Source organism: Perissodus microlepis, chromosome 1 (assembly GCF_051167445.1).
Source record: "Perissodus microlepis isolate ML-2025 ecotype Zambia chromosome 1, ASM5116744v1, whole genome shotgun sequence".
Taxonomy (NCBI): Eukaryota; Metazoa; Chordata; class Actinopteri; order Cichliformes; family Cichlidae; genus Perissodus; species Perissodus microlepis.
Window position 1 is genome coordinate 23,259,164 of NC_140461.1, and position 128,808 is coordinate 23,387,971.

A 128,808-nucleotide genomic window follows, 5' to 3' on the forward strand; every position below is an offset into this window, starting at 1 on the left:
TGTAATGGTAGTTTTTTCTTTCTTTAAACAGCTGATGGAGAACATTGTGATATCAATAATTGACTCGGGGCAAACATTTTACTGGTTTCTGTCATTTACACTTACTATTCGGTGTTAATTTAACCTATAATTCCTCATTTTTAGCAACAAATGCATAATGAGTGTATATTTTAAAAATATAAGTATTACTGATTTTACCGAAGTTTTAAAGTGAAAATATAAGTTATACTATTTGATTGATCAGGTTTTTTATTATTATTATTATTATTATTATTATTATTATTATTGTAAATACATTTGTGTCCAACAATAGTGGTATTTAGCAGGTCTCCAGTAGATGATGCTATTGCTCAGAAATCCGTCTTCACCACGAAGGTTATTACGGTTAACCAAAATGTAAAAATAAAACTAGATGTGGAAAACGGGCATTCCAGTTAACTAAAATAAAATAAACGCTAGAATTTCAGAAAAATTAATAGATAAAATGAACTGAAACGGTTTTGCGATGTGATAAATTAACAAAATGAAATAACAATATATAGTAATAGGATTTGTTAATTTAGTAAAATTTGTTATAAAAAAAGGCTTTGATTGACATGTTTACTGAGTTTTTAAAGGTCTCCAAGGCTGTGAGTTAACTGCTTTCAAAAATATTTTTGATTCTAACACCGATACCGATTTTCCAGTGTCAGTATAGGTATTACAATAACACTGAAACTAATAAAAACTAAACTAAAACTAAACATTTTCAAACAGTTAAGCTACACTGAAACATGGAAACTCACTATGGGAACTAACTTAAACTAAAATGAATTGAAACAACAAACAAAAACTAAATGAAATAAGATCTCTGTCTCCACTAACGCTTTGTTTGATTTATATGGTTACAATTGGGTCTAAAGGCCACAGCCACAGCACAAGGAGTGATCCAACAAAGGCTTAGATTGGGAAGGTTTTGTTGATCATTATTTATCCATCTGACACCCCAAAACTTAAATCAGTGGGTAGGAGAAAATGCTGTGTACTGTGTAATGTGTACTCTCTTCCAAACTCCTGCAACTCTGAGGCACATCTTTACAAAAACCAGCCTGTTCCGAGGCTGCTACACCTGTACGCACAATCAGGTCTTGCAACAACTGGTGATCATCCTAGAAGGAAAGTGAACAACCACAAGTGTCTTCGCTCCCCCATTCCCTGGACCATCAAGCATCTGGTCATGGTCGTCTTCTCAGAAGATATTATAGTTCCTGTAAGATATAGTTGGAGAGGCAGATAAACTTAAACTATGCTTAAACAATTAGCTTACCAAGGCATCCTTGTGGAGGTTGGGTGACATCACCCTTCAAGAGGTGTTGTTGGAAATAAATCAACAAAACACTCAGGATTGGAGGGTACCTACCTGACAACCCCAATGAAGTTGTTACCACTCTTCCACTAAAAATACCAGGCAATAAACAGAGCTGATGTTGTGGTCTGTAAAGACTATTAATGACCGTGGTATTAAAAATCTTGAAATGTTGAAAGGCCCAAAGGGCTGCTCGGGCTTCCCTTTCAGTTGTATTATACTCCCACCAAGCAGGAGGAAACTGGGTGACCAGTGCCGAAGGAATCTTCCTGTAACAAAACAGCAGTAACTCCAACTCCACTAGAGTCAACAGACAGCTTGAATGGTGTGCAAAAGTCTGGAGCTGACAGAACGGGGGTGCTACAGAGGAGAGCTTTATGGTTTGACAGGCCTCAAGCCACACTACAAGATACTGGTTTGGGTAGGCAAAGGCAAAGGCTGAACACAAAGAAGGACATGACACAGGTTTAGATTCCGATTAATACCATTTATTAATAAAATGTTGAACAACAAGGCTTTCTTTGTGAAAGACTAGAGAAAGGGAGTTTAGGAAGAAGCCACATAAATCAGCTCAGCCCGCATACTTCACAGGTCACTTGTTATCAAGGGAGATAACTGGATCTATGCCTTTAAGATCTATTATCTTTAAGGCATAGAGCTCACATGCACATATGATTTAGAAAATAAAAATGCCAGAGTAACACATAACAGTATTTATCTAGAGTTCTTACATATGAGCAATTCAGGATTGCCAAATAAGAATGTTTCAGTATCAGAATAGATGATTGTTCATAAAGTGCAGTAGTAGCCTGTTTGAATTTGTCATATGAGGAATAAAGCACCCCTTTGTATTAATCTGAATGGCTGAGACATAACACTAAAACTCACTTACTCATAACTGACCCCATTTGTTGTCACGGTCCTGGGTCTGTGACCCAGCGTTTTCAGTTTACGTTTTGAGTTCTTAAGTTATTCCTTTATTATGTTGAGTAATTGGATTATCTTTTGGTTGCCTTTAGTTTATTTATATTTCACTTAGGTCTTCTGTGTTAGTCTGTCATGTTTCATTTTGTGAAGTTGTATTGTCATGTCTGCTTTCCATTCTGTTTCCTGTTTTATTTTGACGGTCTCTGTCCTATGTCAGTGTAGTCGGCTTTGCTTCCTTTGTCTCGTTATGTTTCATGTCCAGGTTTTTCATGTTGTTTGTTTACATCACCCACTTTAGGTTAATGTTAGTTTTGCTTCAGTTTGCCTTGCCCTTTGTTTGTACCCTTTTTACGAGCCTCATTAAATGGCTCGCTTTTTGTTAATACCCAAGTTTTGGTTCCACGTTCCTTTTGTGTCTGCATTTTGGGTCCTCTTTACAAATTCCTATAGTGTGCCGCCGCATACTGTGACATTTGTGTTACTGTATCACTCAAACTATACCCTTTACTTACAGGAAGAAAATTACCTGGGACAATGTTTAACCAGTAACAACAACACTGATGACATTTTCACTTGGCAGAGCACAACAACACACCTTTGAAAAAAAAAGCACAGTGTGAACATGTGCAGCACAGGTGTCACCTCACTTTGGTAAAAGAATCTAGTTCCTTATTTGTGAGACACTATAGGGTGTCATTATGTCTGTGTGCCACACCCTCTGCTCGATAGCTCTCATTACAAGGTGAACTTTCTCTCAGGTATGTTTGGAGAGTTTCAGGTTTTGAGAGTTGAAGTGCTCAACATACAAGGACACCTGACTTTTCTGAAATGAACAAATATGTTTTTTGTTTGTTTTATATGTCAGAGTATTGACTGTTAATTTATGCATAGGCATGAAAATCTAATATAATGAAAACCTGTCCAGAGTTTTCCCTCTCTTACTGAACTGTGGCTTTTTGCACATTCCTTAGCACTCTTGAGTGGAGAGCTATTGACCCGTATCATGTTGTAGCTTCCAAACACCTGTTTCTTTATTTCTCTGTGTTTCTTTCATTTTTTCAGTCTAGCTCAGCTGAAGCAGGAGTTGCAGACAGATGAGCTCTGGACATTAACACAGAAAGTCTGGGGGATTTTCCCATATGTCTTTGAGTCCTGGCTATGTGGAGTAGAGTGGTTGGCTGGGATGGTGGTTATTCTCCAGGGAGTGCATTCCAGAGCTTTTGCATCATGTGAAAGTCAGCCTTTGCTGCCCCTTTGTCACTGTTTAGCTTTGCTGCCAGGAGGAAAAACAAACAAGATTGATTTTATTTTTGTAAAGCTTGAAAGCACAACTTCGTCCTATTTGGAACAAGTAGATGGGACAGAAGCTATTTTCAACTGCTCCTGTATTCATAAGGGGTCACCACAGATAGCTCTGCGTGTTTTATTTGCCAGATTTTCTTTTTCTTTTTACAGCTGATGCCCTTCCTGACCAAACCCCAAAGAGATTTGTGTCTCCTCCCAGGATCAGTGGCAGGATATATTTTACAAATTGTTCTGTCATCTCTTTGAACAACTTGTAAAATACTCAAATGTCTGAGAAGATTGAGTACAGAACATAGATTTGCTAGGTATATTTCTGACAGTCGCATATGTTTAATTTAATTTTATAAATCTGTTGAAAGTCTATTGAATTTGTTATAAATTCTATTAAAATCTCATAAATGAGCAAATAGCTTTATAAATATCTGCATTAAATATTATTTTCATGCGCAACAATGTGTCTCTGGCTGCAGAGATGCTGCCTTGTGCTATCAGCTTTTATGCCAGGAGAGGGCGCTGTCTCCTCAATAATGTGGTCTGTCCTTTGAAAATCTACGTAAATCTATTTATTTAGAAAGCCGTTTCTGTATTGAATTAAAGGATTAAAATAAGAGTAAAAGGGCAGAAAAACATATCTGGGATACATCACATGCATCACTGAATAAATGCTGACGGATTTTCGGATGTTGTGGCAGTAGAAAAAGCCCAGTGATACATGGGTTGATGCCACGTGCATGAATTAGTTTAAATGAAGGGAAATTCAGCCTCGGTATAGCCTAAACAGGACCTACTAACCCACCTGGCTGCTTTTCAGATGATTTGTGATTAAGTAGCAGGTTGGGGACTTTTGGATGATGCAATCAACATGGCAGCCGCATTTCGCATATGAGTGGTAATCCCTTTCTTTCAGTTTCAGGGAAAGAAAAAGTAAAGAGAAACGTGTTTGTCATTAAAAAAACAAATCAAGTTTTTCTACATGTAATTCCTACTGCACCAAAAGATGAGAATGTCTGGCAATGCATGCTTAAGCAGTTTAATTTGATACAGTACTTTTTAAAACTGCTAATAGTGATTCAGTCCCCAGCTTTTGATTGATGTTGTTTTAGAAAAATTAAACTTCATTCTTAAGCCCCAATTTCACCTGACACCTGCGTCAGCATACCAGCGTGTCAGTGGCTGACAACAGGTTTATCTGAACGGCTCATTTGATGAATTTGTTAAAGTCAGTCACACCAGGCTTGTCCCATTAACACTTAGAAGAAAGATAGCTAACAGACTCAGTGCTTCAGTGTATATTACAAAGTGTGGAATGGACTTCTCGTACTCTCTATGTCCCCACATTATGGATGGATGGATTGGTGGGTGGATTTAGCCCACAGTGATATACGTGAATAATCATGTATCAACATTGCAGCACAACTCAAAAACACTGAGTTTTATAGATTCCATACTCTTGACCGTGTAGCCCTAAAAGTTGTGCTTATTTCTGTGATGTACAGTATAATTTGCTGACAAACTGGCAAAAGAAGGGCAGGGAGGATTCTTGCTGACAAAAAGACGGGGAAAAACATGAAAGAGTCCTTTTCCATGGAGTGTGTGTGTGTTGCGCTTAAGTGGTTTTACTGACACAAAGCTTTCTCATGCATAATTTATATTACACCCATACTTCTGTGAGGGGAGGTGGGCACTAACTTGATTTTTTAGAATTACTTTTTTGGCTGAGGAAAAGCAGAGGACACACGCACACTCACACACAAATGCAGTTTCTTAAAGTGTAATAAGCGATGGTCCGTTAATAATCATTCTTAACTTCCCAGATGGCTTTCTACAACAAATTCGCCAGAGTGGGTGTGCGAGGGAGGAGGGGTTAAAGACTGGGAGGGTGTAGATTGCAGACAGAGCGGTAGTGGGGTTGGCTGGATTGTGATATCGACAGATGTCTAGAAAATTGTGTGAGGGGCACTCGTCGGATAGTCTACAACACACGGACCCCAGGCTGCACCTCGGAGAGCAGGGGCGGAATCTGCAGCTGTCACTCCAAAAAGCCTTACCTCCATTACCACATCCAGCCACAGATTGCAAAAGAAGCCGAGCTGGTTACGCACTAGAAATACAGGTAAGTGTCGTCACAGTGATTTTTTAAAAAATGATTTCATTTTTTAAAATGTTTTATATTGAATTTCGAGCAGTGCGATGTTGTAAAAAAAGAAAGAAAGAAAGGTCTTCCTACCTGTGATGAATCTAGTTTATCTGCTTTTATCATTCCTGCTGTGCTGCTTTTTTCTTTATTTTTATAGACTACAGCTGAAAATGTTTTTAATAAAGGGAAGACTTTTTTGTTCTCAGTTGTTGAATCAGCGTCTTCCAGGCAAGTAGCGCTTTTTAAAAAGTAGGCCAGGCGGTTGAAATCCTTCTGCCATTATAACGAAACCGCAGAACAAAGTTGTTAGTGTGGACGCAGTCAACACATTGTTGTAGAGAATTTCGTATTTTTTTTGCACGCTTATGCGCGCGAGAGGCATTTTCAAAGCAGCTGGACACAAAAAAAGGAAGAAGGGCAGAGCAGCTGAGGAAAGCGGTGGGTGGGTGGGTGGCTTTGAAAAGGGGGGATGGATACCCCTCTATAGCCTTTATCCTTCAAATCTTCCAGCATAACGTTAAATCCACCTGGTTATAGCGACTAATTGAAGTCCGCACTAAAGTAGGTCCCGAGCCTGGGGTCGTCTTTTTTTTCCCTGTCAACTTTGTCCAAACCGTTACTTTTATCGGGATGTAACGCCTAGCGAGGAATCACAGTCCTTTGTTACCGGCCGGCACATGCTGCCGGTTACATGCACGCCTCCTTTATCTTCCCGGTGTTTTAGCGTGAAGAATTTTATCTACTTTTTGACCAACTGGAAAATTGGCTTTACACAGTAATAAACTGTTACATTGGATTATTTCAGTGGTCTGAAATATGAAGTCTTCCCACATTATAAAATTTTGCTTTGTCTGACTGGGAGGCCCCGTGACACTGGGAACATGAATGGGCGAATTAAAAAAATTAATAAATAAATATCCTCACGAACACGATCAGGCACATAATACAAGTAAGATAGAAGCGAGTGGAATAGATTTAAAAAAAAAATAAATACACTTTTTATTTTTTATTTTTTGTTGTTTTAATTGGAAGGTTTATAGAATCCAAATTGCTATATTGGGTTGGCTCTCCGGTATGTGTGGCATCCTGTTGTTAATGCCCTCCTGCAGCACTATGGACAGTTCCCGGGTTGTTCGTACCTGTGCCAACATGCTTCACTGCAGGTGAAAACTCCAGCATGTGGCAGTTTTGCAGAAAAAAAATCAATCAACCAAACAAACAAACAAGAACGCTGAACAGTATTTCTGCCGTATTAAATGAAAATGTTCCATGTAAAAAAAAATCTGTCTGTATCTTTAGTGGGAATCAGGGTGTTTAAGTACTCCACTCTTATGAATAATTTAGGCCTGTATTCAGAAAGTCTGCAAGGTTCGCTGAAAACCAATTGCAGGGATGAAGCTGAACTCCCAGTTTTGCTTTAAGGAAGTTATGTGGCAATCATTACACTTCACTTCCTCCACAGTCAAAGCATGATCACACGGAAGTACGTGTCTGTAACATATTTTCTGTACTGGCAGAATGACAGTTGTGGTTTGTGCTGAAAATCCACATTCTCAGCTAGTTTAGATGAATGGATATAACTACAAACTCTGGGAGATCGCTGCCTGCATGCTGGGAAACCTATGACACTACTGAGGGAGAAATAGTTGCGCATCTACATCATAGATGTTCAACTCAGACTTGTGGGTTCACTTGGCGCTGATCCTCACCACGCATTCCTTAAAGGGTAGTGGGTCTGCTTGGTTGCCTGATCTCACTGAGGTTCCCATGCGCTGACATTGGTTTTCCAGACAAATTGCAAATGGCAGACATCATTTCCTAACTAAACTTCTGGTTTACTTTAACATAAGACACTTCTTTACTGAAATGAAAGCGCTTCTTCATTTACTTCTCCTTATATTCCCTCTAGTCATTTAGAACATTATAGAACATTATATGCTTCTATTAGATCTAAGAAAAGCTTCAAAACTATGGCATTTCTGCTTTCCGTGTATTTAGTCTAGACATAGTAGATTATTTTCATCCATTTAGTGGAACGTTTTAGTTTGTATGGTTTCCTTGTGTATGCAAGGACTTTTGATCCACAACCCAGGGATGGGGTCACATCAGGGGTACTGGGAACATGAACATATATTAGACTCCCCCTGAACATGAACTTAACATTTGCGACTAAATAAAAAGGCCAAAAACCAATCAATTTCTTATTTTTTCCTCTAGGAAACATCATGGGAGGCAAGCTGAGCAAAAAAAGAAAAGGATATGATGTGAGCGATCCAAAAGACAAGAAGGATGAATCCCCTGCAACAGTTGCAAGTGCAGACAACTCTGCTAAAGGGGAAGGTGGAGCCCCGCCTACAGGAGAAGAGACAACAGCAGAGGCAGGCAACGTAGAAGACGAAAAGGCTGTGACAGCAGAGGCAGCGGTACCTCAAGAGTCAGAAGCACCTGAAAAATCTGAGAAGGAACCAGCAGCACAATCGGATTCCCCAGCTGTGGAAGAACCAGTAGCATCCACTGTTAAGGAACCAGTTGCAGCAGCAGCGCCAGAGGATGTAGCTCCAGTTGTAGAGGAACCAGTCGTGGCAGCAGATGAAGCCGCTACAGTAGCAAAAGAACCAGCTGCGGCAACGGATAAAGCAGCTCCAGTTGTAGAAGAACCAGTTGTGGCAGTGGAGGAAGTAGCTCCAGTGAAAGAAGAACCAAGTGCAGAATCAAAGGAGCCAGCTCCAGAAAAAGAAGAAGCAACTGTAGTATTGGAACAAAGTGCAGCAGTACAAGAGCAAGCTCCAGAAGACCTTGCAGTGGCTGCTGTAGCAGAGAAACCTTCTGCCCCAACATCAGAAGAATCTGTGCCAGTCGAAGCTGAACCCAAGTCTGAAGAGGTCCATGAAGAAGAACCTGTTGCAGTCGCTGAATCTGTGTCAGAGGCCACCAAAGAGCCAGAGCCCATCCCAGAGACAGAGCCTGAAGCTACTGTGGAGGAGACCGTGGTCTCTGCAGCTGTCCCTGAGCCTGAACTGGTGGCTGAGCCAGCAGCTGAACCAGTGCTGGAGTCAGCCACAGAACCAGAGGAAGAGCCCAAGCAAGAGCCAGAGCAAGCAGCAGAGCCAGAGGCGGAGCCAGAGAAAGAAGAAGAGCCTGAGCAAGTACTGGAGCCAGAACTAAAACAGGAACCAGAGCCAGAGATTGTGGAGACAACAGAACCTGAGCCTGAAACAGAACAAGCCCCAGAGGCAGAGCTGGAACAAACATCACAGCCAGGACCTGAGCAAGAGGCTGAGGCTTTGAAAGCTGCAACAGAGGATCAAGTGGAAGAAACTGAAGCTGAGCCGGCTGTAGCCACTTCTGACGCGAGTGAAGTGGTGACTGTGGGAGGAGACTCTTCTGATGTCACGGAGGCTACCGCAGAGGATACCCTCACTGATCAAGCTGCAAAAGAGGAATCTTTTACACCAGAAGCTCCCAGCACTGAGGTGTCAGATGAGCTCAAGGAAGCAGAACTTGTATCTGAGGTTGTCATCGCCTCTGCGTGCGAAGCTGCTGTCGAATCTGAAAAGGCAGCTGAGCCCTCCGTGGAAGCAGCGCCTCAAGCAGAGCCGGAGGTGGAAAAGAAGTTGGAAAATGGAGATTTAAAGAGCCCCTCTGTTACCGAGGATGCAATTCCATCTGTGAATGGGGAGTGTAGAGATCCTGACACTGCCATGGCCACACAGGCAGAGGAATGTGTTAATGGGGGTGAAATGCCAGAGGAGATCCCTATCAAGGAGCCGAGTGACCTTGAACTGAAAAAGGACTTGAACCTGAGTGGGGATGGTCCAGAATTTCCTGATGCAGTCTCAGACATGGTGGATGGCCTGAGCACTGAGGTCACTCAAGAAGCTTAAAAGCAGGAAGCATCATTCAAATCAAGTATAATCCCCCCCGTGGTGCAAGAAAGCCGTCGAGGTATCACAAACACAGCTACGCTTTCTGAAATGCTGTAACCACTGCAATCTCTTTAGTGGCAACTCAGGCAAAAAGGATGCTTTCTCTTGAGTAACCAAAAACGAAGCCCAACCACTTGAGGATAGAGGGACACAGGGAGATATTTATAGTGAGATGGAAGTGCCGTGAAGAGACTGAAGTTTGGAATTCGAGTACTGAAAGGCAGTGAAGCTGGACAGCTTGGCAAAAAAAAAAAAATACTGGACAGCAAAAACGACATTGTTCAGTAAAATAAAGGAATGTGTCTGTGTGTGTGAGGCCGATGAATATTACAAAGTGGCTTAATGGAAAATCTGTCATTATTAGTATATTATTTGATTTTAGAAACTCAAATATCCTTTCTATTACTATATGCAAAGACGTGATGTGTTTTGGCCTTTTATAGTAATGGTACCTGTAAGGATTGTTTAATTAAAACCAATTGTTCAGAATAGAGAATAAAAAGAGACTGTTTTAGTCTACAGTGATCTTCTTTTTCTTTCGAACGTTCTCTCAGCATCAAACGCATCTGAGGCCTTGGGTTACTAATATTAATAGTACTTTAAGCTGTGACTCAGATCATCCGTCATTCTTCTTTCTTTTACTTAAAAAAAAAAAAGTTTGATAACAAAGATTACGCTTGTGGATACGAGCCCATTTGGTTTGTGTGTCACAAAATCTACTTCGAATTCAAATCAAAGACTTTTTATGAATCATTTGCCTCAAATGGAAATGTTCTAGACATCCATTACACAATTTTATGCATTTTTTTTAAAAACATTCACTCTGGCCTGGTGGAAATGTTGTAATTTGCAGTTGATTTCTAAATTTCTTTTAGGCTTGAGCAAGGCACTGACCAAACCAGCTCTATAAAAATCTATATTTGAAATGCAGTTTTGCTGCGTTTGCAAGAGTAGCAGAGCATCAATATTTACACAACATCAAAAGGGTCCGTTCATTTAGGCTCCGCCTCTACAGGTCAGTGGGTTAGAGCTCAGTCGATTATTTATGTCCACACAGGGCAATGTCCTTTAGGTCACTAGCTGGTGGAATATTTTCAGTTATTGTATGCAACCTGCACGTCACAACTGAGCAAACAAAATGATATCACCGCACACGGTCTATCTTCTGAGTTAACTGTTGCCTCTATCTCTCTGATGTCACCATGGATTTTGCTGAGGCCATACCAGCACACCCGGCTAACATTTCACAGATCCATACCGGCAAAAGGGGAACTAAAGAAGGGGGGATGGGCAGGGATACTTGCAGGAGGCAGAGAAAGGGAAGAGGGGGAAGGGGAGGAGTGTTGTGGGATGAAAGCCATTGCTATCATGAAGGGAAAAAAATGTCATTCTCTGCTTTTTCAGTTTGTAGTTCACATATTAAAATGACCAAAACAATAAATTCAGGGCAGGGATAAATGTGCTTTGACACTTATCGGAGGCCTTCTTGTAGAAAGCTCCCCTCTCCTGCTGCTCACACTGTCACACCAGACAGTTGTTGCCGTGCAGGTGTTAACGCACATACATTAACATGAGGCAGCAAAATGAAATTAGCGCTTCTGTGCATCTGTCAGTACATGCATGGAAAGTGAGGAGGAGGGCGAGTATGTGTCCTGTGCGTGCGGAGGGGAGCATTAGTGGAGTATAGTGATCCAACCTTGAAATAACTAATGGACCGTGGGTCAGAGCATAAGAAGAGATCTGATAACAGAAGCTTCCCATAAAAGCAGCTCCTTCAAGTGTCCATCCCAGATGTCTCTAGACTGTTAGAAAACAAATCCAGTATACTCCAAGGCAGCAAATTTATGATAGGAATGCTGTGGAGTGGGTTTGGGGGTAGAAATTGGAATTTGCTGGTAGGTTTTTTGTCTTCCTTGTGGAAAAATCAGGTCAAAATACCATTTATAATATTTATAACTTTTAAAGTAATTAGTACAACTCATGACGTATTTCCTAAAAAGACAGTTTGGCAGGACCATGACTGACCCCTGCTAACCTCCATGGATAAAGGTTTGGGGGAGGCTGACAAACAAACAGAATGGTAACAGCAAAATTTAGACTTCTATTACTGCATATTAATTAGTATGACTAAGGATTTACCAGATTTCATGTTTGAAACATTATCCCAAAGCCTCATCACTTCCACATTTCCCTGCAGTTCACTTTCCTTTTCTCGTGTGTGTGTTTGTGTTGAAGAACAGGGTACTTGTCCTTTGCATGTTGATTTAAACACTGCCTTAAAGTTGCATAGCCGTGAAAGGCCAGCTGCACTGCCTAGTTACCCAAACACTATGGTCTCTATACGCAAGGTCCTGCACAAAGCTCGGACTGTGTCTCAGCTTCTTTTTTCCTGGTGTGAAGACTAGCCTCCAGGCTTTATCTATCCCCAGCTGAGATGCAAAAGGAAGAAGGAAACAAACTAACTAAAAAGGCCTAGTCCAAAGGCTATATTATAAGGATTTCCATGAAGCACCAAACTACCAGGTTTAAGTGTTGTTGCATGCACCCATATACTTTATTTTAATGGATGTTTTGTTGTTAGATATAAATCAAATTGATGGAGGAAGGCCAGCATTAATTATACAACATTTAGCATAACTTCCTCATGACTTTATTGTGGCTGTGACCCTTCAGATAAAGCGGTGTCCAGATTCTTGTTTAAAACTTGGCTACTTAGTGTTATCAGCAGGAGTTCATTAGAAGAAGACTGAAATAAATGAAGATGGCATTATTATTATATCATAAAAAACTCAAAGATGTAAAACACCTTCAAAACTAAACTCTTTCCCCAGTTCAGGGCTCATGATCCAAAAATGGCAAAAAGAATAAATACATAAAAAGACGTGTTGATTTTGACTGTTTAACCCTCATTAATATCCATACTATACGCTAAGCTTCAGAGACAAGAAGCAAGAACCAAGTCACCACTTTATCTGAAAGGCCGCAAACATGAAACCACAAGGAAGTTATGTTTAGTTCATTGTGGTAGCAACATTTGGTATTATAGGCCATTACTGCTGAGTTTTTTTTAAAGCTGGTTCCATGAACTAATGATGAATGATGAGCTCATTCCAACCTGGATGTCCTTAATGTAAAGTATTAATACATTTGTGACAGAGTCAAGTACAAATGAGTGCCATCTTGATCATTTTGGCTTAACTTGATTGAAGTCCTTTACATTATGACTGGATAAGTATGCAGTTATACTGCATTAAATTTTAGATATTTAGATAATTAATTTAATGTTAAATTAATTTTCATCATATCTTTTTTGGAAGCCTCTTAAAACGTTTTCAGATCTGTAGGATTTTCCAACTCTGGTGTCAATAATTGGACAGTCAAGAAGTATTGGCTTGCTTTACTTCAGTAAAAGTAGCAATATCAAAGTGCCAAAAATACTTATAATCACAAAAGTATTTAACTGAAGGCTAAGCACTTAAACACTGGTTTAAACAGTACAATGTGTGATCTTCTCATTTGTTTGTGTGTAACCAAAGCTACAGTGTGGTACAGTATCTCTTAAATGTAGTAAAACAGAATGAATCCTGTGAAATAATACAAAACTATACATAAGTATAGTTGAGGAAATATAATGCCGGATTCTAAGTATCTATCTAAATGTATGTTAACCTATAAATCTATGTAGCTTATATCACCTCAAACCGTGGTAATATATGGCTGTGATTAATATATTTCAGAGCCTTTACTTTGCATACAAACATGTCTGACTCTTCACAGACTGTCACTCACGACAAATTTGCCTGAGGCAATATTTAACAGTTTCCACCCCTGTTCCTATCTAGAGGGCAGTTATATTTAATGACTCCACTGTCCTGTGTGCTTCTGAGACACAATCTGTCTTTTAATTACCAAAAGGAGGACGTGAGAGTGTGACGGAAGACAACTCAGACTTCTGAAATACTTTGAGAGAGATATTCTTTTCCTCATTCCATTCACTCAGCTGGCTCAGAGATTACACAAGTCAGGTGGCCAAATTACAGCGACAGCTGATCACTATTTATTATTCAAACAACAGGGCATCAGAGCAGAAGTACAGACAGGAAAACATACACGAGACAAACAGTTCACTCTTCCCTTTTCACAATCTCTCATCCCACACACGCACACACACACACACACACACGCACGCACGCACGCACACACACACACACACAAATGCACACAAATACTGTTGTCTACTGCTTTTACAATTATGGCTGTACAGAGACTTCCTCACTTTCCCTTTATGTTCTCTAAAAACAGTCAGTCAGGAAAACATGCACTAACTGAAAATGCAGCTTGCTTCAGACTCTGCTGACATAAGCAAGCTGTGATACAGTATGTCCATTTTTCTGCTGCTCTCTTGTTCTCTCTTTTACTCTCACTGTATGTCTTGTGCAAATAATCGGCATTACTGTCTCCTCTCCTTTCTCCTCTGGACCTGCAAATCCTTTTAGCCTTCTCATCACACACTCTCTCTCTCTTGTTCTGTCTCTGGTTCATCCTCCTACCCCCAAATCCATCCATCTGGACATGTGCGCTAATGCTGTCATTGTATCAGGGCGGCCAGAAGCCTATTAGACAGAGCTTGGTGGTAGTAAGGATCAATATTGATCCATGAGGTTAGTCTAATGGACACTGAGAGCACCAGTGATTCCCCTCTGTCTGCTCAGAGCTCCCATCACCCCTAACTCCTCACACATGCACACTTTCTCTTCCTCTCTCTCAACCATGCACACAGACAAAAAACGCTGCTTTCTATTCTACTCTGCTGATGCAGCTGCTGCGCTGAATGAGCACTTTACAGCTGCCCATTTCTGCCTGTGAGTGTGTGTGCATGTTTGAGGAGTAAAACTGACCATAAAGATTTATGTAAACCCTAGCTACATATACATATAAGGGCATGTGGTTTTTCAGCTGTATCTAAATTTATTTCCTTTTAACAAACATTCCAGACCTTTGAGACAATAACAACCGGAAGATTTAGAGCCCCACGTGGAAAAGCTGCTCTAGTACCACGCATAGTTTGACATGAACTAAAACCAGCACAAAAACAGAAACCTATTTAGGCTATGACATCACAAAATAAAGCAGGCATCAGCATCAATGCCATCTCAATTTTCATTTTGGCTCAACCTCTGCTGAAGTTTTTACTGCTCAGGCTGTTGAATCAGCAACTACTCAGGGCTGCAGTGCTTGCTGGACAGCACCAAAATTAAAATTTGGGTGGTATCACTCGTTCCGGTGGTAAAGTGGGTTGTCCACCAGTTGAAGGTTGGTGGACCGATCCTCGGATAATCCAGTCCGCATGTTGAGGTATTCTTTGGCAAAATACTGAACCACGAGTTGCACCTGATGCAACCATTGGAGTGTGAATGTTAGATAAAAGCCCTTAAGCATCGATAGAAGATAAAAGTGCTTCATGAATGTGTGTGTGAGTGAATGAGACTTGTAGAAGGAAGTTCTGAGTGCCCAAGTAGAAAGGTACTGTATAAGCACATATCCATTTAGCATTTAAACACCACAGCCCACCCAAGTGTTTTTGCAGACCATGTAAGAATCTTTAATACGACAGTGCCTTGCAACAGAAGATACCAGATATCAGAAGATGGTGAAGAAGATCTGAGCTTTGTGACACCTTGCCACAAAGCTCAGATCATGTCACCAAGTAATCTGAGCTGACTGTTACTTTGATTTAGAGCTATATAAATAAAATTGAATTGAACTGAATCTCAGACTGGTTTCTTCAACATGACAATGAGCTCACTGTACTCAAATGGCCTCCACAGTCACCAGATCTCCGTTCAACAGATCAGCTTTGAGATGTGCTGGAAAGGGAGATTTGCATCATGACTGTGCAGCCAGCATCGATAGCATCGTGTGTTGCTATCATGGCAGTATGGATCTCTATATTCAGGTGATAACACAAATTTTAAGATCTGCATTTATAACTCAGTTTGAATTCAGCTGCTGTAGAAGAAGCACTTCAGCATGAGGTGATCTTAATTATGTTTTAAATTTTGTGCTGTAAAACAAATCTCAATATCAACTTGCTTTTAAATAACAAAGTCATAACTTTGACGTAAGTCATGAAAATACAAATAAAAAGATAAATATGTGTTCTTATGAAAAAACAACAACAACAACAACTGTAAGCTTATTTATTTTCCATCCATTTTCTTCTGCTTTTTTAATTCAGGGTCATTGGTGGGTCGCCAAACTGTTGTAGCGGCAACACACAGAGGCAGAAGCATTCACACCACAGGTTACCGAGATGCATGTGTTTGGACTGTGGAAGAAAGCTGAGTTAAAGGAGAAAACGTGCAAACCTCAGAAACACCCCAGAATAGATTTGAACCCAGAACCTGAAACAACAGTTCTAACTATCACACGATCACATCCCTGTGCCACCCATTTAGTTTCCAGTAAGATGAAAATTAACCACCACCCAATGTAATATATATATATATATATATATATATATATATATATATATATATATATAACATTTCTGATCTTTGATACCAGTTGTTGGTAAAAAAAACAAAAAACAAAAAAGTGTTTTATGTGGTCTGTTATATTTCCCTAATTACCTTTTAACCCTTTAAAGCCGGTTGGAGCAGCACGCTCTGTTTTGCGTAACTATTTTTAAATCCCAGTAGAACCGGAACCACGTAAGCTAGGGCAATCATTTTTTTTTTCATATGAAACCAGAGGAGTTGTACTTACATCTTATGCCATCAGCTTTATCCTAGGTCACGGTTTCCTTCCACATATAGCTTTGCAAAAATTGCATAAAAAGCCCTTGCAGGAACAGAAACATAATATTCCAGAAACAGGCTTTGCTGATTCCGATCAGCTGTTCATAACACTTCCTACATTGAAATAGATGTCAGCGCGAACTATCGCATGTCTGCCATTACCTGTCCGAAACAGGAAGTGACGTCATTTTCGCGGAAAATGTAGTTTTTTACTTATAGGCCTTATAAGCCTATACTGGTGTTTTTAAAAGTCATGTTTGACTTTATGCTTTTCTGAATAGTTGCTGGAATGCTGAGAACTCAAATTGCACTGCTTTAAATAGTTTATTTTGATGCACATGCTGTTTTCTTTGTAAATTTGCATCATAGGATTGTTTTTCGTTTTTTTCTGCAGTATATAAAAATTGGTGTATCTGAAAAATAAAACTATGAAGACAAAACTATGTATTTAAAGTTTTCAGGGATAAGCCTCTTAAATTTCTCTAAGTAGAAATATATGTTAAAAAAACAAAAACAATTTTCAATTTTTTGGTAGTTTATTGCACTTTTTTGCAATTTATGTAGTTACTATGGACTTAATGCATACATATTATTAAAATTTGGGCTATAACAGTTGTATTGATGTATAGCAACTTGAAATGCTCCCAAAAATGGCACTACAGCATGTAAAAATATAAAGTAAGCTCTGGCGGATTTGGTTCTATGGTAGGTCTTAAAGGGTTAAAAGGACATAGGCCCAGCTTCAGACTTCTCTAAAGAGGGTAAATAGAGATGGCCAGTCAAACAAAGCTGGTTTAATTGGGACTCCATCTGCTGTGGGACATAGTATATGATAAATAACATCATACTGCACATACATAATTATAACCAACTTAAATACATACATGCTTTACATAAGAGTCACATGTGTTAGCCTGCCAGTCTTCTCCTGAAATCATCGTCAAAACACAGGAACAGAGCTTTAAACTGGCCACTCTTCCACCACTTATCTCTCTTAGTCATCGAAAGAGAGTTTGCATACAAGGAGTGTATAAGCACAGTGTGTGTTTTAGATTAGAGATGGAAACTTCTTCTGTGTGCATTCACCTTGATGCCTCTAGGCCCTGCAAGTTCCAAGGAAACACAAAGTGAAGAGTTCATTCCTTGTTTTTGCTTCTCTAACCTTCCCCTGGTGTAAGGTACACTTTACCCTGTTGGAAATTCTCCTCTTTACTTAAATGCTCGCATTAGTGTTCATCGTTAAATTTTGACAAGCGTATAAAAATATCGAGGTGGCAGGAAGCTTTTGCAGTTCTATTTTTATAGAAAAGTCAAGTACTAACACAGTGTTTGTGCCCTTGTAATAACATTTCAATCATAAATTGTTTCAGAACCAGCCGCCATGGCTGCAGAGGAGTGTTCGCTGGGAAGACATGACCTTCACTGTTCTTTTGGTGAAAACCATAGCAAAATCAAAGCAGCTGTTTAACACAATGAATGTGCACTGGCTCTATGGCCAGTGTACGATTGTTTATACGAATACAGCAAGGATAAATCAGAGGAGAAACGTGCAGGGGTAGGCAGAGAGAGTGAAGTGCAGGGACAAAGAAGGTTTTGCTGTATGTTCATATATATGTATATATATATATAGAAATATATATTTCTATATATGCTAAAAAAAAAAAAAGGAGAAAGAAAATAAAGAAATAAAGTGAATGCTCAGCCCTTAGGAGAAGCAAGTAAGAGTTAATGGTTAATGGAGTTATTTTCAAACCTGCTGGAGCAGCAGCTTGCTTGTGCAGGCTGTGTATGTTTGTAGGCTTGTGGATATACAACTTTGATATAAAACTTTTGCACCTGTTTTTAGAATGGCAGCATTATCCCCAGTTTTGTTTTGTTCTTTACATGAATATTTGAAGGTTAAAAGTTAGTTTTGTTTTAGATAAGTTGTAACAGTAAGAGATGAGTCCAGCAAATGTGACGGCTGAGAGTACAGAGAACTATAGTCTGTATGCCGTATATGTAAGTATACAAGTGTGTGTCTGACTGGTAAAATCTAACATACTTACACGTAGTATAGTCAACTTTAATAACATCCATCTGAATGCTTGTCAAGCAGACATGACACACACCAGCACACTCTCCTGCAGATTCCATTAGTAAAAATTAAATTATTTAGAAGTGATTAAGACTAAATGCAAGAAATGAGTCAACAGCAGTGCTGAAAGTTCAGGCTTCTCAGTAAAATTGAGCTGACAGCTCAGATCCATGGGTACGATTGCCTTTGGCTCCAGATGCCTGTGTTTTTCTCTCATACTATTAATCAGTATTGACACTTATCTGAACATGATATTCCCCTCACAATAACCTTGTGGTTTCAGACTTTGGACACGTGGTATTCATAACCATTTTAAAAATAACTGGGTGATGCAGATCACGAACACCCTAAATGTTGTTTAATAAATCTTATACACCTCCTCTTTGTCCTCTCATTTGCTTTTATATTGTTGTAGGGCTGGAAAAGCAAAGAGATCCACCCGGAACTGAATATGTTTGCTCTTTTTTTAACCCGAATATCTCAGTTTCACATGTACCTGCGGTACATTTCATAATGAATTAGGACAAATTTCCATCTTTGCAAAAATACAGATTACTTTAATTTACCAACGCTGTCAAAAGAAGTTATATTGATATTGTTCATTTAGGTATTTAAACATTTAATCAAAGGTCATTAGTTTGAATCACGGCACCATTTTCTCATGGCATTAATTTGATATTTGTGTTTTTATGGCTCCATTACTTTTTAAATAAAGCCTGAGGTCATTTTATAGAATCCTGATGGCGTACACTTATCTAAATCTGACACGTTACCTCTGTTTTGTAAGTAATCTTGTTGTTTTGCCATTTTAGTCATCGTTTCACATGTAAGTGGTTTTCCAGGTCAGATAAAGGTGAAGAACACAAAAGGCACAGAACGTAACAGGAAGGAAACATGACAAGGGGATGTAGGGCAACATTTTTACAGGGTGACTATAAGGAGACTGATTGGCATGTAGGGCAACATGACAGGCAGCATTCTTCTCCAAAACATACTTATAACTCACACATGCACACACAAATTTAAAAGGTCTCAAAAATAAGGTAACATTAATTCATTTCATTTTTTAGAAACAACCCATTTCTACATATTTCAAAATTTTTTGTGATCTTTAGTGGTTGTTGATCTATTTTGTCATTCATTTTCAGGCCAGTCCTTGTTCCTGTCCTTGTGTTAACTATTATCCAAAAACTTGGCAGATCTTAGCATGATGTGCAGTGTGACCTTCACAAGTAATCTGGACATGTGGAGGACAAAATAAGAAATGTCAGGTATACAATCTCTACACCAAACAAAAGTCACGTCTTAAAGAAATAGGAATAAAATCCAGTACCTGAGAGATTCATCTTGTACAATTACACAAGAAGTGGACTAGAAATCAGATCTTGTGGAGGGATGAATGCAAGAAATATCTATCTGTACCAAACTGATGCTCTGTGATGCTTTGGGGCTTCATTTCAGCCAATGGTGGCATCTTTTCAAAACTGGTAGAAGTATGTTACACGTACCAATAGTGATCCAGCATGCAGTATCATATGGAAAGTGCTTGACTGGCATTGGCTTTAATTTTCTGCATGACGATGATCCCAAAACACAATTATCAAAGAAGAGCTCTGAATGTCCTTCAAGAAGCCTGGAGAAATATTCCTGAAGACTATTTGAAGACATTACAAGAAAGCTTACCTGCGAGCGTTCATGCTGTGTTGAAGAATAAAGGAGGTCATACCAAATATTGACTTAGTGGCTTGTTAGAATTGCACAAACTCTGCTTTTGCTTTTAATAATGTAGTTCACTGTTCGCATGTTTCAGTAAATCACTGCACCTATTTTCCTTTCAAAATATAGACAAACTAAGGATGGCTCAAGACTTTTACACAGTACTGTATATCAACTTTACTTTATTTTTCAGCGTGAAAAAGTATAAAAGAAAACATTTCCAGTGTGTTTTTGGATATATACCAGCCTCAGTGTACTGCACCCTATGTTTTTCTCCAGTAGGTTAGTATATCGGGTACTGGGGATTGTTTGTGGCAGGTAGCTGTTAAAGCAGTCAGCTGGAAATACCAGCTTAAAACATCTATCACCTACAGCCAGTTTTCACAGTCCTAAAGCAACATGACAAAAGGTGCTAATTAAAATGTTTTGTTTTTCTTTTATTTGCAAGCTTTTTTTTTCTTTTTTACAGTTCTGGCACAATTTACAGAGGCACATTAAAACTGACTCCACTCAGTTGCACAATGGTGTTTAACCACAGTGGTTGAGAAGAGTTTGCACTATAGAGAAAGGCTCCAGAATGGCTCCATAAATGCATTCCTGAAAAGTTACAATTGAATTAGCGAAAGGCTTGCATGACTCAGTATCTTGTACACCAAATACTTGCACATCCTAAATAAGCTGAATATTGTTTTACATCAGCCATAAAGTGTTCTTTGTATTCCCTTTTGTTTTGGCCTGTCATCATGGGTTTAAGTGTGGAGAAGTCTAAAATGACATGGCAGATTATCAGCCCAGCTTTTCTCATCCAGCTCTGTCAACAAAGAGGCAAAGGAAGAATGAGACAGAGAGAAGAAAGATTCATTTCTATTCAAATAACTGAAAAGTGAGAATTTCAAACCCAGTTCCATCGGTGTTTGAGCATGAAGGCTAACAGAAACAGGAATACTACAGAGAAATGTATTTCCTGAAAAATCAAAAATAATTTCCAAAACCAATTATTACTCCAGCTCAGTAATACTCCATGGTATAATATAAAAATTATACTACATTACAGCAATTTCCTAGTATTCGTTTAGTTTTTCATTTGCTGAGAATGGGTTTTCAGTCTATTCTCATTGTGTATACACAACTAAATTCCAGCTCATCTATTTTTTCAGAGTGAGACGGATAGACTCAATAAAAAGGAATCCATCCAGCCTGGATACATGTATAAACACTCACTCCAATGTAGACAGTAAATCTGAGGTCAGAGTCTTTCAGTTCAGCCTCCCAGTGCTCACCGTTGTTATTACTCAACATTTTAAATTGTCAATTGCATGTGTACTTGCTAAAATAGGTATTTTTTCTGCCTGCAATGGAGGAAAAAAGGATCTAAGATGCAAAGAGTAGATAGGGTGGGGTTTTATTGTATTAGAGAAACAACAGCTTCGCACTGGTGCCTCCTTAACAGAGGCTCACTGGGCAAGTGTTGGGACCTCCTTTTATCACTGACCCTGTGCATGCCTCATTAAACCTCTAAACTCTGTCATAGATCCATCCCAACACACACTCACTCACTCACACACACACACACACACACACACACACACACACACACACACACACACACACACACACACACGCTACAAAAATGCCCCGTGCCTCCACCCCCCTCATGATGCCCCAGGCCCATGTAGTTGCCATATGTCCATCGACCAGGCACTGGCAGCTTTGCACTACTTTGTACTCAGCACACACATTTAAATCTAAGACCCTGCACAATGACTGCAAGGCATCCACAACACCTCAGGCTTTTGATCCCACTGTTGAGACAGTTGGTTTGGTTTGGTTTTGACATAACCTAGAGCCATCTGATGTAACAGTGTTGCCCACTAAGAATCGAAAGTGTCATGGTGGGTTTGAGAACATGAGTTTATGGATCAACTATTTCATTCTGGGGTTTCTACACATGTTTTCCAAGCAGTGTCTGTTTCCTTTAAACATTTTAGACAACACAAACAAATTGCATTGAAAACCAAGAGTCACCCTAACATTTTATTTGACAGTGCAAAGTATTCATGCCCATGTGTAAAGGAAATGACAAAACTGGATTTGTATGAGGACTGCAAATTTGATCCTAACCTTTTACCCCTCCCTGATCCAGTTAAATCTTACATGTCACAGTTGGATTCACATTGCATCCTGTGAGGCTGATATATTTGCTTGCTGTGTTATCAAACTGCACAAGTAATTAGCTGAATAAACCACATTTCTTTTTTTTTTTACCAAATAAGTGAAAAATAAACTCCCCAAAGGCCTTCCATGGTTTCCAGATGCAGTGGAAAGACAGGTAATCATTTGACGGAGCTGATTTTCTATCATGCAGGTCATAGTCAACCATTGACAGGCATTCAGTGACGTATGTTGTCATCAGCAACCCTGTCTCAGGGTCAGCTGAGGATTGATTGTTAATAGTTAGATAGTTGCACACCATGACAGCTTCGTAACTGACTGTAACACCTTTACTTGCAGAACAATTTGTGTTGCATGGCTTTTAAGAGTGACATTTATTGTTGATTAGTAAAATTTGTCAAACTAAGTGTGGAAAAGAAATATTTCATGTTGTACATTGGAGCTTTGATTTTTTTCAGATTTGGTAAAATGGTCACATTTTAACTAGATATTGATAGACAAAAAAAAAAGTTCTGAACGCCTTGAATCAGACTGACTACATTAACTTACATTAATTATTTAAAGTACTGACATATTGCAGCAGAGAACAGGTTATGAAACAGTTGGACAACTCTCAGCTTTGGTTTCTCGTTAAGAAGATTTGAACTGAGAAGCTGTGAGTATTTTGACAGATGAGCTGAAATGTTCAAGTCAAATAAAGAGACAGGCTTCAGGCATTAATCTGGTTCGATATTTGACCACTCTTCTTGGCAGAATTGGCAGAGTTAATTTAAATTGGTGTGTTGGTAGGTTTGGTTGCTACCCAGCTTTTAAGCATATCACAGAAATTTTCAACAGCCCTCGAGGTTGGGACTTTGGGAAGGTTATTCCAGAAGCTTAACGTTTGCCTTTTTTATCCACTGCAAACCCAGCTGATATATATATTTGGGATAACTGGCCTGTTGGAAAACCCAGCTGTGTCCTAGTTTCAACCACATAGTTATGCATTTAAGGTGAAGTTGAAGACTTTGGAAATATTTCTTCTTCTTCGTTATTCCAGCCAATTTGTGCAATGTATCAGTACCACTGGCAGAAAAACAACCATAGAGCATGATGCTACCACCACCATGGCTCACAGTGTTGGTACAGTGTTCTTAGGTTTGAAAGCCTCACCTTTACTCCTCCAAAACACCTCGTTTTGCTTTTTAACACAGGCAGCTGCAAATTTCAGTCGAGTTTAAAGGTGTCACTTTTGAAACAGGGGCTTCCAGTTTCCAGTTCATGGCAGGCTGGAGCCTTGGTGGTTCCTGGGTTGTACATGAACATTCAAAATAATTTCCTCTCATTCGAGGTTGACAGCTTGGACCTTGGCAGACTTTGGTAAAGTGGTGACAAATTTTGTTATTCTGCTGTTTGAACTGATGACCCTGGAATCTGCATTTGTTTAGGAACGGATAGAAGAGACTTGCCCAACTTGTGAATCTACAGTCCTCCTCCTTAGAGCTTCATTGGTTCCTGTTGATTTTTCCCATTGTTCTGAGTATTGGTTAATCCAGTGTTGTCAAATCCTTTTTATACTGCCAAAGAAAATGGACTAGTTGTTGTCAGTCATGAGAACTAATGAGAAGTTAATAGGTCTTGGTCTTGTCAAGATAAAGGACAAGGTAAAGTAGAAATTATTAAAAGATAATAATTTTAATAATAATTTTAAATGTAAATTAGAGAAAATCCAAGATAAATTAAGGCGTGTGCACCCAATGCTTGTTTTTTAATGTCATTAAAGATGTATGCTGTGTAATCATTCAACGTTGAAAAAAACCCTCAAAATTACCATAACATAACATAACATAACATAACATAACATAACATAACATAACATAACATAACATAACCATGGTTAGTGCATGTAAACTTCTGACCACAACTGTAGGTGGAAAGTCCGGATTAAATAAACAATGAAGATGGATTTATCTCCCCTTCACAGGGGCGCTCTGTCTTCTGACAAAGCCTGACCAGTCGTTGTTAGCACAGTGACTCAGCATTGGGCAATGGGACGTGACCCAGATCCAAAACTGCTGTGTATCTCTGATCGAGAAGTGTCAGGCAGTGCAGGTCAGGATCTGCCATCACTCCAAAGTATTACTGCCACTCAGAGTAAAGGAAGGAACAGCTCCCCTGGCATTATTTAACAAGAAAGCAAACTCAGCTAATGCTCAAAGGAAAGCAGAGAGGGAGTGGGGTCGAAGGAAAGCTGCGCTGCATGTGTTCAGTTCATGTAACGCTGAAGAGGTAACCTCCCACAAAAAACCCAATAACCTTCTTTCCAAAAAATAACAATGGTTTAACCTTCATATAGCAGCCGTATGGCTCCAAATGCAAGCAAATGACTTTTGTTTGACCCCGTTGCTGTGCTTATTGAGCATGCAGGCTTAGAGAGAACGATAACATTAGACAGATGCATCTGCAATAATAGATCAAATTACGAGATTATAGCTAATTTACTTTGTTAACTGTTCATAACATCTTAATGTAGACAACTAAAAAAAAACTGTTCAAAGCAGCTTCTCCAGAAAATGGAATGTAAAACTCTCCTTTGAGATGAGACTCTGTTTTTCTTCAAAGCGTTCCTAGCGGTGGATGGGAGGGGGAGGCTTGTAGTGTGACGTTAAGGGGAGACAGAGACTACAGAGTGAGCAGAGGTGGACAGAGCACCCTGGAACTGATACTTGGTGATTTGCTGTGCTGGAAACTCACAAAACAACAGAAGTCTCCCCTTTGGAGACTTTAAACTAAATTCAATCTCTTCAAATAAATAGTTCTAGTTTCAGAAATGTTCTTTTTCACGTTCTTGCCACAACTTATTTCAAAATTTCACCCCTTCAAAATGAAAATCTAAAAACCAACTGCTCGGAAAAAAAAAAAATCCCACACAGCAGAGGAAGTAGAACAAGTACAGCAAGCAAGAGCTGAGGCAGCAAAATGTCTGTAAACGATTGTGTATGTTTGCAGTGTGAAACAAGTGTTGTTTTTCAACCTCGAGATGGAAGGAGAAAGTCATATACACGGGGGGAGAAGCTTTTAAAAAAATACCAGTAGATCAGCATCCACAGCTCTCTGCCTGAGTAGTTCTGTTTTTAACTTTGAATTTTAATCAGAATTCGGTGATTAAACGTGAATTTGCGTGCACGAGTATGTCTGCTCCTGTGATTAGATAATATTCTTACAGCTGCAGACATCTTCCCCAGTGTTCTGCCAGGCCACAGACTCCCGACAAGGCTCTCCCCACTCCCTGCTTGAATCTGATTGCACCACGCACCCCCTGCTGTCTAATGAGAGGATTAGACTCTACATATTTGCTGCAATCCCCTGTTGAGGTTACCCCTTCCTCTCCCTCTTTCTGTCTCCTCCTCCTCCACCCCGCCAGGGCACACTGCTGCGTTTATGGGTCTCTGTAGTTTCTCTGCAGCTGGAGTGTATCCTGGACTGCTGACACATGCAAGGCGCAAGCATTCACGTACATAAAACGCCCCCCAAACCCCCCTACAGTCTCTAAACACCAACAAACACCCGTACACGTGGGCACAGAAGTTAATGTGTACACATACACAAGGCTGAGAGGTTTTTTTAAATTTTACAAGCTGATTATTCTCTATTGTATCTTTTGATTCTGTATATGATTGCATGTGTGTGTGTATGCGATGGAGTTTTTTTTAGGAGGATTTGAGGATGATCTAAACCATACCCCCATTTTATATAAAGCTGAATCAGGCCTGCCAGTATAATTACAGACAGGAATCTGAGTAATGCTGTGATCTGAACTGTGGATGACACCATGTACAGGCTCCCATGCAGCGTACTTACTCACTTAAAGAGCATGTCTATGTGTGTGTGTGCATCTTGGGGTATTGTACTGGGGGGATTTTTACTTTGGTGCTACTGGTACCACCTTTTGCATTCTCCTAAGCATCCTCCAACAGCAGAAGGCTACTTATTATAAAGCTGATCTTGCAATAAAGGACTTGTATGTAATCCATGCATATGGTTAGCGGTGTATACTAACCATATGCACCGCTACATGTATGCAAGAGGCTATGTCACGTATCTGAGGAATTCATCCTGAACGTGTCCTCTTCATAAACACTACCCTGTGGCAGACGCTCCTCCTTCTCGGTCTCTTGCTTTCACACACACACATCACTCTGAATTCACATGGTGTGCTACCAGTTTACTTTAGAAGTAAATGAAACCAAAATCTATGCAAGAGGCTGTGGAACAGAAACAATACCCATCATCCAAGTCATGCATGCCACCTGAGACTTCCTCACTGTAAAAACTCCTCTTCTAGCCAAGATGATCATATATCTAGCCGCGGAGCCTTGTTGATCTTGCTTTGAGTTTAATATTCTACACAACGGTGCACCGTGTAAGAAAAGTGTGTTTAATTTCTCTTGCTTACTTGATAAAGTTAAACGTTTAAACACGTCAACATGAATAACTGTGAGAGAAAGATTTTAAGCCCCTGTGGGTTACTCCCTTAAAACTGCTCTGGTTATTATTAATATTCTTTCATCTTTTTCCTGGAAATCACATTGAAAATGCGTGAAATCATTTTTATTAAAATATAACACATAAAAATTCAGGGACAAATCCAAATAAAAGCTTTGTGTAGCTGTGTCCTAAATGAACAAAACGTGATGTGTAGTTTTATTTTTTTTCTCTACTTGCAGTATTTTAGAAGTAGATGCTGGAATAGATCTTTGTTTTTCTGTTGTTAGTGTTACCGGACCTACTTTATTTATTGAAACCTACTTAAAAAGCATGAGTCACAACAAAGAATGACTTAATGTCTTTCTTTACATACCAACTCATGAGAAAGGAATAATATCTGTCGAAATTCCTTACAAAGCAGCGCTAATCTCTTTGCCCACCAAGCCACATCTCATCTCACCCCTTTTTTGGTATTCCCAGAAACCGATAAGGGTCTGTTGAGGTAAGACATTTTTTGTCTTTACCTCACTATGACAGATCCCCTTCTGATAAAACATAAAACACACATAGATATGACTGCACAGAGTAACACTGTTTTTATACCAGCGTGGAATTCGGGCTGCCTCGTTTCCGTCTGATCTCAGTGATGAGGAGAATGTCAGAGTACGACGACAGAGATAAGAATGGCTCTTGGAGAATGCACTCTGGAGCACGTTTCATGTACCTCTGAAGTAAATTGTCTGCAAACGCTGTCGTACGTTCAAGAATCTAAGATATTTACACGCAAGCCTGTCAGTAACTGTTAGGAGGACAAATGCAAAGACATCTGTGTACTTGATCAATTTAAAACAGGATGATTAACCATCCATCGTGTATAACAGTTATCAAGCTGGCTGTGTGTGTATGTGTGTGTGCCTCCCCATTTGTTTATGCATTTTAGAAGTGTAAGGTGACACCCAGGTCTTACATAGTAGGGGGGGTTGAATCTCTGACTCCATCTGGATATGCCTATTTCCAGACTCCCTGAAGTCCTACCCTCTAATGGAACATAAATCCAGATGAATAGATGGTAGATGTGGACAGACAATAAACAAACATACCCACCCTCCTATTAATCTTTACCAAAGGTAGTTGTGAGAATTGTTAGCCATGCAGTGGGCTGTCAAACTCTCCAGGCTGTATCCCGGCTCTCGCCAAGTGACAGCTGGGAAAGGCTCCAGCTGCCCAATGACCCTGAATTGGACTACCAGAAGAAAGTGGATGTATGGATGGATGGTAACTGTGACAAGTGTTTATATGTCCATCTGTTTCTCTGTGGTTATACTCACAACCTATGTCAACAAATGTGCACAGTATTCAAAAGTCTTTACAGATGTATAGTTGTTGCTTTTTCCCACTGGTCAGTGCCTTTTGCATTTGTAACTCCTTGTATGAATTATCATTATCACAGTTTTTAGGATGAGTGTGGTCTCAGAACTCATCTGCTGATGTGGTCACAAGATAGTTTCTATTATTACCATCTCCACCAAGAAGTTTATGTAATGGGTTTAGTTCTTCTGTTTCATAATTTGCCTGTTTGCTAGAAGGATAACCCAAATTTTACTAGAAGGTGCTCAGAAGAGAAGTGATTAACTTTCAAAGTAGTGGATCCACATCCTGGATTTTATCAGTTAGTTAGTTAAATATCAAAGACTATTCTATTATCCAGATATCCTTCTGAATTCAGGGGCTCAATTTAGGTATTGCGTGGAGGTCATTTTCAGTCTTGCTAGACCTGTGATTTTCTTACTATGACAAGTCAAGTTGAGTTAAAATCGCTGGTAATCTGACAGTGTTACAAATCTCAGCTCGCTAGTGAAAACTGGGGCTTCTGACCTGTACCAAGTTTATCAAGATTGTACAGCCACAACAGTCAGCTGCATATCAGATGTGTTGTAAGGTTCAGTTTGGCATATTGTAATGTTGCCCTTCTTTAACACACAGATGAACATCTTAGAAACATCAATGACCGCATGTTTAAGTTATGTGGAAGTCTCGTCAGGATGTTTGTTATGATTTCATTCCAGTGTACTAAATCATTACAGACACATCCGATGATACCGTTGATCTGTATTATACTTGAGGATGCACACTGGGAGTTTTCTCAGCTTAGCTCCTCTTAATTGATAATGTCCACCAGTCTTTAAATAATAAAAATCAAATCTAAATCAGGACATGCTGATTTCAATATTTAGATCATAATAAATATAAAAACCTCCCTTAATTAGAGTTTACCGTTTTAGATTGCAAAGCTGGGAAAGTAATACAAACATGCTGCTTGGTCTTTTTAATGTAAATAGTCAGCCAATTACATGACAGCAACTCACAGGCATGCAGACATGGCCGAGATGACCCATAAAGTTCAAATCGAATATGAGAATGAGGAATAAAGGTGATTCAAGTGTATTTGAATGTAGCATGGTTGTTGGGGCCAAACAGACACGTCTGAGTGCTTCAGACCAGAAACTGCTGATCTACTGGGATTTTCCCTCACACACATCTCTAGGGTTTACAGAGAATGGTTTGAAAAAGAAATTATCCAGTGAGCTCTACTCTTATCGCACATTTTTTCAGACTAATGCGTTTGTAACTCCCAATGTCAAATATCCTTATCTTGACATATAATATTTAATACTGGTGTTTGCTTGCACCTGTGAATTTGTGTAGCCTGTGTTTGTGTATCTTCATGGTAAAATATCGTTCTGCAAACTCCTGCAACACAAAGACAAACACACATGATTGAGTGTTTATACGTCTGCCTGTCTGTGGACTCATTTTGTGATCACAACAGTGTCACTACCGTATGAAATAAAGACAGAAAGCGTTCCTCCTGCGGTTGAGAGCAAACTAAAGGCAAAGTTTGGAAAATCTGTGTAACTCACTGGCATACCAGCTGGTGTGATCACTCACCACATGCTCTCTTAGGTTTGCATTTTAAGTTCAAAAAGTGGTCAGCAAAATCAAATTGCAGAGCTTTGGATTTCCTAGTAGGTTTTGTAGATGGCAAATGTATTCTCTAAAGATGTATTTGTGAATCTTGAAACTGTTTTGAACCCCATTCATCCACTTTCTTAACCACTTATCCAACTCAATGTTCTGGGTAGGATGAGGCCTATTAGAAGTGTCATAGGTAAGAAATGGGTACTTTGGACAGATGGTCCATCCATTACAGAGTGAACACAGGACAACCATACACACCCATACATGCTTGTCACCTCTTATTCTGATCCTGATATAATCACCAGTTGACATAACAAACATGTTTTTGGACTGTGGGAGGAACCAGAGTGCTCAAAGAGAACCTAAAGAAGACAACTTCAAAAAGAAAGGTCATGGCTGACCATGATGTTTGAACCAGGAACATTTCTGCCATTGGGAAACTGTGCTAAACGTCCTGATCACACGTCATGCAAGGAGACTTGTGAGGCAGCTTATTTCGTGCAACATCACAATAAAATAGTCTACCTTGTGAGGGACCAATCTGTGTCCTCTCAGGAACTACTGACCAATAAGGTCACAGCTACAGTGACAATAAAGTAGACATGTTGCCTGTACTGATGCCAACTTTCTATCTTTCAAACCTCCTTTTTCTCTTTCCCATTTTTCACTTTCTGTGGTTCCTTAAGTTAGCTGGTACACACAGATAGACTAACGGTTGCCCTTTTCCTAAAACCTTTGAAGGAACACACTGCAGGTGGTTCTGTGTAACAAACCAGCTGGCTGTTTCCAGGAACACAATTGCAAGCTTGCTTTACTCAAATGAACAGGCTTTACAGCTCCTTCGTCAAAAAGGAGCTGTTTACACCAGTCAAATCAACACAATACTGAAATATAAGTTAGGTACATTCTTAAGAAAGCAAAGGTGTTAAATCCAAGCATGCAGCTCCTTCTGTTTAGAGGAAGAATGGAGAGAACCCTCGGCAGACCTCTAGGAGGTTTAAAGCATGCCGGCCTCCTGCAGTCCTCCTGCAAACACATTCAACACTCCGCTCTGCACTGTTTTTAATTCAGCCCAGGTCTCACGAGGAGGTGAACAAGTTGGATATCTGCCAGGTAAATCATTCAAAGTAACAGCCCTGAACCATCAGAGAACATTATCCTCGAGTGCTGCAGGTTTTTTCTTTCACCGCCTTCACTCTTCACTCTGACTTTGTTAGTGACGTGTGTGCTAAAACCTTTTATCCAGTGACATATTATGTGACAAAGGGGACAGTGGTCCCTCGTCCATGTGGAGGATGTGCCCATAAATCTGCCACCTTTACTGTGCAGTTTTCTTCATTTCCTTACGCTGACTCGTGCAGTTCCCTCCGCCGACTCGTGCAGTTCCCTCCGCCCTTGCTCTCCATTTGTTGCTAGAAGCTTTCAGCCAGAATCCTCATTGGCAGTGCGGCCATTCTGCAGACTTTGCCACTCATTTACAGATTGATTTTAGCGTTAACGACCACCTCCTTTGACCCACGGCCCCTAACACACTCACGTCTCCAGTGTGGGGCCTCTGCTGTAGCTTCAAGATAAAGCACTTGCAAGCTGAGGTCCAGATAATCAGTGTGTGCAACAGATGTGATTAACTTCTGATCTTGTGATCACATATTTGTTTGCTACAGTGTGAGGGGTCGCTCTACCCCTGGGTTTATGTTGTGCTTAATATGTGTTTCAAGACTAATGTGCGTTTGCACTTGTTTCACTCAACCATATTTAAATAATGCAGTTTCAGTTCTTTTCAAAGCCGTCAATTTACCAAACAAATCACTGGCAACTGAAAAGCAAACATGTTAGTTTGCCTACAACCACTGCAGAAGGAGGACTGCTTGCTGTGTGTGTGTCAGTGGTAAACAATGACGCAATTACAATCTGCACCACTGTTAACAAAACTGTATAATCAACATTTTTTAGGGATCTCGAGATGAAGCAAAGGTGATATTTCTTACAGGACAAAGTACTTCGTTGACTGAAGTTGACTAATTGTGTCATTTTGTTTCTGATATTTATTTAGGTAGAAGTATTTAGTTGGATTTTAAAGCGGCTTTACATGATACCCTTCCCTTTATCAGAGCATCATGTCCTGCAATTTTTACTTGAATACTTGAATTTTTATACTCTGAATCCTTCAATAGAGAAAAAATAAGGTTTAAAAAAGACAAACGGCTGGTCTGTTGCGTCAGATAAAAAGCTCTTCTTTGCTTATTCGTTTCTGTAATCTCTTATCAGTCGACAGTCTTACATGAGTGGGGGCCTTGGGTTACAAGAAGACATGAGTTACTGTTGTCACTCTGACAGTATAAAGCAGAAACGAAGACATCCTAGTATAACCAGCGCTGAACATGAATAAACTGAATTTATTTGTATATATTTTGCATATCTTATATTTCTATTGTCTTTTATTGTACTTAGTGTAGTTTATAGCTGTTTCTATTGTTTTGAAATTATCATTTACTCTACTTATGTATTCTGCGTGGCATCTGTGGACAGCAAAGAAAGAATTTCACTGTACAGGGGACTGTTACAGCGTGGTACTCTTAGAGGCAGCGGCTGGATGGAGCTGTGATAAGCTCTAAGAGGCAACGGACAAATTCTTGATTTAGAAAATGGCCAGAGTAGTTCTTGGCAACCTGCTCTATCCTTCTCAGACAGACGGTGACGGGGGGGTATGAGTGATAGTCTCTGACAGATATCTACATGGGGAGATTTGGAGAGGAGAAGAGGTCTGCTAAGGTTAAATTTCAATCCAGCTCAAGTCTGGAAAAAGAAAAAAGCAAACCTTACCCTGTGCACCAGTTATATCACATAACCACCTCGCAAGGCTGTGCTACATATTAGATCGCTCTCAAAAGAAAGACCAGTGTGCTCCACACTGCACAGGATCTAAAAAGAGCTGCTGAGAAACAACACACTGGTTAATCGTTAACACTAAAGGTTTTTTGTTAACATCCTACCTCTGATTAAGTCAAACTCAGTCTGTATCCAAAGGTCAGCATCCAGGTACTGGTCACTGTGTAGGAATGTTAAATAAACTTGCAACTACATGATGACCAACAAATGGTAAAAAAAAAAGAAAAAAGAGGAGCGCCATCTAGTGTTGAGTAAGGATAATGTTAACAAACCCTCATAAAAATACCACGGCGGCTTCATGTGGATCTTTCCAGGGGTCACATTGCAGGCCTCTCAAGAAGCTCACGTTAGTCATCAAACATTTATTCAGGATGAAGAACTGAAATCATTGCAAAACAAATCAAAAAGTCACTTTAAGTGTTTTCCAGAGGTGAACCCATATGTGCCTTAGGTTGGTGAGTGAGCTGAAGACACAGATTTACTGATAATAAAAAACACACAAAAAAAACCCAAAACACAAATAAAATGTTTAATGTTTTATCGCAATACAAGACAGTTCAACGCTACAAGTTTTACATTGCTTGTTCCAAATACAATAAGACAGCTGTGACTAATGTATACAAAGTGCCACTACACTGTAATACATCATCCATAAATGCTGAATTTCAGATGAAAATACTACATTGAGGTTTGGAATCTGACAGTTTCATTTCTGGCTTAAAGGTCCGCTTAACAGAAAGTGTGTGATGAGTGATATCTTGATTTCCCGAACTTTGAGAAGAAGCTGAAACACTATGAACTGACAGATCAGTCTAAATGCTTCTTCTCAGTGAGAAGCCCTTCTAGGTTTAAGCATATGCATGTTTGTAAAAATCAAATCCCAATGTCCAGTTTTACAGTTTGATCTCTTACACTCCTGCTTATCCTTGTGCCATTTTTCTCTCATATTTTCCGTAAGCAGCTTCAGTAATCGTACTCACAAACGCAACGTGGCTGACGTCTGTGACATTGCATTGTAAATGAAAGTGTTGTTAAATGGCACAAACTGGTGGCTGATAATCTTTATGGCCTCCTGAGCAGCTGATCCTAAAATAAAACGTAATGAAAGATTTGAACAGATATATCTTACTTATCAGCACTGTTTCACAAAGAAATGCTGTAGGAATCAATCGAAACTTTACCTCCCAAAAATGCAGAAACTGTGTGTGGCTCTGCCGCTCCATATCGACAGCTGCAGATGTATAAACAGAAAGTAAATATTTGCTTATGTGTTTTTGAAACAATTACTCAAAACAGCACATCCAGCTTTGGCCTCGACTTACAACTCATGGATATAGTCGTCTTTGATGTTGACATTGAGGCTGTACTCCTGCAGTAGGCTGTTCACACAGGCCTTCAGTTTGCTAATGTCTTCCTCCACCTGGTAGTTATAAACGCCTAAAGAGAGTAAACACAAGGGGATAAAAAGACGTGAGAATAAAGAAATCAGTTCTGTTTCTGTATTCTGGCATCAGCAGGAAGTAAAATCAGACTGTAGCATACACTTACTGCCCACTTTGTTAGGTACAGCTGTTCAACTGCTCATTAATACAAATATCTAACCAACCAGTCACATGGCAGCAATTCAGTGCATTCAAGCATGTAGATATGGTCAAAGTGAATTGCTGAAGTCCAAACTGAGCATCAGAATGGGGAAAAACAAAGGGGCTTTAAAAGGGTGTGTCAGCTGCTGATCTACTTGGATTTTCCTGCACAATCATCATAGAGGGTTACAAACAATGGTTTTAAAAAAAGAAATATCAAGTGGGCAGTAGGCTGCTGATGTCAGCAGTCTGAGGAGAATGGCCAGACGGCTTCAAGCTGATAGAAAGGCAATGGTAACTCAAATAACCATTAGTTGCAACCGAGGTATGCAGAGAAGCATTTCTGAACACACAAAACTTCAATGCTTGCAGCAGATTGGCTACAGCAGCAGAAACCACAGCGGGTGCCACTCCTGTCAGCTTCACACGGGATCTCCAACCGGGGACAACTGAAGAGGTTCTAACATGTTTCCTGGTCTGATGAATCTTGACTTCTGTTGCACCAAATTTTGAATCTAGCAAACAACATGTAAGCATGGATCCATTCTGCCCTGTTTCAACAGTTCAGACTAGCGGTGGTAGTGTAAGCATGTGGGGGATATTTTCTTTGGCACACTTTGGGCCATCATGTCAATATGATCAAAGATATCTGAGGAAAGTTTCCAGCACCATTTTGAATCTGTGCCATGAAGAATGAAGACATTTCTGAAGGCAAAAGAATTGTCCAACCTGGTGAAAGCATGGTTTAATAAAAGACAAGAAGTATTCTCGATAAACCCTGCAAGCCTTCCCCCCCCCCTCTTTTTAAGACTGTAGCTTAGATGCTGACTGTATACAAACTGGATGAGATTCTTAATGTTGCAGCAGCTATTCTTTTCTTAATGGTCAGTGGCCACATTAGTATGTATTTACATATCCAAAGCTTCATCAATATTCCTTTCCTCTTTGAGAAAAGCTTAAAGCACTTCATACCTGGGTAGCGAGAGTGCTGCTGATAGAAACGATCAACAGCTCGAAGCATGAGGTAGAAGACCATCTCGCTATCTGGACTGTCCATGCAGGAGGCTGTGGGGAGACAGCTGATGTTAATACAAAAGTAGGCTTTGTTGCAACAAGAAGAACATGAAGTGACTCCAACATAAAAGAGTTTACTCTAAGAGAAAATGAATCCCCAACTTACTGATTTCATCTTTGTTTACTGTATCCACACTATATTCTTCAGCCAGAGACCTGCAGCACACCACCCGCAGAAAGGATGCATTCTTACCTAAACACAAATATCTACAGTTAGGAAATGACTAGCCTCACATGAAGCAGGTGTCACAAAGAGATCATACCACGGTTCACTTCCAATGAGTCCTTAGAGAGGAAAAAGTAACAGAATAACACATGCTGAAAATGGCCAGGCTCAGAGGAAATAGAAACTTAAAAAAATATCAGTAAAGCAACACATGACAGACTTTAATTTTTACAAATGAATGTATGGCACTGTGCAGCTTTGTTTCACATATGACAATGTTAATGTCATATGGATGTTAATAAAGCTCACTGGAGGGCATTAGTAAAATCAATAATAATTAAATTACCATGAATAGTCATATCTGAAAGCCATGTTATTTGAAGTTGATCAATTATAACTAACTTCCAGGTTTTACACAACACAATTAAACGGGGCCCAGCTGAACAGCAATAAAAACTGGGCCCCCTCAAAAACACACATGGTATTTATCTCTCTTTTGACACGCACGCACGCACGCACACACACACACACACACACAGAGTGAATGGTCGTTGATAAAAGAACATAGTGCTTACAGAACAGTTTGATGTCCTTCTCAGGAATGCTTTCTGCTGGCTAGTGGAAAAAACGTAAGCAGAATTAAGTACTGTAGGAATCCAGTTTTTAGTCAAATTAAATGGTGAAACTGTCATACTGAGCATGTGAGGGCAAACTCTATAGCTCAATCATATCATGACTCCCTGCCAGACTAAAGAGAAAAGACACATGATGGAGATATTAGGTTCTAGTAGAAAAAGCATTAACCAAAAACTTCATCACTCTTGGCTTTGCTGATGAATTAAACTTATTTGGATGGAGATGAAGGATCTACAAATGTACCTGTGATAAAAACATGCTGTGATATGACTTTTTTAAAAAACTGTACCATATACTTCTCCAGACTAGCATATTAGTCTGATTGCTGCACTGTTTTAAGCACACTAGATGTTAATTTCATTATGAAATTAAAATTAAAATTAATTTTTTATTTATATAGCACCTTTCAAGACAGAATCACAAAGTGCTGCACGTAAGATTACAAGTCATAAAAAGATTTTAAAAAGAGAAAATAAAACAGGCAAAAAATTAACCAAAAGCAGTTTTAAAAAGGTGAGTTTTGAGTTGTTTTTTTAAAACAGCTACTGAGTCCGCAGTTCTTAATTATGCATTAAATTTAGAAATATAAGCTTTATACTGACTCCACAGCTTTGCGCCATACCTTTCCAACAGACTGTAACAGAGATTCTACATGTTTAGAAACAGCTGCTGCATCCTGCATGGCCTTTTCCCTGTAACTGTAATAAAACACAAATAAGAAGTCAAACCACCCACAAATGGCAAGTATGTATCAATAAACGCAGAACTGTTGAGTTGATTTCTGTTGCTCTTGTTTAACTAAACAGTGAGCACCCACATATTTCCCCACTTACACATTTTGAAGGTTGATAAACTTCTGAGAATCTGCAATCATGTCAGGTATGGTTCCTCGTACGGGTAGGCTTCCATTTCCCTCGTTGTGAACAAATTCTTTGACAGCTCGCAGCATCACCCAGAAGGATGGACTCTAAACAAACACATACAAGAAATACTTCACAGATTAAAAGCAAACACCTTAAAATATGTATTTTTTTTTTATAGGAAAGATTGGGCAAAAATTACAACCTGTGCTGTGATGTTTTTACACTGCTCACTACTGAAGATGTCTTCAACAGCGCTAGGAATCTGCAGATGCAAGAGATTTCACAAGTCTTAATAGACTAAACTATGGAGGGTTGGGGGTTAAAAGTGAGATATGCTGTGTGGGACACAAGATAGCTCTTAAGGAAGCCAAGAGCTTTTAAATTTTCTCACCTTGGTAGGATTTAAAGCAGTATTGACATTCTTAATAGCTTCCTCAAAGTTTTCCTCATCCTCTGGAACACCATTCTCATTCTTCCTGATCCCTGAAAAAAACAAACAAGAAATAGTATACATAAAATGAAGAGAAAAAGTCCACAATTATCTTCACAGGTCCACAAGTACCTTCCCGAATGAGCTGTCTGAAGGCCGCCTTCTCCTTGTAGTTTTTTGGTGGCTGACCATTATGCTACAATGACAAACAGCAAAAGCAGAATTAGATTCTTCTGCACAGCAACAGAAATGCTAAAGAAGCTGTCAGACATTTTGGCACTAGAGAAGCAAAAGAAAAATGTAATACTGCACCTCACTGAGCCATTTCTCCAGGTATTTAGCAACAATGATTATCCACGGTGTGTGACTGTGATCCTACGGATTAAATAAAGAACAGAAAGGAAGATGATTAGATGTGTAACCCTGGCATCATTTGAATGATGTGCATGCACAAATGAAACACATACCTTCTTCTCCATGCTGTCAAGATCATATGACTTAATGTGGTTCTGAAATTCAGCATAGGGTTGGTCCAACCTTAGATCCTCCAAGGCATTGTCTGGGTGAGATTCAATCACTGAAGAGAGATGCAGAAAAATTCAATATTAGTGTCATGTCAGTACTCTTAAATATACTGTGTAACTTGTGAAATATTAATACATAAATAGGCTATGTTCCTACCAAGTTCACTGTTCACTGAAAAGTGAACTTATCGGGTTAGACATACCAACTGTAGAATGCCAAGACTATAAAAAGGATTTAAAGAAGAAAACTGCTGCTAAGAACAACTTACCTGTATGCTCCTGCACCACCAGTCTCATGTAGCCAATGAGGCCGTAGGTCTTACAGACTAGGAAAGGTACAGAGGCACTCCAAAGAACTGAGCCGAGCCTCAAACACGTGCTGTTGGATTGAAAAGATGTGTAAATATTTGGACAGAAAATAAAACCAGCAAGAAAATTAAGTCAGTCCTGAAACTTTCTGCAAAAAGAGTTAACATTTTACATAAAAGGAAAAAGCATATATTAAAAGCAGCCTGACAATGATGTTTAATTTGATTGGAAAATCTTGCAATAGATATGTATGAACGTTCTCTAAGAATAAATGACTTATGGACTGCCGTAGTTTTCTTCATCAGCTCTTTGTTACAGTATTACAGTACAGTGGAAAAGGCTTGAATCATTCTGCTTCCAAGGAATCAGACTTTCTTGTATCTTTCTTAAACAATTTCCAAATCATTGTAGTTGGACCTATGAAATGCCAAAGAGAACACAGTTTGACCAACATAAAAAAATGTTTTTGAACCACCAAAGTGACTTCAAAAGAGCCTAAGAGTCCTTGAAAAGTGCCGAATATGTCCAGGTGGAAGAGGGCAAGAAGTGACTGTGACAGCAGATAAACAGTATCTGAAAGTCATATCCTTAAGAAATAGGGAAAATTGGCATCAGCTTCCGTTCCTCATATTTCAGTGTGACAATGATCCCAAACACACTGAACTGTAGTAAAAGCAAAACACACAATGAAATACTATCAGTTGGGGACTGGCTTACCCCGAGCCCCGACCTCATTATTGAAGCAGTGTGGGATCATCTTCATCATTCAAAGCTCTTCATCACCATGAACAATTTTTTAATGTGCTTCTAGAAGCCTGGAGAACTATTCCTCAACTACTTAAAGAAATGACGAGAAAGCTTACTTAAGAAAGTTCAGGCTGTGGTGAAGAATAAAGGTGGTCATACCAAATGTTGACTTTCAAGCTTGTTAGAATTGCACAAACTGTTTTTTCCTTATACATTGCATTTCTGTGTATGTTTGTACATTGTTTCAAAACACTGCACTAATTTTCTATTTTCCCAGCACAGTATAAAGAAATGACAGGTGGGTCAAGATTTTAGCACAGCACTGTAAATGAATGCAAGGATTAAGATGATCTCATACCTTTCTGGTAGCTGGACACCAATGACTATGGTAAACCTGTGGAAAAATTCTGAATCGTTGTCCAAAAGCTTATCTGGACCCTGCAGGTGTGACAGAAATTACAAGAGGCTTCAGAGTGGCAAAAGTCATAAATTCACAAACCATATGTTTCATTCATCTGAATCAGAGTTAGGTTTATTGTCAAGTTTGTGGAATTTGTCTTGGTGTAATGGTGGAGAAAGATCTTCATTTCAACATCACAAACACTGCGGATGTTTTAAATTTCTACTGAAACATTATTAAGGTTTTGAAAACAGCTGGAAAAGTTAATGTGGTTAATACCGGCATGTTGTCAAATAATTTCACCATACACTTAACTATTGCTCAGACATTGACCAAGTTGGTAAATCTTGTTATGATCTCATGATCTTTAGCTGAAAACAAAATAGCTGTGCAACACATTTAAATAAAAATAGCTGGATACAGCCATAGTGATAAGTTACATGAAATTCATTTTGGTAGTTTTTTTTGTGTGTGTAATCATGCTGCCATGTGATTACAGACAGTACACGTGATTACAAACAGTCAAGACTGCCTTGGAAGGGAAGCAACACCAACCTCCTCGACAAAGTTTCCAGAGACATCACTGTTCAGCTCTTGCAGCAGTTCGGTGGCAGCCTGTGCTCTGTTCTGCAGCACAAAAAGTACGATAAGAACTCGAACAAATATGGAAATACACTGCGTACTTCAACAAAAGAACAACAGAGCTGTTGGGAGAAAATGGAAACTGCCAACAACGCATACCTTTCCAATGCTGTCTTTGCTGAGGAAAAAGCTGCAAAAGGAGATTAAGAGGTCAGCTGCAAGCAGGCAAGTAAAACTGATAGAATAAAAATACTTTTAAGCTAAACATGACCACTTACTTGTTTCCAACATCTTCACCTGTGACTGTGTGCCCATCTACTATAGTGAATGCTCCAATACCTGACACACAGAACAATTCATTCAGTCAGATGTTTTCACCATCACCTGCAGCAAGGTCACTAACACTGAGGAAAATCTGTTCACCTGGAAGTACGAGGTTCTTCAGTATCTCCGTTCCCGTCGCCGTGGCGTTGATGAGACACACGTGTGCATTTTCCAGTGTTTCCTGGCCGTGGTCACCCCACAGCCTGAAAGCACACAGCACAACACGGACATTTGTTGCCATTTATCATCACTTGCTATACAAACACAGTGAGCTACTTTTCCCAGAATGACTCGGCTGCTGGTAAGAAAGATTCACCCTCATCGACAGCCCTGTATTATTACACCTGTTAAACCATCAAGAGCTGTTCATAAATACGTTCAAACAGGGTGACACCTGAGCCCTCACAGAAACAAAGAGCATAACATCACATCAGTCACATCACTCTTACGGCTTACTAATGTATTAGCTCGCCGTAAGAGCATAACATCACATCAGTCACATCACTCTTACGGCTTACTAATGTATTAGCTCGCCGGTGCTTATTTCAACTGCAACTCTCATAGCAAGCTAACGCTAGCTAGCTTCAGCACTTTTGCCCCAACAGCGTTGCTGCTGTGACCTCTCATGTTTTCACACGCTTAGCGAGAGGGATGTTATTTCTTTGTGAAAACTACGCTGCTGTTTAAACTAACCTGAGCTGCCGGTCGTATTTTTGCTCTTTCGATGCTTTGGTGGATGCCATGATAGCTATGTGTTGAGTGACGTTAACGAACGTAAATTGACTTCCTCAGCGCCAGATTCGACACAAAAGTGCCCGCTCGAAAATCCGCTCTTGCACTTTCGACACAGATCAACAGCGTTATAATTAATATTGTGTTAGAAATAACATATTTAATGATTCTAAATCTGAATTTTATTCACTTTTATATTTGTATATTTATGTTGTGCATATTCAGCAGACCGCCTTATATCTTTTTATCTTTCTTCTCACTATTTTCTGTTTTGTTTTTTCCCCTTTGATTTCGGGTAGCTATCAGGGATTTTAATGAATTTGTCTGTTTAGATGTAGTAGTTACAGATGACACATTACACCTCGGAAGCCCTTTTTGTTTGCTATGGTGATGAGCAGGTTGACAGATGAGGTCAGGCAGGAGTCTCTGTGGACTATGCTGTTTTCAGATGACATTGTGATCTGTGGTGAGAGCAGGGAGATGGTGGATGAGAGCCTGGAGAGGTAGAGGTGTGGAGAGAAGAGGAATTAAACTCAGTAGAAGCAAGACCGAATACATGTGTGTGTGTGAATGAGAGGGAGACTTTGCACATGCAAAGAGTAGTGAAGTTACATGAGTTTAAATACCCAGAGTTTAAATACCCGGGGTCAACCAAGGTACCAAACAAGTGCGCAAGAGAGGTGAAGAAGAGAGCGCAGGCTGGGTGGAGTGGCTGGAGACGAGTGTTGGGGTGATTTATGACAGAAGGATAGCAGAAAGAGTGAAAATGAAGGTTTACAAGATGGCAGTGAGACTTGCTGTGATGTATGGTTTAGAGATGATGTTACTCACAAAAAACAGTTACAGTTTTATTACCTGAAAAGTAATGCTACAGAGGAGTTTAAACAGAATTATTTGCACAGTTAAATAGTCTTTTAGTCTTTTAACTTAAGTAAACTTATTATTAGTGCAACCTGTGTAAAAATCTAAATGTATTTTCAATACCTAATACCTCACTCATATAAAATGGCTTCTGTAAGAATCATACAGATTATATCACTGGACCATGCAGGTGTTTATGATTGTAATTACTTGGGACTTCCTGGGATCTATAACAATTATTTAAAAAAAAAAAAAAAAGTAACTAAAGCTTTAAAATAAGTGGTATAGAGTATAAAGTATTCTTCTATATAATAGATTATTACAAAATATAGTATATAGCTTAGAGTATAAAGCTGAAGCAGAAAGAAATACCTAAAGAAAAAAAGGGGGATTACAGTACATCTGTATGTTAGTAAAATACTCAAATGTGACATTAAACTTCTACGGGGCCAAGGTTTCGGATGAATAATAATACATCTAATTAAGAATTTGACTTTTTTTTTTATTTAATAAAGATCCCAAACCTACAAGCAGCAGCAATTAACAAAAAAATATTTTCCACAACCTAAATAATACTGATTTGGCATGTCTACATCATGGAAGCAGTGCGAGGAAGATTTCTCAAAGGGCACCTTTTAGTAGATCACATTCTTGATTTCGCTTATTTTTCTTTTTTTTCAACGAGGTGTCTTTTCAGCGTGCAATGATCGTGCGCGCGCCCACACGTGTGGGCGTGGCAAAAACAGGTACCTTCCCCTTTGCCAGTAAACTTGTTGAACAGCTGTACCCGCTGATGTCCCTACCTGTCCTTCACGTGCGCAACGAAGTGCCGCTTGGTCCGACTGGAACCTGCAGACAGGGACAATGACGGGACATCACTGGGGATACGGGAAGGAGGACGGTGAGATGTTCCAACATGCAAGCTCCAGGCACTGTTTTCCTGCGTGGCAATTAGCAATTTAACTGGAATAAACGGCCTGTTTGCGGTGCTTCGTGTTTTACTCAGACGTCAAAGACAGCCTTTAAATCCCGATTAGCCCTACGCTTAAAGGGATAAACGGTTTCACCTCAACCTGACAGTCCAGTCGAATTTGCCCTGAGTTACAGAGAGTGTAATATTTTTAATTTTGCTCTGTCTAATGTTCTTAAGCAGACTTATTCTGTGCTGTGCTACATTGCCTTAATGTTATTGAGAAAGTCTATCTGAATTCCCCGATACCTGTTTAGGACCAAAGTTTTAGGTTATGCCACCAGCCTTTAGTTGTGGCCTGGAGGGAGAAAGCTTCATTAGTTTAGTTGCAGGTTTATTGTTAGGTGACACACTAACAGATCTGGTGCAGATTATTGTAGTTGCAGAATTGTGTGTGTTGTAAATGTGTTTGTTTTTGATTATATTTGTTTCTCCCATAGGTCCCTCTTCATGGTATAAAAACTACCCCGTTGCGGAGGGGAACCGGCAATCACCAATTGATATCGTCCCCAATGAGGCGTCACATGACCGCGATCTAGGCCCTATAATCACAAACTATGACCACTGCACCTCCATTAACATCTCCAACAATGGACACTCCGTAGTTGTGGAGTTCAATGACTCAGATGATCGTTCAGGTGAGAAAATTGTGCTTTTGTTTTGTTTGTTTGTTTTAAATTCACTTCAACGATATTCTCATTCCACTTTACCTGTTGTAGTGGCAGGGATTATATGTGTTACAAACATGCCCATATCTGTTTTAGAAGTTTATATAACTGCCGTGTAACTATAATAGCAGCCGAAGACAAACTTGATCTTCAGTCTGACATCTGCTGCCAGTTACATGAGGGGGAAATCTGTGCTAAAAGTTTACTTCCAGTAATCCTTCCCTTGATTTCTCGAAAGCAAAAACCACGTGTAAAGCTGATTATTATCACAGTTTGCAAATAAGCCTCTTATTATGCTGCAGGAAAGTGCAAGCAGCACTTAACTGCATGACTGTCTGTCTGCTGGACAAGAAATATAATGATGTTGGATGATCTCAGTGGTTATGATGACAATATTTGTCTTTATCACTGGGTGGATCTGTGTTAACCAGCCTGACATTAGCATGAACGATAAGCTCGGAAAAGTAGGCTGTTTTGCTCTGACGGTTATCACAAAACAGCCAAATGGCTGTTTGCTGAAATATTGATAATAACGATGAAATAAAACACCCTCAAAAAAACTGCCATCAACTACAACCTTAGCACGATTTCTCTGTATTTCAAATGTTCTGCACAAATCCTCTAAACCCGTTGTTTGTTTGCCATTACACATCTTCCTCAGAACTCACTTGGATGAGTGACAAAACTTTTGTCTCACTGAAAACGCCACATCCAGGTGAACAGAATCAACATTTTGGGAATGCCAAAAACAGTTATACTGAGACAGGTGCACACTGTTAAAGTTGTTATAATAAAACAGAATTATAATAGCTAACATGATTCATAAGTGCAGGTGGTTTATGCTCTTCTTTCCTCAGACAGATATTAACAGTAGCGTTGCGAAGGTCAGGATTTACAACAACATTGCTACCTGACTCTGCACATTATTCATTTATACATATTTATCACTACAATGTAGATGGTGTCAAATGATATCTACATATTATTAACATTAATATCATATTGTTGATCATTGTTTCACATTTTGTGCCACTCCTACACAGCTAATGTGACCTTGAATCATCTGATCCTTTTTGTCACAACGATGTCAGCAGCATCACAATGAATAACAATCATCATAACAGTGAAAAAGTCCACATCCAGCAATGCATACCACAGGCACAAAGCAGTCTGCAGGGTCTCCTGTTCTCATCGTGGCATAGATTAAAGTTACTATTTACCCTTGTTAAAACTGAAAAACAAGTTCAAAATATCCTAATCTTGATTTTGCATGAGACTGGCAATTTGCATCTGAAGCTTAAGCTGGTGCCACAGAGGTCTGTGATAGGTGACATTGGAGACTTTGCTTCTATATCAGCGTTGACTGCAAAATACGATGATTTGAAACCTCCTGGGTAGGGATGGGTACCGGTATCCGGTGCCATGATGGTACCGGTTCTGACATAAACGGTAGTAACCAGACCGAAGAGCAGCACACATTTCGCTGCTTTATTTCGGTGCCTTTTTTTCCTGAGATGTCATACACTTTGGATTCCAGCCAATCATTTTACCTTTGCAAGCGTAGTAGGTGGGCCCAGGTACATACGTTCTTTTAGAGCAGAGCTACAGATTAAAAATGCCCAAGGCGAAGCGGTCAAAAGTCTGGCTGTACTTCACAGCAAAAGATGCAAACTCAGCAGCCTGCAACAAGTGCTTTAAGGTGATGCTGTGCAAAGGAGGTAACACCTCAAATCTGATGAAACACCTGGCGACGCATAGCGTTTTTTTAAAAGCAGAGAAATGCACCGTATTTCATAGCTTGCTGCGAGACCTCACATTGAGCACATCTACTGCGGGTGTGGTGCCTGTTATCGGTCCCGGAGTTAGCAACATCCCCCAAGAACCCGAAGAGGAGAGTCCTGGCCCCTAGCCCTGCCAGTGTAGCAGAAATGATGACGGATGATGATGGCAGCAGCAGCCGTTCTTCTCTGGGTCAGTAGCTTAATGTTGTTCGTGTGTAATTTACATTGAGTAGGCTAACCACGTTATTAAATTAATGCACGTAAGGTGAACTAGCAAACACCGTCGTAGTTACATGCGGCTGTCTTCTTGTTTGATGGCAGATACTCCCTTCACCCTGGCCAAAAAGGCTAAATAAACCAAAGAAAAAGTGGGAAACAGCGAAACAAGAGAGGTTTTTGGACAAAGTTGGTGTTTTTTTTTCCCCATTGATTAAGCACTGCTTCCAGTCAAGAGTGATACTATAAATCCCCTATAGCTGCAGAAAAGGCTGACATTGTTGCCTTTTTACAAAAAAAAAGATAAACATAAGAGGTTTTTGGACAAAGTTTGTGTTCTTCATTCTTTAAGCACCGGTTCGAGCACCGTTTAAGCACCGGCACCGTTTCAAAAGTACCGGTTTGGTACTGGTATCGGATGAAACCTAAACGATACCCATCCCTACTCCTGGGTGTTGACTAATGATGTCAGATGTTTGTGTGATACTACACAAAGGATAGTTTGTGATATGTTCTCATGAAATGACATTTTCTAATGCCCTCGCAGATATTCAAATTCACTTTTATTTTTATTTATGCATGCAACAAGTCATTTTAGACATAGTGACATAGAGAAGGTTAGATGGAGCTGAACTAAGTCTACATGGTTCTAGAGAAAGCATAGAACATGTATGAGGACAACAAGGCAGCGGTGAGGCGTCTGCTAGGAGTCACAGATGGATTCAAGGTAGATGTGAGATTACATCATGGATTGTCTCCAAACCCCTTCTTGTTTTCTACACTGATGACAGGTTGACAGATGAGGTCAGACAGGAGTCTCTGTGAACTGTGATATTTGCACAGTTCGCAGATTACATTGTGATCTTTGGTGACAAAAAACAGGACTCAGAGCTGGAGGTGGCAGTACGGAAGATGTTAAGATTTTCACTGAGATTATACCATATGAGAATCAGAAATGAGTACATCAGAAGGAAAGCTCAGGTTGAGCATTTTGGAGACCAAGTTAAAGGAAGACTGAGATGGTTTGGGCATGTTAAGAGGAGGGATAGTGGTTCTATTGGACCAAGGATGTTGAATATGGGACTGCCAGGCAGGAGGAAGAGACCTTAGAGGTGGTTCATGAATGTCGTAAAAGAGGAGACAAGATGTAAGTAGAGCAGAGAGAAGCAGAGCTGTAGCGACTCCTGAAAAGAGCATGCAAAGAAGAACATTTTAGGGCTCTAAATTTTGTGAGGCAGAGACCTGCGGAGAGAAATCAAACAACAAAAGGTATGGGGAAGTGCTTGCATGTAAACACCAACACTTTTTTTTTTTTGTTTACCTCTACAGTACATCTCTCTGTATCTCCCACAGTGATCAAGGGAGGCCCACTCGATAACCCCTACAGACTGAAACAATTTCATTTCCACTGGGGTGGAAAAGGACATGAAGGCTCTGAGCACACTGTTTCAGGAAAAGGCTTTGCATCTGAGGTCTGTTTCTGTTGAGTTTAAATCCTTTATCTCAGCATCTGATGGCCAAATGCAGGTTAAGAAAACTTGTATAATTATAATAGGGTGTGTGCACTGGTAAAAATGTATATGGTAACAGGTGGTGGTGCAGACTTTCTTCTATCTTATTTAAACTACAGTGGCAGGTTTACTATAAAAAGATCTTTATACTCATAAAAGATACTGATATTCTCTTATTTTATAGCGCACAGAAAAGGCTGCAATGTGGTATGCATGACTTAATTTATTTACCTTATTTTTCTTATTCTTTTTGTTTCCTCGCTTGTAGCTTCATTTAGTTCACTGGAATGCTGTCAAGTACAAAACGTATGGAGAGGCATCCACTGCGCCCGATGGTCTTGCGGTTCTTGGTATCTTTTTAGAAGTAAGACATTTCTCTCAATCCCATCTTCTGTCCTCATGCCCGATAATGATAGTATGAAACCATCTTAGTGCGAGTTAATAATATGTGAGAAACGTGGCGCATGTAAAAATATATCTCTGTTATGTAAGACAGGTGATGACCACAGATGGCTCCACATGATAACGGATGTTCTGTACATGGTGAAGTATAAAGTGAGTAGCCTAGCTGTGATTGTTGACTTATTTTATTGCATATATAAAAAAAAAGAATGGTCTGTGAGTTGCATTTTTGCAGTGTTGCAGCTATATTGTCTTTATGTTTCAGGGCAGTATCACAGATTTCAAAGGTTTCAACCCCAAGTGCTTGCTTCCCAGCAGTCTTCACTACTGGACCTACCTCGGCTCTCTAACCACACCTCCGCTACACGAGAGCGTTATCTGGATCATCCTGAAGGAGCCAATCGAAGTGTCTGAAAAGCAGGTGAGTGCTGCAATTGTGACCACTTTACACACCCGGTTTCTAACTTAGGCAGTGCTTTTGTTTTGCATTAGAAATGTTTTCTGTTCTACAAAATGGAGGTGGAGAAGTGTGGCTATATTGTCATGACATGATTGTGTTGGGGATGAATCATTAACAGTAAATGAGTCTATACTCCACCAATAATCTTATCTGTAATAGATAATGATTATTCCACGTTCTGTTATACAGGGAGTGCAGAATTATTAGGCAAATGAGTATTTTGTCCAAATCATCCTCTTCATGCATGTTGTCTTACTCCAAGCTGTATAGGCTCGAAAGCCTACTACCAATTAAGCATATTAGGTGATGTGCATCTCTGTAATGAGAAGGGGTGTGGTCTAATGACATCAACACCCTATATCAGGTGTGCATAATTATTAGGCAACTTCCTTTCCTTTGGCAAAATGGGTCAAAAGAAGGACTTGACAGGCTCAGAAAAGTCAAAAATAGTGAGATATCTTGCAGAGGGATGCAGCAGTCTCAAAATTGCAAAGTTTCTGAAGCGTGATCATCGAACAATCAAGCGTTTCATTCAAAATAGCCAACAGGGTCGCAAGAAGCGTGTGGAAAAACCAAGGCGCAAAATAACTGCCCATGAACTGAGAAAAGTCAAGCGTGCAGCTGCCAAGATGCCACTTGCCACCAGTTTGGCCATATTTCAGAGCTGCAACATCACTGGAGTGCCCAAAAGCACAAGGTGTGCAATACTCAGAGACATGGCCAAGGTAAGAAAGGCTGAAAGACGACCACCACTGAACAAGACACACAAGCTGAAACGTCAAGACTGGGCCAAGAAATATCTCAAGACTGATTTTTCTAAGGTTTTATGGACTGATGAAATGAGAGTGAGTCTTGATGGGCCAGATGGATGGGCCCGTGGCTGGATTGGTAAAGGGCAGAGAGCTCCAGTCCGACTCAGACGCCAGCAAGGTGGAGGTGGAGTACTGGTTTGGGCTGGTATCATCAAAGATGAGCTTGTGGGGCCTTTTCGGGTTGAGGATGGAGTCAAGCTCAACTCCCAGTCCTACTGCCAGTTTCTGGAAGACACCTTCTTCAAGCAGTGGTACAGGAAGAAGTCTGCATCCTTCAAGAAAAACATGATTTTCATGCAGGACAATGCTCCATCACACGCGTCCAAGTACTCCACAGCGTGGCTGGCAAGAAAGGGTATAAAAGAAGAAAAACTAATGACATGGCCTCCTTGTTCACCTGATCTGAACCCCATTGAGAACCTGTGGTCCATCATCAAATGTGAGATTTACAAGGAGGGAAAACAGTACACCTCTCTGAACAGTGTCTGGGAGGCTGTGGTTGCTGCTGCACGCAATGTTGATGGTGAACAGATCAAAACACTGACAGAATCCAGGGATGGCAGGCTTTTGAGTGTCCTTGCAAAGAAAGGTGGCTATATTGGTCGCTGATTTGTTTTTGTTTTGTTTTTGAATGTCAGAAATGTATATTTGTGAATGTGGAGATGTTATATTGGTTTCACTGGTGAAAATAAATAATTGAAATGGGTATATATTTGTTTTTTGTTAAGTTGCCTAATAATTATGCACAGTAATAGTCACCTGCACACACAGATGTCCCCCTAAAATAGCTAAAACTAAAAACAAACTAAAAACTACTTCCAAAAACATTCAGCTTTGATATTAATGAGTTTTGTGGGTTCATTGAGAACATGGTTGTTGTTCAATAATAAAATTATTCCTCAAAAATACAACTTGCCTAATAATTCTGCACTCCCTGTACAGCCACTCAGAGACATCATTAAGTAGTACTCAGCAGTGGGTAATGACTCTGGCAAAAGCTCTGTTTTACTAAAGTAGAAGATCTACAATTGTTGCTTCAGAAGAAGAATATCAGGTGTGATCGTTTTTTCATAGCGTTTAGTTAAAAAATGAACGTATTAAACAGAACCGTGAAACTGTCAGAAATTGTGACCTACATTCATCTGTAAGCCAGTATTGCTTGAGGCATTGAAGCGCCAGTTGATCACTCAGTTGTGACATCCACGAGTCTTCGTCTGTATTATGGTTGGCTATGCTCCACTGGTCTCCAGGGAGTGTATAGAAAGAAAAAAATAGCCTTTAGTGGGAGTGGGGGAGGGGTGGTCTAGCACATAAGCACAGAGCCCACCACCCCTTCCCTTATCAGAGTCTTTGTTTTGCGGTCCTGGCAGTGTAGGGTCCGACCTGGTAACTCCAATGAGGCAGTGGATGTTTGGATGAAGCCAGGACTTACAGTCAGCAGACAACACCTCCGGACAAAGTGGTTGTAGTAAATCTGGCATTGGTAAGGAAGAGGATGGAAGCGGTGATTTGTGTTGTTTTCGCAGCTGGAGTGATAGCAAGCTCTCCATCCCTACTTTTCTCTTGCGTTTCCTCTCCCTGCGCCGTCTGCATTGCTTGCTGTTCCCGACAATAAACCACAGAGGACACAGTGGTCTTGCAATCTCAGGTGGGATACTGTTGGTCCAATCCGAAGTAAAGTCCAGGTTCAAAGCTGAGACAGATGTCTGTTAGTTCCTGAAGAATGAAAGTGATCAGTACATTGCAGGAAGACTCAACGAAAAGGTGTAAAAACATAAAAGGTGCACAATAGTTGGGAGCGCTGTGCCGCTGCATACGTCCATATGTGCTGCCATCTTTGCACCAGTCAATGTTTCCTTTGTTTTCAAACCACAGTTCAGCATCACTGGATCATGGGTCCATTCCTGAGAGCAGATATAACAAATCTCGAGTCATAACTTTAGTCTTAATCTTAGTTTCCTACAAGAGAATGTGTATGTGAGGTTTGGATGGTTGTTGGGGTGAAGGTGGGGCTTTCTTCTCTGCTGTATCATATGCATAATTGCACTGGTTTTATGATGCCGTATTTTAAATTCCAGAGCAAACATGTTCATCGTGTTTATCATTCAAGAGGCATGCCACACATGAAGTTGTTTTTTTTTTTTTTTTATCCACGCCTCTTAGCACGGAATTTAATCAGGAAGTTAAGGTCTGATAACTGCAGGATGTCAAAGTTAACTAACTGGATGCCTGCACACGCCTTCCAGGTCCCCCTGTGAGTCTCTTGTAGCCACTGCTCAGGATTATTCTATTAATTTGTTGATTTTTTTCCCTTTATTTTCTCTAGTTGTCTGTTTTGCAAATCTATAATTGTACATGAGGAACTAGAGGTTTTATTGGTGGAGGCACTGTGGGTGTTGGTCATGAACTATCTATAAACCCATATCTGTAGCATTGCTTGGAGTGAATGTAAGCCAGGCAACTGGCCCCACAGACTATAACTCCATTCCTCAAGCCTTTGATCCCCTCCAGCTGATTATCCTGATGGATGACTGGATGGGTACAGGGATTTAATTGAAAAATGCTTACATGGAGACCCAGCAGGGAAAAGCCCTTATATAATAAGGAATTACTCCTGTAGGAATTACTGTTTTTCATTTCCCTACATAATGGTAGACACAGAGTTAGAGAGGAAGTGCCAAACTCTAACTTGGTTTTGTGGGTACTTTTAAGTTTAGGAAGCTGTTTTATCTGTGCCATGGAGCTGTATTAAAACTCATCAGTGAGCCACAGCTTTGCAGTGAGAAACACTAGAAGGTCATTAGAAAGTTCTAAATTGATCTAAGCTGATCCTACGTGTGTTCTGCTGTCAGTGCAGCATCAAACCGCCTCTAAAAAATTTGCTAACCCTGCTGCTGTTTGAGTAATTATTGCAGACAACTGCCCAAATGCTGTAGGCAATTGTTTACAGAAATCTGTTTTTGAATTATGACTACAGTATAAGTGTGCTTGGAGATGGGAAGCCAGGTTTGCTTTAGAGATGAGCATATGTTGTTGATTATTGGACCTTTCATGGGATTTGTTAAGTTATACTCTGCATATTTGTCTTATTATAGCGTCTAATATGGAGAAAGGGTTGTGCAGGAAATGAATGTTTTTTCCAGAGTTCATGTTTCTGTCCCTCTGAATGCAGCTGGGGATGTTCAGAATGCTTCTGTTCACCGAAGAGGACGACAATCAGAAGATGCGGATGGAAAACAACTTCAGGCCTCCCCAGCATCTCAAAGGGAGGAGAGTGCGTTCCTCCAATTAATATGACCTCTGGATGTCTGAAGTCATAAATAACCAACGCTGTTTTTAGACAACAGTAACTGCAATAACACGAGAATACTTTCACCTCATGATAGCTTATCCTGAAGGGTTTGTGATTGTACGTAAAACAGAAGTAAAACGTTGCAATAATTGTCATCCCTGGTGGTGTACCCCCCACCCATGTGAAACTTTAATGGCAGTAGAGGGGCCCCAAAAAAAAGGATTTTGTTAAGTTTACTAGGAAGTAGAGTAAAACCAGCATTTACAGTCATTATTATCATTATCACAAACTGTAAGTTTAATAGGTTGCACCAATACTTGAACCAACGATTAAGGAAAACAAGAGGGCACAACAACAAGCACAAAGCCTTTTCACTCCTTTTATCATATATACCTGCTAATCCCATATCGTTGTAGTCTGTAGCTGTTTCCAGACTAATGCCATATCCCTTTGCTGTCTGCAGATCTAAACCCCCCTTACTGATTGCCATTGATTCCTTGTTAATCCAGCCTATTGCAGGTGGATTCCCAGTCCTTGTGGCTATAGATTCCTTCCAGTAGGGCCAGTGATGCTTTTATCTCAACTGCTCTGTGGACCATAATTGAGTGCATGAAAGTCAGGCTGTTTACAGTCCACAAATGCAATTAATCCCAAAACATGGTAACTGTTAAGGTCTTATTAAACTTCAGGAGTCCAAACAAGGCCCTATTTAAAATCTTTGATGATCTGTGATGATCAGATCATTATTAATTCTGTCGGCAGCATCACACCATGTTTATTATTGTGCAGGATGTATTATTATTATTACACCTGTGAACCAGCAACAGGGGGAAAAAAGTTATAGAGTTCTCACCTAAAATCTGTGTTCGTGTTCACCATTTGAGTTGCTGTAGCAGTTGCGTAACTGTAACCATTTACCTGTTATCCAGAATTAGGTGGAGTAATTAAAGCAAATGTTTAAACTCTATCATTGATTAGAAGAGGCAAAGGTTCAAGGTAATTAGTAGCTAGGTTGTAGAGCAGTGGGAAATCTGGGCTGTGATTGGTTAAATATTTACCACCTGTGTTGAAGATGTCTAAAAATACACTGCTTTGAACAACTGAAAATACAAAATGTTAAATACTATAATGTTAAAATGTTAAGAATCAATGTATTAGCAAATATTTTGTAAGGAGAAGGACTTAATGTCAGAATATATGTAATATATGTTTCTGTATGTATTACTACCAGACTGAAAATATAGTACAGCAATACATAAACGTGATAACCACCATACTTGGAGAAGTCCAGTAACATTTTAGAATACAGAGCCGAATTGTTTTGCTGTCGTATATTTATCGACGTATATTTATGGTCCCTAGAATTTAGCTACAATATTTGTCCAGCAGATGGCAGGTTTGGCTGTTTTATTAAAATTCTAGACTGAATTCTTATTTTTCTGCTATTCATCAAAAATATTTTCATAAAATGAAATTTATATTTACATGTCTGTTTAAACATTTAAATGGTTATTTAAAATATGTAGCTGTTCAAATACTGCTTTATTTAATTTAATGTATCATTAAATAAATGCTTATTTTTTTTCTCCTGCACCTTGTTTCTACATTCTTAAATTGTTATTTTCTTTCTCAGATTTATTTTATTCTCATTCAGATTTTAGTTACCTATTTATTTGATCTCTAGCATATTCAGCTTGTGTTTATCGTCCTGCAGGTGGCAGTGTCTGCTCTCATTTGTATCAAACCCAGTAGCTACTGATTTGTTTTACACTGAACGTGATAAAAAAATTCACAGAAAATAAATAATTTACAACAGTGCATAGAAACCAATGGTTAAGTAAATTAAGTGATGCATTACTGGCAGGAGAAATACAACATTGTCATCAATGGCATATTTCATCTTACATTGGAGAAAATAACTTCGATAACACTTGACCTTGCCATTGCTGTCCTTTTAGTCACTGTGTAGGTGTTCAAGAGGTTGCATTACCTCACCTGGTTTCATTTCCACCTGATGTCTATGGAAAAATTCTGCCTCCTGGCTAATGAATAAAAAATGAGAGTAGGCGTATGAAGTATATCTGACACATATTCTCAAGTAATCCCTCAAAAATAGCATCAGTGAGCTTTATTGGGACTGAGAATACCTGAGCGGGCACATCATCTTCAGCCACGATCGATGTGCCATGTAATAAAATACTACAGTCAGACCTCAGAAATAGTCGATCACATGTATTTTTAGCACCAGGATATCTACTTGCTTGTCATAGTGATTATTTTGCCAGACACAGCAACATCTGAGCAACACTGTGAAATACAAACCCGCGGGATAAAAAGTTGTTGTTCAGGCAAAAGAAGAAAGTTGTCTGGAGAGTGTCGTGACAGTCCATGTATTTGTGGAGTACAGAGAAATGTGCGGTGCTGGGGCCAATCATCAGTATTGTTTTATCAGTGTCAAAAGTATGTTGACACATACTTCTTTGTTAAAAAGTGGTACTAGTAATAAAATGTACATACAAAAACTAAAGGTATATGTGGTAAAAGTGGCCTTGTCGGTGTGCTTGTACTTAAGTGTATTGAATAAAGTGCTTCATGAACATATGGTTAAATGTTTTGTGCTATATACATGGAAGCACATTATGTATCTGGTTTAGTGTTTTGGCTGCTGTAACACAGGAATTTCCAGAGTTCTCAGGTAAATAAAGTATTTCTCATCTAATCTTACATCATGATTTATTATGCAACTGTTTTCAAACATGCATGAGAAACATTTTATATACACTTAAAATCTTTAACAATACACTATTTTCAAAAGCTCATAAGAGAATCTGTAAAACACTATGTTGCTTGTCCAAAAAGTGTAAAGCATAAAACCAGAGCACACAATGGAGTATTTTCTATTAAGTGAAGCATTAAAATGTAAAGACTCAAGAACAAATGAATGTGTATGTTTCACCAAAACTTAAGGGTCGCACAGCAGTTTGAGAGAAGCAGAAAGAGAGTAAGGGATAAACAGAGGATGTTATCATTTTGGACAATGGTAAGTGAAGCATCCAGCGTTTTTGGAGCCTGGCTGACATTAGAGGGTAAAGGCTTCTGCTGCTCTAGCTTGTTTTTTATACTGACTTTCTTTTAATTTATTAACCTCTTTCTAATTCTAAATTGCTATACAGCCCTTTTTAAAATGAACCAGTCTTGTTGCACTGTTACACAGCTGTGTTATGATATAAATTAATTCAGTCTGTAGCAAACCTAATATGTACCCCATCCAAACCAAACTACTACAGATCTAACCTTCTAAGCATTTTCTCTAACCTTTTTCTTATGATGCACACCGAGTCACTTTTTCTGAGCAGTAAAACTAAACCTGAGACGCTCCACTCCTAAATCACTTTAAGGACAGTGTCTCTATCTGGAAATCAGGGGACACAGTCATGGTGCAGTTTCCATGGATACAAACAGCACATGTAGCACAACACAAACGCTTGGCCAGCTTATATCTCCCCTACTTGTGTATGAGCCAGTGATCCATCGCCATCACCCTGTCAGAAAATAAAACCGTACTACAAAAATATCTAACGCTTCTTTCCCCTTATGACACCCCCCCCCCACCACCACCACCTCACTCCTGGTGACACGTGTGCGTTTCTGTATTTAGCTTTATTTAGCTGCGTGTTATCTGGGATTATTTTGTGTGGACTCTTAGTGGTTCCCCACTTATTCCAGCCATGCACAGCACCTGTCTTTCCCAGATACTAATATCTGGCCTTTACCTATTCTGGTTCACGGTCATGGTCATAGCAACTTGCCAAACAACATACACATTTAATGGGTTGTAGATACACACCAAAAACATTAAGGTTGTCGGGCAGTGGCCTTGGTTTACTGAGCGTGTTATAAATCATAGCAGGAGAAGAGATGAAGTTCCCTCTCCAGGTCAGACTGTTGGTGGTCTGTTATGATATTTAAAGAAAACAGAGTGTTGCTGTCACGGGGAGAGGTCAAGTAATGTAATTCAATACTTGGCTGTCAGCTTCTACACCACTTTCAGAAAACAGCATTATGTCTCTTCATAACTTGGTTAATCAGTATGCCTAAGTTGACTTATAAACAAATTTTTATTATGTGAGCTGGGGTGACTGAGTGGCAGTCATGCTCTGACCCTAGTCTGACATCTGATCTTGACAGTGTGGAGCTACTCAGGAGGGGGTCATGACAAATTCTCAGTGGGTGACAGACACCTAAATGCTCTTCAGGGAAATTACTTTACTCAGTAGCTCTTAGTAAAGCCCCTTTTGTCAATGTAAGACCCAGTGTTTGTCAAGAGTTTCTATAGCAACACAGAGTAACAGCTAATTCAGAGCTCAGTCAACCCTTATTCATTTCCTACACTCCTGTAGGAAATGATCAGTGTCACAGACATTTGGCTGGCCGGGTAGATATGTAAAACCAGTACACTTCAGCATCAGAGCTTTACATCCGGATATATTTTAGTCAAAGAGTTATTATAAGTTGCCACAAAATGTATTAAATATTAATAAAAAATTATCTAGAGAGGCTTTTGGTTTATGAGATGGAAATATTAATGGGCCGAGCCGTTTTCCAGGTTGGATTGTAGAGAGTGGTTAATACAGTCACCTAAGAAGTGAAAACTCCCTGGCTCTGTTTCAGGAGGAGACACAAATCCCTTTGGGGGCAGCTGGAAGGGCATCCAGTGTAAAAATCTGCCAAAACAAACATGCAGAGCTACCAGCTGTGGAAATCCTGTAATGAACAGACAGCAGCTGAAAGCAGTTTTTATTGTAAAGAGTGTTTTATGTATTTCCTTGTGCCTGGTTGCAGGTACTAAAATAACAAATATGGTAAGAGAAGCTTCTCATTTAAAAATGGCCCCAGATTTATTGTCAGACATCATGTTTTCATAATATATGCTGGGTGGTTGTGGGTGATAGAGCTGGTAGAGTGGGTCGTCCACTATTAACAGGACTGGTTGTTGGTTTCATCTGCAAAGTCTCTACAGCTTCAAATATCCGTGGAGGGTGAATTTTAGATTGCTACTCGTGGCAGGTGAGATACAAGGTCAAAATGTTTGGGTTAAGATAACTCTTTCTGACACACTAACATTCAATGTACATTTTCCTGTCACCTGTCAATCCACTGGACACACTGGAAATCTATGTAACGCCATCCTTTCGGCCTGGACGTGCTTTTATCTCAATATAATTGCACATAGATTAAAGAGAAATCTGGTAAGATTGCTTATGAATTGAATTAACTGATATTTGAATACCCCTGCTCTATTATTACCTTTAAAGATCATGGAAATATGAAGATGGTGGGTCCATTATCACTGTAAATCGATGTTACTGCGATTTGGTTTGATCCATCGATTCACAGAACTTCTTTTGCGCATCAGAAGTTTCGTGACTCAGCGCTACTATCTTCACTGATAACTTTGAGTATTACTAAGGTAATCAGTATTTTTTTAATATATCTGTGAGGCTGTACTGAATGTAATGCTTTAATAGCTATGCAAATAGTTTATGATTGATCAAAATATGGAGAAAACTATCACTTTAAACCACAAGAACACAGTTTTACTCAAGTTGTCTAAAATCTGTAGTAAATCTATGGAAACTGCTAAATACAGCAAGGAAGTTATTTGGTGCTGGGAGATAGAAGAATCCAGTGCTGTATTTGCAAAAAGTATTTGCCCCCTTCCCAATTCCTTATTATTTTGCGTTGTGAGGTAGTCTGACTGGAGCGTCGGTGAAGGTGGTAGGTAGGCAGACTCATCAGACATTTGGGTTCCCAGAGATAAGTAATTTATTTAGAGTGACCTCCATCATATGTGAAACTTTAGAAAACTCCCCCAAATTAACTTAATTAACAAAACTCAAAAGCACATGGATTTGGTAACACAACTCTACTCTCTTCCCTCATCTGAATCAGGCAAAGGTTGACTATCAATTTCCCTTCAATCAGTCTAGCGTACCACTAACTTGACATGACAGTCAGACATGACATCATCAGTACTTTAAAATCAGGAAATGCTGGGCGGGCCTTTCTCCACACCTGACCTACATGAAGACTGAAAACAAAAAACAGTGTAAGTATGCACAAATGACTTAATTCTCAACATAGTAAAATATAAAGCTACAAGAACTTGAGTATTTGCTTTGATTTGCTAAATGTTTGTTTTGCCAGCATCAGTATGCTTACACAAACAAACCCGGGATAGTATGTGCAGCAATGTTTGACAATAGCAAATCATAGCAAATAAATATAGAAAGAGAATAATGTGCAAAAAGTCAATAATTCTGGGACAAGTGGAGAGTACTGCTCATCCACTTTGGCACATGCATATTTAGTCACAGTTGTATGCTTCAGATCATCAAACAAATGTTCATAATAAACAAAGATAACCTGAGTAAATGCAAAATGCAGCTTTTAAATAATGACTTCTTTTATTAAGAAAAAATGTATCTAAACCTACAAGGCCCTGTATTTAAAAAAAATCCAATTGAAAAAGTAAAACTCACAAAGCATTTTATAAAATATCATCATACCAACAGGTGGCAGTTTGATGGCCAGCTTTGCTGCTTCAGGACCTGGATGAGTCACCATAACTGATTAAACTAGAATGCCTATAAAAAAAATATTCATAATTCTTCAATGGTTCACCCTTTTATTGCTTTAATAAAGGAAAACATGGTCAATATAATTAGTCTGTTTTTTGACAAAAAATGTGCTAAAAAGGCCTATTGCATGTCAAAGTGAAAACAGAGGTTTTCAAACTAATATCAATTATTTAAAGATATACGTAGTTGAGTGGAAAAATCTTGTTGGACATGCAACTGGCTGAGGCTGTGAAAGCTGTATGGGAGTGCAACAAAGAGAAAGGCACTGCTGAAAAAAGCTTCTATTAAATCTCACCTGGAATTCTCCCAAAGGTATGTGTGAGACTCCAACATTGATTGGAAAAAGGTTCTTTGGTCTGATGAGACAAAAACTAGACAGTATGTTTGGCAGAAACATACATGCATACATTCATTTATATTTATATATTTCCCAGGTCTGACTGGGATAGACCGATGTGATCATCCCTCTGTCATTTTCTCTGGATTGTCTCCAAAAACATCACAGGCCCTGTGCCAGTTTCATCCCTGCCGCATCTGCTATCTGCTGCGACTCCCACAAACAACAACCACTGACACGTTCAAGTCAGAGGGGTCAGTCATGCACCCAGGATCATCACAAGTTTCCAAGATTCCAACCTCCCCATGTCCACTGAGTCAAAAATAGGCTCTGTTAGCCTTTTATAAATCTGAGTGTGTCTATAAAAAGCATTTGGCTGACCAGAAACCTCGGCTGAAGCGACATAACCCTATCTTTAGCTTTATTTATGTCCTGGTGTTGACAGCGCCACTTGCAAAGCTTTCCAGTCACTGTTCAATAGGTCACATGTGTGCCGGGACCCAGGTCTGATGTTGGAAAGCACCGCCGAGGGTAATCAGAAAGCCCACGGCACTGGGCAGCCTGCATCCCTTACAGAAACAAGCTGCCTAACAGCTGCTGAGTTAACGGCTTGATGATTCTTGGCCTCAGATTCTTTCCATCTACTTAGTGTTTATGGAGCTCTCTTCTGATGACAGATAAGCCTGTCCACTATTGTGAATTGAGGATTGGCACGTTTACAACGGTCACATGACAAGAACAATTGTAAAAATAGAAAGCCTCATTAACCGTGGCTTTATTACACTGCAGTAAGTCACTTATCTTTTGCTGAACGCCTTTTGGTTATACCCGGATCTTGGCGTTTTGAAAGTCATCTGATACAGGGCCTCAAAAAGCACCCGGGATCATTACAAACATATTTATAAAAATAATGAAAAGATATAACACAGATCAAAACAGACTGCAAATTGCCAACAGGTTAGATGAGCCATTCAATGTATTTCACCATCTTTCTTCATCATGTATGCATGTTTATTGCTTTGTGTGTGTGTGTGTGTGTGTGTGTGTGTGTGTGTGTGTGTGTGTGTGTGTGTGTGTGTGTGTGTGTGTGTGCCTGCCTGTGCCTGTAGGATGTATCTGTAGGAAATATGATTATGAGTGCTTTTAGAAGTCCTTGGTCAATTCATCAAATAGTAAAAGCTATAAGAATATGGAACTCTGGGTTAAAGAAGTTAATATTTCAACTAACTTCCTGGGATAAAAACATGTCATTAAGACACATCTATATGTATGGAAATGTATAAAGTAACAGGTCAAACATCAGTGCAACACAGTATTTAAACGTAAAGGAATAAAATTGTGATCTAGCAATCTTAGCTGTGACAGGACAGTTTAGACTACATCTGCTAAAAGTCAGACTCTTTCAGGACATCGGTCAGGCCTGTGCACTTCACATTAAAAGAGAGGAACAAAGTGTCTTCAAGATTTCCAGTGGAAAAAACAGAGCATCTTACTACTCCACTCTAGTCTTTTCTCTTCTTTCTCTCCTTCTAACTCATCTCTCGTGTTTTATCAAGAATAGTTCAGAGCAAGTTTGCCCACACAAAGACAGTAGGTCTCATCCCACTCAAGCTTCAGTTCATGACTGATGGCCACATTCGCTGTGAACAAAGATGGTGTAGGTGGACAGTGTGTATGTGTGTCTGCATCCATGTCTGCATCTCCGTGCCACTGTTATGCCAGCGTCTTAGACCTTTCAAATGTTAGGGCAGCAATGTGAGTGTCTTTTGCTCTTCTTGTGTCTCTTATTAAATAATTATTTCAACCGTGGAGCAAATAAGCTGACATTATTTCTATATATAAAATGCCTTATTGCCTTGCATCTATCTATGTTGAGTCTGAGGAGAGCAATCATGTAAATGTCTGTGCCAAGAAGGAGATGTGTCAGTGCTTGTAGATGATATGTGTGGGATGAGTGAGTCTGAGAGGAATGAATGATTGGAACATTTTCATGAAATTATTTTTGCTGTTAATTGGCTGTTTTTGGCTGCTGTCACTTATTGAGAGTAAATCTCAATAAGCGAATAAGTAAATCTGTGGATGCTCAGTTACTGTTCAGATATAAAACACACAAAATGATGTGTAATTCTTTTTATGTCAGGATCACTCCCTCATTAGAGTTAACTGGAAATCTCAGATTTTACCTCAAGTTGAATGATCTGTTTTTTGTTTTTTTTTTGTATGGCAGGAATATCCAGGAGAGTAAATAAATTGTATTGATGATAAAATGTAGCAATATTTTGATGACTATTTCAATCATTTACTTGTTTATATATAAAATGTAATAATACTCTGTTGTATATATTAAATCTATAGTATACATTAAATTTTTTACTAAAGTACATCACATTTAGGAATACAAGTCAAGGGGGCTATTGAAGCAGTAATATAGTATAATTTATATTATATATTGAGTATTGCACTACAATATCTGTGTTATGCAGAATAGTGCCAGTGACTATCTATTATTGACAAAGCAAGTTCTAATATAATTAAATTACATACACTGATGTATAAATGATAAAATGCAAATAAAAGTACACATATATTTTAGATTGAGAACTTTAACTTCGTGAGTGAACATTAGGCATAAAGTTTGCAGACACATATACGTCGGAACATTGGAAAAACCAAACAACAGGCAGGACAGCACAGTGCTGCAGTGGTTAGCACTGTTACCTCACAAAAAGAAGCTCCACTGGCCAGCCGGCACCTTTCTGTGTGCACTTAGTTATTAGTCTGTGAGCATGTTCTCCCTGTGCCTCTGTAGGATCTTTTTGAGTATTCTGGCTTCCTCCCCAAAGATATGTGTGTCAGTTTAATTTGTGATTTTAAATGGTAGGTATGGGTGCGCTGTCTGTGTCCGTGTGTCAGCCTCACAAACTACCAGCAAACCTGTGCAGAGCATACCCCATCTTTCACCCTGTAGCAGGGATATGGCTCCAGCCCCTCCTCCTTGACCCTAAATTGGACAAATCATTACGACTGATGAAAAAACAAAGGCCAGATTTATGGATATTGCTGCATTTGAAAGACTTAAAAAAAGACCATGGAAAGAAAGCTATCGAGGGCTTTGCTTGATTTCTTTTTTTCAGACTCATTAACTGACCTACAATATTAAAACGATTCTTCTCAAGTTTATTCAGTCTTACTTTATTTTTGAAGAAAACTTTCACTCTTTGCTCTTTACTTGCAGAGCACATTTTATACTGTGACTCCACTTAAAAGTCTTACATACAGTAATAGCTTACAAAGAATGAATACATTATCTGTTTATCTGCTGTTATGAAGTCTGATGAGCGGTGTTTGGTTTAATTACTTAAAATAGAATCCTTCTGGTATATAATTATATTTTCTTGGTGAATAGATTATACATGATATACATTTAAAAAAAAAAAAGACTCAGTTGCTGCCCGAGTACGCACCAGTAAGCCAAACAGTTGAACTCAGTGGCATATTACCTCACTACAAAGAACACAGTGATCTCGTCCTGCTGTTGTAAACACTCACTTGTGCTTTAATCTGGGGCTGAAAATAACCCCAGCATGCACATTTTCTAAACATTTGCTAGAAAGTACCAGCTGTTTTAGGAAACTTTAGATACTCCTTAAATATGAAAACAAATATTGGGGCTTCGGGATGAAAAACACAAGAGCGTAGGGAAGTCTAAAAATATGCAGCTCACTGCTTGTGGTCTTTTTGTTTTTTGAGCTTATAGATTTGTAGAATATTAGAAGTTTTAACCTTCAGTCATTTGGATATTTATAATTCTACACACAGAATATATGTATGGAGGACATGATCACATATTTTTGTTAGTGATGTTTGTTTACCTATTTTAACACGAGTTACAATCCTGCTGCTAAATGCATAATATGCTAGTAAGCCAGCAAATGAATATACAAGTAAAAATAACAGTGACGAAATAAAGTGAAACAAATCAGACTGTTTCAACAAGCCAGGCACAACCAGCAAATCTACAGTTTCTTTACTGCAGAGCTCCTCTACAGGTTTTCAAACTCAAGCCCACAGGCAACACTTACACCGTCTGTGGTATTGATTCTGTATTGCTCATGTGTGTGTTCCAGCTGCTTCTTGAAAAAGACTGATGATTTTCAGCTTCCTGCCTTGATAAACTAAAATGTAAGAGTGATTGCAGTCTGAAATGCCATAAATAGCAGGAGTGACGCACACGCTCTGTCAAATGTCTGTTTCATGTGACAAGCAACTTAAATTATTTTCCTGTTCAGAACATCAAATTATCGTATGAATGGATAAAAGAAAACAGAGCCCAGTACTATGACCTTCCTCCTTTAGGGCCTTTTTTTTGGTAAACATTTCAATCCTCATTTAAAAGAAAAAACAAAACACTTTTATACTCTTTATTTTGAGGTTACAACACTGCCAACATTATGCTATTACGCAGTATTAAAAGACCAGGCGACCTTGCTGAAGTAAAAGTGTAAACATTTTAGTAAATGTAAGACAACAATTTAAATCTCCAGTGTCCACTTTACAGTTTACTACTCAAATACAAAGAGAGCACTTGAGCAACTATTTGATTTTTAGTGTGATTTTCAATTTACCTTCAGTAATTTCTACTGTTTCTACTGACCAACAATATATGTATCAGGAAAGGTTTTCACCTTTACTATGGTTATATTACTTATTATACATATAACTGAGTGCTGTAAAATTATAGGAGATGTTAAACAGCAATGTACTGGCTTGGCAGTGTTGTGATGGCCATTTTGGCTGTTTTGTGTCTCAGCTTTGATGATTGTTGTTGTTGCTCTGTGTGGTAAAGAGCAATGTTAAGTTTAGCTAGCAATGAGCCATCATGACCAAAAATGACCAAGAATCAGTTTCAAGCACTTCAGAATGAAAAGTTAATTTGGAGAATACAGCATCATTCCCACAAAGAAGCCCAAACACAAAAAATAGAATTCAGGACACATGCATGCAGACTGAATCAGCATTTCCCATTCATTGTGGAAATGGTGCTTTTAAAGATAGTGAGATACTGATCTACAGTAGTTAGAGTAGAATGATAAAGGGTTTAAACAGAGAAGAAGATTAAAATCAAGTTATTAAAATAACATTAATACAAAAAATGAAAAACTACTAAGAAAAAAAGCTGCTGACAACACCACTTCTTAAAAATCCCTTTTCTATGGTTAAAAAACCCTGTTTATGCGACTTAGTGTAAATAAACCATCTATTAACATCCCGAAGCTGGCAAATGTAGCTGCTGGAATTACTATAATTTAAGAGGGAAAGTGGTTATAGCAAAAATCCCGGGGGTTGAATCCTGTTAGGCAGTATCTGCATAGTGTTAATTGCTATTGACTTCACTGTAAATAAAACACACTGAACTTTTACTTTCCTAGTCCAACATTTGAGTCCAGCCTTGCTATCAGCTGTGACATCTTTGTTGTAAGGTGAATGTAATTTATCCAGTTTTATACCACTAAAGTACCACCAACATCCTATCCTTCATATCAAGTTATGACACTGTCATATACTGGGTTGCCTGTGTTGAGCGGGTGGGCGTTGCGGCTTTACGCCACCATGACATGATTTGCGGCAGGGCTGTCTATGTGCAGTTCTTCTCTTAGCTGCCACACCCGTTGTTGTGCTGTTATAACCCATGCTGGATACACGTTCAATAAAGCAGCATCATAAGAAAGCTACCGAGTGGTCATTCTACAGACACTAGACAGAAATGCATCACAAGCTCGAATGTAAAACAAAAATAGCCATAAATGGCAACAAATGTGCAAAAGGTGGGGTTACATCGCCTTTCAGTTCTGCCTTGAATTTGTAAATGGAAAATGAAGCAAGAAGTGCTCCATGTGCAAATTATAGTCTCATGGAAGACAGTCCCATTGTTTAGATACAAAGTAACCAGTTAAATATGTATCATAGAAAAAAATGCAATGTTTCCATCCAAGCTGTTGTAAAGAAAAAAAGTGACAGAAAATAAACACTGAATTCTTTCATAACTACAGTACTTAAGTAATTGTATTTATTTGCATTCCACCACTGCATGAGCAGAGCTGTAACAAACAGGATTAAGAGTTTCTCACGCTTCCCAGTGACAGTGTTATGTGAAACAACACAGCCTTGCAACCTCTTACAATCACAGGTCGTCTCCACTCACCCCAGTTTTAAAGGCGAAGGCTGGAACATGCAGTCCTGTTCGTTAAAGTGCCACAGTGAGTCCCAAAGCTCTGCCAAAGCAGCTGTTAAAGTGGGGTTACCATAAAAGTGGACAGCTGGAGCACATCGGTCACAGTGATGCGCCGTAACACACCAATGATTGTGTTGCTGTTATGCAGCACAATTCTTGTCAGTGAATCAATTCCCTGTCCAAATGGAAAACCCTAACAGCCTCTAACCTTTCTCAACTGCCCCTTAATTGCAGGCAGTTTATATTGGTCAAACATAATTAGCTGAAAGTGCACGGAGATGCTGACACAACTGGCTGCAAGTTTATTCCCACACTCTGCAGACCATTTATTGTCACATTTATTGAAGTCATTTTGCAGGGAGAAAGTCAGTGTTTTCGACATTTTGGAGTTTCCATTAGAACAGTGCCAACAGGATGCAGATGTTGAACATGCTCCTTTTTCCAGAAGTTTTTTCTATTCCAGAGGTATTTAAAAGAAAGAGTGCAATGCAGTCAGTGGTGTCAATGATTAAAAAATAAAAAAGGCAAAAGTGTTACCCTCCAGGTGAAATGCAATCATACTGCAATCAAAATTCAAATGAGCACATTATAGGAGTAGGATCTCCATACTTAAGCGGTGTGTGATGGTATCATGAATCACTCGGATAAACAATGAACTGGTCTCTTTTTCCACAGCCTCTGAGTATAGCTGCATCACAGCAAATACAAATTGGATTTCATGCCTAAATCTTCTCAAATCCACAGGAGACTGAGATGTTTAAATTGATTAAATGTGCATCAGATACAGGCATTTTAGGCTTATAATGGAAATAGATGAAAAATAGAAGATTTCTTGTTAACTGACCTTTGGCTGATCTCTGCTTAAGGGACATGTCAATAAAACAAAAGATATAAATTTGTAACTATCTAACTTTAACATCTTTCAAATTATTTTAATGGTACACTAACTTGAAATAAGATGAATGGCAGCTTTAAAAAAATGTTTATTATTATCGAAACATTATTATTTTCTTGTTATGACCATGCTATAAATATCCTAAAATTAAGAAGAGTGAAAAGCGCAAAATAAACGAAGTTGTTATTTTATCCAGCTAAAGTAAATGTAACAGTAACTAGCCTGTTGCAGCATGACGCTGTAATATTAAAAGCTGTATTGTGTTGCTTTGAATGGTTAAACCCCTTTTCAGTTATAAAAAGTGTGCACAGAAACTAAGGTGATGCATTATCTTACAGTATACAATTACACCAGGGATTACAACATCTAGTCCTTTTACTGAATATTCTGTGAAAAAAGTATCCTTTAGCATTGGTATAGCAACGCCATGCGTTTATGTTCCCGGATTTGCACGACAACTACACAAGCTCAGACATGTCTGAGAGCAAGAGCAAGATGTCAGACATGGTAATTTAGGCTACGTCCACATGTACCCAGGTATTTTTGAAAATGCAGATTTTTCTATGCGTTTGCACCTTCCGTCCACACGTAAACGGCGTTTTCGGTCACTGAAAATGGAGATTTCTAAAAACGCCTGCCAGGGTGGATATTTTTGAAAACTCTGTTTTTGCATTTACGTGTGGACGAGAAAAACTGAGAAAACGCAGAAAACGCAGCGTCAAAGGTGTGCGCCTTTTTTGACGTCACACTGTGCGCCACGTTATTGTTTCGGTGAAATGAATTTCTACAATACTGTTACTGTTAATTCTACTCTCTGCAGTGTTTAAATGCTTACATATACACACACAGTTACTGTCCCTCCACACATAAGACTCGGTTCTGCTTCTATGCCCCAGCTTTGTTTACTATTTCCCATGAGGCTTCTAGACTTCTGATTGGCCAACATTTCTACACGGTTAGGAATATATCGCCACCTGTTGCTTTGGCATGTTCCTAGCAGCGTTTTCCTTCATTTCTGCGTTTACGTGTGGACGGGATTATTTTTTAAAACGAAAACGGAAAATCTCCGTTTTCAAAAATACCCGTGTACGTGTGGACGTAGCCTTAGTAAAGGTAATAGCTCCTGGTAAATAAAGGAACTATTTCGACAACGTGCGGCCCAACAGTAAACAAAGCTCCACTGGTTAAAAAACTTGACCCAAGATACAACAACCCAGGTAGAAATAAGTTAAGTTACTTTGGTTAAAGTGTTAAGCATTGATGTTATACTATTATTTTAAATTTCTGGGGAAAACACCTAGGCTACTTTCATGCTGTGTCACTGCTATTTCACTGTAATGGTGCTGGCACCTTTTTTCAACAGATTCACACTTTGTATTAGTAAATGCCATCAGTGACAGATGCTGACTGGAAAAGAAGGATGCAAAATACTCGGGTTAGACTTATAAATGCTGCTGCCTGCAATCTGCAAGCATCAATAAAACATTGTTCAGTATTTTTTTATTCTATATTGTTAGCAATATAGTCAACCCTAATGTTTTTGAAATATGGTGATGTCATTTTTGGGGGCTATATTGCCCAAGCCTAAGAGAAATTAAAGCCAGTGCGGAAATGTGTGAAGCCTGCATTCTTTCTTAGTGTCCAGCAGAGGGCGACTGCTCTGTCTGCACATTATAAAGAAAACAACAACAGCAAAACCTTTTTAAATTATCTAGCTGATTAGACAGTTAGTTTCAGTTACTAGTTTCATGCCTTACTACAGTATCATGTTAATTTGTAAATTATTGTATTGTGCAGCATAAAATAAAGACAATAAATCAGGGTGTAATTTGAGGTTTAGCAACCTTGTGTTTGATGAGTTGCCGTTGAGCCTGCAGTGTCCTCTGTTTTTTTTCTTTTCTTTTTTTTGGCTGCAGAGCCATAATACAAAAGAAAAAAAAATGAGATGGTGAAAGCCAAATTGCCAAACTTGAAGCTTCAAAGGAAGAGTCCACAAGAACAGCTGATAGTGGTTATGCCTAGTTGTGTGTATTTGTTGCAGGAATAGTTGTACTTGGACTTGTGTTTGTCTCCTTCTCATAAAAGAAGGATCTCTCATGAGATGTTTGGCTGTGGGAAATAGAGGGCTCTTAAGCACCTAGCTCCCCCATCAGACTGTCAGAGCTAACTAAAAGCGTAAAACTGTGGCAATAACGCTAAAATAATGAGATGACAGATTTCTAATTAATTAACTAACCTTAGCCTAACTGCAGAGGTGTTTGTTTGTAGCCAATATGTGAAGCCTCTTCACAAAGACCTCTTCAGCAAGAGCACAAACATATTGCATCAAATTTATAATAATAGAAGACTGATACACACATAGCATGTCTAACAGCTACAGATGGGGAAACTGTTAAGTTTGGATCCAAAGTGAACTACAGTGATCTTAAAACAAGCTTAAAATAGCCAAAGCTGTGGGGAAACTCAGACCAGAGGGAGGAGGGATTAGGAAAAACACTCGACTGTGTCGGTAACTGAGCAATGGAAAACCGGCCAGCCACTTGGGGAAAACCGTCCAGTGCTCTGCACTCTTTCTGTGCTTTCCTGTCTGTCTGTATGCAGTGAGTTATCTCTCGTTTCCCAAGATTGCTTGAAGTAATTTGAAATCTCACCCCACATCTTTCCGTGGCCTTGTACTCCAAATCATCCAGCTGAGCCATCCCTGTCATCTGAAGATTTACGGGAACACATCAAGGCTAAAGTTGAAGGCTATTACCACCTAACGTTTGACCCCATGTCACAAGCTAATCCCTACCCCACTTCTTTCTCATCTGCCTCAGGGTGGTTGTCAGTTTTTTGTTTTCTTTTTTAACTTTGAGCTTGCTTTGATTGGAACAGTTAGCCAGAGATATAAACAGACTAATATAAACGGGCAGTGTGTGCGTAGGCCATCGTAAGCATCGTCTGTGTATCTGGTGAGTCAGTGCACATTGAAAATGTTTAGTTAGGCGAGCATTCAGTTTTTATACTCGTGTTTTGATGGAGAATATGCAAATTAGGCTATTTTTGGATTTATTATCAAGTTTTTTTTTCTATTGTTGCTGTATTGTCTTTAAATTTCATGATGCCCAGAATACTAAATGTGTGCAATTTACTTCACAATAGTCTACCAGCTAACCTGGGAAACAAATTTAAAACGAAAACAACTGCTACTGTAGAAATGTGTATTCAATTTTTATTTTCTATCTGTGATTTTTAAATTCCAATATGCACATTTCATTTAGTGAGAAAATAACTGTATTTTCAGGTATGTGTACCTAAAACATATATATTTTCCAGCTGAAAGTGACTCACAAGATGAATAAAGCAGTTCTTAATCAGTTTGATGGTATATTTGGTCACGTGTAAATAAGCAGTGCAGCATCTTTTTAAAGATGTAAAGCTTTGTTTTTTGTGAATGAAAGCTGGGTGACTTCACTGGACTCTCCTGCATGAATGTCATGCAGTGGACCTTGCTGAGCTATTCATAGCAGCACTATGGTCTGAATATAGCTTTGCTTGCCGGTTTGTTCGTCTAGGTCAGCATTTGAAAAGCCTCAATTACAGAAACTGGAGCATGCTGCTAATGCAGTTACAGTCACAGGTCAAATTTAGGCTGTCTCATGAGATGAAAAGTGGTTTGGTTTATAACTTGGAAGACAGTATGTTGCCACAGGAACTGGCTGATGATTCATTCAGGTATAAGAGGCTCGTATATGTGAATAATATAATATAATATAATATAATATAATATAATACTAATAGAGCTAAATACATACAATCCTAACTGCAAAAAACTTGGGACACTGTGGAAATTGTAAATAAAAATCTAGGAACTGATGAGGAGAGCAGTTGCTCAACTTTTTAGAGACAAATGTCTGATTTTTGTCTGATATAAGATTCTAACTGCTTAACGGTCCTGGATTTTCTTTGCTGTATTTTTCTTTTCAGTTGGTAAAAGGTCTGGACTGCAGGTGGGCCGGTTCAGCTGCTAGAGTCTTCTATTACAAAGCCCTGTTGTTTTTCGGGTTGTCTAGCGTTGTCTTGCTGTAATATAACAAGTAATGTAACAAGATTGTCTCTGAAAAAAGACGGCTTCTGGATGAGGGCACATGTTCCTCTAAAACCTGGAAATACCTTTCAGCACTGATGGTTCCTCTCCAGATGTGCAAACTTCCAGTTCCATAGTTACACCCACGCAGACTTTTGAACTAAGCACTGTTAACAAGCCAGGTGCTCCCTCTGTTCTTTAGTCTAGAGCAGGCCTCAAGGGCCGATGTCCTGCAGGTTTTAGATGTGTCTTTGATCCAACACAGCTGATTCAAATGGCTAAATTACCTGCTCAACATGTCATGAAGTTTTCTATAGGCCTGGAAATGGATGAATCATTTGATTCAGGTGTGTTGACCCAGGGTGCTACCTAAAACCTGCAGGACACCGGCCCTTGAGGCCTGGAGTCTCCCACCCCTGGTCTAGAGGATGTGGTATCCATGTTCTCAACCCAGCTGGTCGCGACACATGTCCACCCCTCCCTGAGACTGGTTCTGCTGCAGGTTTCTTCCTGTTAAAAGGGAGTTTTTCCTTTGCACTATTGCCAAAGTGCTTGATCATAGGGGTCATTTTGTCTGTATGTATTACTGTAGGGTCTGCTTTAGGTGAATGTTGTTGTGATTTGGTGCTGTATGAATAAAATTGAATTGAACTGAAAAAAGAATTTTAATTTTAGAATTCAATTAATTTAATAAATTCACTGTTCTGTCGTCAGATTCATCCGATAGCTTTCCACTCTGCTTCATCCCATTTTAAATGTGCTTTGGTTCAAAGGTGTTTATGGATCATGATCACATATGGCTTCTGCTTTGCATGATGGAGCTTCAACTGCCTTTGTGGATGGTACACTGAACTGTTGTTCCTGAGCCCATGCAGTTATTGCCATGACAGAATCACGCCTATTTTTAATGCTGTGTTGCCTAAGGGCACAAGGATAACAGGCATCCAATGCTGATTTTCAGCCTTGATGTTTGCACACAGAGAATTTTCCAGAATATTTAAATCTTTTGACAGTAGATATAATGAGATATTCAGTGTCATCACAATTTTACATTGAGGAACATTATTCTGAAATTGTTCCACAATTTGTAGATGCAGTTTTTTGCCTCTTTGAAATGCCCAATCATGTAACTGATCGCTGTGTTTGCTTTTTAGTTACGCATTTACACTCTTTTGCAGACTTTCATTGTCCTGCCCCAACATTTTTGAGACATGTTGCTGCCATCAAATTCAAAATGAGCAAATATTTTTCATGCAATAGTAAAAAGTCTCAGTTTAAAGATTTGTTATGTTTTCTTTGTGGTATTGTGAATAAAATTTGTATTTATAAGATCTGCAAATGATTGCATTCTGGATTGGGGTGTAAATAAATTATGCAGATATACAGCACTTAAAACATTTTTTATTTCTACTCATGTCAGCACTGAGAGGCACACTTTCCCCACACTTTTGTATTTCCAGCAATTTTGTTATAAGATTCAAAGAAATGGCATCATAATTTTATGATCAGATGTGTTTAACATAATGAGTAACGTGTTACAAATTACAAAAGCATAAGATCAATGTTACAAAATAATCCCTTTTAGAAAAATGTTACTCTTTCATGTAACATTATCTTTTACTTCTTATGTTTTAGAGAGATTTTCCAGCACAATTAGTAACTTTTCTTGTTACAGTAACTGGGCACCATTTTAAGAGATATTAACCGCTCTACAGCAATAACAAAAGACAGACAAACTTAGAAGATAAACTCACATCATGTGCAAGCACAGACCTAAGCATGTAACATACATTAGAGCTCTAGACTAAACTAAAACATAGTTTGCATACATATGAACTTAAAACTGCAAGTGAAGTGTACATTCATTTTAAAGACATTCACGGTCACGTAATGAATTTATTGCCCTGAAACAAGATTGTCATGTTTGTCCCATAAGTAGGACAATACAGTGTAGTTAGATTGAAATCTTAAGGGGAACTCGCTCCTGGTTAGTCTTGCTTGGCTCTTTGGGGTTCTGGTAGGACAGTCTCACAAATACAACAATGAGGATCACTCCTGGAAGGACAAAAAAATCAACACTGCATTTACATCACAGTTTTATTGCTAATTTAGATGCAACTCCAAGACCTCTCAAAGATGATTAAATCCTACTTTTCTAGATTTTATAATAAGGCATATATTACATTCCCACTTATTTTTAAATAGACTTTAATAGTAGTCAAACAGCTTTTGTCCTGCTTACCTATGACTGCAAAGGTGCCAAGCAAAATGCCGACTGCAGACTGTATAGTTGGCATGCCCTCCAGCTGCTTGGCAGCCATTTTGCAGTTTCCTCTGACATTGCAGGGGCACACAGTCACTAACAGGAGAGATAGCAAACACACAACTCACAAATCAGGGATTTTTAACACATCAAAACAGGGTTTGATTCAGGATTGATGTGTCGTCTTGTGATTCCTTGAGAAAATATAGGTTATGCATAAAGTTTTTACTATAAATACAAATACTGGATGTTATAACCAGTGGATTTAGATAGTCAAATATCAAGCAACGAATCATATTTGGTAACTACATTCATTAAAAATAGTGCAGGTGTATTAATGTAATATCTTCATAGGGATTTAAAGGCTCATTTTCAGCAACCATTACTCATGTTTCTAATCCCGACCTATCATATTTAAAGGCTGACTGGCCATTTGAAAAAGAAAATAACTATGTTAGCACATATTGAAGATGCAGTAAATTTATCTAGTTGCTTGTGAGGAGCATAAAGTTTTGGAGTCACTTGATAATTTCAAAACAACCCATTATAAACAAAATGTTCTTCTCCAGTTATATTGTGTGTGAAAAAGAAAGATTTCACAGGTCTCCATGTAGTCCTGTGAAAAAAAAAACTGATTCAACAGCTTGTAGAATCACAGCAGCAATAACTTGAAATAACCATTTTCTGTATGACTTTAACAGTCTCTCGCATTGCTACACATATTATGTTCAGCGCTGTTTAAGGTCCTGCCACAGTATTTCAGTTGAGTTACCGTCTGGACTTGGGTCACAAGACAAGTGCTTGGGATCACTGTCTTGTGACCAAGTTTTTGTCACATATGACCCTAGAATGCTTCATCTGTTGTGAATCCCCTGGTCCTCCTGTGCCAACCTGCCATTTCCTCTCTGTTGTGTCCTGTTTTTTCTCCCTCTCTCTCCTTTCTGTGTGTATTGTGTGTATGGCTTAACTCTATCAGTTTGTTTTAGAGGGGAGGCTCTGCCGTGCTTCCCTCCTCTGTATGCAACTGGCTGTTACTTTCCTGATACTCAAGGCTGAAGAAATCCCTCAGTCATTGCCAAATCATTGCGCTTACCATGGTGTTTGACTCTTTTGGTCGTCCCTTGTGCAGATGCTCCCAGTCCTGAGACTCCCTGTGATGAGCCTCGAGTGGTTTTTACCCACGAGGAGAAATCTGTGGCTGTCTTTGTTTGCCCCTCCACCAGCTCAACTCAGACATAACTACCTCGCATAAATCCCTGTTTACTTGGAAACCAGCAATAATCCTGCTGAACTTTTACCTTTCTGTTTGAGTCCAGGTCTGAGTCTGAGCCTTGACATTATCATCCCTCCACCACTTTGCTAGACAGTTGGTATGAGATGTTTGTGCTGATATGCTGTACTTGGTGTTTGCCAAATGTGGCACTGTGCATTATGGCCAAACAGCTTCACTTTGGTCTCATTTCTCCAAAGTACACAGTTCCAAAAGTCTTGGAGTTTACTCAAACGAAGTGCTGCAAACATAAGCTGAGCTATGTTCTTTTTAGAGATAAGAGGCTTTCTCCCAGCAACCTTCCAAACAAGCCATACACGTTCAGTTTATTTCGAATTGTACTGTCATGAACATCAATATTTAGAAGAGTTGTAGCTCTTGAGTTTTTTTGGAGTTTCTCATAACATTGCACAGTCTGACCATGGGGGGGATTTGCTGGTACGTCTGTGTCATTGTATTAACACACATGTAATCTCTCCAGACCAGCAAGCAGGCAAAACCTGTGCTTTTATAATGGTGCGCAGATGTGTTGATGATCAGTTAAGTGCATTTGAGTAGCAGCACTATGGAGATGTACTTAGCTTTCCACAGTACTGCATAGGCTCATGTGAAAAATTTCTTTTTTATGTGACTGTAGTTTATCCTAACCAGTGTGCAAGATGTGTGATGTTGTGTTATGAAATGTCAGAATGGTTATATTAGGCAGAACACAATCTTAAGAGAGCTGTGTAATCACGAGCCTGGAAAAATCATTTGTAAAGCACCATTGCATCATTAATAAACAAGAGCAGCGCTAGGACAAGCTGGCACACTGGGGTTGATCTCTATTGATTGTTCCAGCACTCTTGTCCCAGAACCTCTATGTACTCGCTTTAGCTTATCAGCAGAGGTGTCAGCATTACCTGGCAAGTGTATGAAGGTGCTCCTGGGAGGAGAGCTGCTGTCAGAGATGGTGAAGGGCACGATGTAGACGTCAGGGGGCAGGTATGGGATATTTAAGGACAGGTTGGTGTGAGTATCTGAAGGACAAAACACTTGTTAGTTGGTGCAGAAAAGTGATAGAGACTGTTTTATAGATTACATTTATACATCACATTTATGATGACTTAACAAAATAACAAATGAACCTGGTACTTGTCAGCTGTGAAAATCTGTTTTTAAGTTTTATTTTTCTGTTGCATCCAACAGTAGTCAACAACAACTATTTTTATGAAAAAATGATCACATACAACAAGTATACAAGTACTTTTTAAGTTCTAATAACCGAAGGAAGAAAAACCCTGGCCAAACACATCCATACAACTGTATGAATAAAGAGCAAGCAGAAAGACTCTGATGGGGCTCTGTATGGAGTGGTCTGGAGCCTGTGACTCTTTATCTTATCTCTGTAAATCAGGCTAAAACACAAGCCTGGCTGCATGACGTAAGAACCCTGTCCTGTAAAGAGAAGCATATTATCAAGCTGTTTGAACTCTTATCTGATAGTCTTAAACTGTCCGATTGCACCTTAGCATCATCCCCCTTCATGTTGCATTTGTCAGGGAGGGAAACATGACCTGTGCAGCACCTCTGCAGAGGCTGTTAATGTCGATCTATTTATCCTCTGCCTGCACTGTGTCAAATCTGACGTGACATTTTATAAGTTCGAAGTGTGACCAGCCACCTACCCCGACCAGAGCTATTCTGAAAGCTTGTGATGAAAAAGCATTTCCCCTTACAGCTATGAACAGCCATTAAGAGCGTGCGAAAAAGGAACATGAACATGCCGTTTGATTAACTGAATGTCTTCGGTGAAAAGAACTGTCACTCAGCTTCCCAAAAGACTTGAGATGAATGGCTGTACTACTCATGCACACACAGATCTGCTCTTTCATTCACTGGAGGTTGATGTAATCGTAATTTAAAAGAAAATAAAAAAAAATAGACAAGTTTGCTGCAAAATCAGACAGACAAAAGCGCACATTTATTGCTAAAACCATTACTGACTATGACCAGGTGCAAAGCATTCTGGGAAATTCCTATTTTAGGCTCCATTAGTTGGCAGGAAACCAGCGGTGACGTGAAAGAAATTACAGACAAGATATAATTACAGCTGGGCTCAATCAATACCAACAGGAACAGGGGAGTGAAAAGGCTAAAAAAAAAAAACTGAGAGGGAAGCGGTTGAGCTGTGTGAATGACTTAATGACAGACGTCATTGCAGTAAATAGTTTGTATTCAGTGAGCGCAACACAAGCAGTTACAAAAAAAGGATAATTATAATATATTATACCTAGCATCTCACATAGGACTGGAGATGTTTTGCAGGAAGAAAATAAATCAGGGCATTTTGCACATCTCTACTCTTGATGGCAATTCACTGATTTTGATTCATGTAAGAAAAATAATGCAAAACATCTGGCACACTGTGGAAAATTAGATGTCCACTGGCTGTATTTAAAATTCGATTTATCCCCTTCACAAGATCCATTTGGCTGGAAGGCAACAACTTGTCCTCTCCAACAAATTAACTTCCTTACGCTCGACATTAATCAGAGCAGATTATCAATTTACACAGACAAGAAAGACACACCATTCACGTACACCTTCACAAACTGCCTGATAGGGTCTAATTTTTCCATGTTACAGAACTCAGGTCAGCAGCTTTGGCTCACATCGTCTACTGTTACTAGATAGAGCTTTTTCAAGGCTGGTAATCTGACTTGTTACTTTTGGAAAGGGGGTTTAGTGGTGATTCATTTCACTTAGTGAAGACTCTTTTTAGTTATGATTTGTGGGCCTATTTGAGCTCATTGTTACATCCACTCTGGCTCACTTTCAGACCATGTTGGCAACTAAAATCATCTGACTTCACCTTTCTGAAAAAAAAAAAGATAACAGAACAACTTTCAGTCCAAGTTTGGAAGGTAGAAAAAAACTATTTACATTTTTTTTGAGTATTTTTGGTTACATACAATTTATCAGAAGCCACTTAGGGGAGTTTCTTCTAGCAGTAGTACATTATTTATTCCACCTGTCTTTTCACTGTGAATCACATTGTATGCTATGCGTTGACTGGACCGTTACCCAGTTTGTGTTCACCCTACCATTAATAGGTGTTAGCTTCCAGTTACGTCGAACTGTGACATCGCTGCGGAGGGAGAAATTAAGTCGTCCTCCATGCTGCGGTCCATCACTGTCCCGTGATGCAAGCACCAAAGCTTGGTCCTCTAAACGAGGTGTACACAGGTACTTCCAGGAGTAATCTCCTACCAGCACTGGACTGTTGTCATTCACATCCAGGATATAGACAGTCACCAGGGTGGACGCAGACAGGGAGGAGTTTCCTAAGATGTAAAAAGATGCTAAAAAACCAAACTATTGTACACTAGACTTTTTAACATATGAACATCAGGTTTCCCCAGACATGAAGTAAGCCTTAAAGAAAAAAATAATTGACTATATCTATGCCTTGGAAACTGAGTCTGCCTTTAATCAAACCGTTGTGTTGCATACTCAATGATGGAAATGATCTTACGTCCATCCACTGCAATGACCTCCATGGTGTACGTGCTGTTCTCCTCCCTGTCCAAGGCCTGCACAGTCTTTAGCTCACCAGAATACTTCCCAATTGAAAAGTATTTCTTGGTGTCCCCTTGAAGAGAATATCTGTACCAGGAAAACATCCATAGCTCTGTAAAATTAAAAACATGGAATTTCACACCCCTCCCAGCTTAAATTAGTTACCTTATTGGGTGAGAATCGGGGTCGTAACCTCGGATGGTGGCAATAACCCGTCCTGGTTCTTCCCCTTCTCTCACAGTCACCTCATAATGGCTTTGAGACAAGATCGGACCCTCGTTCACATCGTCAACATAAATGGAGACCGTTGCTGTGGATGCGGGGCCGTACCGGCCACGGACTAAGGCAACTGGATTCTGGGCACTGAGCACGAGGATGTACTCACTCTCGCGCTCAAAGTCCAACACCTGTGAAAAGATGCATGCACACAACAAGTTTCACAAAGTGTTATTTAAGTATTACTTAATTTAACTCACAACAGTGCATTAGACAACTACCTACACAACAGAAGAAGCAGAATTTGCAAAGTACTGCGTAAACAAAACTTCACAGAAAGAGAAAGCAATAAACACAATCACATTCAGAGTGAGCGGAAAGCCAATTTCAGATCATTAAGAAAGAAATCAAGAATATTGATTACTGGATGAAGCATGGCAGCAATACAGGTAAAGGCAAGGAGAAAGAAGAGATGGACATATTTGTGTGGTCTATCCTTTTCTGTATTGATTCACATGAAACAAATCAATGACGAGGACTCTCTGTAAAGGTGTTTGTTCACTGCAGCTGCGTCACTCAAGCCCAAGTTTCTCAGTCACTTTTATAATAACTTTTCTGTTTAATAAGCTACATGCCGTTCATCCATCCATTTTCTTCTGCTTTTCTTCAGCTTATCCAGTTCAGGGTCGCTGGGGGTGCTGGAGTCAGGCCTAAGTGTCGTACGGTGTGACGCAGGCATTGATATATTTTAAAAGTATTAAGTGGGTTTTTTTTTTCAGTTCCAGGTTGGTCCTTGAGTTAAAACAGGCACTGCTGATGCTGTGCCCTACATTACTCTTTCATATGAGCCTAAATGTGATAAAAGTAGATTTATTTTTGAAGGTTCAAGTGTAACCACACTAAACAGAGAGTCAAAAAACAGCATGTCCTTTTTGCCAGCAGGAGAGGGACACAGTACACCCCCCTTGTGTGTCTAGTCTCCTTATCTTAGGCCCAAGGAAACTGGATTTACTGGCAGTGTTACTATATTTCTAGACAGTGTAGATACAGAGGAAAAAAAACAATTGATTCAGTGAGCCACCAGTGAAAGATTTTCCATGATGCTATTTGAGCAACTAGGGCATGACAGTGGAAAAGATAGTACATTATAAACTGAACACACTGCTTTATTGTTGAAGTTAAGACTTTCATTCTCTAAATTTATGAAAGGGGATAAAATTAGTTTAATAATAATTTAAAAAAACCTAGCCATGAATATTAACAACTTTGTTTTATCCTCTGGGGTGACAGCATGTGCTATTTATAGGTCCAAATATTGGAAGTAGCAGTTTCACAGTGATAGGATTACCATAATCTGTGCACTAAAATAGTAACTCGAACCTTCTGACTCTGATTGTAGGATTTAAAAAATAGTTTCACAGTGGGATGATGAAAAGATGGAAAAAGACTGTGATTTTACAGATTTTAGAGGCAAAACAACCCAGCTGAAGGAAAAATGAATCCCATCCCTCAGTCTTTATGACAACTGGGCACAACTGATTTCATTCAGTGTAATCTTTTGAATCCTGCCCTGAAGCTTGTTTTTGTTGTCAGGATTTGCCAGCAAACATGTTTTCTTTTTTCCCCATAAAACAAGACATCGGCAAACTGGCACTGCCTGACATCATCCTGCTGAGTACACGTGTCTTTGTTACCAGGGAGAAAAAAACGCACACCTTGGAGAATAGATGAGTACTGCTGTTAACTGGAAGTGACACACCAAACTGTTCAGTGTGTGTCAGCGCATGAGAGCATGTGTATGGACCCTGGCGTTACTCACCTGATGATGCTACTCTTTTTTTTCACCCTAAAGCATGAATTAAGTGCCTTTACAGTAGCATCATGTTCTTGCTGTAAATAGTTATTAGCTTAAATTACAGTAATACACAATATTTAAACACCACCAAAATAAATATCCTCATATGTTTCACAAAAACATCAATGTCTACCACATTTGTGTATTTGTAATAATTTGATACACATATTGATATACATAAAACTGTAAATGCAACAGTACTGTATCTCTCTTCAAAACGTGAAGGGTATCACCATTTAACTACACATTTACACATCCGTTTATTTCTTCTGTCTTTACAGGCTAAACTCTTGAAGGGATAACAATGTTTACTAGAGAGTTTTGATGCTATGCAGATAGCGAGATAGATTTTTAGTCTCTCTTGGTGTAAGAAAAATAGTGAGGCTGGTCAGAATGAACTGTTTTGCACACATACATACCTATACAATGCCCGGTCACTTTACTAGGTACACCTAATAGAGACGTCTGTTCAACTGCTCATTCACAGAAATAAATCAACCAAAAACTTCGCAGCAACTCAGTGCATTTGAGCATGTAGACATAGTTAAGACGACCTGCTGAAGTTCAAACTGAGCATCGGAATGGGAAAGAAAGGTAGTTTAAGCGACTTTGAATCTGGCATGATTGTTGGTGCAAGATGGGCTGGTCTGAGTAAACCAGTAGCTGCGGATCTACTGGGATTTTCCCACGTGACCAACTGTAATGTTTACAGGGAATGGTCTGGAAAAGATAAAAATCCAGTGAGCTCTCTGAGTGAAAATGACTTGTTGATGCCAGAGGTCAGAAGAAAATGGGCAAACTGTTTTGAGCTGATAGGAAGGCAACAGTAACTCAGATACCCACTCGTTATAACCAAGGTATACAGAAGAGTATTTTGTTAAACCTTGAAGCAGATGGGCTACAGCAGCAGATCACAGTGAATGCCAACTGTGTCAGCTGAGACGAGGAAACTGAGGCTACAATCCCCACAGGCTCAACTGGATATGCTGTAGAAAATGAGAAAACATTGCCTGGTCTGATGAGTTTGGGTTTCTGCTGTACCATTCGATTGAACATGAACATGAAAGCATGGCTCCATCCTATTTTGTATCAACAGTTCAGGCTGCCGGTGGTGATGTAATGGTGTGTGGTGATATTTTCTTGGCACAATTTGGGCCCCTTAGTACTTCAGTGCTACAGCCTACCTGAGTATCGCTGCTGAAAATGTTTGCCCTTTTATGGCCACTGGTTTCTTGAACATAGCGTTGACTTCCCTTTACTCAATTGGCCCCCACAGTCACCAGATCTTACATCATGGATGCAGTACCAACAAATTTGCTGCAACTGTGTGATGCTGTCATGTCAATATGAACCAAAATCATACTTAAGGAATGCTTTCAGTGCCTTGTTGAATCTTTGTCGTGAAGAATTAAGACAATCCTGAAGGTCAAAGAAGGTCCAACCAGGTATTAGCTAATGATGTGGCCAGTGAGTGTATATATTTATGAAACCAATAACTCAAACCTCTGAAAGCCCAGTCTCACGTTAATTTCAACAGAAGTTCCAGTTTCTTTTACAGACTTTTTATGATTCATTTTTTCATTCAATGCGATGTCACCAATTTTTTCCACACTGATTTGATCCCATCACTTTTGCTTAGTTCGTTCACTCTCCAGCCTGTGTGGTAAAATGCCATTAGTATCTGCTCACATAATCTAATTATTCATTTGGCTTTGCAATTTCTAATAATGAAATCTCTCTGCTTTCTAGTGCTGACCTCACCCTGTAATCTGGTGAATTAAAGGATTTGCTTAAGTGCATTTTAATCCACTGGGGCTTTACTTGTGGAAGATTTAAGCTTTAATTTTTACTACGGTAAGCTAACTAATCTACAGTATCCTTTCTGGTGATGCAGCGTTCGCTATAGTGATATCTCACAAGGTCAACGTAAGAGCTACTCATAGAGACAGGAATTTAAACTGCATGACATCACTTTTGAAAACAAGCCATTGTCTGTTAAACTGAAATAATAGATCGAGATCCATTTTTAGCTTTTGGAAATGCTCTGCTTTATCTCAGAGGGGCCTGTGCAGCTCACAGTTCAATCACATTCATCAACTCCCACAAGAGGTTGAAAATAATAGACTGTCGCCTGCCTGGCCACTCACAGAGTGCAGACCATTAGAGTATACACACACAGACACCACATGCCTCCCTAAAATGCCCTGTAGGATTATAGGAGGCAGGCGAAGGGTGATGCACCCTGGGGACAGGAGAGATTACTCCAATGTCGTGCAGGACTCTTTTTATTTTAGGCATGCAGGACTAAAATTTTGACATTTCTGAAAATCCTTTTCCAACTGTCTTTCAATGCATAATATCTACATAGGGTGATATTAAAATCATGCATTTATAAAATGAGGTTAGTTTTCTGTGACTGTGAGTGAATAATCTCTTAGGACATGCACATGCTGCAAGGACAGATACAAGCAGCTATGCCAAAAATTGTCCTTGGCATTAATATCTGTGTCCCTAAGAGGAAATGATCTTTGTATTGTCTCTCCTCTCAAAACAGAAAAATTAAAAAAAAAAAAAGAGTTTCATTCAGACTGATGGACCTTGAATCATGTTTTTAGCTGATCTTGGTAGTCAAATGTATGAGTGTAGAGCTTCAGTGTATTTGGTGTTGTTCACCTTCGAGAGGACAAGTGTGACCTCATTGGTCTGCTTATCTGTCACTAATGAAAAGACGTCCTCTTCATCTCCAGACTCTAAACGGTAGTCCACCTGCCAGCTGTCTCCACCTCGAACATCTGCATCCCTCGCCAGCACAGCTGTCACTGTCGTACCCACCAGGGCATCCTCTGGGATGTGAAAGGGTCCGTACTGATGGGGAGAAAACACAGAGTGAATGATCACTAAGAAGAAAAAGACTATCTTTTAAAAAAGTGAAAAAGTGTATGGAAGCATTTTGCATTTTTTTAAAAAAAAGCAGATCTCAAATTTCTCAGCTCACACTTCACTGACCTGACCCTCTTTAAGGAAAACCTCCCCTGCAGGAGTGCCTCTAGAATAGTTTTATAGGGGCGGCCATATAAAAATATGGTGGCACACCAAAAACAGAACTTTGACAGGGGCGCAACGAAGGGGATGACGACGGGAAATCACGAGGGACATACAAATTGTTGGGGGTTTTTTCTCTAGTATTGAGGCACCAGTTGTTGTGAATTGGTGTTATATAAATGAATCTGGCTTTGCAATAACAGCCCCAGCGAATGCTAAATAATGATAATGATTATTTATTTCTTGTCAAGGCCACTGCAGCTTTTGCCAGCAAGCTGTTGATGTTAAGATTGTGCGGTCACCAATAAATGCCAGTGATGACCGATTGCCCAATTTTCTATTGAGACGATGGGTGACTGCATGTGACAATATACATTTGCCCCCTCTTGCCCCCCTGGTGTGAGCTGACCTTTATTTGTGAACCTCTCTGTGTTTAGACAGCCGTTTAATCTGCCACTCCTGGATGTCCTCTAGAGAAGCAACCATGCCTGTGATCTGGCTGCCCCATCCACAGGGTTGCTGAACCCAGTCTTGTCACCACTCACCTCCCACATCACCTCCTATAGGGCTGCACTGCCATGGAAAAAGCTGCACTACTCAGGCATGACCTGTTCAAGAGCATTTTCCACCTCTGTGTTTGTGTGTCTGTGGTAGCGATTATCTAAGCAAGTGTGCATTTGTTTTTAACAGCATTGTAATGATCATCCAACAATGTTTGAAAGCTGTTTGATTAAAATCCCTAAGTGTCCATTACACTGGGCGTGGATGTAAAGAATAACACGGTGTCAGGTGTTATGTCAAATCTTTGATTGATCTGGACATTGATGTCAAGGCTCTGCAGTCGATTGGTTTCTGTCCTTGACCAAAATTAAACCTTCTTTCATAGAAAACCACTGGCCAATTACACAGTGGGCCTGGAGCTGCATTATTTATGATGCCATCCTCACAGAACTTTCTGTGAGATTGTAATGGCTAAGATAACACTGCTTCTTATACAATTTCTGCCATGTTAACGACACTGGATGGAGCTGTGTAATCGTGATGTAGCCTGCTGTAGATTGACCTATAAATAAATGAGTGGAAATTTGTCTCTAAAGAAAGCTTTATCAGATTAAACTCTAAAAACACTGTCCACTTGGAGTACAGAGAGCCGAATAAAAGTCTTCCAATAACATAATGCCATCTATATAAGCCTGAGATTAGTATCATATCTAGTTCCCCGCCAGGAAAATTAGATCAGTGACCTGCGAAGCGCGTTCACAGTCCAAAATCCACAGATGATGTTTAGCCTGCTATTTTTCCAAAGCTATTGTTTATATTGCCCCAAACAGATCAATGTGTGAAAGGCGTCCTAATCTCTGTGCGCAAGTAACTGTTTGAACACGTGTTCTCGTACCTCGTGTTGGGAGAACACCGGTGGGTTGTTATTCTCATCCTGCACCGTCACAACCACAGTGCAGGAACTGTTCAGACCTGCCAGGGACAGGATCACAGCTTCTGTTAGTGACTCAGGTCAGCCCTTCTCACAAATTAAGAATGCTGAAGGAACAGCAAGTACCTCATGTTAGCCTTCGTCACACCCTGAGTCCATGAGTCATGCAGATCACATCATCTGTCACCCTAGAGGCTAACATATATACATCTCCTGGAAATCTCAAGGGAGGCTACTGACACACTTGCTCACAAAGGTAATTAACTTTTGCCTATTATAGTCATTATGAAAGATGAAATGTTTTATATATAATTATCTCTGATGCACCTGTTTGTTTCACTGCTATACTGCCTCTCTTTAACTCCCTAAAGTACAAGATAAACACCACCTTTTCATGAAAATTGCGCTATAGCTAAGGTTGTATTTTGCATTATACATAGTCACCTTTGGCATCCTCAGCAGTGATGGTTAGAGTGTACTGCGGTGCCGTGCCCTCCATACTATCCGCTTGGACCGAGATGACCCCTGAGTCACGGTCCACTCTGAAGAGGGCACGAGGACTCTCTGGAATTTGTCCGACTAAGCGGTAGAAGATTCGTACATTGTCTGTCTTAGGGTCATCATTATCAGCCGCTTGCACTGTCAGGATTTCTGTCCCTGCAGGAAAAAATATATGAATAAAGAGGAGGAGGAGGCTCTCTGATTTATCATCAGAAGATATTTTCAGTTAGCTCTATAAAAAAGGGTTTTCTACACTGTTTAAAAAATGTAAAAAAAACAAAACAAAACAAAAAAACCCATGTTTTTTTTGTTTTGTTTTTTTAACCACAAATAGAATTTGACCATTTTACCATTTAGAAAATTATCTTTACATTTTATGTTTAAAAAAATATGTATAATGCATATACAATATATACATTATTATGTACATGCTCTTTTTCTTTGGCAAATTTCAAATCTTTTTCAAGTTTGACTTCTCCTTTTCTCTCTTTTAACTCTTTTGTCAAGTAATAACAAGAGAAGCTAAAATGACAAGTCTCACAGCACACTGATTTAAAATAGGGAGAGAGTACAACAATAGCTTTCTCATATAATCCTCACTCAGTGATTCCATTTAGATTAACAGATTGCCCTGTGTAATTCATTTCCCCGAATCAGAATGTTTTAAAGCACCAACAAAAGCTTTTATGCCAAGGACCTGATATGTTACAACCCACCGTGTGCTTTTTAGGAGCACAGGAGGGGTGTTGGTGCTTCCCCTGTGTCCTGGCAAAGATCCCAATCTGCTTTCACAAAATGTATCTGGCGCTCTCCACCCTTTCATCACAACAACATTGCATCCAGGCTGTGTTTTTGCACTAAGCTGTGAAACAGTACTCTTATTATAAAATAATTCTAGAAAATGACTATTCAAATTCACTGTGTTGCTTTATTATCATCATAATTTGTAAGACGAGTTTCTTTTAAAGATGTTTTACATGCAAGATTGTATTTTGGCCAAAGAAATAGTATTGTTCTTCCTTGGATATTGGTGTGTGGTCTCAAAGCACACAGCCTGTGTGATGCAGTATCTAAATATTCCACTGTAATCTGATTAGTAGGACTTGCATGAGTGAAAAAAAACAAACAAACAAAAAAATCACCCAAAACCTATATGTTACCTCGAGCAGCCAGTTCTTTCACCACAGTATGGTACTGTGCCTGTGGAAATGTGGGCCTGTTATCATTAGCGTCACCCACCATCACCCTCAGCTCCACAGGTTTGGCAATCTCCCTACCGTCGGGACGCTCAACCACAATGCTGATATGAAACTAAGTAAGCAGCAAAGGTGAAAAAAGAAGAAAAAGCAGAGAGGGAAATATCTGGTCACATGTGGTACCCTTAACACTGTGGCTTAAGAGTCACGCAACCCACGCTCCCATTAACTTTCTAGCAGCAGACAAAAAAAAAAGGGATTACATGCCCAGTAGACTACTAACGACTGTAAAGTCTTCCTCTGTGCAGAGCATGATAGGATACATTTCTGCAATACGAGTAAACATTTACTTTTTGATCCTGGTTATACTCACGGATTTTGTTGAGATTCTGGTTTCCTAGTTTCTGTCTCATCTCATATCAGCCAATTTTTGCACATTTCCAGCTCAACCATTTCAGATTTGTGTAAAAATGTTATGGTCCAGTGAACATATACAATGAGTGCTATGAATTTTTTTTTCTTGCTTGAAGAAAGCAAAGGGAACTGGAGTCACATTCAATGTCTGTGTGCACAAATAAAAGATGATTCTGATTCTCATTCAAATAGCTTTTTGGGTTTTTTTTGAAAAATTCTTTCACTTTCAGACTGTTTTGGAAACAATGTTTGAACATGAATATCTCAAAAACTTTTAAAGACAAAAACCTGAAATTTTCACTGATCTTTCTTATCATCAAAATGAACCAGAATATGGAATTTGGGACAGATTCATTCAAAAATGTCTTAAGTATTGGCTAGATAAATATTAGATGTTCAGCATTTGTGCAAAGTCCCATATTTTAGCACACACTGATAAAAAAAAACTGCACACTGCAATTCCTGAATGGTATTTAGTATGTATAAAAGTATGTAGAATAGATTTCAACAACTTAGTGACAAAAATGAAGAAAATACTATTTACTATTAAATACTAGCGCAAAGCTGTATTCAGATTAAGAGTCTTCTGGCATTTTGTGGTTCTTAAGCACTTTTCACAACTCTTAAAATCAAATATACAAATGTATCTTTTCTAACTTATTTTACCAGTGGTAGCAGTACACCAAACAACATTTTACGTTTTTTCAAAGCCTTGTTGGTTTTCCGTAAATACTTTAATATATATAACCTTAAAAAACGTGTAAAAAAGTCTTGAATAAATATAAGGGGAAGTCATCATATCAGTTTGAGCTTCCTGTTTATGAGAGACTGTATTAAACCCATGAGACACATGAGACATGCGTTTTAACAATAATCACATCACCCAATTGTAGCTCAGTCTTTCTGTGCTTTTCTTTGGTGCATCTGTGCCAGAATATTCTGCTCACTGAGTCATTCAAAGCTCACAGGAGTTTAGGTTGTCTGCAAAGCTTCAGAGCAAAATGCAAACACATGGACTTTAATTTGTAATCCTGATACAAAGGATGATCTTTCCTTTGATCTAAAGTGAGACAGATTTGCAATGAAGACTTTCAGATTCGCGATCTTTAAAGCCATTATACAACAATCTTCTTGTCACAGGCAGAATATGTTTAATGAATAGAGCACTTTTCAGGTTTTGGTTTGTAATTAGGCTGTGACTCAGTGCTCAGCTTTGCTGAAGTAATGTGTACCAGGGTTCCTACAATAAAAAAGCCATTAAGTTGTAAGTAATAGGAGAGTTAATTAAAAACAGGGACTTTCTTCCAATGAACAACATAAGAACCCTTTTAGGGACAATAAGCCTGGCACTTCTCATTGTTCAGCTTTTGAATTAATAATTTTGTCATCAGATGGTGAAAATACTTGTGAATGAATCACATCACCCTGCTAGTTTAAATATAAATGACATGCACCTGTATGAAGAGTTTTTAAATCAGGGCAGTCTTTATAAACACATCAGCTGACAAACACACATCATCTTTGATATCAAAGTTTTCATGTACTGTGGGTTCAGAAATTGAAATAAAGGGCTCAATCTTTAATAGAGGAATTAATTCAGACATTTTTGACTCTAATCGTGAAATGTCATTTATTATGAGGTGCTGGAGATGTTTGGCTCATAGTACAGACCTGGTCTTGTGTCTCTCTGTCCAGCGGGGCATTGAGATAAATGACTCCTTCTCTGCTGATGGTGAAGAGCATCTCTGGAAACTCCCCCTCCAGACCATACTCTGCCTGACTGCCACTCCATTTGACCTAAATTAGCACAGACAAATGTATACAAACATTTTATGAGTATTCAGTTTTACATATCTGCAAGTGAATTAAACGCGAATATGGTTTCTTATCTGGGCGCAGCAGGAAAATTGAGCGAAAAACTGTAAACATAGAAAGCTTTGCGACCGAGCGTGTAAGATGTATAAATACCGAGTTAAGCTACCATTTGTTTACATGATAAGGAGCCAGTTAAATGCGCTGACACTGATGGGGAACAGAGAGCACAGCCAAAACTAACGATGAAGGATGAAGGGGATTTTCCACTCTGCTTTACAACCCCCTAACAGAGGGCTGTGCAGATGGGCTGAAAGGGCCCTAGTAGCAATCCAACAGCACCCAACAAGGACAAGAGCCCAGTTGTATCACAGCTGATGCAAACCCAGGGCATGTGCATCTCCTCAACTCACTGTCACACACTCGTCCCTTGTTTTGGATATAACTGCCCATATGCAATGCTTCTGTATACACAAAGCCACTTCACACAGCTGGCCGCCTTTCAGTGTTATTGTGTGCTTTGAGACCTTGCAACTTTAAAGACATGTGATTGATGAGCACTGACTCTTTTGTATAGAGTTATATACAAATCATCTATGAAATCATCTGTTTCGCCTCCATCCAAGTTTCAGTTTTCCAAGCACGTGCTGTCTCTGTGATAGCTTGTGTTTGAGCTTGGTCAAGAGTGGCTGTGCGCCTCTTGGCAGCACTTGGGGCATGATGCTAATCAGTACTTGAATAACGTCAAGTAAACCTCCCAAATCAGGCAATGTTATAATAATAAAGCTGAAGCTAGTTTCTCATTATTTAATAAGCTGACAGAAGATAAGTGTTGTGCAAAAGTCTTGAGACACGCCTCATTCCTTGATGTTTTATATACAAAAATGGAAAATAGTTGCAGTGATTTCTTGAAATGTGCAAACATTGAAATTCAGTAAATAATGCAAAACCAAGCTATGAATCAATATTTGGTACGGCCACCTTCCCACATAGCAACCAGGTCTGGCCCGGATCTGGTATCAAGCCGGCACTGCTGGCTGACTTCTGGCATGATAAGACGGATGTCATCCAGATATGGGCCAGGCCTGGCATAGATGGCACTGTTTATGTGATGGCATGCCATATCTGGCTCGATTGTGGTTTGGTTTATGTGGCCCAGGCCCATAGAAAACAGGTCTGGCCCGGATCTGGGCATCAAGCTGGCAGAGTGTCAACCAGATGTGCGCCAGGTCTGGCAATGATGGCACTATTTATGTTCCTATTTTCCTGTTTTAGTTAGAAGACCCAAATGCCATGTTGCAATACTATACTGCTATAGTAGCTAATGTTTCAAATGCAGGTTTGACAGGTTTGTGAGTGTACACTTTATCCAAAACCTAGTGAGGGTTCACTTATGTTTACCACTGGGTGGCTGAAGCTCAGGAGGTAGAGCAGGTCACCTACTGATTGGAAGGTTAGTGGTTCGATCCCTGGCTCCTTCAGTCTGTATGTCAAGAGTGTGAATGTGTATGAATGTAGTTAGGAAGCACTCAGTTAAGAGAAAGTGTGTGACTGGTGACTGTGGCATGTTGTATAGAGCGCTATATAAGAATCAGTCCATTCACTGTCTGAACAGAGTTATGTTACTTTTGCACTGTTTTGCATGTTCTGGCACATGTTGTTATTACATGGCTTGATTAAGGTACACATTAGGCTGACACCTGGGCCAGAGTTGAAACTGTTCTGGGCCCGCACAGGGCCAGCAGTGTGTCTACAACTGGCCCATGGCTGCACACAAATTACACGTGGCCCACATACCGCAAAGAATGACGGCCCTTTGGTGGCCCAGACCTGGTTTGCCAGGGGTGGCCCACACATGGGCCAGCACAAGGCCAGTTGGATAGACACTGGTGGTCCTGTGCTGGCCCGTGTGTGGACAATTTCTGGTAAGGCTTCAGTGAACTATAGATGGAGCAGCTGCAGAGCCAGATACCTCTTTCAGGGCCTGTGTCACATCTCTACTGATTTCTTTTTCCTATTTCTCAAGGACATGACTTCCAGAAACTGTTCATCTACTGTAGATAGTCTTTTCAGGTCTAACACCTGCATGACATTTGTTCTTCATTTGTTCAATTTCTTCACAGTTTTTCAAGATTACACAGCGTGTGGTGATATGTAAAGTTTATTGTTAATAGTTCTTTGGGAATAACTTTGCTGATGGAAAAACACCATTCTATGCCTGTAACACTGTTTTATTTTTGTTATTTTTACAACACTAAAGCCATCACTTTACAATACTGACATGGGCACCCAACCACCTTGCATTTTGCCTACTTTGAGCTAAATTTTATCATGAACACCTGAGGGAGCATGGACACTCCCCACCCTGCTGATAGCCTTCTCTGATATGTGATACTGAGGTGGTAGCAAGGTGTGCTGCAGTTCATTCAATTGTCAATTGGAGAAAAGTTATTTAAAAACTTTTCTCCATAAAATCTATTCTTAACGCAATCAGGTTTCTAATGACTAATGTTTGATGAGGCACCACAAGTACAAGTATCATCTGTAATATTACTCACTGATCATGAGGCCACGACAGAGTTTGAGTGGGGCTCAAACTAATTCCACAATAAATACTGAAATTTCATGCGAGTGTGAACGCTAACAGTTCGAAGTATTTAAGAGCTTTGATTCATTCGCAGCTACTGGGGCCCTCACTCCCACTTGAGTCTCAATAGATTGCAGTCCTGAGTTCAAGTAGTTTCAGTAGTTGCGTTACACAATCTAAGTTTTTAGGCAATGAAAAACATGCAATAGATAACAAATTAAAATGAATCCCCATAGCCCCGGTGATGCAATCGAATTGATATATGTCTGGATTGCATATTTTAATATCCAGTCGAAGCTTGGTTTGATCTGATTGCAGACTCAGAAAATTTAATCACAACACCAGTCAACACTTACTTTTATAACTGACTATTACCCAGGGAAGGACAATGGCAGAGCGCACGCTAAGCAGCAGGTTGATTTCGGCATCTGTCACACCAAGGACGGTGTCAGCATGTAAAACACAAGATTTGTCACAGTTGAGTAGATGCCGACATGACTGCTTCATTTATCTGAGACAGTAGGGGAGGTGGGATGCATAGAGTGGGTTCTTGGACACGATTCTCTATGTATGTGTCATAACAGCAGTTAGTCCCACCACCTACTGAGCACAGCAGTATTAGAACACCGCGTGGGCGAAATAAGGCTTCCCCCAACTAAACACCATGTTAACCTAATCCGGTTTTGTGTGATTTTAGTTAGTGTTCACGTAGATGATTCAGTAAAGGAACAAGAGGTCTCATTTCACACTCTACTAACACATTTTTCATTAGAAATTAAAAGAGAAACACACAGGAAATCTGCTCATTGAGAGATTTCCAGACAGCCTTGTTTACATATAGAGACACAGATGCTATGTGTTGATATTAAATAATAAAAAGGTCACCGAGCCGGAGTATTACATTATAAATAACTACTAAACCTTTAAGATAAAACTGTAGACTTTGCAGCTGATTTGAACTGGCTTTTGAAAATATGACAAAAAAGAAATCAAATCAGCCCACGCTTGTGAATCCACACGTTTTCTGTGGGTGGCAGGGGACGTTGGAACAGGAGAGAAGAGAGACTGAGGGCGAGTGTGAGGGGGAGGTGGGAGAAAACCAGAGGAGGGGGAGGTATTGCGGTGTACCTGCTGGCCAAAGCGATTCTCACAATTTGATTGAGCTTTATATTCAGCTCTGCAGGCCCCATTGTTTCCACAGTTCTCGGAAGTGAATAACTAAGATTAGTTTTTTTTTTAAATGCAGGTGTAGATTTAAAAGATTTCCTGACAAAGGGTAACTACCACCGCAAGCAGATTTTTTTTCCATGTGTTAATAGACATGTAGTAGATATGGCAACATTATAAAAAGAAAAGGGTTAGAAAAGACCAGGCTCAGACACCAACCTATAAATAGAAATTACATAGATACCACGAGATGCTTTTTGGAGTTAATCCAGTGTGAAAAAGGGACTGGCTCTGTGGGCTTGTTGGCTTTTTTTGAAGAAAAGATGGCAATCAAACATTTTCCGTGGTATTTCAAGTTTCAGATGTGAAATCATACTCATATCTTCATGCAATCATCAAAGTTTACTTTTGATTTCAACACTCCTTTGTGAGGCTGCAGCACTTAGATTTCTTTATCAATTCATCTTTCATTGCTTTTTAATTAGTATTTACTTAATTTAATCAGAAATGTCAGGAAATCACAAATGTCTCTTTACAAGCTGATGGCTTTGGATATTTTGTTGTGGACAACTAAAGGTGTTAAAACTCAAAGATATTCAATTTACAATAAGTCTCAGTTGGATAGAAATACTTACACAGTAGTTTTTAAGGTTACATCACAGCAGCAAGAAGAAGAGAAATGTGCCAAAAAATAATAGGAATGTCTTTCTATTGAACTGGACCTTTCTTTAGATTATACAAGATATTCAAATATTTGTAGTAAGCCGTACAATACGATTAAAATTGCACTCCATATGTTCTGTGTATTTGAGTTTAGATTTTGGCTTAAAGCTGTAAGATTTGTGTAATACCCCTCAGAGTGATGGTAGGTTTGTGGGCGGGCAGCAGTGAGTGAGTAAATATGGGAGTTAAAGTGACTCAGTCAGGAGGTGGCCTGAAAGGATCCATGGCATTTGAACAGCCTCAATAATTTAGTATTTGGTCACTTAGAAGGAAACACTAAAAACAGCAACAAGCAATGTGAGGCCACTTCACTCAGACCACACTACTGACAGCGTTTGCTTGATTGCAACATGATAACATCTTTTTACTGCATTAATAATGCCGCACCATTTAATTGTTTTTTTTTTTTTTTTAAATCATGTACAAGGGGCTTTACTTTAGATGGTGCATACAGTGCTAACATGGTGCATTTGTGTTGAACTGTTGCTGAGTCAATACAATTTTTTTGGTGTTTTGCTGTCTCACCTGTGAGATGGGTATGGGGTAAGGGCCCGGAAGATTTTCCTGAAGCCGTACAGGGTCAGGTGATGCCCAGGTGTTTCCTGTCACCTCAACAGTAACAATGCCAGCGGAGAAGAAGGCATCCGCCCTCCCAGCCATATCCTTCACCATCACTGAGAGCTTGTAACGACCACACATCTCTGGGTCCAGAGTAGAGGCTCCTGGTGGTGACAGAGGCATAAATTATACAAGAAAGCCTACAAGACTTTCTACAAGACAGCACTTTATTGGAACATATGTTTTACTTTCCAGAGTGCAAAAAGGCAAAAGTCCTGAAAGCTAAACAAGCAAACACACCATAATAACATAAAGACACTCCAATAATCAAAGCATTAACATGTCCTCACATGTCTGAGTGCTCCTTCTATCCCTTCTTTTGCAATTTCTTTGTTAAATGGAAGCAAAATAACATAAACAGCCGACTTGAAGTGTAATTGTGACCAGGTAGCCTAAAGAGAAGGTGCAAAAATCAAGGAGGCAATTTTCACTGCTGCTCGTCTTGTGGAAATCATCATCAGCGTGGGCCAGAAAGGACCGGCAAGTGTGAAAGTCATCCAGCTCCTGCCAAACCGTAGCAAAGGGCAATTGCAAAGCTACAGAAATAGCACTGGCACACAAGAATTTCTCGCATGTGTGTCCGCTGGACTAGAAGCGATATCACTGAATAATGTTATTGCAATACTTTTGTATCAAATATTTATACATTACTGGCTTTTTTTGTGATGTCAGGCTTTTCCAAGACTTTTCATTATGTTCACATTTTGATCCTGTTTTAACAACTTCAACTTGCGTTTCTCAGAAGTGTTTTAAAGGTTCTGTACATATGTCTGCCTCTATGATTAGAAACTGACCACTAACAGCTTTTTCAGGAAAATATCAATAATAAAAATATTTCCTGATATTCTTTGTTTTGTTTTATGGGGGAAAAGGATTACTTGGTGTGAGTATTGTGCTCTTGCAGACAACATATTTGGACAATAACAGATTTCCTTTACTTAAGCACATTCATGTGGAAATAAATGAGATATTACAGAGAATTTACTCTTTTATTTTAATATGGAATTATTTAAATCACTTATTTAAATAAAAGAATTGTGTTTTAGAAACGTTTACACACACTAGATGTTTAAAGGTTATTGGACACTTGGATGCTAAATCACTGGTGGACTGAAGTGCATCGTTTCAGTGTTGATATCTGCAGAAAAGCGCTCACAGCAGCTCATACATGGGCTACAATTTAGATTCCATTGTGACAGTGAAGAAGATAATAATGAGGCTCACTGTCAAAGAGATATAAAAATAGTTTGCCATCGTCAATATCTGGATTTTTTTTCAAGCAAAAACTATGCATGCACATGAAATCTAGACAATTGCTGGCAACATAGTAGACCAATCAGTGCAAGTCTTGTGCATGATGGTGAAGGTAAACCTGTTTATGACTGCAAATCAAGTCAAGAATGCTCGACATTGATGATGGAAAACAGTAAGGTTGTGTAATGGTTTTGTGGCCTTGTGAAATGAAGTGAAAGTAAAGAAAAGAACTGCTCATGACCCACAGCATACCAACACAGAGCTGCTTCCTTTTGTTGCTTTGGCATGCGTGACTGCTAGTGCATCTGATTTCATTGCTGAATGGAGCAACGGGATGAATGAATGAGGTAGAGGAGCATCCGGCCCATTAGAATTCACTGCATGCCATTTCATCATTCAAGAGGACAAACTGTCTACACGATAAGCTCCTAAGAAATAAGAAAGCAATTTTTAATAAATGTAAAGAGTTGGCCTCTCAAATTGCAGAAAGTCAAACCTAAATTGTAACGCTGCACTCTAGGTGACCCTCCACGCTGATTTGTTGGAAAAATATATGTTGGAGATTCCCTTTATGGATAAAAAACTCCCCACAAAATTATCTTGACTATTTCCTTTCAGCGGCCGGTTGAGACTGACCTTCCTCAGTGAGTGAAACCTCCCCAGAGACGGCATGGATGGAGAACATTTGGCTGGAGGGAATCCTGGGTGTTTGTTCCATCAGGCTGAAGCGCAGATCAGCGTGGGGACTGTTGCGGTCGTCACGATCTAGCGCTTCCACTTGCATGAATGGTATTCCTGAGAGATACGGGTGACACAGAATTAAAGAGTGGGACAAAATGTCTCAATTTCCATCCTAACTATACCAAGAAAACATGCTGATGTGAAGGCAAAAGAACAAAAACATGGGTTGTGTAACAGCAAATCTTAAAAGTTAAAAGATGAAAACTCTACAAAATGCCTAGTCTGCACAGACAGAGTAAAACAGTAACAGAATTAGCTTCAGTGAGTTGACCTTTGTGGGAAATTCAAACAGAAAGCTGATCAACACAAAGGTGTATGTACCATCATGGGTTTCTTAAATGAGAAATACATAAAAACATAATGGAGTTAATACTATGAGCTAGACCCTTCAGATGGAATACACTGGGGCCTTTGTATCAAATAAATGTGATCACCAAAACCCATGACAAAGTCTTTTTTTGTGTGTGTGATTGAAATGATGCTGTTTGCAATGTTATTAAATCTATTTATACTGATGTTAAGGTTAAACTGCCGTTTCCACGGAGATATGAGGCATGTTTTTTTCACTGTTGACAACATTCAGCATATTTCATAAATCAGGACTGACGAATGTGACCCAGCCTTAAATTGGCTGTGTAATACGTTCACATCTGAGTGGAAGGTTCTCGTACCCTTGAGAAGCCCGAGCTGCACGCTGCCTCTCATGCTCTCCTCTATGAACGTAGGCACGTTGTCATTCTTGTCGATGACACACACTTCAACATTGAAGCTCTGACGATGCACTGACGTTCTGAAGGACACCTGTGACGCGAACACAAACATGTTCTGTAAGTAACACATGCTGGAGCCCGCGTCCACCCTTTTCATGCGAATCGTTTAGCAGCCCCAAACTGCTTTGAACAACAGCGCGTGATCGTTATGAACAAGATGATGAACAAGAGTATAAAAATTTATTTTCTATGTGAACTATCTGTATGGCACATTGGAGAAAGTCATTCATTAGCCGAAACATGACTGAAAATTGCTTTTGGTGCACTATGATCAGAAAAGAAATGTTTTTATACCTGCAGAGAGTAAGATGGCTGCTTTTCCCTGTCCAGTGGTTTTAGGGCGTACAGAAACTGAGCATCGACTCCAAATATGCCCTCATCATCTCCTGTTACCACCAGGTCACTATAATTAGATGGCAGGCTTTGAAGCTGTGGGGATGAAGACAAAAAGTATGCATGAAAACAATCAGTTTGTCATCCTGGTTAATGGTTAATGAAAAAACATGCACTACAAGCAACTACACAGATGCACCTGCATTTAAACTAGATGACATTGCAACAAATACAGCATGATTAAAGTGCAAGCGATAATCAGCTCTTCACGTTTTATCCTTTTCTGGCAAGTTGGTTAACAATGAGCTTTTTTTACTCTCTGCCGTGTTCACTAAGAGACAATAATTGAGCTCCCACAAAAGCTGACCACCATTTGTTCCATATGCCTTATGAGAAAGCAGAGCTGTGGTTTGCCAACAAGCAGCAACATTCCTTTGGGCTTCTTGTGAAAAAAATAACATTCAAATACTTGAATAAAAGATAAAGGAAATTCTCAAAGTTGAATCTAAATCCGATGTCTTCATCTGGAGGCTCCGGTTTGTCTCTCTTTATTCGCTTTGTTAGTTAAAAGTGTGCTAATCTGCTTAAAATAGCCCCAAAAGAGCCACACAGTGTACTTATGTTTGAATAAGATAGAGTTTGAGTTAGACTGAGTAGGACATCTTTACTTCTTCTTCGCCTTCTTTAGACACCTCCCTTCAGGGGCCACCACAACAGATCATCTGCCTCCATCTCACCCCGTCCCAGCTCTCACGTCATCCTTCACTGCATTTATGATTTATTTTGAGGTCTTCTGGGTGGGTGAAAGGGCATTACCAAAGCAGGAATGGACCAACAGGCTGATTTGTTTGAGCTTTTATAAGTGTTTTATTGGCAGTAAAATATGCTTTAGAATTTCTATTTACCAGCATCCTGCCATTCAACTTCCCCAATGACGAAATTACTTGATTACAAAAAATCCATACAATGTTGCAGTGCTTAATGAGAGGACGCTCATGGATGCTTTGAAGAAAAAATATAGCAGCGTCTGAAAAATCTACTTTAGAGCAGACGCTGAAACTGCGTATTTACAGTAATCTGCAAGTTTAGCCCTCTCTGACGAACGCAACTTCATGAAAAGGTTTTTGCCTTAAACGAATGTGACGCAATTATTATGTCTATTCCATTTATAACACAAAGTGGGGTTATTATCCTCCATTGTGGCCATTAACAGGCTATTTGTGTGTGAGTCAAAATGACACCCAGACTGACATCAAAGCCTAAATATATTCCTATGTTTCATACAAGACGTGACGACACCACAGTCCAGCCCAATAAAATGCCAACATTCATGCTGTTGCATAACCCAGAGGAGGTCTGACTGACAAGTATGAATTAAACATCCTGCCTGCCACCCAGATGGACTATATGCAGAGACTGAGGCTGACACCTGACAAGCATTGTGAACATGCCAATTACCAGGTTTATACACTTTCAGGTCTGAGTGCAGGAAAACAGACAGATCCAGCTTTGGTTTGCAGCATAATTTCCTTTTCTATCAGTTTTTTTTTTCAACATGTTACTGATTACCGAATGATGATTTTAAATGTTAAATCTTGATTAAATTTTGCATTTCTGACTTTTAAATAGTGAAAGGTCACGCTTACAACACAGAATTCTTACCAAAGTGCATTTGAAATCAAATCAGCTTGTATTTCTGCTTAGATATATAATTACCTAATCGCCATGATTAAAAAGGTTAAGTTTAGAGAAACACATATCTGCTTTCTTGGAAAATGAGCACAAGAAGTACAAGAAGTTTTAAGTGCCTTACCTTGGTTAGATACCATGGGAAAATACCATCGTAGTTTTCAGGGACACCAATTTTAACATTCGTCCCAGCACATGGTGCAGATGTATAAAGTACTGCCCACTGTGAAACAAAATATTGTCTTGGTAGAAGCTAAAGGTCAGTGTTCATGCAATAATGTTATCTTAGTATGAAAGGTTAATGTAATACAAAAAAAATCTGCTTACTATGAGAGCTGTGATGAGCATTGGTGTAGCTCCTCTCTTGGCCATGTGCCCCCTGCAAACGGGATAAATGTATAATCATAGCATTTCAGACCAACTGGTCTTAGCACAACAAACACTTTGTTAAAGAGGCACCACTTACGAGAGGATTTCACAATTTTTAAACGAGCAACTGCGTGCACTCAAATGCACAACCACCTATGAAACCACTAAATGCCACATTTGAGCCCACACAGTGGACAACAAGAAAGACACTTTTGATTGGAAAGCAAAAGTAAATTTCTTTTTAGGTTAATCTAAAAACAAAGCGTATTTCATCATTAATGCCTGACAAATATCTTGTAGCTGTGTAGCAGTACCCAATCACTCTGAATTATGGTCATGGCAATCACTTATAAACTCCTCTAGCTGCAATTAAAGCCTCCAAAGTACAAAAGATAAGCTGTGGGTATACTGTAGCTCCACAGTAATTACGATAGGAACATGCAATTAATAAAGAAAATGAATAAACAAACTCTATTCTCTAAACAAAAATGTTTCATCTTACCTTCTCCAAATGATGCGTGTGCTCCCTCTGAGAGGTGTGAGAGGAGTTTAAATTGGGTGGAAAAACTGAGCACTTGTACTCCTTTTGGTGGATTAATGGTTAACACTTTGCCAGGAACATGCTTAACTGCCTGTTTTCCTTCCTGCAAAACCAGTGACCAGTGAGGTTCCATTGCACCGATAAGATCAAATGAATATTGATGAGGATGTACGTCCACATTTACTCAATTTCTGCTGCGTTACGCTGAATGCCTCGGTGCCTTGGGATTAAAGACAGAAGGCAGTTTATGGATTGTTTTTTTATATTTTATTGAAAAAGGAACTCAACGTAAAAAGAATTTTCAAATTATGTCAAAATTCACAAGACTAATATAACTTATTGCTTTACTCAGACATTCACAACCTGAATTCAGCGTTATGGGAAAAAAACATAGAATAACAGATTTTTTGAATAGTCCTCAGTAACTCTGCCGAGGCACGAACCTGCGTACCACACTTCAAGTAAAATATGACTCCAGAATACCTATCATCATTATCCTTTGCCTTGTCTTACAATACAATGAGATGTATGTTGCCTTCAGCGTGACTCAAATATTAGTATATACATCACCCCCCACCCCCTACCCATTTAGTTAAAGGGCACAACATTAACCTAACCGCAAGGCAATTTCGCAGCACATAGAAATAACAAGCCTTTGTGGATTTTTTTTTTCATACATACTGATGACAATATGTTTAAGGCAGACAATAAAATAAATGCAGGTTATCACCATGATATAACTCAAACAACATCAGTCATTTCATTAACAATAGCTTCTTTTTGCTTTTGGTTGATGTCTAGAAAACAAAAATATATTTCAGTACAGTTCTGTTAGTCCTTTTGGGTTAGTGTTAAAACACACAGCATCTGGTCTTCAGAGGCCAAGGGGGAAAAAAAATTGTCCTTCTGTCCCATCTGTCACTCAGAGAACTGTTAGGTCATGGCAGGACTTTGACTTCTGCCTGAAAGCCATTTTCTTGTTCTTGCGTGCGACCATGCGACCCAAAAACCTTTTAGCCTTCTTGCCGATGCTCTCTCTGCGTCTGCAGTTGGCCATGCGCCGGGCGTTCTCCTCCTTGCTGTCTTTCCTCAAACGGATCTGTCTGACGATGCCCTCAAACAGGTCCTGCACATTGTGGTGAAGTGATGCGGACGTCTCGATAAACTTGCAGTCGAATACCACTGCACAGGCACTTCCTTCTGTAATGCAGAACACAGGAAAGAAGATTAAAACCCTGAGAAAGTTCACACTGAAATGGAAAACTGTAAGCTTAGAGATGACAAATTAGCCCTAAGTCATGAAAGCTGCAAATCTCTGGCAGATTGCTTGAGCTGCAGAGGAACCTGAATCAACCTGAGCAGTCAGCTGTGAAAAGTGGATTGACCCTAGCAAAATCAGTGAAGCTCAACCATCTGTCAGATTCTGTCTTGAAATGCCTCAAGCAAGGCTTTAGTCAAGTGGATTCAAATCTACCTCCCCTGACTGCACATTTTAGGATCGAGTTTATTAATCTCACTTACCATCTACGGACACCTCTCTGGACCGCACCAGGTCACTCTTGTTGCCCACAAGGATTATGGGAATGTTCTCTGACTGTCTGGCACGGCGCAGCTGAATGCGGAGCTCCGATGCCTTCTCGAAGCTTGATTTGTCTGTCACTGAATACACAATGATGTAGGCGTCTCCCATTCTCATGCACTGGTCCTTCAACCACTGGCTGTTATCCTTCAGGAAAGAAACAGAGACTAAATTTAACATCATACATGGCTGAATGCACCTTTTACAATTTCAAAATCCCCGAATCAATGCAAATGGACAAACACTTCATTAATAATATATAAGTCTCACCTGTTCCCAGATGTCATACAACACGATGGATGCCTCTTCTTCATCCACCAACATAGATCTATCGTAAGTGTTTCCTAAGGGAGGAAAAATAAATATTGTGTTACACACTGGCAGGGAGAGCAAAGTGTCTTTTATCTGAGCAATCGTGTTTGCTGTCAAAGTGTGTTGCTGCTATTTTTTTTCCACTCTGATTTTTGGCACATTTTTTTTTCTTTCTGAGTCTACTCATTAAACCAGATCACAGTTTGTGATCACGCCATCACTGGCCTTTTGTAGTTTCCCTTCACATAGTGCTATTGGGTGTGCTTCTGACAGCTGGTGCCGCACTGTATGTGGAAATAGCAATAATCAATGCATGCACAGTCCTCATATAATACTGAATTGTACAGCTTTAGTGCAGCCTTTCTGTAATTTAAAAAACTGCATCATTTGTTTTAAATCTACTGGAAATAAGTGTGGTGATGTAAATTGTAATAGTGCACTTAAAAAGTAATATTAATTTAAAATATGTCATAACCGTCCTTCTATATATTTTAGTGTTTGTTCAGTATTATATCAAATAAAATAAAGCAGCCGTTGGCATGCCCATTTATTACATATCTTCACAGACAATGAAACATCTTCATTGTGTGTGTCTGAGAGTGTGGGTTGCTATGGTTGATGACTCATCCTCAGCATCACCATTTACCTGCTTCATCGCAGTCGTGACCAGCATCCTCAACTCCTCCAAAGACGCGCGCCAGGCTGGACTTGCCGACACCGTGCTCCCCGAGGAGAACCACTTTGTACACCTGGGAGTCCGCTTCGCTGCTGGTGGAGATCACCGAGTCGGAGGAGTCCGAGGCGTAGCTGCCACGGTGCTGCTCGCTTGGGGAGTAGGACGTGCACCGCAGTAAATTGGACAGCTCGTCGATCTGTCCCGTCTGTGGCGTCGTGGCGCGCAGGTCGCGGTCGTCCACGGGCATGCTTCTCCTGTGTAGATTGGGTAAATTCATTGGGAAGGGCACGCTTCCTCTCCTCTTGTCCATGTTCCTCAATTTGTCACCCTTGTTCAAAGTCATTGTGCTTCTATCGAGGATCTGTGGATAGATGTGCCATGCGTAAATTTGCGATCATTTCAGCCACATTTAAAGAAAGGAGCGCTATCAAGGTCTGCACAGAAATACAGTGGGAGATCATTTTACAAATATGTTTACCATTGTAAGTCATATTGTAAAATAAAAAACTGTTATCCCACATTTAAAGTAAATATATATAAAAATGGTCGACCTGACCTGCCCACATGTTTATTCACAAAAAAGGTCAAAATCTAACCAAAGCTTGAAATCTCTCCCCAGCGGCCCGTTAAAGACACTTACTCGGTGCTGAAAATTAAATCCAACGAAGGCAATCCAGTAATCCTTGGTATAAAAAGTTGCTGTAGTCGAAAAGCGGTTTTTGCTCGAGTCTGATCAGAGTCGCTGCTCGGGTTATTTATACAGGAGTAGAGTGACGTAGTAGGGATTCGCCCCGGAGACTCGCGTCTCCGTTTATTGTAGTGGTGCGTAACGGTAACATCATGCTGCGGAGGGGGTGTATGATTGGAAGAGCTGAGGAATCTCCCTTCCGCATCCTCAAATAGAGCTTACTTTTGAGGGGGCGGCCAGAGATGAGACTTTGAAGAGGGGAAACCCACTTAAAGCTGGAGTATAAATATTTGATATATATCTAGGAGATGGTTCTAGGTGGGATGTTATAGCCTCACATCGTCACGATGGAAGGTGTTCAGGTTCACACACTAAATTAATTCTCTTAACGAAATGTGTTGTCTGGATCCAACTGATCTGATCTATGGCCACAGCGCGGTGGTCAATGCTATATGTATGTAATATCATGAGAATGATATGCTGTTATAATATAATATAATATAATATAATATAATATAATATAATATAATATAATATATACTTCCTATAAAAAGCTAAATATTTGTAATTAGACTAGGGCTTCATACTACCGCATTTAAATTAAATTTTCGGAGCATTTTTAAACGGTGCTATAAATGCATAAAATTTTAATACACTGTAGTGGGTAGTGGATTATACTCCATATATCCCACCACCTTGCTCTTTCCACGATGAAATAAATGATGCAATCATCAAAACCGTCCTTGAATTTGTAGGCGCCTCCTCTTAAGCAGCCAGGTCTAATCTTTACCCGTTATTCTGGTTATACTGTTTGACTGTGCAAAAGGCTTTAAATGGTGTGTGTGGAGGCTATTTCTAGTGCTAAGGAAGAGACACAAAAAGCCTTAGTTTTCTATATTTCACGTCTGGATGTATTGATATGCTAAATATGGATCCAGCATATTCTGCATAATTTTTTGGCTGAATATCAGGCCAACAGCATGAGGGCACGGCTGGTAGTGATATTGTTAAGTGTCACGTTCATGTGCATATTGTAAACTCTTAATGGTGCGTTTCTGCCCTCTTGTGGTTACGTGCAGGCATTACAGTTGAACCTTTTGAACTCGACTATAGTGTGCCAGGTGTTTAATATTATAATACTGCACAATGAGTGTGACTTAAGTACTACTTCTGCTGATGTTTGCATTTTTCCACTGTAATTTTCACTATTAAAGAAACTAAATCTTTCAACATTACATAATCAAGTATAGTTTAGTTCACACCACCCTGAAAAAACAAACCATCACTACACCACCCTGGATTTATACTCTTTTCCAGAAAATAGCTGATATTATGTAACTGAATGATGTTTAAAACACAAATGGAAAAAAAAATCACATACAGTTAGTCACAAATACTTATTTTAAAAAAATTAAGGCTAGCTTGTTCTCATCATATTTCAGCTTCTCCAACACAGTTTCCAGAATGAACAGTTCCCATGGATGCAGAGTAATTGTCATTTTTAAGTAGGACACCTTTTAGACTGGCATTTGTACAGACAAGGAACAGCCTCCACTCACTGGATGCAGTGAAACATTCAAAGATATAGAAAAATATAATATCTGGATCGTGTTTCTAATTGCCACTTGTGAAACAAAAAAATGAGAAAGAAAAACTGACATTATTTTTTAAATCAGCAACCCAAAATGTGTAAATAACAAGTATAGCAAATGTGACACATGCCTTTCTCAGATGAGACGTCATGTCGCCATCTATTGGCCATTACACAAATACAACGAATTTGTATAAAAAATAAAGCCATATAAGATGCATAGATTTAGTAACTGAATAAATAAATAAACATTAGTAAAAAAAAAAAACCCATTTTTTCAGTAAAAACAGTACAGAACTTTGGATTTGACAGAAAGTTTTTATAATGCTTCCTTCTGAAGTGATTTCTGATATTCCTGTGTTTTTCATGTCAACTTTTTGTCAGTTGCTTATATTGGTAAGTATACTGTATCCACCGCGATTTACGAAAGAGTTATAAGATACATGAATTACCAGTTTTGTTATCTTAATGACTTTGCGTTATTTTATCTACATTAGCATCAACCAAGTACTTTTGGCGACTTAAAATATATTTATAGAACTCTTATCTTACGTTTGTTGCAATTTCTGCAGCCAGATCATATTTCTCAGCCTGATCTCTCTTGAAAAAGTTTTTTTTTTTTTAATGTGAGTGACATTTACTTCAGGTCAGTACATAAAGTCACTTTGCCAAAAAGTGATTGCAGTTTCTACCATGTAACAAGAATTTTCTTCTGGACGAAAATGCATTGATATAAATCATGAGAGATATATTTGAGACATATTTGACAGATTATACACCAACAAGTCATTTACAAAAGTTTTAATGCCGGTGATCAATTTTTGGCAGATACCGGAAATCACTTTTTTCCCATGACACCGGAAACCAACCAATAAATGTGACATTGCACATGCGCAAGCCTCTCGTGCGTTCGACCTCTACTGCAAGCCGGTGAGCGCTAGCCTCCTCTGTGAGAAACCGGGTTTGAATTAAATATATGCTCTTAAGTGTTCTTTGTTGCTCCGTATTTTTGTAGTCTATTATTCACAGCGTCGTGTAGCTCGTCTGATTTTCAGCTAACTTGCCTTTAGCGGTATTGTGCGGTTTTTTTCTCCTCTTGACCTTAATTGCGTGTCTACCTGATTTTTGCAGACTTTGTACTTGGTTGTTTAGCAAAAAGGCGCAGTGTCAAATAGCTAAAGCTTTGGTTTTTTGTGTTTCATGTGTTTTTATCTGTAGACTTCGGATAAACTCCAGCTGCTGTGGGTGACCTGACCAGAACGTCCCATCGTAATGTATGCCTGCTCTAAGTTCGTCTCCACGCCCTCTCTGGTCAGTTTGATTGAATGAATGAAAACTGATAATTGCTAAACTGCGCCTGTTTACTGATTGAGTATTGTTAACTGCACTTCCGTCATTGTAAACTATTATAAAGTAGTCTGCTAACACTGGCTGCGAAGCAGTCTTTGACCCTCTGCTAAAGTTAGCTAATGCTCATACCTACAAGGACGTCCTAGCTTTTAATCAGGAGGAAGCTCACTGTGTTGGTTTTCCATCATTTCCTCCAAGTCCACAAACTTAATCTAAAGGATATAACGTATTCCATGTAAGGCTTGAAAACAGAATCAAGAGAAACATTTTAATGGGTCTCTGTTATTGACTTGTAGTTATATATATGTAAAAGCTTTGTCACTGCAGCTGATGTAGGTCTTTCTAATGCTGTCCTAGCATAAATTATGGCGAATCATGTCAAAACACTTTCCCCCCCTCTAACACAGGTCCGTGCTGGATCCAGGGCGCTGTACAGACCTCTCTCAGCAGCAGTAGTGTCAGACGGCAGGAGAGCAGAGGTGAGTTGCCTGCAGAGCACACCATTCATCAAGTGACATTTGTCATTTTCTAACATTTTCTATATTAACACTGTGCAAAAAATACAAATCTGTATTTTACCTTTTCTTTTATTTTAAGTTAAACGGTAGTAGTAGCAGTAGTTGCATATACATTTGAGATCTTCTAACAAAGAAGCACATTGATTGTTTTTATTACCAACAAATAGTGCCACCCTGCTCACATTATCCCAAAGAAACATGTCTGCAGGCTGAACTGTATATTGAATTGTTAACTGTGGAATTATGGCCACATATCGTAATCGGGTAGATTTAACATGCTGTCTGTGGTCAGAGCCAAAGCAAAAATGACTAATTCATTGTTATGAAACAACAAACAGAACGCGAGTGTATGAAACTTCTTCCATTTTGTTTTTGCAACCCCACACACTGTGCATCTGTGTATTTCTGTTATAAATATACAACTATAATAATCTTCAAATGGGGAAAACTCCATGTGGGGGGTTATTAAAGTTAAATGAGAATCTAAATAACTAGTAACTAAATTTTATAACGGTAAATCTTCATGTTCCCACAAAAAATGGTCATAATGTGATGAGGTACGATTAGGAGCTAGATGTAGTACATCTTAAAATAAGTTTTCTTTAGAGAGGTCTTATTTGATAGGTCTAAATTTTTAGCAGAAGTAATTCTTGCATTAGAAGTAAACTTTACCGTGTGGGAATTATTGTGTTTGATAGTTTGGTGGTTGTTTTTCAGACTGCTTTGCTTCTGGCACCACTGAGTGGCGGTGTCTCCCAGCAGCAAGTGGCATTGCGGGGATTCCAAACCAGCGCCGTGAGCCGTGACATCGACACTGCTGCCAAGTTCATTGGAGCAGGAGCTGCCACTGTGGGAGTCGCTGGATCTGGAGCCGGAATTGGGACAGTGTTTGGCAGCCTTATCATTGGATATGCCAGGTAAATTTAACAAGTCCCCTGTAGTAGTAATGAGGGCATTTATTTTATTTTTCACTGTCGAGAAGAGCACATTTTTAGTCTTGTTTACTTAATACCCAAGTTCTTAAAATAATGTGACCTAGTGAACAAGTAATGACAAAAGAAAGAGGATACCTGAGTAGATTTCTGCCATTTGGTGATTAATTATAAAACCAAAAGATACTTGGCATACTTTATTCTAAATGGCATCACTTAAAATCACGGGGAAAGTGAAGTTAGAGGAATAATGTCTGTTGGTGAAAATAAGATATTAAAGACTTATTTAGCACTGACTAATTATTGATTGTGCTTTAAGCCAAGTCAATCATGGAAAACTTTGGTCTAAACATGCCTCATTAGCTGTACTTTTTAGGCATCAGCACTACTTGATCTCACTGGCCCCTCTGTCTTCACAGGAACCCCTCTCTGAAGCAGCAGCTGTTTTCTTACGCCATCCTGGGCTTCGCTCTGTCTGAAGCTATGGGTCTCTTCTGTCTGATGGTTGCATTCCTCATTCTGTTCGCCATGTAAAACCAGCTGTGAAAGGATAACTCACAATGTTAACAAGAATAAGCAGTTTGAACAGCTGTGTGATTGCTGGTTATCATGTTTATCTTTGTGTTCTTGAAAGATATGAATCCATTCACGTATGAAACTCTGGCAAAACATTTCAAGGACTGTTGTGTCCTCGTTGTATATTTAATCAGCCGTTTTTGTTAACAAACATGCAACCAGTAACAGAAATAAAATGTTTAATTCCTCAAATGTTTTTGTACATTTGTGAGGGGAGGTGGGAGGGGTTTCAATAAACATAATGGGGGATACCTGGTAGGATCATGGACCTGTTCCCTTTTAAAAGAAACTCGTACTGTTGTAATGCCAAGCTGTGGAATGAAGTGATTTAAAAGCAAATGTAGCTTATTTCTTTAGATTATGCCCATGGAAATGGGTGCAGCGATTTATTGAAATGTCTAAACCTAAATGGAAATACAACACAAAGGCAAAAAATGTTGAGGTCCGATCTCTGGAGAGGCCAGTCCATGATTGACAGTGTTCAAATTCTGTTTTTTCTATCCAGGTATGCTTTTACTGTTGTGTGTGTGTGTGTGTGTGTGTCTCTCATAGTCAATCAGATGATCAAAATCTGACTCAATTCCACACATCTATGGATAAACTGAACCCCCAAACCATGGCAGAGGCTCCACCATATGTTATAGATGGTTGTAGACACTGCTATATTGCGTCTATTTGAAACTAAATAATTCGACCCTCACTGAGACTAGATAAATCCCTCAGATTATGCTGCTAACAGAGCTCCTAAAAATTCCATTTAAAATCAGTTCTTTGACATTGTACGTTATGTAGACACACAAAAGTCCTTCCTCACCTGGGTCTGCTTTTTTTTTTTTATGCTTGGATATTTTGTAGGTCAACCTGTCTCCGCCAGGTTTGAGTCCATTATTACACCCTTACCAACGACAACAGTTTTCCGGTTTAATAGGTGGAACTAAAGCACCGTTTTTGTAGTGAGGGGAAGGATTTGAGGAACGTACTCGTTAGTTTTTAGTGTTCGCCTGTGTTTTTTGTGTTAAATAGATTTGAACGTTGCCGAAAATAAATTCGGACATGTCAGCTGTGCAGTATCAATAAGACGGGCTAAATAAATGTTTTCAGTAACGCAGTTGTGCCGTATCTGGAGAAAATCTAGCTTTAAAACTAAGAAGTTAACGCCGACACGTTTGTGGCGGTGTCGCTGGCGTAACTGTCACACAGACCGCGACAATGTATCTCAGCAGCTTAATCCAGAGGATCCCCGAAATAACCAGGTAAACAAACATCAGGGAATATGATGTATCCTACTTTTCCCCCCAGTGTTTGTCATTTACTTTTTACTTTTTTCAACAAAATAGAAAATTCTTAATTTAAATTTAAAAATCTATTATTTGCATGTTTTCAGAGGGAATAAAAGCAGCGTAGTTATTATAGTTTTGTATTTAATAATTTATTTTTAATTTCGTCTTGTTTTTTTGTTTTTTTTAACCCAGCCTAGTTTCAGTTTCCAGAGTGTGCTTGCTCGTCCCGATTAAATTTTTAGTTTTTGTAAATGTTAATGTTAAATAAAATGTTTTAATAACATGTTTTTTATTCGTTGCAATGCTAGTTTTCGCGTTTTTAAATATTGTTGTATTTACTGCAATAAAAACTCATAGCTATTTAAATCAGTTGACTCAGATTCTTGTAGTTATCCAAAGTATCAATAAAGATGGACGTCAAAGCCCCATCAGGCTAGTTGGGATAATAAATTTGACCAGATCTACATGTAATACGTACAGTCAAACCTCCCAGGGTTGATTTTACACTGGATATCCACCAGGGGTAGCTGCTGTATAAGACCCTAGTTCTTCTTCTTTTTTCTTTTTTTGTAACTTCACTCTTCCACAACCTAAAGGGCACATCAGCAAAACTTGAATGTACATCAGTTATTTTTGTACATAAACTATTGAGCTGGAAAATAGAATAACAAATTAAAAATTGTACATTTATCAGTGTATGTAGTGTTTATTTAAGATGTGTTTCCTGAGATAGTGGTCTAAAAAAGTTTTTATCTGAGTGGACTTTCAACGTCTAAGCAGAAAATGTGCCTAAAGTGGATTTTAAGTTTACTTTGTATAGATTTGCCTAATTTTATTTCTGCCTGGTCTTCGTGTAATAGGTAACAAAAAGGCACAAGAAGCAAAGAACTTTGTGTCAACCAGTGCTCGATCACTTTGACCAGCAGTACAGTGAGGAACTTGGTGACTTGTGGCCATATGCAAGGTAAATTTCACCTGAAATAATCATTATGCACGTGGACAGTAATTCCACCTTTTCCAAACTGAGATTAATTCTGTCCCTCAGAAAAGTGCTGCTGGACCCTCAGTCATGGCAGTATGGCATCATGCTCAATCGCTTCACTGCAGTGACAGGCATTGCACAGATTCTTCGAGCCCAGGGCTTTTCCACATTGTTGCCACAAACAGATGTCTCAGTGCTGCATTCTAATGGTCCCTCCACGGTGTTAAATTCTAAATACCAAGAAGGAAAAGATACTCTGTCAACTCTCTGCATTTCCAAGGGCTCTCCAGGTGACCCCCATCCCCAGTCTGACAACAGCTCCTTTGCACTCGGTCAGGACTCTCAGTCAGAACCTGCCCTCAGTTTTCCTCCTCCTTCATTACAGTGCTACATCCACCCATCCCCCCTGCGATTTCCCTCTCAGGCTCACAGGCCTGGCCAGCTGAAGCAGTACTACCTCCTCAATGCTGCATCCTTGCTTCCAGTGCTGGCTTTGCAAGTCAAAGATGGCGAAAAGGTTCTGGATCTTTGCTCTGCTCCTGGGGGGAAAGCCTTAGCCATAATGCAAAGTGCGAGCCCAGGTAAAAGAGACATTTTTAGAAGACTTTATTTTGATTTTATTTATACTTAATCGGATTAAAACAACCCCAAATGAATTACTCTATTAGTAAAGGGATGTTCACAGTGTAGCCTTTTTTCCAGATTATGTGTGCTTGGTAAAAAGAACTTGGGGGAAAAAGAAACATGTTGGCTTTTATTTTGAATATTAAACACACACTTTGCATCTAAGTCGCTGCAGATGATTGTAAGGAATATTTTTGTCTGCTGCGAATAACCCATTTGCATTGAATACTATAATCAGTAATGCTGCCCTGTGCTGTGTTCCAGCGCTTCTCTGCTGTAATGAACCAGATCTTCACAGACGGGACTGGCTTGCCAAAACCCTGGAGTCATTTTTGCCTCACTCACTAAAAAGCAGAGTGATTGTGTCTGCACAGGACGGACGGTCTTTTGGGCAGAGCGAAGCGGGTTTATATGACAAGGTTGGCAAAGAAATCCTATCATGTTTATGGCAGCATGTGATTTTGTCCTGTAAAATGGGGTGACACTTATTTTCCAAGGCCACAGCTACAAATGAATGAGGACAGCAAGCCTTTGAACAGAAACTAATAAACTCAGCAGAGAGGAAAAAAAAGAAAGCTGTTTATTCAAACTAGGAGCCAAGAAGAAGCAGACAAATAGCTGGGAGGAATCAAAGAACTCAAAGTGACTCATATTGGAACACAATATTGAAAAAAGGAAAAGGGCTAAAAAGAGTTAGAGTAAGGCACCGTAGGAGGGGAAAAAAGACTTGTAGGTAATAGAGTGCAAACAAAATGCAGAGGAGCTTTTTTGAGGGATTTCCAAAATCTGAGAACAAACTTGTTGAAAGGTTCAAAGTTCAGATGTAAAAACTTCAAAGCTGTTGTCTTTTATTCAGTTTTATTTAAATGGTAATGGTTTGGTTTTTAGGGGAAATTTATCTTCCACCTCCACTGACCAAAATTGGTCTGTTGATGGCTCAGGTGCCGTGGGGAAAGTGACATTTATGTGGATTATTTTAGACACCTGCAGCATTTTTCATTTTCCTTACATTTTCTTATTCCCTTGCATTTCCTCTTTGACATGGGCACCAACTACTCGCATTCCTTTCTCTCGCTGCCGTAGGTTTTGGTTGATGCTCCATGTTCTAATGACAGGAGCTGGCTGTATTCGTGCAACAGCCAGCAGGGGGAACAAAGATTGAAGGAGAGAGCCAGGCTTCCTTCACTCCAAGCACAGCTGCTTAGGTAAGCGCCCATTCTGACATTGGAAATTCCTGCTTATGCATTAGCCTTATGGTACTATAATATCTCTACAGGTTGAGAAAAAAAACATTCACTATCCTAATGAGCACGCAATTAAAATGCACTGAAGGAATGAAGGGAAGGTACCATAGTCCAGTAGTGAATACAAATGAGAGATAAGTTCTAAACTTGTAGATCAAGAAATGAAGAGTAACTGGATTTAGCAGAACTGCTGTGGGAACATCGTTATTAAATAAGTAATTAGATAATCAAGGAAGATGAGAGGTGACAAAGGATCAGTCAGGGAGGAAGTGATCCATTACTTAACCGGTTATCCAGCTGGAGCCTGTCCCAGTTATTATAGGGCATCTACAGTCAATTTAGAATCAACACTTAACATAAGAAGCATGATTTTGGACCGTGAGAGGAAGCCGGAGAACCCGGAGAGAACACAAACTCCACACAGGAAGACCCTAGATGTCTCTTGCGTTCAAACCAAGGACCATTTTACTAAGAGGTGACTTTGCTAAACACTGCACCAACCATCAGTAAAATTACAAACCCCCTGAAAAAAAAGATTTCAGGTAGATTGGATGGTAAATAAACTTTGTTTCAGGTCTCCAACTCAAAATAGCTTGGAGAGTCAAGTGGAAGCTGTAGCAGTTGCAGTTTTAGTTGTAGTTTGCAGATCAGACTGCAGTTAAATCAGTCAAATAACACCAACAAGCACAATATAGAAACAGCATATACAGTTTTTTAAAGTGAAAATGTGTATTGGTTGGTTGAATGGTTACAGCATATTCTTTGATACAATTAAATTCTAGCTGAGGTCTAAGGTGGAATATTTGTCTGCTGATTACAGGTCTGCACTGTTGGCGGTGTGTCCAGGGGGCACTGTGGTCTATTCAACCTGCACTCTGTCCAGCTTTGAGAACTTTTCTGTGGTTGAGACGGTGCTGAAGGACTTTCCTGAGGCTAAAGCTGAAGACCTGTGGGAGGAGATTGCCATTCCTTTATCTAAATACTTTACGTTCAGCTCTAACCCCGGACATGGACAGACAACTCAGGAGGCAACCCCGAAGACACAAGACGCTTCTGTGTCCTTTTATCGCCACAGACTTGGCATTCTTGTGGTCCCTCAGCTTGGCAAGTCATGGGGACCCATGTTTTTAGCTCGGATTAGAACACGGAAATAAAATCTTACCATGCACGGGGACAAAAAGTGAAATGGCATAACTAAACTTGCACAATAACTTTGTGCAAAACACCAAATTTAAAATTTAGATTAAAAACACTGCAAATACGCACAGTGCCTACCTGTGCCAATTATGCAAGCGTAAATGTGCAGCAGCAGTAGTTTAGACACGCAGATATAAAGACATCGGTGTCAAAACAAACGTGGTTAAGAAAGTCATAAATGCTCCTGTTTTAACAGTGCAACACCAACCATCTGCTAAACTATAAGTGCTGCAGCTACAGTTTTTTTGTTGTTTGTAGCTGCTGGCTTCTCTGTGCGTGTGTGGGTGTGTTGCAGGAGATTTAAGCAAATAAAAATAGAAGGCTGCTCACATCAGTTAAACTCACCTCGAGCTATCCGCATCAAAGACAGAACTTAGACAATATTCCAGTACTTAACACATGTGAGCAGTATTTTATGGCAGTTTGTGTGAAATAAAGAGAAAATGGCGTGAAAGCAGCCACCTGATCACTCACGAGTTTCTTTTTCCCCAGGTCTGCTGCCCCCCTAGGCTTAGGAAGGCTTTATTTTTCATTTCAGCCAGTTGTTTACTTGTCCATCCTGTATCTGTATCATTTTGGTTCAGTTTCACTGTTTTCACAGCATCAGCTCTTTGTCAGTAAAATTATCTAATTGAAGCATTTAGCAGCCTCAGAGGGCGATGGTTAACTTGGAAGTGACTCAATGCACATTGAAACAAGAGTGAATACAGGACTTTTTATATTCAGTCAGCAGCAATATTGCTGCAGAAACTATATGTAAATTAGCAGCAGTCAAAAAATTCACCATATAAGCTAAACAGCTAATAAGTTGGTGCCTCCCAGTGACCGCTGCAACAATAAAAACAAACTGAGTTTTTCTATATTAAACATTAATGTATTGTTTACCTCTGAATTCACCTTCTTTCCATTCTGCGGTTAACAAGGACGACCACCTTGGTTCAGAGGACATGCGCACACATCAGAAAGCTTGTAAATCTGTAACGTCGCCGTGTTTAGAAAATATTCTCCACTCAGCTGCTGGCTAAAATGAAAATACAAACCCAAACAGTACTCACACACTCAGACAGATATTAAAAAATGAAGCAACAACACACATTTCCTGCAGGAGGAACAAAGCTGTCAGAATTGCAGAAACTGTTGGCAGGTCTGTCTGAGTCTGAACTGCTGCTGTTATTTTCTTGGAAGTGCAGGTGCGTGTCGCAAAGCGGGCTGCATGGCCATGACAACAAGGGAGGCACACACACACAAATACCAATTAAGAAAATGTTTATTTAGGAATTAGGAAATCATGATAGCTTAAACAATGGTGAGTGTAGTAAGCGAGTGAATTTGTAAAGAGATGGCAGATGCAGTTTTGTGCTGCTCAAGCGGAGAACCACATAGTAACTGAGTGGCTAAGGCTATTATAGGCCAGGTGGTCCTAGCCTCTCTGATTGTGGACAAACCCTATTAGTACGGGCAGAAAAGAAGCTGCCACCCAGTCAAGCTGAAGGAAACCAAGATGGAGAGAGCTGATGATGTAAGAGTTGTGTTAAAAACACCTGCACAGTTTAGTCTGTTTGAAGCGACTTTTTAAATTACCTTTTAATGGTAGAGAATGGGAGTTGACATTAGAAGACAAGCACCACTGTCTCCAAGCCTTATTTGCTTTTGACATAAGTCCTCAAAGAATTTTTCAAGTTTCTGTCTAAACACCCATACTCAATGTGAATGTTGGATGTTGTCAAAGTAATGCAAAAACAAGTCCAAATGTTTGCAGACTCGACCAGAAACTAAAGTTTTTCTGTCTGAGAGATTTGTTTAATAGCCAGGAAGAGCAGTAATGATCAAATTAACACACAGTTTCTCTGTTTATTTCTGCTATTGCTCTACGGCACTGTCCAGAAATAACCTCATATGTGCTGTCATACACCCCTTTAGTGTTACTGTTGCATTTTGCAGTGATGTATTACCTGGGAGGACTTTTCTTGTGTGAAAAGTAGATATTTCATGAAAGATTTGTAGCTTCTCATCACCCTGTGATTGCTCAGATCAGAAGAAAAAGGTGTATTGGCAGTAAACACAGACAATAATATACAAAAAGTCATATATTCCAACCTTTCTGCACATAACGGAGTGACAAAATAAGCTCTTGCAAAGGCAGTTATGTGTGGAAGCATCAAATATATAAGGCCGGTGCTTCCGAGCAACCCTCCGAGACACCGTCAAAGACATGATTGCTGAAATAGCGTTGCACCGGTTTCATCCGACTACTCCGTGTGGCCATAGACACAAGCATTATTTGAGTGCATTTATATGGCTATTTATACTGGCCGCCCTACTTCTGCTCCACTTTTGAGTGTCTTCGAAAAATAGCTCCAGTCTTTGATATGAGCGAATCATTACGCTACCATAACATCAGCACAACTTAAAAGTGGTGAGATGTGGAGATGAAGTGGGGCTTCATTAGGGTTAACCATATTGCTGACCTTTGTGTGAACCCTGGTTTGTTGACGCTCCCCATATTGCAGCGTTTCCTCAAGGGGAGAATCTCTAAGCAGCTTTTCCTCCACTTCAAAGGGAGAGAATGCAGGCCTGCTTTGCATAATCAGGTGGGGAACAGCTTTTTGCCAGAGAGGCAGGAATTAATTTGTGACACCGCCAGATATAATCATTAAAACCCTAGTCATTGACAATAAGGAGAGAGGAGGAGGGAAAATTAGAGGAGGAACTGTAGAACAGTAGATAGAATGAAGGAGAGAGAGATGTGGAGCATAGGATAGTCCCGAATGCCAGAGGACACTATAGCGAAGCAGACTAATCTGGTCTGAGCTCTGTAAAGCTAGAAAGCCATTTTTTTTAGTCTAGCTACACTCAGCTCTGTCACTCTGTGTTTGGACATGGTGGCATGAAGTTAATCCTTACTTCCGTTACCCCTTTATTTTATTTTTTACAATTTTTATGTATATCATCATTTTAAAGTGATGGAAACATGATGAAAAATGGATTTGAAATTCCAGCTATAGCATGCAAATCAAGCTGAAAGCTCTTCAGCAGCACGCTGTATGTGTAAGCTATAAAGCTACAACCACAATCTATAAATTTACCTCATGTTTCAGTCTCATTGCTGCCATTAACCCAGTTTCTTGGTGCAGCAAGCAGTTTTCAGCAAACAACCTCTGAAACCCACTCAATCAAGCAAAGGAAGTCAGCAACTAATTTATTTTTTTGCTTAGAACATTATAATATGATATTCTTTATATTACAGCACCGACTTGAACAGGCCAATTCATTATTTCTGTAGCTAAAATCCAATTAGGTTGTGACCAGAAGAAACACCCTGTAAAACAAATAAATGTCTAACTTAAGGATTTGACGATGAACGTGTCGGACAGCTAACAACTGGGCCTATAGATTCAGTGCCGTTTGGGGTATCCATCATTCATTTCAAACATCATCATCTGCCGATACTCCATCAGTGGAAGGGAGAGCAGGATTGCTGCTTTTGATTGATTGTTTCGCGACTAATCTCTGAGGAGCGATGTCTGAACAGAATGAAAAATTGAGGTCAGCCACTGATTGGTTTTTGTTAATCTGCATTAAAAACACATGTTTTCTTAATCAGGCTCTATTACAGAACACAAAAAAACATGCACACATACTCCTGCCAGGAAATGAGCAAACTGGCTCCCCCCTAAAAATACAAACACTGGCAGACTTGAGCCTACAAAGTAGTACACACACACACACACACACACACACACACACACACACACACACACACACACACACACACAGACAATAAAAAAAGAAAGAAAATGTCCAAACTTCATCAACTTGTTGTGTAATCCAAATGCACTACATTTCCAAAAATGTTATGTTTTATTTGAAGACTTACTGCATATAGAGTAAAAATTGTCCTTTTGTACTTTATGGCTTGGAAAAACACAAGGTATCATCACTGTCAGCACAGACAGACAGTGCCAGAGGAAAATTAATGGGATAGAAGTGAAAGTGAAAGCAACAGAAACAACTTCCAGATAAAAGAAGGAAGCACAGATATTCCCACTCTTTTATCTACAAGCGTTTGTCATACACACAGACTCCAAAGGCAAAAGAAACTATAAGACAAACCAAAGTAAATGTGTTCTGTTCTTAGAGGCTGACCAGTGAAGGTGAGGGGGAGCCCACTGTGTTTTAACTTTTCATACAATTCTTTCTACATCTTCCTTGTTCTTCCTCTGCCACTGGGCTCTATGGCAGCCCCTAGAGCCATATCTTTAAAAGTTTTGACATTTGCACACTGCATTGGTAGAGCCCGCTGATTGTTTTTTACCATATTTTGTGTCTCTCAAATACTTAAGCGCCATCAATAGATCAAAGCTGGAAAACTTAAGGCTGGTTTTTCTAAAAATTAGGTACCATTGGATACCTTGCAAAGACTGATGAATCCTATGATGTCGTAAAAAGGTTTAAACACAGCTTTCCCTGGCATGATCTAGTCCAAACCTGACACAGATGATGCTTGCAATCACTTTCTTTAATTAAGGCCAAAGTTGGTGCAGTACATCGAGTGCCGATTTGGCTGGTGGATTTGACTGAGAAAATGAAGGATGCTGCATGCCGTAAAGCACATCCTGTTTTATCATCTTCATCAGGACTATAAAAGGTATAAAAGCCAGGGCGTTGATTTCGCTCAGTGGGTGAGCAGGTGACCACATGCCATATGGCCAGTGCAGCAGTCTAAGTTTGTCCAATCCATGGCACTTAGCTGGGTGTCTTCTGCATCTTTTTCTCCCCATTTTCACTGTTCCACAATGTAATAAAGGCAAAAAATGCCACAAAATTGTCCTGGATGTCTTGATGGACGTAAATAACTCAATATGACCCTCTGATTTGTGACTCCTATTTTTAAGCCTCATTTCTGCTGTTGGCGTTTTGGTAAGCAAACCCCCCACCCGTCCCCCCAAAAAACACAAAAAGTAATGAGGCAGGGCAGGTCTCACTGTGAAGCTGCTACTCATTGGTTGATGACATTTGACTGACAAGCCATTAGCCAATGAGTGTGCTGCTTCATATCACGCAAAATCTTCCATTTCAAAACATAATATGACAAGACTCACAAAACAGACATACATTTTTAATTCAGTATGACCTGAAATGGTAATTGAGCCTATAAACTCAGCAGGAAAGGGCTTACAGGGGTTAAGACCGAAAGCTTTTTTCCCCACAGGTGTGTAGTACTACGGAGCCCCGCAGGGGACATGGGAGAAAAAAAAAATTAAGACGGACTTTTGCGAGATCTCGCAAAACTAACTCGGGATCTCGCAAAACTTTTGCGAGATCTCGCAAAACAAACTCGGGATCTCGCAAAACTTTTGCGCAAAACAAACTCAAACTCTCGCAAAAGTTTTAGCCGCATTCTTCGGACGCCGGCTCGAAGCCGACCGGGAGGTCGAGGCACGATGTGCCGGGAAAGCGGTGTTCCTCCCGGCTGTAGTAGGTCTCGAGCTAACGGGAAGAATGCGGCTAAAACTTTTGCGAGATCCCGAGTTTGTTTTGCGAGAGCTCGCAAAAGTTTTGCGAGATCCCGAGTTTGTTTTGCGAGAGCTCGCAAAAGTTTTGCGAGATTTTAACTTTTTTTTAATTTATTTATTTATTTTATTAGTAATATTAACATACAAACAAAATGCACCATATATTACAGATTCAGAGAATAAACATTCCTTACATATTAGCAACTTTCATACATAGTGAAAAGAAAATATAAAGATGGGGTCACATAATTTAACAGATTATTAACTCACTAAATCAAAATCTTCCATAAAGGAAACAAAAAAAGCAGCCTTTTTCTTTTTAACTAAGGTCAAAGATTTAATCAACAGGTTTAAGTCGTTTTTCCAGTAAGCTAGTGTTGGTTTAGTCTTAAAAAAACAACATTTATGTATAAATTGCTTGCACAAGATTAATAACACATTAACACCATAATTAGCTTTCTTTTCTTTCAAAAATACTCCAAACATTATCATATTTAAGGTAAATGGGGTAATTTGAATCCCACTGGAATAAAGCCAGGTATGAAAATCCAATCAAAATATTTGTATGAAATTGCACAAAAAGAATAGATGGTCCAAATCCTCCTCTTCTGTTTCACAAAATACACAATTACCCGTTTTTATTTTGAATCTATCACTAAGGAGTCTATTTGTCGGGTAAATTTTATTCAAGATTTTAAATTGGACTTCTTTCCCTTTAGGAGGGATAGGGAAGGTGATATAATCAGTTCTTATTTTTTCAATTTCTTCCCTTTGGAAATCTTTTAATATGTAATTGCGTCTAAGTAAATTTGAAGAATAAAGACTCCTTAATGAAGATCTAAGAAACTTATTATTGCATTTAACATCACAAAATCGAATACCATCTATATATAATTGCCTTAACTTGGGGGAGATGTCAGAATATATTATATCATTTACAACTATGTTTTTAAGTGACAATGGAATGGATTTTATAACCCGATTAAATTTACTTTTAGAACATTGGATATTAAACTTTTGGCAAAAATCTTGATGTCCTAGAACATGTCCTTCCTCATCTACAAAATGGGCAATTGCCCAAACACCTTTTGATAACCAATCTTGAATAAAAATAGATTTTCTATTCATCAGTATATATCTATTGTTCCAAATTGGGCTATTATGTGGAGTGAAATTATGTTTAAATAACATTTTCCAATAAAGAAGGACCTGTTTATGGAATTCAGAGAGTTTAGCAGGTAGCTTAGTAATTTCAAAGTCACACTTTAGGAGAAAGTCGATACCCCCCAGTGTGTTAAAGACCTTACTTGGTATAAAAAACCAAATGGAGTGTGGATTATTTAGGAAGGATTTTAACCATTTAAGTTTCAAAACACCATTCATTATATCAAAATCAATTGCGTTTCCACCGCCTTCAATGTATGGTTTAACCAAATCATCTTTAGATATATAATGGCACTTATTCCTCCAAATAAAATTAAAATTCAAGCTATTAATTGTTTTAATAACTTTATTTGATATTGATAAAGAGTAAGCTGGATATATAAATCTAGATAAACTATCCATTTTGGTTAATAATATTCTTCCAAAAATTGTGATGTCCCTTTGTAACCACTTATTTAAGATTGTCTTACATTTGTCAACATTATCTAAAATATCTACTTTTTCTAAGACTTTGTGATCTTTTGAAATTGTGATGCCCAAATATTTTACTTCCTTCTTCACCTTTATATCGTACAGTAATTGTGAATTACACTCCTTTAATGCCAATAGTTCACATTTATTTAAATTTAACTTTAAGCCTGAAGCTTTTGAGAATGTAGTGATTATTTGTTTTACCAGGGGAATCTGATGTTCATTTTTTAAGAAAAGAGTAGTGTCATCCGCAAGTTGACTAATTATTAAAAAATTATCCATAATCTCAATTCCGGCAACGCTGCTGTTCTTAATTAGAATTGCGAGCATCTCCACAACCATTATGAATAACAACGGAGAGCTTCCACACCCTTGCCTAATTCCTCTTTTGACGCTAAATCTTTTACCAATACCATAGCCTAATGACACAGAGCTATTTATATCATTATACAGTATATCTATTATCTTCCTAAATTTATCCCCAAATCCAAATCGAGTTAGTGTTTCTAAAATAAAAGGATGTTCTACTGAATCGAAAGCTTTATAAAAGTCCAAGAAAAGAATAAAACTGTCATCACTAATTAGATCATTGTAATCCAGTAAGTCTAAAACCAATCTGATATTATTATGAATGTTCCTGTCTTTCAAAAACCCTGATTGTGTCTCACTAATTATACTTGAAACCCCTTGTTTGAGCCTTGTTGCAACTGAGCTAGAGAAAATTTTATAATCTGTATTTAATAAAGTTATGGGCCTTAAGTTATCCAATTGTCGTTTATCTTTGTTTGGTTTAGGAATTAATGTAATTAATCCTTGTTTCATGCTAGACATCAAATCTCCCTTTTCAATACTGGCCAGTATAGCTTTGAATAAAATTTCCCTTAAGTCTTCCCAAAAAAACTGGAAGAAATTAACTGTAAGCCCATCTGGACCAGGGGATTTATTAAGCGCCATTTTCTTAACAGATGCATCTAACTCTTCAATTCTAAAGTCAGATTCACAAAATTCCTTAAATGATTCATCAATTTTAGGGATCAGATTATCTATTTGATCAAAAAAGACATCACAATCTGCTTGGGAGAACTGTGAGGAGTATAAATTGGAATAGAATGTATAAGTTTCATTCTCCAAAATTTTAGGGTCGTCACATTCAATGCCATCAATTAACAGAGAAGATATAAAATTTGTTTTTTGTCTGCTCTTTTCTAAATTAAAAGTGAGATTTTAACTTGAACCGCAGTATCAGGCAAGGCTGCCCCATCTCCCCATACTTATTTCTCATTTGTGCTCAACTCCTCTCTGATTATATTAAACGCAGTCCTCTGAAAGGTATAACAATTGCGGATGAAGAAATATTCATTAGTCAACTTGCTGATGATACCACTCTCTTTTTAAAAAATGCTTCACAGGTGCAGATGGCTATTAACACAATTAATGCCTTTTCTTTAGCTTCAGGACTCCACCTAAACATTGGCAAATGTGAACTGCTTGCCCTTAGAAATTGTACCAGTCTATCTATTACTGGCATCCCAGTGAAAGAGTCTGTCACTTACCTTGGTATAGTCATTAATAAAAATCAATCCACCAGGTGCTCCCTTAATTTTACTCCAATTTTGGACAAAACACAAAAAAAGCTAAATGCTTGGCTGCAGCGGGATTTATCCATTAAAGGGAGAGTTTTACTCACGAAAGCAGAGGGTTTATCTCGTCTAACTTATGCTGCTTTGTCTCTTGATGTAAATAAAGAAACCCTGGCAGATATTGACAGACTTATTTATAATTTCATATGGAAGAATAGAATTCATTATATTAAAAGATCAGTTTTATCCAACTCATACCAACATGGTGGAGTAAACTTTCTTGACTTCTCCTCATTAAACAATGTGTTTAAAATAAACTGGATTAAACAATTTTTCAGGAACCCAACCTCAATTTGGAACTTTATTCCCAATTATATTTTCTCAAAAATTGGTGGTCTTAACTTTCTTTTTCTTTGTAATTACAATATCGATAAAATCCCTTTAAAACTATCCAACTTTCATAAACAAATGCTTCTTTCCTGGTCATTGATTTATAAACACAACTTTTCTCCACATAGATACTATATTTGGAACAATAGAGACATTTTATACAAACATAAATCTGTGTTTTTAAGTAATTGGTTTGATAATGGGATTCATCGTGTTGCACAACTTATAAATCCAGCTGGAGGTTTACTCTCTTACTCAGAATTTTTGAATACATATGGTCTTCCTGTTCCACCAAAGGAATATGCCATAGTGTTTGATGCTATCCCTGCTGGGGTCCTAATGTTGTTTAGAAATCTTGTTGTTAGTGATTTGACCCCTTTACCACTGGATCCTGCTGTTACTTATATCGGTCAGGTGTGTTTCCCCTCTGTAAAGAGGAAAAACAACCGTGAAATACGAACTCTGTTTCAAAAAGACAGAACTTGTGTACCAACGGCTGTCGCCTACTGGAATAACTTATACCAGGACCTGGAATGGGAGAAGATTTGGACCTTACCGTCGAAATTTCTATTAAATAACAAAGTAAAGGAAATATCTTTTAAAGTTATTCATCGTTTTTACCCAACTAGGTCTTTTCTTGTACGTTATAAAAAGGACATTGATGTTGACTGTACATTTTGTAATTGTGTGAAGGAAGATATTTCTCATTTATTTTGGTCATGCTTATACACGAATCTTTTCTGGCAAGAATTTTGTGTTTTTGTTGTTTCCTTTATCTTTTCTGAGTTCTCTCTTTGTTACGAGAAAATATTGTTTGGTTTCTTTAAGTACCCCATGCACAGGGCAAACGAATTTTATTTGATTAATTTATTGATATTATTGGCTAAATTTCATATACATAAGTCGAAATTTTCTAACGCAAAACCATCCTTTCGGTGCTTTTTAAATGAAACCAAACAATATTGTGGCGAGCTCAGACAAGGAGGAGACGGAGGTATCGTTTGGTCTTGCTTCCCGTGAGCTAGCCAGGGAGCACAGCCGTTTATTCACATTTGCAGAAGAACACACTGCCGCTAGCTAACTGCTCAGCGCGGCAACAACACAGCAACAACACACAGGGCGCCCTCTGACCCCGGAAGGACACACCGTCGCAGCGAGAGGGCGTCACCCGTCACCATGGCAACATACACAAAACATAACTGTACAAACAGAACCCCGAACAGCCCTGACCCGCTACATAGCCCCCACCTAAGGGGTCAGTCGTCCCCGACGACCCCATTACCCCACACAAAGTCCTGCAAATGTCCAGGTGCCTTCTTTTGGCGCACCGGCCGGTCATGGCCGGCGGGGGAAAAGTCACTCGGGTCAGAACATGGGGTGCCCCCATCATCCCCTGCCCCGGCGTCTGCCGGAGCAAGCGGTCGGTACGGTGAGAGCCTGTCCAGGTGCAACACCACCATGCGCCCCGGGCCCGGCATGCGGATACGGTACACCACGTCTGTTAGCCGCTCCACGACCTCCGCCGGCCCTTGCCAGTGACTGCAGAGTTTGGGGGACACTCCTCTCTTGCGAACCGGGCAGTACACCCAAACCTTGTCGCCAGGCATGAAAACCCCCCCTCGGCACTTGGTGTCGTAGGCTCTTTTCTGTCGTACTCCGGCGCTGGCCTGGGCCTGGCGGGTGTAGTCATGAACCACCTGCAGCCGCTCCCTCAGCCTCCTGTAGTAGTCCATCTCTGGCCCACCATCAATCTCCGGCTCGGGGGGGGACCCGAACACCAGATCCACAGGCGTCCGGAGCTCCCGTCCAAACATCAGAGCGGCAGGTGTGCACTGGCTGGACTCCTGCACCGCAGTCCGATACGACCAAAGGACCAGGGGCAGATGTCGGTCCCAATCCCGCTGGTGGCGGCTGGTGAGAATGGCGAGCTGGGTGGCCAGCGTGCGGTTGAAACACTCAACCAAGCCATCGCTTTGTGGGTGGAGCGGTGTGGTTCTCGTCTTCTCCACCCCCAGTCGCCGGCAGATCTCTCCGAAGACCTTCGATTCAAAGTTACGCCCCTGGTCACTGTGGAGCTCAGCCGGGACCCCAAAACAGGTGAACATCTCCTCCACCAGCTTCTCGGCCGTCGTTGTTGCGCTCTGGTCCGGCACCGCGTAGGCCTCTGGCCACTTCGTGAAATAGAACATAGCCACCAACACATACCGGTTCCCTGACTCTGTGACGGGGAAAGGCCCTAGGACGTCCACTCCCACTCTTTCCATTGGGGCCCCCACCAGGTACTGCTGAAGGGGGGCAGTGGAGCGTTGAGTTGGGCCCTTCTGTGCCGTGCAGGTGTCACAGCAGTGCACATGAAGTTCCACATCCCGTCGACAGCCAGGCCAGTAGAACCGTCCCCTGAGGTGGCGGAGAGTTTTGGCGTTCCCATAGTGTCCTGCCCCCACCGAACCATGGACCAGCTCAAGCACCTGCGACCGCAGCGACCGAGGCACCAACAGCTGCAGGAGATCTCTGCCCTGACCGGGGGCCCGCCATCTCCGGTACAGGAGGCCGTCGTGGGTCTCCAGATTGTTGTGCTGGGAGTAGTAGGCCTTCACCTCGGGCTCCTGTCCCGACACCCCCGTCCAGGCGGGGCGTTGCGCCGCCTCCAGCCAGGCCCCCACCTGAACCAACGTCGCGTCGGCCTCCTGCTCCCGCTTCAGCTGCTGCGTTGTCAATGGGAGCCACCCCCCTCCGCCAGCTGTGGCCTGAGCAGTAGCCACCCCCAGCACCTCCTGGGCCCGCTCTTCCTGTCGCAGGCAGTAGCGGCACTCGACGGCTACGCAGGGCCGTCTGGAGAGGGCATCAGCGTTGCCATGCTGTCGACCTGCCCGATGCTGGATCTCGGTCGAAGGAGGTTTGTCAGGCTGAGAGGCTGAGGCTGAGGCGAGTGGAGATGACCCGGAGCCACCGGCATCCGAAATCTGCTGAGCGGCAGCTGCCCGACGCCTGTCTCGTCTGGTCCCCGCTCCCTGCTTTTGGCCGCGCTGGAGAGCAAAAGTCTCTGCGCCAAGAGTGATAGCCAGCTTCGCGGTGTCGACGCAGGCCCCCCAGCGGCTCAGCAGATCCAGGCCAATGATGCACTGGTCTTGAATGTCGGCGAGCCAGAAGTCGTGCATCAGCTCTAGATCCTTCACTCGGATCCGCAACGGTTTCTTCCCCCGCATAACAGTTTTCTCCCCCGTCACTGTCATCAGCTGGGTGTCTGTGGGCAACCAACCCTTCACCAGTGGCCCGGATGTTTCAGGGAGCACGCCAGGTCGTATCAGGGAAATGGTAGACCCCGTGTCCACCAGGGCCTGGCATGGCTGGCCCTCAACACAGCAGCTCAGGTAGAGTCCCTTGAGGTGCCCAACTCGGCCCACCACTGTGCATCGTCCTTGGAGGGGGGCAGGAAGCTGGAGCGGTGGTCCCCTCGCTACACCGCTCCCTCCTCGTTTCCCTGAGGCTGTGTAGTTGGTCTTCGGGGCTGGTGCTGGGCAGTCACGCGCCACGTGGCCAGGCTCATCGCACCGGTAGCAGCGGTCGGTCAGTCGACGAGGACGCCTCCAGGGCACCGAGGGTTGCAGCTGGGACACCTCGGCGACCTCGCCCTCCCCGTCGCAGTCTGTGGCTCTGATTTGGGGGTAGTTTGGGGGGGGCACCTGCTGGTTAGGTCGCGAGGTGAGCACCGGCTCGGCCCGTTCAGCCTCAAGGAGCGCCTCACGGAGGGTCTGAGGCATGGCCAGGCGGACGTGTTGGCGTAGTCGCTCTGGGAAAAGTCCTCGTAGAAAAGCATGCAGGCTAAGCTCCTCACGGGCTGCTGCTGGAAACTCCGGGTAGCCGCGACAAGCATACAGCAACACGTCTGCTGCAAAGGTGCCCAGGCTCTCCCCTGGTCGACGGCTCCGGTTGGTTAGCTGCTCTCTGCTCTGATCAGTGGAGTGCCGCTGCCCGAATCGCCTCTCGAGTGCCGCGGTGAGGGCCTGGAGCTCATGCTGCTTTGCCGGGGCTAGGTCAAGGAGTATCTGCAGTGCATCTCCCTCTAGTGCTAGCGCTAGGTGTGTAGCAGTCTCCTCTTCGCTCCAGCCACTATGTCTGGCGGCCAGCCACACTTGCGAGAGGTAGGGCTCTAGCGGGGTTAGCCCGTTGTATTTCGGTACCTTAACTGGCGTGGTAGGCATAACTGCTCGCGGTTGGGGGCTCGGCGTGTGGGTCGACAGAGGTAGCCCATGAAGCATTGCCCTAGCATCTGTCGCGACGGGCCGCCGCCGCGGTGCGCTCGCGCCATCGGGACCCGTCGGGGGACTTACATGGCCGCTCACATCCTCTCTCTTCAATCGCCAGTTTCCCAAGCGGGGAATGTTCTCCTCGACAGCTTGCTCCAGCCTCCGAATGTCTCTCTCCATTACGGCGAGGGTGAGCTATCCCACTTCTGACACCAATGTGGCGAGCTCAGACAAGGAGGAGACGGAGGTATCGTTTGGTCTTGCTTCCCGTGAGCTAGCCAGGGAGCACAGCCGTTTATTCACATTTGCAGAAGAACACACTGCCGCTAGCTAACTGCTCAGCGCGGCAACAACACAGCAACAACACATAGGGCGCCCTCTGACCCCGGAAGGACACACCGTCGCAGCGAGAGGGCGTCACCCGTCACCATGGCAACATACACAAAACATAACTGTACAAACAGAACCCCGAACAGCCCTGACCCGCTACAATATGTTTATACCATACAACATTCTCAAAATCAAAAAGCTTTCAAAACCATAAACTTATGTTCCCTGTTCAATATCATGTGATTCTTTAATAGACTGTGTCTATTTTGCTTTTTTATACGAACCCCCTGACATTGTGTTTGCTATTTTGTATTTGTATATCTGTTTATTTGTGCTTTGTCAATAAAACGTATTCCAAAAAAAAAAAAAAAAAAGTTTTGCGAGATCCCGAGTTAGTTTTGCGAGAAACTCAAAAGTCCGTCTTAATTTTTTTTTCTCCCATGTCCCCTCCGGGGCTCCGTATAGTACTATAGTATCTAGAGTAAGTCTTTTTTTCAACCACAGCTATCGCCATCTGGTGGCCTTCAGATAGAATGCAGGTTTAAGGAACTTCTGGAATGGCTTTATATTTTTTGACACAGATGCTCCATCCAGCTTTGACATACAGTTTATGGTTCTTACAAGCACACTTTTGGATGATCCCATTGAGCTTCTACTCTCACCTGCTAAACTGCTTGGCCATTGCTACTTGCAACTTTATATGTTGTTGTTTTGGAGGAGAGATTTAGTGGAGAGTGAGACGATCCAGCTTTATTTCATATTCTAAGCAACTGTAGGTGATAATAGTGACAGGAGTGTAAAAATCAGTGTCCTAGAGCAGCGGTCCCCAACCTTTTTTGCGCGACGGACCGGTTCATGCCCGACAATATTTTCACGGACCGGCCTTTAAGGTGTCGCGGATAAATACAACAAAATAAAACTAGTACCGGTACCGAAAAAAAGAAGATTTATTCATAACACACGTGAAAAGACCAAGGAAAACCGAGTTAAGGATAAAAACGATAACAAAATAACGCTGAAAACCGATAAAAACCCTGAAAACTATACATTTCACACCTGAGCCTCAACTCTCGCGGCCCGGTACCAAACGACTCACGGACCGGTACCGGTCCGAGGCCCGGGGGTTGGGGACCGCTGTCCTAGAGGAGAGCTAAACTCTCCTGTACTCTCTAGAGGAGAGCTAAACTTGTTTATAGATACAGTAGTTTAAGTAATACTTGAACAAAATGTAAAATCTTGCAAAGCAAGATGTTTATTTCATACCTGACCTAACTTTTTAAAAACTTTTCCACAGTTTTAGTTTAACTGGAAAAGCAGAGCACCGCAACACTGACTGACTATACCAACAAGAGGAGTGTTTTGGGTTTTTTTTGTTGATCCTTGCTCAGACCTCTCATGAACCTCAGCAGCCGTGAGGAAGGAGAGACATCCATAACAGCTGTGCATGAAGACAAAGCACAGGCTTAACAGGCTGAAGGCAGGACAGATTACCCTGGCCTAGACACTCATTTATCCAAAGAAAAGACAGAATTGATCTGGAGATATAAAACGAAAGCCTTTCAGCAAAGTGGCATTTGAACTACCAAGTCTTTTCTGTTTTAAGTAATGAGTCATCACTTATCCACAAATTCTATGCAAATTGGAAAGCAGGTCAGAACTGGGCACAAATGTATGCCATTTTCAGATGTGAATTGATACTACTGACTACTTAAACATTACTAAGAATGGTTCACAATCACTTTTGAACCCTCTGTCAGGCTACAGAAACAGAATGGTGAGCAATACCAAAAAAATAAAAAAGCCACATTCCTCTAGTTTTCCTGTTTGAGCATAGGTATTAAAAGGACTGGGTCTAACACAGGTCCAAGGGAATTATCTATGCCAATTCATTAACGCATTCTAGTTTTCTAATTCAGCACTTAAGAAACATGCTCCCTGCCTTGTAGAGAAATAGTACACTTAATGGATTTATCTTAATGCCTGTCCATATTCTGAAATGCTGACTTTGTGGGACCTTTATTATACCCACAAAAAATGGTTAACTATTTAAGTGACATTAAAAAAAACATGTTAGTGTGTGCTGTTTTTATATACAAATGTTACCTAAATTTATTGTGCCCACTCAAGATGTGCTAATTAACCACACTCTTAATTCTCATGCTAATCCCATCTGTTGTTTCAATCCATCAGTATTCACCTTTGAGATCACCTTTGAGTACCCCGTCTTCCGCCTTTTGCTCTGTGTCAGCTGGGATTGGCTACAGCCCCAAGCTGGGTAAGCAGTTAAGTAAATGGATGGATGGATGAATCAGTTTTGGAACACATACCTAAGATCTGACTGTTCATCCGGTAAAGGTGTCCTAGATTGAGATGCCTCGTCGCGTTTTTACTTCACTTCTGTTCAACTTTCCAACTTCAAACCTTGTTGGAGTGGACTGAAGGAAAAGCATGAATAATAGATTCTTCACCCAAAGGGGAATTGAAGTCAGATGAGAGAAGTATGAAGCAGCTGATTAAAAACTGATATTCTTCATATCAATGATTTTAAAAGTTCATAAAGGAAAACTTTAGGGGGTGGGGGTGAGGGTATTTAAAGGATCGAATAGGTGACACTGACATAAAGAACATATTTTTGCAGAGTAGTTTGAGGTAATTCAGGAATAATGGAGCCTTCCTGGAGCCTACCTTTAAAACGCTTAGATTGGATATTCAATAGTCTATTCATCATATTTTATGTTAGCACTTAAGCACTTACACGTAATGTATTTATTATTCATATTCAGCCAGTCACACTGAAATGTGTGCTGCAGTGTGTAGTATCTCTTTAGTGTCTATTTTTCTGTCTTATTTCTATTTTGATAAAAGTTGGGCAGTTAGGAGTTACCACTTAGTGATGGGATTTCCGGCTCTTTTTAGAGAACCGGCTCTTTCGGCTCCGAACCAGCTCTTC

General features: G+C 39.9%; 7 protein-coding genes across 9 annotated transcripts; 4 read left to right on the forward strand and 3 right to left on the reverse strand.

The window, feature by feature from the left end:
• The first annotated feature begins 5,469 nt into the window (after positions 1–5,469).
• On the forward strand, positions 5,470–10,159 carry LOC146393851 (uncharacterized). The gene is made up of 2 exons (XM_084936255.1): positions 5,470–5,690; positions 7,932–10,159. The coding sequence occupies exon 2, from the start codon at positions 7,940–7,942 to the stop codon at positions 9,596–9,598; it is 1,659 nt and encodes a 552-aa protein (XP_084792381.1). The 5' UTR covers positions 5,470–5,690; positions 7,932–7,939; the 3' UTR covers positions 9,599–10,159.
• Positions 10,160–33,255: 23,096 nt separating this feature from the next.
• Positions 33,256–41,181, reverse strand: nae1 (nedd8 activating enzyme E1 subunit 1). The gene is made up of 20 exons (XM_084936266.1): positions 41,072–41,181; positions 40,478–40,581; positions 40,333–40,393; positions 40,214–40,244; positions 40,028–40,099; positions 39,431–39,510; positions 38,286–38,395; positions 37,960–38,069; positions 37,805–37,867; positions 37,625–37,688; positions 37,454–37,545; positions 37,265–37,324; positions 37,033–37,166; positions 36,822–36,897; positions 36,139–36,178; positions 35,504–35,590; positions 35,296–35,388; positions 34,063–34,177; positions 33,922–33,971; positions 33,256–33,826 (listed from the first exon to the last, which is right to left on the reverse strand). Exons 1-20 carry the CDS (start codon positions 41,119–41,121, stop codon positions 33,717–33,719), a joined length of 1,602 nt encoding a protein of 533 aa, XP_084792392.1. The 5' UTR covers positions 41,122–41,181; the 3' UTR covers positions 33,256–33,716.
• Positions 41,182–42,684: 1,503 nt separating this feature from the next.
• Positions 42,685–54,284, forward strand: ca7 (carbonic anhydrase VII). Its single transcript, XM_084936276.1, has 7 exons — positions 42,685–42,872; positions 43,382–43,579; positions 46,960–47,078; positions 47,386–47,481; positions 47,610–47,672; positions 47,785–47,940; positions 51,964–54,284. The coding sequence occupies exons 1-7, from the start codon at positions 42,836–42,838 to the stop codon at positions 52,081–52,083; spliced, it is 789 nt and encodes a 262-aa protein (XP_084792402.1). The 5' UTR covers positions 42,685–42,835; the 3' UTR covers positions 52,084–54,284.
• A 17,337-nt stretch (positions 54,285–71,621) lies between these two features.
• Positions 71,622–98,801, reverse strand: cdh16 (cadherin 16, KSP-cadherin). Its single transcript, XM_084936301.1, has 17 exons — positions 98,029–98,801; positions 97,826–97,924; positions 95,974–96,108; positions 95,581–95,710; positions 94,805–94,963; positions 92,822–93,018; positions 87,679–87,804; positions 85,558–85,708; positions 84,341–84,553; positions 83,861–83,937; positions 82,096–82,287; positions 77,517–77,758; positions 77,308–77,438; positions 76,877–77,116; positions 74,693–74,809; positions 72,500–72,616; positions 71,622–72,312 (listed from the first exon to the last, which is right to left on the reverse strand). Exons 1-17 carry the CDS (start codon positions 98,071–98,073, stop codon positions 72,212–72,214), a joined length of 2,472 nt encoding a protein of 823 aa, XP_084792427.1. The 5' UTR covers positions 98,074–98,801; the 3' UTR covers positions 71,622–72,211.
• Positions 98,802–98,918: 117 nt separating this feature from the next.
• rrad (Ras-related associated with diabetes) lies at positions 98,919–101,992 on the reverse strand. Its single transcript, XM_084936288.1, has 5 exons — positions 101,819–101,992; positions 101,149–101,539; positions 100,461–100,534; positions 100,133–100,337; positions 98,919–99,811 (listed from the first exon to the last, which is right to left on the reverse strand). The coding sequence occupies exons 2-5, from the start codon at positions 101,519–101,521 to the stop codon at positions 99,534–99,536; spliced, it is 930 nt and encodes a 309-aa protein (XP_084792414.1). The 5' UTR covers positions 101,522–101,539; positions 101,819–101,992; the 3' UTR covers positions 98,919–99,533.
• Positions 101,993–104,299: 2,307 nt separating this feature from the next.
• LOC146393856 (ATP synthase F(0) complex subunit C3, mitochondrial-like) lies at positions 104,300–107,025 on the forward strand. 3 transcript variants are annotated; one of them, XM_084936326.1, is made up of 5 exons: positions 104,300–104,387; positions 104,676–104,768; positions 105,215–105,286; positions 106,043–106,242; positions 106,677–107,025. In XM_084936326.1, exons 2-5 carry the CDS (start codon positions 104,730–104,732, stop codon positions 106,789–106,791), a joined length of 426 nt encoding a protein of 141 aa, XP_084792452.1. In that variant the 5' UTR covers positions 104,300–104,387; positions 104,676–104,729; the 3' UTR covers positions 106,792–107,025. The 3 variants fall into 3 exon arrangements, with proteins under 3 accessions (XP_084792452.1, XP_084792461.1, XP_084792467.1); XM_084936335.1 differs by having other exon boundaries at positions 104,328–104,406; XM_084936341.1 differs by lacking the exon at positions 104,300–104,387 and adding an exon at positions 104,413–104,529.
• A 91-nt stretch (positions 107,026–107,116) lies between these two features.
• On the forward strand, positions 107,117–115,900 carry nsun3 (NOP2/Sun RNA methyltransferase 3). Its single transcript, XM_084936313.1, has 6 exons — positions 107,117–108,086; positions 108,974–109,077; positions 109,159–109,676; positions 109,984–110,138; positions 110,803–110,924; positions 111,784–115,900. Exons 1-6 carry the CDS (start codon positions 107,925–107,927, stop codon positions 112,115–112,117), a joined length of 1,395 nt encoding a protein of 464 aa, XP_084792439.1. The 5' UTR covers positions 107,117–107,924; the 3' UTR covers positions 112,118–115,900.
• Positions 115,901–128,808: the final 12,908 nt, after the last annotated feature.

Excerpts from the sequence above, each read along its gene's own strand:
- ca7 (XM_084936276.1), top strand. The coding sequence starts at position 42,836 with ATGACGGGACATCACTGGGGATACGGGAAGGAGGACG. Across the intron at positions 42,873-43,381 it reads GGGATACGGGAAGGAGGACG|GTCCCTCTTCATGGTATAAA; the intron begins GTGAGATGTTCC and ends TTTCTCCCATAG. Across the intron at positions 47,079-47,385 it reads GAAAAGGCTTTGCATCTGAG|CTTCATTTAGTTCACTGGAA; the intron begins GTCTGTTTCTGT and ends CCTCGCTTGTAG.
- LOC146393856 (XM_084936326.1), top strand. The coding sequence starts at position 104,730 with ATGTATGCCTGCTCTAAGTTCGTCTCCACGCCCTCTCTG. Across the intron at positions 105,287-106,042 it reads CAGACGGCAGGAGAGCAGAG|ACTGCTTTGCTTCTGGCACC; the intron begins GTGAGTTGCCTG and ends GTTGTTTTTCAG. Across the intron at positions 106,243-106,676 it reads CTTATCATTGGATATGCCAG|GAACCCCTCTCTGAAGCAGC; the intron begins GTAAATTTAACA and ends CTGTCTTCACAG.
- nsun3 (XM_084936313.1), top strand. The coding sequence starts at position 107,925 with ATGTTTTCAGTAACGCAGTTGTGCCGTATCTGGAGAAAATCTAGCTTT. Across the intron at positions 108,087-108,973 it reads AGGATCCCCGAAATAACCAG|GTAACAAAAAGGCACAAGAA; the intron begins GTAAACAAACAT and ends TTCGTGTAATAG. Across the intron at positions 109,078-109,158 it reads GACTTGTGGCCATATGCAAG|AAAAGTGCTGCTGGACCCTC; the intron begins GTAAATTTCACC and ends TCTGTCCCTCAG.
- LOC146393851 (XM_084936255.1), top strand. The coding sequence starts at position 7,940 with ATGGGAGGCAAGCTGAGCAAAAAAAGAAAAGGATATGATGTGAGCGAT.
- rrad (XM_084936288.1), bottom strand. The coding sequence starts at position 101,521 with ATGACTTTGAACAAGGGTGACAAATTGAGGAACATGGACAAGAGGAGA. Across the intron at positions 100,535-101,148 it reads TCACGACTGCGATGAAGCAG|GAAACACTTACGATAGATCT; the intron begins GTAAATGGTGAT and ends TTCCTCCCTTAG. Across the intron at positions 99,812-100,132 it reads CAGAGAGGTGTCCGTAGATG|AAGGAAGTGCCTGTGCAGTG; the intron begins GTAAGTGAGATT and ends TCTGCATTACAG.
- nae1 (XM_084936266.1), bottom strand. The coding sequence starts at position 41,121 with ATGGCATCCACCAAAGCATCGAAAGAGCAAAAATACGACCGGCAGCTC. Across the intron at positions 40,582-41,071 it reads AAATACGACCGGCAGCTCAG|GCTGTGGGGTGACCACGGCC; the intron begins GTTAGTTTAAAC and ends GTGTGCTTTCAG. Across the intron at positions 35,591-36,138 it reads GAAGGACATCAAACTGTTCT|GTAAGAATGCATCCTTTCTG; the intron begins GTAAGCACTATG and ends ATTTGTGTTTAG.
- cdh16 (XM_084936301.1), bottom strand. The coding sequence starts at position 98,073 with ATGGCCAAGAGAGGAGCTACACCAATGCTCATCACAGCTCTCATA. Across the intron at positions 95,711-95,973 it reads AGCCATCTTACTCTCTGCAG|GTGTCCTTCAGAACGTCAGT; the intron begins GTATAAAAACAT and ends TTCGCGTCACAG. Across the intron at positions 94,964-95,580 it reads GCAGCTCGGGCTTCTCAAGG|GAATACCATTCATGCAAGTG; the intron begins GTACGAGAACCT and ends CGTATCTCTCAG.